This window comes from Phoenix dactylifera, unplaced genomic scaffold (assembly GCF_009389715.1).
Source record: "Phoenix dactylifera cultivar Barhee BC4 unplaced genomic scaffold, palm_55x_up_171113_PBpolish2nd_filt_p 000092F, whole genome shotgun sequence".
NCBI lineage: Eukaryota > Viridiplantae > Streptophyta > Magnoliopsida > Arecales > Arecaceae > Phoenix > Phoenix dactylifera.
This window is the reverse complement of record NW_024067680.1, coordinates 1,099,278-1,236,521: the sequence shown is the minus strand read 5'-3', so window position 1 is coordinate 1,236,521 and position 137,244 is coordinate 1,099,278. Positions and strand designations below refer to the sequence as shown.

General features: G+C 38.3%; 8 protein-coding genes and 1 pseudogene across 18 annotated transcripts; 7 read left to right on the top strand and 2 right to left on the bottom strand.

The window, feature by feature from the left end:
• Positions 1-13,399: 13,399 nt before the first annotated feature.
• On the bottom strand, positions 13,400-19,178 carry LOC103718687 (protein TIC 20-I, chloroplastic-like). The gene is made up of 3 exons (XM_008807612.4): positions 18,894-19,178; positions 15,741-15,932; positions 13,400-14,197 (listed from the first exon to the last, which is right to left on the bottom strand). The coding sequence occupies exons 2-3, from the start codon at positions 15,919-15,921 to the stop codon at positions 13,548-13,550; spliced, it is 831 nt and encodes a 276-aa protein (XP_008805834.1). The 5' UTR covers positions 15,922-15,932; positions 18,894-19,178; the 3' UTR covers positions 13,400-13,547.
• A 2,008-nt stretch (positions 19,179-21,186) lies between these two features.
• On the top strand, positions 21,187-39,235 carry LOC103718686 (ADP-ribosylation factor GTPase-activating protein AGD5-like). The gene is made up of 11 exons (XM_008807611.4): positions 21,187-21,409; positions 23,756-23,814; positions 24,651-24,741; positions 25,831-25,885; positions 25,987-26,077; positions 26,214-26,412; positions 34,600-34,813; positions 35,337-35,722; positions 36,105-36,359; positions 36,471-36,529; positions 38,689-39,235. The coding sequence occupies exons 1-11, from the start codon at positions 21,359-21,361 to the stop codon at positions 38,843-38,845; spliced, it is 1,617 nt and encodes a 538-aa protein (XP_008805833.1). The 5' UTR covers positions 21,187-21,358; the 3' UTR covers positions 38,846-39,235.
• Positions 39,236-43,707: 4,472 nt separating this feature from the next.
• Positions 43,708-69,456, top strand: LOC103718698 (myosin-1-like). Of its 2 annotated transcripts, XR_003387827.2 has the most exons (24): positions 43,708-45,028; positions 46,967-47,068; positions 47,166-47,309; positions 47,394-47,544; positions 47,628-47,655; positions 47,795-47,960; positions 48,121-48,184; positions 48,311-48,324; positions 48,409-48,493; positions 48,710-48,813; positions 48,934-49,072; positions 50,480-50,598; positions 50,713-50,865; positions 50,951-51,040; positions 51,247-51,324; positions 52,888-53,046; positions 55,190-55,393; positions 57,561-57,766; positions 57,861-57,996; positions 60,858-60,987; positions 62,042-62,157; positions 67,996-68,178; positions 68,565-69,127; positions 69,207-69,456. XR_003387827.2 is itself a non-coding variant. In XM_008807627.4 (23 exons), exons 1-23 carry the CDS (start codon positions 44,546-44,548, stop codon positions 69,012-69,014), a joined length of 3,504 nt encoding a protein of 1,167 aa, XP_008805849.2. In that variant the 5' UTR covers positions 43,708-44,545; the 3' UTR covers positions 69,015-69,456. The 2 variants fall into 2 exon arrangements, 1 of the variants encoding a protein (XP_008805849.2); XM_008807627.4 differs by having other exon boundaries at positions 68,565-69,456.
• A 3,971-nt stretch (positions 69,457-73,427) lies between these two features.
• LOC103718697 (dehydration-responsive element-binding protein 3-like) lies at positions 73,428-74,057 on the top strand. Its single transcript, XM_008807626.2, has one exon. The coding sequence runs from the start codon at positions 73,428-73,430 to the stop codon at positions 73,902-73,904; it is 477 nt and encodes a 158-aa protein (XP_008805848.1). The 3' UTR covers positions 73,905-74,057.
• Positions 74,058-75,284: 1,227 nt separating this feature from the next.
• Positions 75,285-81,756, top strand: LOC103718685. Of its 3 annotated transcripts, XM_017845604.3 has the most exons (3): positions 75,521-75,603; positions 78,798-78,893; positions 81,070-81,756. In XM_017845604.3, exon 3 carries the CDS (start codon positions 81,097-81,099, stop codon positions 81,493-81,495), a length of 399 nt encoding a protein of 132 aa, XP_017701093.1. In that variant the 5' UTR covers positions 75,521-75,603; positions 78,798-78,893; positions 81,070-81,096; the 3' UTR covers positions 81,496-81,756. The 3 variants fall into 3 exon arrangements, with proteins under 3 accessions (XP_008805830.1, XP_017701093.1, XP_038972396.1); XM_008807608.3 differs by lacking the exon at positions 78,798-78,893 and having other exon boundaries at positions 75,285-75,603; XM_039116468.1 differs by lacking the exons at positions 75,521-75,603; positions 78,798-78,893 and adding an exon at positions 77,740-77,758.
• LOC103718684 (pentatricopeptide repeat-containing protein At3g04130, mitochondrial) lies at positions 75,610-77,655 on the top strand. The gene has a single exon (XM_008807607.4). It carries the CDS (start codon positions 75,898-75,900, stop codon positions 77,515-77,517), a length of 1,620 nt encoding a protein of 539 aa, XP_008805829.1. The 5' UTR covers positions 75,610-75,897; the 3' UTR covers positions 77,518-77,655.
• A 10,654-nt stretch (positions 81,757-92,410) lies between the features above and the next one.
• Positions 92,411-102,944, top strand: LOC103718683 (F-box/LRR-repeat protein 13-like). Of its 8 annotated transcripts, none has more exons than XR_003387826.2 (5): positions 92,411-93,511; positions 93,621-93,785; positions 93,867-94,004; positions 97,781-97,936; positions 102,606-102,944. XR_003387826.2 is itself a non-coding variant. In XM_039116466.1 (4 exons), the coding sequence occupies exons 1-4, from the start codon at positions 92,504-92,506 to the stop codon at positions 97,847-97,849; spliced, it is 1,407 nt and encodes a 468-aa protein (XP_038972394.1). In that variant the 5' UTR covers positions 92,411-92,503; the 3' UTR covers positions 97,850-98,045. The 8 variants fall into 8 exon arrangements, 3 of the variants coding, with proteins under 3 accessions (XP_038972394.1, XP_038972395.1, XP_026664905.1); XR_005507124.1 differs by having other exon boundaries at positions 97,754-97,936; positions 102,614-102,944; XR_005507123.1 differs by having other exon boundaries at positions 92,417-93,511; positions 93,867-94,254.
• A 3,152-nt stretch (positions 102,945-106,096) lies between these two features.
• On the bottom strand, positions 106,097-112,083 carry LOC103718682 (transcription factor IIIA-like). Its single transcript, XM_008807600.4, has 7 exons — positions 111,899-112,083; positions 111,347-111,523; positions 110,444-110,587; positions 108,418-108,697; positions 108,007-108,242; positions 107,077-107,220; positions 106,097-106,528 (listed from the first exon to the last, which is right to left on the bottom strand). Exons 1-7 carry the CDS (start codon positions 111,905-111,907, stop codon positions 106,355-106,357), a joined length of 1,164 nt encoding a protein of 387 aa, XP_008805822.2. The 5' UTR covers positions 111,908-112,083; the 3' UTR covers positions 106,097-106,354.
• Positions 112,084-127,291: 15,208 nt separating this feature from the next.
• LOC120104754 lies at positions 127,292-127,389 on the top strand (annotated as a pseudogene).
• Positions 127,390-137,244: the final 9,855 nt, after the last annotated feature.

The window sequence follows — 137,244 nt, the reverse complement described above, 5'->3', positions numbered from 1 at the left end:
ATTTAAATCGGAAACAATTTGGACGGTAAACTAATTGGGTTAATAGATGTGATATATTTACCTTATGTTTGCACCGGCCATGGCCAAATCTAATTGCGAAGACTCATCGATCTAGTCTAGATGTAAACTGGACATGACCCAAGCCATGGGCTTATATATCTGCTATGCATTTCTTGACACATCCTACAATAATTTAGGTCTAGTCAGGTATCCATTTGGGAGTTAGCTTTAATCATAATAATAGATCAGGGCATGAGACCGAATTTGTGAACCTATGATATACATTGTGTTAGATGTATGCCCTAGAAGCCAATTTTAGCTGACACATTATTAATTCTGGGACATAATTTGTATTTGACTTTATTATTATTGAATAAATAAAAGGCATCTTTTTCATTCATATTGTTTATGTGTCTATGAATCGTCCAAGGAATTAATAAGATGATGATGCATATTCTCAAGAGTTGAGAATTTGAGCCATGTATCATTGGTGATTAATTTTTGAATGCTCCTGATCGATGGATCATCACGAGGGCGGTGATCGATCCGATGAGATCAGTGCACACATTACTTTCCTTATGGATGGACGAGACTCGAGTCCACAGTGTGGCGACACTGAAGTGATAGTGCAGGTGCTTGTTACAGAACAAGGGTACTGAGCGTGACCAAGACAAGAAGTCACTTGGATGTCTATCCACTCGTCAGTGACTTGCTTGATGTTGCAGTAGTATGACTGGTCCTTTGACCTGCGGTGCTTCAGCTACTCACAGTGAGGTTATTGTAGTTTGACTACACGTATACATTGTCTCTAGTCATATCGGTCCTTGTAGTGTAGATTGGCTGCATTAAGTTCACTGTAGGAGTAGGGTATGCACTTACATGGAATCTATCGACCTTGATAGAAGAGGAGTGATCCTATGTGATTTGTTAGACTGAGTTCTAAGACCTTGGCCAGGGCAGTAATATAAAGTGGAGAAAGAATTTTTCACTATCGAACTCGAGTCGAATAAATCTTGACATATGACAGACGAAGGGGTTTGACGAGTTATCCATGACCTCCGGACTGTAGGGATCCACGATAGTAGGACTGTATCACACGATAACTGCACCTAGAGGTTCATAATTCTATTCTACTGGGTAGCTACTACATGCTGCTAGGTGTCACTGGTGGATAGTGGGACTCACAGGGATTATCTCGATGATCGATAAACCCTAATGAGTAGAGTTGGAATCGTTCCAACCCATGGAAAGAAGTTTTCAAGGATATTGTGATAGAGATCGCAATATATCTCACTACCAGTCAGAATAGAACCTATGGGGTCACACACACTAGAAGTATTGACCGATTCGATGGTTGAATCGTGATTAGGAATCACAAGTAATCAATTCGATTGATATTCAGTTGAAGAAGAAACAAAGGGAATTAATTAATTGGACTTAAACACAAATCCTACTTCGAGTAGGATTCCTAGAATCCTAATTGGATTAGGACTGGAAATCCTAGTTGGAGTAGGACTGGGATTCCTACTTGGAATAGGATTCCTACAATCCTAATTAGATTAGGAGTTTTGAATTAAAATTGGATTCCTACTTGGAGTAGGATTCCTAGAGTCCTAATCGGATTAGGACTTCGGATTCAAATTAGAGTCCTAATTGGATTAGGACTAAAATTAAATATGTCCTAATTTGGATTAGGATTTCTTAAGTCACAATTAATTATTAATCTAATGAATCAATAAGACTCCTAATTGGATTAGGATTGAAGAATTCAATTGAGTCAAAATTGATTTAAGTTCTAATTGGATTAGGACTTACCTAGATTGGATCCAAATTGGTTCACCCTTGGGCTAAGCCTAATTGGATTAGGGCTTGACCACATTAGGGCATTCCAAACCCTACTTAATGTGGATTAGGGTTTACCATGAGGAGGGGCGTACGCCCCTCCCCTTTCCATGTGGTGTGGGGTGAAGAGAGGGGGCCGGCGCCCCCTCTTAGGAAATAACTCTAGGGCTTCTAAATTATAGGAGCCCTAGATGGCTATAAAAAGGGAGCAAAGGGGCCGGCGCCCTAATCAAGTTGAATCCCTCTTCCTCCAAGCCGTGGCCACCCCTCTCCCTTTCCTTGGTTCAGCCGCAAGCAAGAAGAGGAAGAAAAAGAAGCTTGGCGGCCTCCTCCCTCCTCCTTTGCTTCACCAACGCAGGGAAGAAAAGAAAGGCTGCAGGGCCTTCGTTCCTCTTCCTCTATCCCTCCTTCTTCTTCCTCCTTTTAAGCACATTCAAGAGTTGAAAGAAAGAGAGGAGATCAGCCATCAAAAGAAGTCTTTGCAAGGGAGCTAGCACCCCGGGAAGACTAGAGAGCTTTGATCGGATCTCTGCTTCGTGTGGATACCCGTAGAGGCCGGACACTTGAACGGCTTCAAGCGAACCCTCTTCCTAAAATCACGAACTCAGATTTGCGGTGATCATCTACCCGCACAAGATGAAGATCTGATCTTCAAATTAGTTTAAAAGTTTTTAATCCTTATCTAACTACGAACGGTTCATGAAACAACGTTCATGCGATGAACGTCGATCCCGCTTATGTCGATTCCGCTGCCATCTGAATTTTTTTTAAATTTCAGCGGCATGATCGGGGTTTTCTAACAGTGGTATCAGAGCTTAGGCTTCGTAGATTAAGGTAAGGATTAATTATTAGTAGGCTTATTAGATCTGAAAATTGAAAGATTATGCATGCTGAAAATTTTCTGCATGCAGATTTTTTCTAGGGTGCTGATTTTTGCATGCTGATTTTTATATGAAAAGATGATGATTCTAATTGCATTGTTAATGAGATTACAAAGTTTAGAATCATGATTAGCATGATCAACAACCTATGTCATGAGATAATCAGTTAGTTTTCATATCTGAAAATTATAATTGTTGCATATGGTGATGATCATAGGATTCAAACCCTTTTGGTATCGAATGTAATGACCTGCGATGTGATCTGTAATGTCATGTAATTTTTCAGATGCTTGCATGCATCTTATTTAATGTTTTGAGAGGCCTGCGTGCCTCCTAAAATGAGATGTAATTTATTATTATTTTTATTTTACATCTGGTTGTATTTCTGTGATGTGATGTACGTCAACGATCAAGTTGAAGACAAGGCATGAGATGAACAGGTGATCTAAGCGGTTGATGGCGATTGGATCAAGAGTTGATCAAGGATCGAATCAAGGAGGCTTGGAACCAATTCAAGAGTTGAAGACCAGTTGATCGATTGACGTGCATGTGCTTGTAATACGACCTAACTAGAATCCATGATCATCACCTATTTAAAGTTTAGCTTTAATTATTGCTGCGATTATAACTGCCTGCAATGTGCCGTTTGCATGTGATGTGAATGAGAGTCGGGTAGATAGGTTTACATGTGATGTAGCAAACCCAATTGAGACCTAAATTAAAACCTCCTCAATCAAGTCGAGAGTGAACCGACATGGGCAAGTCATATTAGATTAATTGATCTAATTGGTGTCTAGGAAAGCATGAAAGGTGGTTACTTAATTAGGACCTTACTCTCTGAGTAAGGGGAGCCTCCCACCTGCTTACCTGGCCAATTGTTCGATTACCTCTTATGAAGAGCTCAAGTTGCAAACACTAAGACCTAATTAACCAATATTAAGTCAACAGGTCTTCCACTGTAGTAGAGCTGCTAAGGCCTTTTTGATGTTGATTTGTCTCGGCTGGACACAGTGGTCAAGTTGCATCGGGGGGCTGGACCTCTCTATAGACATGAGATGTTGTAGGGTAAAGGTGGGGTTGGGCACCAATAACTGTTAGGTGAGGACCCAATGACGACTTTATTCCTACGGTTATACGGTGGGTCTGACTTAACTAAGAAATGGGACCAATAACTGTTAGGTGAGGTCTTCATGGCTTAGAGACCAAGTTGCACTGCAACATGCTTGAGAAGCATTGTACAAGAGTTGTACACTCATCCATCTATGTGTCACCAATAACTGTTAGGTGAGGTGCCATGTAGATTGGTGAGACTGCAGTACCTACTAGAAACCCTAGTCGCGTAGAATTTCCGTTTTCCTACCAGGGGAGTGTGAGGAATTCGAGAAAATAGTGGGAAGTACAGTCGTTCTAAAAGACCTTAGAACAGATTAAGGATCAAGTACAAAAGTCTAACTAGAATCTTTACTCTCTGCAGATCATAATGTCAGCCTCAAACCCTTTGACCCGTATTCTTGAGACCAACTGATTGACCGGTACAAATTACAAGGACTGGCTAAGAAACCTCAAAATTGTTTTGAACTGCGAGAAAATAGGCTATGTGCTCGACAATAACATCCCCGCATTACCAACACGTCCGACCGCTGATCAGCGTACGACGCATGAGAAGTGGACAGACGATGACACTAGGGTCAAGTGCTATATCATGGCATCCATGTCCAATGAACTACAATGCCAGCATGAAAATATGAAGACTGCTAGGGACATACTGGCACACCTGCAAGAGTTGTATGGTGAGCAGAGTCGCACAGCTCATTTTGAAGTGTCCAAGAGGCTCTTCAAAGCAAAGATGCGCGAGGGGCAGTCCGTTCATGATCACGGTCTGACTATGATCAAGGACCTAGAGGAGCTTGAGAAGCTCGGTATGAACATGCACAAGGAATTGCAAGTTGATCTGATCCTTCAATCCCTTCCTGATTCATTTGGTCAGTTTATAGTAAACTACCACATGAATAAGATTGAATGCACTAAGACTGAACTGATAAATATGTTGGTAACTGCTGAGAGAGCCTTGAAAGGTTCAAGAGGCAATGTCCTTGCTGCTGAGTTGACTTCTGGTTCCAAGAGAAAGTCTACTTGGAAGAAAAAGAAGCCTGCTAAGAAGCAGAAGAAAGACAAAAAGCCAAAGAAGGAAGTTCAAAAGAAAAAGGCTAACGACAAAGGAAAATGTTTCCACTGCAATGTCGACGGCCACTGGAAGAGAAACTGTCCTTCATACCTCGAGAGCCTGAAGAATAAGAAAGGTGACACACCTTCAGAAGGTATAGACTTGCTCATAATTGAAACTAATCTAACGGTTTCTTGTACTTCTAGTTGGGTTATAGATTCTGGTTCTAGTGCTCATTTGTGCACTACCATGCAGGATCTAAAGGAAAGTAGAAGGCTGGCGGAAGGTGCGGTAACCCTTAGGGTTGGCAACGGGGCAAAAGTTGCTGCTGTGGCTGTGGGCACCTACCATCTGCGACTACCGTCTGGTTTTAGTTTATTGCTTAGAGACTGCTATTATGTACCTGCTGCTAGCAGAAATTTGATTTCTGTTTCATGTCTAGCACAGGAAGGTAATGTTTTTACTTTTGACAAAGACTGTTGTTCTATTTATTTCAGAAATAAAATAGTTGCACGTGGTTTTATGATTGACAGTCTCTATCATTTGCATATGGATGTATCTATAAATGTTTCTGAGCAAGAAGTGAGTGCCAAAGGATCCAAAAGATCCAGAGATGAGATAAACCAAAAATATTTGTGGCACCTCAGACTTGGCCATATTGGAGAGGATAGGATGAACAAAATGGATAAAAATGGGCTTCTCGGCTCATTGACTTCCGAGTCATATCCAGTTTGCGAGTCCTGTCTTTAAGAAAAAATGGCTAGATTGCCCTTTGTAGGACATGGGGAGAGGACCACTGAAATACTTACCCTAGTACATACAGATGTATGTGGCCCATTCGATGTGCTAGCCAGGGGACGTTATTCGTACTTCATTACCTTTACCGATGATTATTCACGGTATGGGTATGTGTATCTTATGAGACACAAGTCTGAATCTTTTGAAAAGTTCAAAGAGTTCAAGAATGAAGTAGAAAAACAAACTGGAAAACTTCTTAAGGCACTTCGATCAGATCGAGGAGGAGAATACCTTAGTGGGCAATTCCGGGACTATCTCAAGGAAAACGGCATAGTCTCACAGTGGACACCTCCGGGTACACCTCAACTCAACGGAGTGTCAGAGAGGAGGAATCGGACCCTATTGGATATGGTCAGGTCCATGATGAGCTTCACTGATTTACCTATGTTTCTTTGGGGAGATGCCTTACTTACCGCAGTATATCTACTTAATAGAGTTCCCTCTAAATCCGTTCCTACCACACCGTATGAGATATGGCATGGTAAGAAACCAAATCTTGGTCATCTCAAGATTTGGGGATGTCCGGCCCACGTCAAGAGACTACAGGCAGACAAACTAGAGGCTAGGACCATAAGTGCTCGTTTTATAGGATATCCTAAAGAGTCATTAGGATACAATTTTTACGTCTCAGAGGATCACAATGTGTTTGTGAGCCGTCATGCCATCTTCTTGGAAAACCAGTTTATCCTTGATAGAGGCAGTGGGAGGAAAATTGAGCTTGAAGAGAAAGTCTCTGAAAAGCAACGAGTCATGAATCCTATCGAACCCATTAATACAGAGCCAGTACACGATGTCCCTCAACCACCTCGTAGATCAAGTAGGGTCTCCCATCCTCCCGATAGATACTTAGGTATACTAGAAGAGAATACCGAGGAAATGTTCCTAGTGGGAGATAGGGATACCGAGGATCACACGCAGGATCCCAAAACCTACGACGAGGCGATATCTGATATCGATTCCGAGAAATGGTTGGAAGCTATGAAGTCAGAGTTAGACTCCATGCATTCCAACCAAGTCTGGACCTTAGTAGATCCACCAGAAGGTATTGTACCTATTGGATGCAAATGGATCTACAAAAGGAAGATAGGTTCGGATGGAGAGGTAGAGACCTATATGGCAAGGCTTGTGGCGAAAGGGTATAGTCAACGCAAGGGCATTGACTATCTGGAGACCTTTTCACCTGTAGCCATGCTGAAATCCATCCGAACATTGCTTGCCATTGCAGCATTTCATGATTATGAAATCTGGCAGATGGATGTGAAAACAACTTTCCTAAATGGATATCTTGATGAAAACATCTATATGAAACAGCCTTTGGGTTTCACTTCCAGTGATGGAGATCACAAGGTCTGCAAGCTGCAAAGGTCCATCTACGGACTAAAGCAAGCATCTCGGAGATGGAGCACTCGTTTTCAATGACGCAATCAAAACGTTTGATTTTATCAAAAACGAAGAGGAACCGTGTGTTTACAAAAAGGTTAGTGGGAGCGCTGTCGTATTTCTCGTACTGTACATGGACGACATCCTCCTGATAGGAAATGATATTCTCATGCTAACCTCGGTCAAGGTCTGGTTGTCAAAAGAATTCTCCATGAAAGACCTTGGGGAAGCATCCTATATTTTGGGAATTAAGGTCTATAGAGATAGATCTAAAAGGATGCTTGGCCTATCACAGAAGATGTACATAGAGGAAGTGCTGAAAAGGTTCAGCATGGAAAACTCTAAAAGGGGTCTCTTACCCCTAAGACATGGAATTCATCTCTCCAAGAAGATGTGCCCCAACACATCTGAAGAGATTCAACGCATGAGCAAGATCCCTTATGCATCGGCAATAGGGAGCCTCATGTATGCCATGCTATGTACACGACCTGATATAGCTCTTGCTGTGAGTGTCACAAGCAGATATCAGTCGAATCCAGGTGAAGAACACTGGACAGCGGTGAAGAATATTCTTAAGTACTTGAGAAGAACTAAAGATTTATTCTTAGTCTTTGGAGGATCATCAGAGTTAAAGGTAGAAGGGTACACAGATTCAGACTTCATGACTGATGTCGATGATAGGAAGTCAACATCTGGATATGTGTTCTTGTGCAATGGTGGTACGGTGAATTGGAAGAGTTCTAAACAACCGATCATTGCTGATTCTACTATGGAAGCTGAATACATCGCCGCCTCTGAAGCTGCTAAGGAAGGCTTCTGGTTCAAGAAATTCATTGCGGAATTGGATGTAATGTCATCAGATGCCATAACACTCTACTGCGATAATAATGGCGCCATAGCTCTTGCTAAGGAGCCAAGGTCTCATCAGAAGTCCAAGCACATAGAGCGGCGCTTCCATCTCATACGCGACTATGTTGAGAAGAAGTATGTCGAAGTGCAGAGAGTAGACTCCGCGAACAACGTGGCAGACCCATTCACTAAACAGCTAAGTCAGCAAAAGACTGAAGCCCACCTTGAGAAGATGGGACTAAGATATATGACTGATTGGCTTTAGTGCAAGTGGGAGATTGTTAGATGTATGCCCTAGAAGCCAATTTTGGCTGACACATTATTAATTCTGGGACATAATTTGTATTTGACTTTATTATTATTGAATAAATAAAAGGCATCTTTTTCGTTCATATTGTTTATGTGTCTATGAATCGTCCAAGGAATTAATAAGATGATGATGCATATTCTCAAGAGTTGAGAATTTGAGCCATGTATCATTGGTGATTAATTTTTGAATGCTCCTGATCGATGGATCATCACGAGGGCGGTGATCGATCCGATGAGATCAGTGCACACATTACTTTCCTTATGGATGGACGAGACTCGAGTCCACAGTGTGGCGACACTGAAATGATAGTGCAGGTGCTTGTTACAGAACAAGGGTACTGAGCGTGACCAAGACAAGAAGTCACTTGGATGTCTATCCACTCGTCAGTGACTTGCTTGATGTTGCAGTAGTATGACTGGTCCTTTGACCTGCGGTGCTTCAGCTACTCACAGTGAGGTTATTGTAGTTTGACTACACGTATACATTGTCTCTAGTCATATCGGTCCTTGTAGTGTAGATTGGCTGCATTAAGTTCACTGTAGGAGTAGGGTATGCACTTACATGGAATCTATCGACCTTGATAGAAGAGGAGTGATCCTATGTGATTTGTTAGACTGAGTTCTAAGACCTTGGCCAGGGCAGTAATATAAAGTGGAGAAAGAGTTTTCCACTATCGAACTCGAGTCGAATAAATCTTGACATATGACAGACGAAGGGGTTTGACGAGTTATCCATGACCTCCGGACTGTAGGGATCCACGATAATAGGACTGTATCACACGATAACTGCACCTAGAGGTTCATCATTCTATTCTACTGGGTAGCCACTACATGCTGCTAGGTGTCACTGGTGGATAGTGGGACTCACAGGGATTATCTCGATGATCGATAAACCCTAATGAGTAGAGTTGGAATCGTTCCAACCCATTGAAAGAAGTTTTCAATGATATTGTGATAGAGATCGCAATATATCTCACTACCAGTCAGAATAGAACCTATGGGGTCACACACACTAGAAGTATTGACCGATCCGATGGTTGAATCGTGATTAGGAATCACAAGTAATCAATTCGATTGATATTCAGTTGAAGAAGGAACAAAGGGAATTAATTAATTGGACTTAAACACAAATCCTACTTCGAGTAGGATTCCTAGAATCCTAATTGGATTAGGACTGGGAATCCTAGTTGGAGTAGGACTGGGATTCCTACTTGGAATAGGATTCCTACAATCCTAATTAGATTAGGAGTTTTGAATTAAAATTGGATTCCTACTTGGAGTAGGATTCCTAGAGTCCTAATCGGATTAGGACTTCGGATTCAAATTAGAGTCCTAATTGGATTAGGACTAAAATTAAATATGTCCTAATTTGGATTAGGGTTTCTTAAGTCACAATTAATTATTAATCTAATGAATCAATAAGACTCCTAATTGGATTAGGATTGAAGAGTTCAATTGAGTCAAAATTGATTTAAGTTCTAATTGGATTAGGACTTACCTAGATTGGATCCAAATTGGTTCACCCTTGGGCTAAGCCTAATTAGATTAGGGCTTGACCACATTAGGGCATTCCAAACCCTACTTAATGTGGATTAGGGTTTACCATGAGGAGGGGCGTACGCCCCTCCCCTTTCCATGTGGTGCGGGGTGAAGAGAGGGGGCCGGCGCCCCCTCTTAGGAAATAACTCTGGGCTCCTAAATTGTAGGAGCCCTAGATGGCTATAAAAAGGGAGCAAAGGGGCCGGCGCCCTAATCAAGTTGAATCCCTCTTCCTCCAAGCCGTGGCCACCCCTCTCCCTTTCCTTGGTTCAGCCGCAAGCAAGAAGAGGAAGAAAAAGAAGCTTGGCGGCCTCCTCCCTCCTCCTTTGCTTCATCCAACGCAGGGAAGAAAAGAAAGGCTGCAGGGCCTTTGTTCCTCTTCCTCTATTCCTCCTTCTTCTTCCTCCTTTCAAGCACATTCAAGAGTTGAAAGAAAGAGAGAAGATCAGCCATCAAAAGAAGTCTTTGCAAGGGAGCTAGCACCCCGGGAAGACTAGAGAGCTTTGATCGGATCTCTGCTTCGTGTGGATACCCGTAGAGGCCGGACACGTGAACGGCTTCAAGCGAACCCTCTTCCTAAAACCACGAACTCAGATTTGCGGTGATCATCTACCCGCACAAGGTGAAGATCTGATCTTCAAATTAGTTTAAAAGTTTTTAATCCTTATCTAACTACGAACGGTTCATGAAACAACGTTCATGCGATGAACGTCGATCCCGCTTATGTCGATTCCGCTGCCATCTGAATTTTTTGAATTTTCTGCGGCATGGGCGGGTTCCTAACACATTGACACTGGGCTGTTCTGAATTCTATAAAATTTATTAAAAATATTTTGAATTTATGTCATTAATGAATCATTTTGCAAGCATAAAGAAATTAAGTTTGCTAAGTACTGCAACCCGCTAAGAAAATTGGATACTGACTTGACCCGTGCCCAATCCAAACACAATGAGTGTCACAATTATCTATTTTATGAACTAAGTCACTCGATTATGTTTTGAAAAAGAGCAAGCCCATTCCAATGTTCCTAACACTTTATTTCTTCAAACGCCCCTCAAAAACCATAGTTTAGTATTAAAAAATGATCATCATGTGCCATTCTACCCAATGTAGGCATTACCTAGTCTACTTGCCCCTTTTTAGAGGAAGAGTACAATAATAGTCATTATTGGTTATTATAGCAACAACTAAAGAACAGCACTATCTGCTTATATCATTGCTCACAAATAAATTTTATTATTTTGAATCAACTAATTTTAAAAAATATTATTCTAATCGACAAGTTAGTGCCTATAATATGTCCGAAAATAGATCATATATTAGTATATTCATATTTATATTTATATTTAGTATAATGTGGATAGCACTTCAATGCTAAAATTCAAATCCATAATTATTTTAAATGGATATAGATAAATTGGATAGAAACAATATAAATATAAATACAGATATGAATAAGATAGCTAAATTTTACGAGCCAAAAAATCAAGTAGACCACTTAATGGAAGGTAAATTAAGTTAAAGGCATTGATATTATCTCTTATTTTTATTTAAAGTTTATTAAAGCTATATAAATACCGACTAAGTAATTGTCTATCTATATTTATATCTTTTTTTTCAGTATATAAATATTAGGACTTGTTTGCATCACATTTTGTACATATGCCACATGGTAGATTAATCAGACCAATCGACAATCTTACCTTGAATTGATGCGGCGATTAAAAAATAAATAAATTGACGGTTGAATAACACCAAAGAAATCGGCCTTACGCTGATGATTCTGGGAAAACTTGAATCCAACCTAAGCTGGGAAATATAGACTCACGGGCCAATGAAGGCATGTATAAAGGCAGGAAAGCTTCAAGTTTTGAGCATTTGAAACTTAGCCAGTTAGAAAATGGTAAATAGTGAGTTAGAAGAGAGTGGGTTAGTGGGCAAAACTGCCCAAGATGGGTAACCACCCAAGAGTAGGTGAAAAGGAAAGATAGAATTTATACTTAAAAAAAAGGGAATCTTTTGGTAGACTGAAATCTACTTTTATCCTTGATATTTGTTGCTTCCATAATAGTTTGCAATAGTTGTAATTAATCTATTTAGCATACTATTTTCTAAAAGTCCTTGAAGTTTTAAGGCACCCGAATCTAGTATCATTTTCTCTGGATGCCGATGACAAACTGATGGCATGCCGCACAACCCCTTCACTTTGCCATCAACTTGCTTTTCCACCTTGGACCAGCAAATCACCGAAAATAGGGCTGCTTATGAATCGGGTCGGGACTAGGGCATGCATGACCCTGACTCAATCCTATTTCATGTACATGTCTTGATATTGGACTAAAACCCAATCTAGTAATGATCAGGTTAGATCAAGTTGGGTTCATGACAATTATTTTAGACTCAATAGATTGTTTGGATCCAATTGAGGTTTTTGTATGACCCAAATCTGATCCAAAATATTCAATACCTGGTCGGGTCCAATTTTGGTCTAGTTATACACTTGTTTATTAACAAGATTTAATGAAAGAATTTTGGTCTTAATTCTGATTGAACTAATGTTTATCTAGAACTATAGTATACTTTAAGAGATTAATAACCTTAACAGCTAGCCTTTTCTTCTTAATGTAGTGAGATTAATTTAAGCAATTTTTTCTTATCAGAGAAAAGGAAGAAATGGCTTGGAATACTTTTTTTTTGGGCCAATTTGGATTGGGTCGGGTCGGTCGGGTCAAATTTGTAAGACCAAGACTTAACTGAAAATGTAGAACGGGTTTAATATTTGAAACCTGACTTGCCCCACAAATCTTCAAGAATGGGTTGTGTCGAGTCTAAATAGGTCGGTTCGGTCAGGTCACGAATTAACCCAACCCATTTGTTACCGGACATGAATATTGATCAAATGCTGAATTTGTATCCATATCTAAATATATTTGGATATTGAAATAGATTTGGACATATATTTTCTAGTCCATTTTCACTCCGAGACCACAACCATTACAATGTCCAATAATTTGAACTACGGGCACAATACTTCATATGCTAAAAGTATATAAAGAAAAAACAAAATATTAATGCTCAATATATTGGATAATACAGCTTTCCATATTAGAATAATTTATTCGATATTATGATCTGCAAATTTCAAATTCCGACTAAAACATAACAAAAAGCATTACAAATTTACCCAAGCTTTCTAACAAAAAATTTTAGATTGTAACTAATAAATATCTGCAGAACTAGTTTGTAACTCCGTAGTTTTTATTATTCATTTGTTCAAACTCCAAGAGTTAAGCTTAAATAAAATTGTAATGCAGCACTTGAGGCATGTTTGCCTGAAGTACTGGCATTCTCTGATGATAAAGAAGGGTGTCCCATCAAATCAAAGCTACTGATCAAGGTTGAGCATAGCTTGGTGCTTTGGTCATATATAAAAGCCTCTGACTTCGAGAAAGGATTATTCATAGATGCCCTGATCCATGTTTAAATGGCTGCAGAGAGAACCTGGTGTTGTTTGTAACACTGAAGTATGTAGCTAACCCTTCTCATTTATTCCACATTCGAGTCTACTGGGTTTCTCTGCAGAGTATGGCAACAAACCATGAATCAAAAACCAATTCCTCAAAATATAACACACAATGACACAGCCAACAAACAAAGAAAGATTCCTGGTTTCCTGTACAAAATGTAATGACAAAACCATAAATTCCAGTTCCCTCTAAAAAGAGTTTTCCAAGAAGAAACCACCATTCTATAGTATAAAGAATACAAGAAGATACAACAGTTCTTAATCATATGGAATCTGAATATATGCGGCATCAGAGACAAATGGGACGTCTGCATACATGCCTCCAAGTGCACAGCGCATGCACTCAAGCACTGTGAACAGGTACGCAAACACCACGGCAGTCCAGAAATGCATCCCAATTTTGCCCCAGTACACAGCAAGTGGCATCCAACGGCTCACAGTCCCAATGACCTGGAGGGCGATCTCGAGCAGCATCCCCATCACAACATGGAAGCGGAAGAAGTGCGGCCACTCCTTCCTCCTCACCACCCCAAGGTAGGCTACAAAGAAATAGGCCATTAAAGACCAGCTTGGCAGACTGCCTATGAACCCAAGGAAGGGGTAGGTGAGGTACTCAAAGTCCTCCAAGAAAGGGTGAAGATGATATGCAGTCTCTGCATACATCCAGGTCTCGTGAAGAGGCATTAGGTAGGGAATGCAGGCCAAGGTCCTCCACCACCACCTCGGCTTTTTGGTCATCGGAGGGTAGCGGAAGCTGTATGGAACATCCTTCGATGCTCTAGGAACCATCCGATTTCTAGGCCACTTAGCCAATCGTGTGGCCAAATCTGGCACCATATCTGCAAGGCTGCCATAATCTCCTCTGAGAAGGGATGCTGAGGTGCTTGAGAGGTGTGCAGTGATCCATCCTGCCACTCAAAATCAACACTGTCAAACCACTTGACTACCATGATATATGCAACGTATATGAAATTAGAACCTGAGATAAGCCTCATCGATAGTGTCAATTGCTCAGTGGATTGCAAATATAACCTGAGACCCTCTCTACTGTTTCAGATAATCAGAAAATCTTTTACCTCCCCAGCACTACCTAAAGACTTCTGCTATTTCCAAGAAGGTGACTCCTAAACCAAAAGAAATGCAATTATATATGCTAAGCAATATAGACCAGTGAAATTTTATCATTCAACAGCAACGGCAGCAGTCATCTTGATCAACTTAAAAGCCAATTGCTTAGGCAGTGTCTTTGCAGTCAGGATACTGTAGCAACCCTGGTGTTCAACAAAACTGTAGTATCTTCAGTTAAGTTGCATTAAAGAGACATTAAATTTGCATGAAGAGATGCTTAGATGTCATTCCTAAACCACTTTCGAGCTATGGATTTTACTGAATAGCACATAAATACTCTAGTGAATTAAGCAAACCCCTTCCTATCTTTCTTACAATATTGGAGATCATGCAGTGTTGAAACACTTGTTTGGTTGCCTGCATCTAGGCCTTAGATGCTGCATCCTAGATGCAAGCGGACGGATGCAGGTGTTTGGTTGCTTGCAACTGCACTGGATACAGGCAGTTGAATTGCATACCGAGGCTCTTTTGCTGCATCCATGGATGCAACCAAAAATGGCCGCATCCCAAGATGGGGGCTCTAGTTGCAGCCTTAAAGAGCTACATTGCCTCCCTTTCTCCCTAATAATCATATGATAACAATATTATGATTATTCTAATATAAAAAAAATCATGATATGTATAATTCTTATTGTAACAGATTATATATGGTAAAATAATAATTAATATAGTAATATCATATAGTGTTATAATTACAACACAAAGGCATGTAAATATAATATTATTATTACTATACTATGATAACAATTACTATAAAATATTACATTATCAATATTAATTTAGTTATTAGAACAAAATAATACAATAATTATAGGAGTTTATAGTATTATATCATTAATTAAATAAGATAATGCACTATCATAGTATATTATATTATATTGTATTATCTTAAGTTATCTTATATGTTATATTACAATGTTGTATTATACTATATTATATTATAAATTACATAATATAATATACTGCAGTATTAATATAATGTGATAGTATGATATAATAATATCAGTGGAGGTAATCTTACCATATCCGTTCTAGGGTGATCACACCTTCTCCACAATAACAACCAGACACGGAACCGCAGCTGCAATTTTCTGATACAAGCCACACAGAAACTTGCAAATTCAAATGCTGCATTTCTAGTTATAGCTGCACCTCGAAAGGCAGGCAACTAAACAGCCCCTTATTTCTCCACCAACGCTAGTATCATATAGATGATAAATGATTGGGATGCAATTTGGCAAACCTCTGCACAGATTTTAAGTTCCCTTATATACAATAAACTTTAATACAATAAATATACGTAAGCCAGCATTATGTGCATACCTCTGGAGGGCAAGACTCCAATTACTTGAGAAGGTTGACAAGAGAAGTTTGCTTTTGGACAAGTAGAAAACAAGGGCGGCCGAGCAAAGCGTGTAAAAGAAGAGTTGTATGATGATGCCCCGCAGTGCCCAGGTTTCATTGCCATACTTCCTGAGATTACCGTCCATCCATTTAGAATCATCTCTCCAGCACCTTAATAGATCAAATCAAACTCAATTAGCTTACTAGTACCACCGTCTAGCCAAACAAATGACCAATGTAAACGAGACACATTGCACAGACTTAGAAGAACAAATGTGAATTTGAAAATGGAAGATCAAGCACAGATTAGATGAACTCTGATATGATCAAAGGAAAAATCATATTCTCTTTGTTTAGTCGAGGTTTTTCATAAAAACTCATGTTAAGTAGATAGCACTTATAGGAATAAAGGAAAAAGAATAAATCACATCAACCCAAAATAAAATGGACAAAACTTGTAGGTCATGATGATGGTTTACCTACTTAAATAGTTTAAAATGCATTTCCACATATGTAGATATGACTCGAGTATGCCTACCAACCAAGAGTTAATTCTTTACCATGATGTCATTGCTATCATATAACCCCACAATTTTGAAGGCTCTAAGTTTCATCATGCTACAGATCCTGTCCTCTGCTCTACCTGTACAGGTGCACCTTTGAAATCAGGTGCACCTTTTCTCTCGATTACACAGACCTAAAGCATTAATGCAGGTGAATGGCAATTAAGATAACTCTGTTATCAACCTGAAGCCATTGATAAGGGGATTCAATGTCTTCGCTATTATTATATGAGTATTCAACAAAAGAACTCACCCAACAAATATGCCAACAAAAAAAAAGGTTTTGTAAGGGCATGTAGCAAAGTGCTAATGCCCAGAGACTTGCATGCAAAAAGTCCCAAAAAAAAAAGAGAAGAGTGTAGAAGTGTGGTGGTTCTTACATGAACAAAGCATTCTGCATTCATTTAGCTGCCACATCAACTAAAACTATATAATATAGTTCACCATGAGCTTGAGCAGATGCTGATCATAATGAAAGATCCAAGTTCATGCAACTATGCAACATCCTTTGGAAAGCAAGACTATCAAAAGCAAAAGTGTCCTTAAGGCTACAGGACCCCTATTCGCTCAAGGCACTAGGCACCAAAAGGTGCTCGCCTGACTAAAGCAAGTTGATAATATATGAAAAACCCCATAATTGCATCAGAAAAAAATAAGTATTTTTATTTGAAACAATACAAACATTAAGATTCATAATTCAGGTTTCAACATCCTAAATCATGATCATCTTGAACATTACATATCATGATTCACATCTTTTGAAATATCACATCAAAATATCACTTTCCATAACATGTTTTTAAGCAAATGTCAGCAAGAACGAACTACTGAACAACCTAAAATAGCTTCAAAGTTCCAATCTGACAGCAAAAACCACTTTTCGGAACATGATTCAAGTTTCTGAACAACATATACCATACAAAGTTAAACCACTGACGATACTAGAGTATCCCTTTACTTATAAGTGCTCCAATTAACCAAAATCAACATCAAATTAGAGCTAATAGAGCTCCAAAACAGTAGGCAAGAAGGAAATGATTTAGGTTGTCAAACATCACAATATGTGATGTATGATGAGATGAGACCTTGCCCTGGAATCTTTGTCAATCACAACGACCCTGTATTTGGCACTAATCCTTCCTTATATTTTGGATTGTTAGATTCCCTTTCACGTCCATGAGTTTCATATCTAGAAGGAGATTGCGGTCATCATACATTGTGATCTAAACTGGTTCCAAGCAAGAAAGGACAAGAAGAATGGTAATGCACATTGCAGAAGTGCTCGCACAAACACCTCTTGCTTTGCTCAAGTGCACCCCTAGGCATTGCCTTAGCAATCCTACGTCTCTTGAGAGGACTATTGAGGCATTTAGGGGTTTGGCAACTTCGCCCAATTGCCTAGGAAAGCACCTGGAGTGCCTCCAACAACTTTTTTTTTTTTTTGGGTACAACGGCGGCTCACACACGATGGGTGTGCATGCAACCAACAAAATCAGAAAAGAGAAGACAATGCAAGAAAAAAGGCACCGACACGTGGTCTACGGTCTACCTAGGCAAAGCTCCCAAAATGATGGGCCGCGAAGGACACCACCCAATCAGCAACGCTATTTGCCTCCCTATAGACATGACGAAACCCGTGCCTCCTGTGCAACCACCCTCGCCAGCACGCCCAACGTGACCTCTGACAACATTGACAACAAGAATACTTGTGAACACATGTGGGCATGTATTTAGTCCCACATCGATCATAGGTGGGTAGATCTTGAATATTTATGCAGGATCAATAAACCCAAATAATATCTTCCGGCTAGCCTTTTTGGATGCAATCCTGAATTGTTATAAATGGTATCAGAGCGGATCCAACCCATGACCTATATGGATTAGGAGATAATGTAGTACGGGCATATTTGAGCTGAACACAAGCTGATCGTAATCTTAGATACTTATTCATGATCAAGAAATCTAATTAATACTTTCTAACTAGCCTTTTTGGGTGAGATCTTGGGTTGTTACAATACTATTCAAGCCTACTCCAATCACGCCCAACCAGAAACAACAGAGATTTTTCTCAAATTAAAGTTTGAGCTATACAAGTATGCAACATTTTTTCTTCAAGTTGTACAAGTAAAAAGACAGACCCATTGATAGATACGCATCAACAAATCCTTCAACCTTCAAATCCCAATAGTAATAAACAGACCAACAAGCTGAGTTACTGTTGTCGAAGGAAGCTGCAAAAACGGTTCTACCTCCTCTCCATTTATCTTTTTTCAATAAATATCATTCTTGATCTCTGAAGTATCATTTTTATCCATCATTTTTATCCAATTTCTAGGACTTCTTAGAAAACCATTTAACCGCGACACTTATAATCATATCGGAAAGAAAAAAAAAACTGCTGGCTTACTTACAACTAAAACCTGGACCAATTATTTCTTTTTTGAAGAGATCTGGACCAATTATTTCAACTTAATAGGCATCACACGATGAGAAATTTTAGCTGAATCCAAATCACTAACCCTGAAAGACGGGGATAGGGGAAAGTGGGAGGGAGAGGGAGAGAGAGTACCGGTCCACGGCACCAGGACGGGCCGTGCTACGTAGATGCCGGAGCTCACGGTGGAGCGCGAGAAGCCCGCCGGCTGCGAAAGGGAGCGGAGGGTGGGCACGCCGTGCAACGCCGACCGTAAAGGAAAGGAGCTGGGAGGAGGAAGAAGGGCAGAATCTTTTGGTGGATCCAACTAGAATCCTACATACCCAACCCAATTGCATGACAAGGCGTGTGTACGGATCTTGGTTGTGCCGATCTAAGCGTGGATGAACTGAACTCGAGCGACCTAGGACTAGCTCAAGCCCAAAACATCAGGTTGTTCACAGGCATCTTGTCTAAGAGATTTGGTAGAAGCTTGGGCTCTCTCAAAACTTCCATTTGTATACCTTGAGCTAAATATCTCGATTGCATCTTAGTTTTATAATTAAAAATTTTCCACGTTACATGAATTACTAGCAAATCTGGGACGTGCCCATATTTTTTTATAAATTAATAATAGACATCTGGGATTTATAAAGTATAAAAATTGAATAGATATTGAATATTTCTGGAGAAATCTGTCAATTCAATTGGATTTTAGTAGATGGCATTTTGATTTGAGGAAAAAAAAAACGTCTTTGCTGGAATTGAGACTATACATTTCATATGACATAAGCATGATTTTTAGATGGTAAGCATTTATTATCATCTGAAGAATATATAATTGGATTTGCTTTTTCAAACCTATTAAGAAAAGTTTATGCAAGTACAAACATTTTGATATTAGGAAATCATAAATTCTGAGATAATACTAAATAAAAAATCAAGCATTCTGCATAAAACTTAATTGTTATTGTTTGAAATTAAATAACTACAAATATCATGAAATTTTAAGTTTGCTATTGTTAGAGGCAATACTTCTATCATTGGCCTATAATTTCTAAATATTAAGAGATTATAAGTTTCAACATATTATTACAAAAGTTAATTATTTTTTTTACCTATTAGGATCCATCCTTGTTAACAAAAGCCAAAAGTTTGCAGAAGTTTGTAAACCAAAATTTATATTATAGAAAGTTTGAGAGGTCTTTTATCTCGTGGATTGTCATGTTACTAGAGAAGACATTGATACTCATTATCAACAATTTGTAATCACTACTTACTTCCCAAACTTTAATATGTGATGAAGTATATATCTTCACTTCCTAGAGTTTTTCTTCTAATTTACCAATATTTTTTATTGAATATTAATGCTTCCATTTCCATACCCTAAAAGAAATATAAAATTATTTTCTTAACAAATAAGATTAAAAAATAATAATTCTTCGATATTCAATGCAATAAAGTCATTCTTGCATGAAAGTTCGAAGAAGATAGGCCGAAAAAGTGAGAACTAACATATGCGTCGGTAATTAGCAACTTTAAAGATTGTTTAAAAGGTAAAATTTTATACTTAAAATAAACAATATTTTGAATATGGATACAAGTACATAAATCTAGGATATGCTCTCATTATCGTTTACCAACATGCATGAAATTAATGCTATGAGTAAAATATATCCAAAGTTATCATCCACACACAAATATGAATTCTTGCTTCAAATTAATTTTTGTAATATATATCAGATGTTTCGGTCTCGAATTTGGACAATTTATCATTAATTTTGAATTGTTATCTATTTTTTCAAAAAATTAATATAAAGTATGTAGTTTATCTCCTATAATTTGTGCATACATACGTACGTACATTCATACACACCCAAGCACTTTCCAACTTACATTATTTTTCCCTAATATTTTATATGTTGACTAATGGCCAATATAATATATTCCACGATAAAGCATTTCGATGGCCGAAGGGATCCTAAAATTCTAAATCGTGCCTAAATAATAAAATTAAAATTGCACATATATGATATACATTTATTATACAATATATTAAGAAAATCAAGTGAGGCTTAATTCAAACACATGTATGTTCAATTTGATGCAGAAGTTAGAGTTCCTAGACCAAAATATAATCGACTGTTTTGATTGAAAGTACCAAACTCTAGAACTTTGCATGTGCTTCTCACGTGAACAGAAACATCAGCCCTGCTGGACTCTTATTACAAAGGTTTCTTCATCAAGAAGCATAGATATAAATAAATCGCCATTATTTGTATGGATTCTCATCAGATTCCGTATAGCCTGGATCTGAAATGCATCCATGCATCACACGTTTGTCCTTCTCACGTGTGAGGCTTGCAGGAAACCGATCCAGTGAAACAAACCCCATATAGTAATAATAATAAGAAGATGAAGAAAAGTAGTTTAAAAAGGGAAAATTAGTCCATTTGGTTCCTCTCCTTCTTGTTCTATCTCCTCGGGGACGAGAGAGCTAAAGAGACGATAAAGGGGAGAAGCCGTCGATTCTTCTTCCCCCCTTTTCCCATCTATTTGCAATCAACTCTCTCTCTCTCTGAATCCAGGGGGAAGCTCCGAGAATCGACGAGGGCATCAGAATGAATGAAAAGGCCTCCGTCTCCAAAGAACTCAATGAGAAACACCGAAAGGTCCGTTCTTGTCTCAGATTACCCCGTTTTTGTATGACTTTAACCGATAAATTCTATCTCTATGGTAAAAAGATGCGATCATTTTAGTGCCATTTCTTTGATTTGGTGAGTTAATGTGCCGGAAGGTGGAATTTTGTAGATCCGGGATTGGGGCGTGCTATTAATGATTTAATGTCTGAGTTTTTATCGGGTTCAAGATTTGGTGTTTTGGTGGTGGAGGAGTTCTGCCTCAATTTCTTCATTTGGTACACTGTACACAATGCGTCGAATATCGATCCTTGAAAAGTAACTAAATTATTAAAAAGATCGATCTTTGATCCGTTTGCAATGAGAATGAGGGATCTGATGGCTGTTTCCAGTTCTCGGCTCTACTCGTTTTATTTTATACGGTGAAAATTCTCGAACGTTCTTGCATACCGTTATTTGGGCATGATGCTGTCCGATTAATATCTTTTCTTTATCTTTTGTTTTGATAGACATAGCTTAAAAATTGAATGCGGGATTGGAGCAGGAGATTGAGTTATAGACCTATATACAATGATTCTTTTTTCGTTCCTTCTTTGTTCAGAATCTTAAAATTAGTTTAAATTGGATTTATGGCCACCATCGATCTTTGTTATCTTGGTTTGGATCGAGTTGACCCATAGTCATTGGAGAGAGGCATTCCCATGATCCAGACATTGGATATATCAAAAAATTATAAACTTTAATAATTCTTGGCCCTTTTTATTTAGTAGATTGCAGCAAAACCTTCTTCTTCATCCCTATTTACTTCATTACTTTTGTCCTATTTTCTTCCACTTTTGAATTAGAATCATTTTACAATTCTTGATCTTAGGATTTTACAATAAGGAGATTAGAAAATCACATTCGAAGGTTCAATTGGAATAAGCCTTCGTTGGAAGAAATGTTGCAGCATTCACATTTCCATCTGGACATTATTATCTTGGCAGTGGTAATACAATGTGCTTTCACCAATCATAGCAGCTAATATCTTCACCTTTACACTGTTGCTGGACTTGTATGATGTCATGTATCTTTTGTTCATTCCTTATTTTCATGCACTGATTGTGTAACAGTCTGGAAGCAAATCTGAGATGTGGTTTGCTGGATATTTCTGATATTTCTCCAATGTGTATAATGGATCTGAGATGTTGAAAATAATGATCCCGTATATTTAGGCCATGCTTTTGATAACAACCATGTTATCGTTTGAATGGTCACGAGGACTGCATTTCCATTCCTTACTACAGTCCAATAGACTTTTAGATCCTTTATCTTCAAATCTAATGTTTCAATTTAGCATCCATTAGTGTTCTTGTTCCATCAATTTGTCAGGAGTTTACATACTGGATATAACCTTGACTGCTCATCAGTGTCCAAATAGCTAATCATTGTACTGTATATTATCGACTCAAGCCAGTAAAATAAGTTGTTTCTAATTTTTCTTTTTCTGTAATTTTTTTCATTATTTGTCCCATGAAGATGACTGCTTTGATGGTTGACATTTCTCCAAAACTATATCAAACAAAGTGTACTGGCCTCAGAATTGCAATCAACATAGTGATGGTGTGATATCAGTGCTATTAAGGCGATGCTGAATTATTATGTGAGTGGAGCTTTTGCATAATAGTGGTTTCAATGGTAGCAGCGAAGATGACATTGATCTCTGGCGCCTTTGCACAAATACAAAAAGTCTGATAAAAAACTACATAGATTTTTTTCTTCACAATTCTTCTCTATTACAATAAAATTGTGATATATGCTGTGTGCACTTTTCAAGCCATGTAAGATGTGTCCTATAAGTCTCTTGTCTATGATTTTTTCGCATCTGAGTCGTTTCAGTTAGTTTCTGGCCTTAATGATTGAAGATTAAACATAAGTAAGGACCTACAGTTCTTCTGAATGTACTTGGTTTATACTTCTATTGAATTTAGGGTGTCCTTACTAGATTATGCAGGACATACATAGGTAGCAAACAATCTTTTGTTCACCACATTTTTTTGAACAAGCAATATTGTAAATCTTGGTGAGTCTGAAAGCTCCAAAGAATGTTCTTATAGTTGTCCTGGAGCCCCCCCACCTGGTGGTTAACTTCCTGTGGAGTCTTTGCAGGTGGATAAATTATAACCCTGACCTCCTCTGGCTTGGCAACTCTATATAATTATTTTGCCAAATCTATTGCTTCTTGTAAATACAAGTTCATGTTCATCCCTCAGTTCACTCCTTAATCATTGCTTGTGGATTATTTTTCTTAAAGTATAGAGACTCTGTTGTCTCGTTTACATTGAGGTGCCATCTGAGTTCCTGTTCCATATAAAGATGTTCTACTTTTTTTATTTGCAGATATTGGGGGGTCTTCTCAAATTGCCAGAGAACAAGGAATGTGCCGACTGCAAAGCTAGGTAAGTCTTGGATTGAGATATAACTAGATTTCATTGTTGCTTAGTTTTGCATCCAGACCTTTAAACAGGTATTTAGATATTGCTAGGAGCAAGGATCAGAGTACCATTCTGTACCAAATTAGACTGGCATTTGGCATGCCCCTCATACTGGTATGAAAGAAAGGACCGGCTATGTGTCAGTACCAACTACCATACCATGTGTTGTATGGTACAGTACGGTACCAAACTGGTGCCTGACCAGGACAGGCATCAGTGCTGAGATTTTAAGCCTCTGGTAGGAGATTTTAGTGTGCCGTTGTTCAAGTCCATATACTATTGCTTATGCAATCTTTCCAAAATAAAGGAAAATTAAAAAGGAAATCCTCATTATAAATAATTACTGCCTGAAGCCCTTCATTTTATGCTACATGCAATACATGCATGCTATTTGAGCATAGAAATGGTATAAATATTTTGCAACTCTTCCTATACTATCAAATTCTGGTTTCTGCAAGTTGACTATTTTCTGAAGATCAGAACTGTGAATTTTGCTTCTCTAATAGCAGTTCTTGAGACTAGGCCAAGATTACTGTGCCTTTTCCCAAATTGTCCTGAGAATTCATCAAATTTAATGATTCCAAATATAAAGAATTGACTACAATACCAATATGGTATACATGGGACTGCAGTAATTTTTGCCAATCAAGGCACAAAGCGAGATAAGGTGAAGCTTTCTTGCCTTATTAATTATCATTGGAATAAATAATAACTTAGATAGTTTTATGATAAGGTCATACCTGAGATAGTTCTATGATAAGACTTCTGTTTGAATCTAAGTTTGGCTCATCTTCTTGCAGAGGTCCACGATGGGCAAGTGTAAATCTGGGTATCTTTATCTGCATGCAGTGTTCTGGGATCCATAGAAGTTTGGGAGTGCACATTTCAAAGGTCATTAATAGCTCCTAACTACGTGCACTCTTCATTTTTTAATTACATTTCATTTTTTGGTAGACCAATTTCATTGGAAGATATAGAATCGTTGTTTCCAAGTTGAGTTTTTGTAAACAGAGGATTATAATCCATAGGCACTATTCATACACTCTTTGCTGTTATAACTTACAATCGTATTGACGAGCTCATCTTGTGGCCAATATGCACTGTGATCATGTTTATTTTATTCCCTTTTTCTGAATCTACTGGTCAATTTTTTATTTTTGCATGTTGTAAAAGGTCATGCTTATGATGTCATGTATGATATCCCGGTAGTAATATTCCAGCCAATATTGTTATCATTGGTTGGAAATAGAAACATATTACATACTTTTACATTAATGCCATTGAGATGAAGCTTAATTGACCAAGTGTTTTATCATTCTAGTTCCTAGTAAGTTATGATCTTTTTGTTGTTAGCTTTCAAACCTTCAGATATTATGCATCAGATGATAATTCCGACAGAACCAACTTCGGTTTTTATATTTTCTGCATGTGTCCGACCTTTGAGAAGTTATTGCTCTCTCTAATAAAAGGTTAAACTTCATTCTGTTTATTGAGATAATAGTTTTACCTTCTATTAACTATGACTGTGGAGATGATTAGGGTCAACTCCTCGCCTTTGTAATAATCTTCGTCATCTTGGTCATAATCAGGCTCAAGTATCTTTGTTAGGAGAATTTTTTATATTATCCTCCTGTTCTTTTCCCCTTTTTTATCATCTGTTTTCACTGGGATATTGTCTCTGTTGATCCATTAACAGATATAAACATGACGTGACTTTAGCACAAAATATGCTAGAAAGTTTCTTGAAAAATAACATGCCACTTAAACTTCAGCTAAGTTTGGATTTTTTTTACTCAACAAAGCCTTCCCACCATGGAATTGGCAACAATTGAGATATGTAGATCTAATTTGCAGGTCCATGATATGACCTGTCATTTTGCTTGACTTCTAGGGATAGCTGTGTTTTCTGGTTGGCTTATATTTTCATGACTTACCAGTTTATTTGCACTTCTAACTTCACCTGATTAAATTCTACTGCAGGTAAGGTCTGCAACACTAGACACATGGCTCCCGGAGCAGGTTGCGTTTATCCAAAGTAAATATCTTGAGTTTTTTCTTCATTTTGTATTTTTGTTACTTCAAAAGTCTCTATCATTTCATCGTCATCATTGTGTTGTGGATTCTGGTTGTGCACAGAAATGGGAAACGAAAAGGCAAATAGCTATTGGGAAGCAGAACTACCTCCAAATTACGACAGAGTTGGAATAGAGAACTTCATTCGTGCAAAGTATGGCTATTTTCATTATTTTTTGGATGTAGACATACTTCACATGTCTCTATGTGTGCCTTTTTCGTCAAATCTTTGTAAGATTTTTGTTACTATAAGCTCAATTTACTCTTACTAAAACAAATGGAGCTTCCAGATATGAAGAAAAAAGATGGGTACCAAGGGATAAAAAGTCAACATCAATTTCAGAGTTGGTGGAAGAAAATTCAGAGAAACCAGGTGATAGTGGTGGACATGGTTCTGCCAATAATGTGAATTCTTCTGAGAAGCGGACTACTATTCCACCACAAAATGCAAGGACAGATAATCTTGTGGTTCCTAAAATACCCAGCCCGGTAATCTTGATATATTATTTTTTTCAGTCCACAGATTTCTATAGATATATCTACTTCAATCTAAACTTGTATAATAATTGTCATGTGCATTGTTTGTTGACTATCCCATATGCCGTGAAATGTTGAAAATGCTTTTGAAAAAGGTTTTATGCAAGGCATGTTGAAGCGGCCCGTACCGGCCGGTTCAGCCCGTACCGAACCGGTACTGGCGCCGTCCGGTCCGATTCGGCCACAGAAACAATTCTAGCCCTGAAACCGACCAATACAAGGCCGAACCGGATGGAACTGGACCGGTTCCGTCCGATTTGGCCAGGACTCGGTGTGAACCGGCACCAAGTCCGGTTTTCACATTGCGCCGCATTGTGGCTTTTAAAGCTATTGTTCTATGGCATTTACGGTTTTCACAGTGCGCCGCGTTGTGGATTTTAAAGCTATTGTGCTGTGGCATTAAATGCCACAGCCGAGCGCGCTGGTGCTCGCCGCGTGCGCACGCTATGGCCGGTTCAAACGGGTCCAAATTGGTACTTACACCGACCGGTACCGGTTCGGCGATTTTTAGTTTTACGATTATTTAGGATGCCTTTGCCTGAACATTATAGAAACTTTATCTTTACTATTATTTTTTCAGTAATTAAGATTTTATTGATGTGAGAAAGGTTTGCAAATGATACTAGAAGTTGGTTTTTGGTACTCAGCACATTGTAAGATTCTGTGCTAAAATGTATGGCATCCATTGTTGTTGCCCCTGTGCTCACACTAGTGCTGGAGAATTATTACTGAAGTACTTGAGCATACTAAATACTTTCAGCTGGAAAAAGAACAACTTTGAAATTCTTGTTGACGTTAATAATGTCAACCTTAAGGTCACGGGCTTGAACCTGACTTAGCATTTAAAAAGAAGGATGTATAATGCAAACTTTATGTCAAGGATTTCCGAAAAGAGCATTTGGTTTGTATACAGCAATTATCACTTTGTTTTCTTATTACATTACTAGAATGTGCGACATGCACTACATGTAGTATGGAGAAAGATGACTCCTGAGTGGAGCATCATGAACCACTCAGGAATTTGCTTTTAATTATAGAATGGATTTGAAATATATGCTGGAAAATTTTTTGACATCATGGGTTTCTACCTTGTTATTGCATTCTAAAGAAGAATGGCTTGATTGGTCTAGAGACTTTTAGAGGGCACCATGGTGTTTTCAATGATTGTAGGGCCTTTTCGGCTGGATCCGTCAGGATAGGCTGGGATGGAACCGCAGGATGAAGGGAGAGGAAGTTGGAGAGAAGGAAGGGAGACCACAGGGGTGCCGTGGCCCGTTCCTGTGGGATAGGAAAAGACCTCGAAAGGTGTTTCTTTTTGTCCTGCAGGGAGCTGGCCCCAGGATCCCCATGCTTCTCCCTCTTCTGTTCACACGCTCCAGCTGGAAATTTCCAAAAAGGTCCATATTGTCATTTCAGTCCTATGCCCTTGTATCTGTACCCCGTGGATCAGATTAAGTGTACATATGGATGATTTTATTAATACCATTCAGTATTATTAAATATAGAATCAGGCTTCATGATTCTTTTGAACCATTCAGTGAGGTAATGACATTCATTCAGTGTCCAAGGTGATTGCTCCACCTCCTATGTGAACTTTATCTTGTTCTTAGTCGATAAATTTAGCAAGTGGTGGTGTTCGGCTTGTATCTCAAATTGACCCATTATGTGGAATAACCTAGAATTAGATTATTAGATTTGCTTATATCAATTTTTGCTTCAGGATCAATATGCTGGCAAACTTTTGTAAGATTCAGGATTATGACCTTAGGCCCAATATGATGAGGTCAAATGATTATTAACTGCTTCTGCAACATATGTTGATATAAAGAATCAACATGATATTTTTATTTTCAATTTGCAGTATGGTGCTTTAGTTCAGCAGCGTCATGTCAAAATGTAAGCCTTTCTTTGAAACAACTAGTTGCACTGCGTTTTCAAGTTGATTCTTTGTTGGCCAGCAGCACCAACTTTCAATTGAAACATTTATAGATAAACTACACAAAATCCACAGGCATTTGACAATACCATAGTATTCCTTTCCCTCTCCTTTTTGCCTGGAAAGCATCTCAGAATAACTTGCTGCCTTCACACGGCAAAAGGAGCTGTTGTGTTGTCAGTTCTCACTTCTCATTGCCTTTATACCTCAAATGCAAAGGGTTAATGATTTGATCCCATTGACTTGGATGGCATATTTACACTAACCATTCCATGCACAAATGGTTTTTTAAAAACTCATCAGCTGGAAATTTCTTTAAGGGCTTTTCTGGTTACTTCTGCAGAAATATCCTACAGGAATTGAGGGGAGAGAGGGGAAGGGAAGGATGAGAGAGGGGACGTAGGGGGAGAGAGGGGATGTAGGGGGAAGGGAAGGATGAGAGAAGGGACGTGGGGGGAAGGAAGGATGAGAGGGAGAGGGGAGAGAGGGGACATAGGAGGAAGGGAAGGATGAGAGAGAGAGGGTGGAGGATCAGCGACCATGAGGGGAGAGGATGTTGGAAATGCAAGAAGAAAAAAAAGATGCATGGAGGTCTTTTTTTCCCCCTCCTCATGATTTGGGCTGGGGGGATTGGGTTGATATGGACCATGCCCAAATGGGCTGCCCAATCCACTAAACCAGCAGGAAATCTAGCTCAGTCCTGCCAGATTACCCAAGCAGGCCCTAAGTAGCATGGTTTTCCTATGAGTTTATACAGTTTTTGATTGATGCAGATCATCATGTGAGGTTGATTGGCATATCATATTCTTATACAGGTTCAAATGAAGTTAACTGACAATTTTGAAGTAGTAACAAGAAAATATCACATTTAAGATCTAGGCAGTTTTATTATAAGTTGATAACGAGGTGGTCATAGTCAATCTACACCAAGTTTATGCGGTTCAAAACAGCCTTTATTTTCTATGTGGTTGTCTATAATCTTATGGAGGATTATCTTGTCCTTTGACTAAACGTGTGCATGACAAATGAGCAGATAAACTAATAATACTCTATTGTAATTGGTCCACTGATCCCCTTGTCACCCAGAAGTGGTTCGTTGGAGTTTCTATTTCATTTGTGTACCAGCATATGCTCGCACGTGATGCACATTGCGATTAAAAAAAAAGTTAAAAAATTTACATATATTAGTTACATAAAGTTTGCTATATATATTAGTTAACAATTTACGGTCATAAGATTTTTTTGTGAATATGTGTTTTTGAAATATTCTTAATGTTAAATTTCATTTTGTTAAAATAAATTGTAATATACATTGAATATACTAAAATTTAAGAAATGTACCATTTTGTACTTCTTTGATTCCTTAAGAAGGTTATGTTCCAATTGAATCCTTGCATGTAAATGCATATGGATATGGACATGATAAAATCTAGAGAGGGTTTAGAGACATCTTAAGATGAATGATAAAATGGTTGATTTGTTTCTTAGTATGTAGGATTTATGTTGAGAAGAAGCTTGATATGTATCATTTTTAATTCAATTAGAATAAAGTGAATGGAATATTATAAATAAGATTTCTTTCTTATGTGCCCATGAAATTGCCTTCATTGTGTACTTAAGCCCTAGAAAATTGATTTGCATGTATTCCCTTGACATTTGGGTTTTTTTGGCAACACCACCCATGTGGTTAAAGCATGTCCTGACCATGTCAAAAGATGGCCATTTACCTTGACATGTATTACCTTTTGCTATAATACCCCTCCATTGGACAATAGAAACTTTAGCGTTCTTTTTCTTTTTATAATAATTGCCTCCAGAAATGCCCCTCAAAACTTGAGGGCAGCTCTGTTATTCAACTTAATTGGTTATTGTGTAACCTATTTATAGTGCAGTTAGACTTATGAGGCATAGGGAACCACAGTAGCAGGGATAGTATTGCTGGAAAAAACTGAAATGCTGGAGGGTTGGGGGGTATGTATGCAAGTATCTATTTCTGGGGTAAATACACACAAAATTTTTTTTACAGGAGTATCTGTGCAACCTGATAAATAAATGGATTAAAACACTAAAAGTACCAGATTTTTTGCAACTTGGAGTTGTTGAAGTGTGTAAAAAAATCCACAATATAATGAACTAAGCGAAGCTTGGACTTTGCAGTTAAAATCAAAAAGAATTTTCTTAAAAAAATCAAAAGGAAATATGGCCTTCTAAAACAAGTTTTGAAAACCCATGGAACGAGGCGGTCCCAGTTTTTCCATGAACGGGACGCACTACCATCCCACCCTGACCCAACACTTTGGATAGAGGATGTCCCAAGACATATTGATCGGGGCATTGGGATAATGGCGGGATGGTCTTATCCTGACACTCGGGATGGGACCCCGTCCCAGTTTCTACGGGACGTCCCACCACGACTTGAGTCTTTGTTCTAAATTTCTTTTGGATATGTTGTGCACACCTTATATATACATTTTCTGTCTTCTGATATTTAGAGATGCCTACGAATTTTGTGCAAGGGCCATTTGCAATCACCAAATTATAAGTAGCGCAAAAAGGAGAAAATACGATGTAGAGAGATGGTGAAAAATGCATGGCACTTGGTGCATGGGCTGGGAGTTTTTGTGTATGCACGATAGAGAGAGAGAGAGAGAGAGGAGCCACCATTGAAGGGTTAAATTAGCTAAGATTTCCAAGTTTGATTGGAGATAGAGATGATGGGGGAGAAGTATAAGAAAGAATAACAAGATGAGCTATCCAACTTCGAGAATGCGCAACGGTCAGAAAGTCGGGCACTGTAAATATTTAAAAAAAATGAAACCAAATTAGGCAAGGAAAGTGGGATGTGGATTAAAGGTATTATTCAGGGGTCCATGCACAATTTTTCTATGTGCTCCCTTAGTCATTGGAATGGCAGCTAGTGCTTGAAAGAGCACATATCAATCACTTCTAATCATGGACAGCTTTGTAAGCATGTATCGGACAGCTTAAACCACAATGTGTAGGTGAGCTATTTATAAAAACTATGGAAGACTGATTCCACATATAATAAAGTGAGACATGAGATGGGTTAATTGAGATTGATACAAAAGGAAAGAAAAAATCATGACGTGTGAGAGGTAAGTGAATCAACAGAAACAGATTTTTGATGTGTCCAGTAACTTGCAATTGGCTGATTAATGTGATCATACATCAAACTTATTGTGATTAAATTAAGAAAATATATGTAAATCAACTTATTTATATGTTTCTATGGAAGCGTTGATTATTGAATTGGTAAGAGAGTCCTCTCAAATTTTGCTTCTCAAGCTAGATGAAAAACATAGGAACATAATTTTATGTTTTAAATACTATGTGTATAATCATGTGCATATAATGTATAAGCTCTGATCCATTGCATTTCTAGGGCCAATTCACCCTTTTCTTTTTGGGCTGAGTGAGATGAATTTTGAATTAAATAGGTCAGAACCAAATATTCGAGCAAATACTGTGGTTAATTCATTCATATTTTTTCGGTCATGTTTAGTTATGACTTATGACAGATCTGCAACTGACAGGGTTACAGTTTTTGGATCTCAGTTATCTATTCATACCAAACTATGATGTCATATTGAGTTGTGTCTAATCCATTTACAAACTTATTTAGCTGTACTGAACTTTTTTCTTTTCATGTGTTACAACTAATTTTGTGCATGTCATGGATTGTTTACAAGAGAGAAGGCAGAATTATTAAAAGATGGAGTAAACAGGAAGTACAATAATAGCATGATAACAGGCTTGAGAAAAAAGCAAAACACAAAACGAAACGAAATAAGTTAAAAAACAGAGTTTGAGGTGTTAATGTCAGGAACTAAAAATAAAATTAAAAATATAAGACAATACTTTTGATGCTATCCGTTTATATTTTTATGTAAATTATTAATATCATCCCTGCCTTTTGATTCACTTGTTTTCTTCTTTCTTTGGAAATAATAGGAAGTATGCATGAAGAGCATTTTCTTTTCCAAATTGTAAAGAAGGTCACGTAACAATTAAGGCATGAAAGGGAGAATAGTTGGATCGAAATGGGAAAAAATATAGTCTAGTATTATTCAGGATGGGACTTTTAAAATTGCGAAGAATGTATTTTCAGAGGGAAAAAAAACTCTGTGATAAGGCATGGTTTGTTAGGAAGCATGAGGGAGTGAACATGAGTTTTGTTAAAAAAAGAGGAAGGAGACGAACATGAGATTTTGCCTTTTTTCTATTAAGGAAAGAAATATTTGCAATAGAGATAGATTTGATTTCAATTTAAATTTTGGTTTCTTAGGAAAAAATGTATAGTTTGTTCTTTATTATGTTTGATTGGGTTAACAGGAAAGATGAGCTGGGTGCTTTATTGATTATGTATTTTCAGGAGGAGAGAGATATACTTAAAAAAAAAAAGTATTCTAGAAGATTACTATTTGTCATGTGACGAACTCCATGACATACATATGTAGCCTACGTAAAGGAAGATTAAAGATCCAACAGGAGGATTCTCCCCAATAGGATTGACAAATATACCTGCAGGTTCCAATGTGGGCTTCCCTCCTCTTGTTCTGTTATAATTGCTCACTGATTTGGATTCCACAAATCTCAAATATAATAAGTGTTCTAATTATAGATATAGAGACAACTTCATCTTTAAATTATCTGTTTCTATGTCCTTCCTCAATAATGTGGGTTTCACTCCATTATCTGAGCAATCTGATCTGCATGCTGCTCTTTTTTCTTTCCCAAGTCAGTCACCTTGACAGGATCAATAGAAGCAAAAGATGCAAACTTCATCAACCGTCCCAAATATCATGGAATCATGCATTCCTAATAATATATCCCTGTTTGATTTAATACAGAATGCCTGATAGATGATGCCTAGATGTAGATGACAGTTGATTCACTGCCATCATGCATCATTAAGTTTCTCAATTATGATAATGGCCAATACTAATCAATTAAGATTTCAGAATATTGCTATTGGGTGTTTAAATTGGGAGTAGGGAATTACGAAATTAGAGGGCAAAAACATTTTGGTAACCAGTTTGTGCTTACGTATTGGAATATTGTCTCTTCATTTCATATTTGAAACCATTTGTGGTGGGACCAGGAGAAGAGAAAGGATGACATAAGCACGCTAGGACATCTAGGCCTCTAGCATGAAACAACCAATAACGTATTTTTTTCTTATTCTCTTGGGTCTTTCATTTTTCTCCATATCTTTCAGGTACTCATTTGTTATTAGTGAATGAGGCAGAATCCCTTACCTCTCCTCTTTCTCTGGCGTTAAGAAAAAGAACACCACTGAGTCGTAAGGATTTTGGGGCATTTAATGCTTCCAATTATTTGCTATAGCTTAGAGGTGGATGCATGAGAACTTTTGATGGTCCCTCGTCGATTTGGTTAAAAAAAAAATCCTAACTTGCATTGGGGTCTAGGTCTCTAGGATATGGTGGAAACAAAAATTGATGAATAGAGTATTTCTAGAATACTCCTGAAACTCAAATTGTCTCTTTTTAATATTTTATTAGTATAAACATGAACATAACCATCCAGCCTTGTCCCAACTAGTTGGGGTTGGCTTTTTAGATCCTCATTCCCTGTGCATTCTTATTTAAGGATACCTCTAATGTTACAAGCTTAACAGGGGAGATCCTAACATTCATGAATATTAAACTTGGATCCATTTCATTATTTGACAAGTTTTCTACAAGAGGCTGTTAACCTGACGTGAATCCTCTTGCGTGGGGGACCAGCTTTGGCCGTGTTTGATATAGTGTAGATTTCTGAACTGTAAATGCTTTCCTTAATTGGTATTGCTTGGGGATTCTGGATTCAAAAGTGGCACGTGCACTCTTCTTTGTTTGGTCTATGTTATTAATGGTTGTTGGATGTCTTAACTTTTGCAATTGGATTTCTTTAATACTTTCTCCCTTTAAATGTAAATTTTATTGTGATCTGTTGAATAATATGGACATTATTATGTGAATTTATGATCATGAAACCTGATGCAGTTGATTTAGTTAGCAGAACTTTTTCTTTATTATGTGTTCTGCCTTTGTAGTTTCTATCATATGTATGAACTCTTATAAAAAGATTTGCTTTTCCCCGGCTTAAAATGGATTCCTGTTCTATTATATCAAAGAATGTTTGAAGATAATTACAACCTGTTATGGCTTCCTGTTAAATAGGTACCCCCTGAATCAAAAGCAGAACCAGTCACAATCCTGGTAAGTCCTCCACAGCCTTCAGAGACAGCTCCTGCTGTAGTCGATGCTCCACCTGCCCCACCACCAAAAGTTGATCAGACAGTTGATCTTTTCAACGTGCTTATGGTGGAGGACCCAAGTGAAAATGTGTCAGAATCATCTTCCACTGATGATAATGCATGGGCAAATTTCCAGTGTAAGCTATGCTGCATTCTTAGTCATGGGGACTGAGCTTTTTTTGCAGTTCATGTTTGTTTCCTGTGGTCAACTTTTCCTTCACTGAAATGCAGCTTCCATTTTTTCTATACTTGGGTTTTTCTTGTGATCATCAATCTCTTTCTTCTAACCATCTTAGATGATTCACATTTAGGTAGAACTGAAACTGGTATATTAATCTCTATAAGATGTAAATGCCTTGAAGTCCAGGCATGCTTCTGTACTCCAAAACCTTCATGCAAGTTAATAAGTTATATATATATATATATATATATATATATATATATATATATATATATATATATATTAAACCTTCATGCAGGTAATGCTCCTCTCCATATACTGCACATGCTTCTCTTGATAATAAATTTGATGAGGCTCATGCACCTAAGAGATCAGAGAAATAATAACTGTTGTCCCTTCTGCTGCACATGTATCTCATCTGATGAATTCTAGTTGTAAATGATGCAGTCAAATAATTTGTTAATTCTTGAATCTTGCAGCTGCAGAAGCAACCAGTGCCACAGAGAAAGACAAAACCATGAAACCTGTTGAAAGCAAGAGCCAATCTGCATCAGGAATCGAAGACCTATTTAAAGTCTCGCCAACAGCTACACTGCCTTCAGATCCAGGGAAAAACAGCACCATGAAACCTGTTGAACGCAAGAGTCAATCTGCATCAGGAATTGAGGACCTATTTAAAGATTCACCATCAGTTACACTGCCTTTGGCTTCAGAGAAAAACAGCACTATAAAACCTGTTGGAAAGAGTCAATCTGCAACAGGGATTGATGACCTATTTAAAGATCCAGCATCAATGGCACCGCCTTCAGCTCCAGAGAAATCTCAGGCAAATGTGAAAAATGACATCATGAGCCTCTTTGATAAGGTCAGTCATGAAGGAAATGGCATGCTTTAGCAATATTTTGAAATAAGTAGAGAGTTATTTGCACTTTTGCAGTATTTTCATAACTTCGGTTATCAAATTAATTTAAATGAGAATATATGAGTAATTTTTTAGTTCTTTTCCCATTTAAACCAAAAACTTGTTGATAGCTCTAACCTTTGTAATTGGGAGATTTGTAATTTTGTCATGCTGCATGGAAATACCCTTTTTAAGCTTATGAGATATTACCTTTTATAGATGAGCTGAAGGTCACAATTAAACTACTTCCTATGCATTTTCTTTATTATTATGTGAAATTTTAATTGGGTTTGATTGATGAGAAAAAGGTTTAATTGCTTCATCTTTTTGTGTTGATGTATTGCAGTCCAATATGGTGTCATCATATGCCGTTCGTCAACAGCAGCTTGCTTTCCTCTCCCAACAGCAGGCTCTTCTCATGGCTGCAGCTAAATCTGGCAGTGCACCTCCAATATTTCCTGGCAAAACTCATCAGCCAGGAGGTATTGATTCACATGAACCTAATGGAAATTTCATAACCCAAACTTGGCCAAATCTTGCTTATCAAATTCCTGGAATGTCATCTGTAGCTGGACAACAGAACACTGACATTCTCAGTCAGGTATTACACTTAAATACGCACCTGAAAAAGAAGATGCTCCAAATACACCATTGCTTACTCAGGATGTTGCAAATTTGCGATTCTGACTTGTTTCTTTCTTTCTGATGGCAGATTGGAAACATCGGTCAGGCACATCCATCTGGCAATTTTGGTCCTCTTCCTACATCTAGGTAGGCATTCGCCTAGCATTTCTATTTTTAATCTTTGTGTTCATGCCACACCCTTTTTTATTGCTGGATTTTGGTGTTCTACTGATACTCAGGCTAATTTAAACTTTATTGTTGCCAATCACTATTACTTGTATAATTCAGGTTTTTTTTTGAGTCAAGCATAACTTGTAGGCTATAAAAGTTTAGGGTTTGAATATGGATTTATAATTTCTTTAATAAAATAGTCCAACGTTAAACTTGCCCCTTCCTGAATATCGTCCAACTTTTCTTCTCTTCTGGTGAAGCCTGTCATAAGTTTTCTGAATGCACCTGCCACAGTTATGGTGCATCCTGATCTAATTTGGCATGGTAATTCCTAGTAGACTGTTGTAAGTTTGTTTGGCTGGAGGACCTGACACAAAATTGGTGCAGTCTAGTGAAGGGGTAAATTTAAAAGTGACGAGCTGAAAAAAAAGCTAAGAATAGTGAGAAGGAAATAAGAGTAAAATGGAATTCACTAAGCTGGGAAAATTGTGAGGCACCATGCAAAGTAAAAAAAGGAAGAAAATCAATTTATAATTCTTCATACACATCCTTTTGTACTTATGCAAGCCAAGCGAATGTTTAAGTCCTAGGAAACATTGGATGTATTAAAAACCCTTAAAATCCAAAACTGAGGTCTCTTTAATGCAAAATCTTGGGATTTCCAAACAGGATTTGTGTTCCTAATCAATTTGCATACTTTGTGCTAATTTTTGAGTCCATATCAATTAAACCAAAATTAATTGGGTGCCAGCAAGTTGTGAGGACTAAAACCAATTTACCCTCAGGCAGCCTCATGCCTAGAACAGCTAATGAATTTTCATGTTATGCCTCTAAGAAGAAAATATAACTAAGGGCCTGTTTGGCATCCTTTTATTTCTTTTTTTATTTTTAAAAATAGAATTTCAGAAATCGAGGCAATAAATATTTTTGGTACTATTATTTTTATTTTTTAAAATTTATTTTCATTATTTCTCGAAAAAGTAAAAGAAAGAAATCTTACCTCACCATTTTCAAAAATAAGAAACTTATGCCTTTTAGCACCACCATTAACTCTACATCCATTGTCACCGGCATTGTTGCCACTATTGTTGTCATTGTCTCCACCATTACCATTGTCACTACTACTACCATCATTATTTCCACCATCACCATCACTACTGCCACCATCATTATTGTCTCCATCACCTCTGCTGCACCGCCTTTGCCACGATGGCCTTTGCCGCTACCTATAAAGGTCAGCGAAATCGGTACCGGGCATCATACCATTCTCCGGTGGCATGAATTGGTACGGGCCGTGCCGAGCTTGTACCGATGGAGGAGACAACACAGACTATGGGAGAGAGAAAAAGAGAAAGAGATGGGGGAGAGAGAGGGAGGGAGGCCAGCGGATGGTGGCGGAGGTCGGTAGAGGCCATAGCTGCGGCCAGACCCCTATTTTATTCGAAGCGGCAGTGGCCTCCACCGGCCTCGCTTCCCGCGGCCTCCGGGCGCCTCCCGCCCTCTCCCTCTCTCTTCCTTCTCCGCTCGCTCTCTTTCCTTCTCCTTCTTCGGCTCCGACAACGGATTTTGTTTTCGTTGCCGGAACCGTATCAGCAAGCCATCGATACGGCTCGAGATGGCCGGAACCATTCGGTTCGAAACGGTTCCGCCGACCTTAACTTGTACCATTCTACCACTACCATCATTGTCGCTGCCACATTATTGGTGCCCCCACCACTAACCTGGTGTTGCGTTGCATTGCTAGTACCACCACTGTCACTACCTCCACTATCTCCACCTTCAATACCGCCATCTTGGCCTTCATCATCTTATTTATATTTTAAAAAAATAATTGATCATATCAAATATATTTATAGTTTAATAATTTAAAAATAAAATTGAAATATAATTTCTGTTTTTATTTAAAAAAAATGAAAGTGATGCCAAAAAGGCATCTAAGGTAATTGGGGATCTCCAAAAGTGCTGGTATATAGAAATTCTTGAAAATTGAAGTGTCTAGAGAGCACTATCAAAGTCAATTTTATTCTTCCGTACCATTTATATATGTTCTGCGTAAATATTAAAATTATTGCCAAAAGATGCTCTTAAGAGCAGCTAGCATGAGATTATATGTGTCTAAAAATATTATCTTGCAGGATGCATGCTACTGGATCAGCTGCACCTGTTAATGGAGCAACCACAGGTGGAGCTGGCAGAAACACTGCATCCTCGTCCCCTTCTACTACTCCCAACCAATCACTAAGTGATTACGATTTCTCATCTTTAACTCAAGGGATGTTCTCAAAACACTAAACGGAGAAAGGCACATGGCACAACAGATTATGGCGGTCTTCCATGTTAGCATTACGATCTACAGGGAAAGAAAAAAAAAACATATAAATACATAGCAGTGGCGGTTCTCCTGCATAGAGTTGTAAGTTGCATTTTAGGCATTGTATACTTATTTGATGTCTTCATTTGTATGAAAGGGTGTCCGGGATCAATAAAGATGGGCCAGTGGTTGCTGAAGTCTCTATAGTAATTGCAATGGCTGGGAGTATACTTGATGTAAAGTATGAAATTTTACTCTGACATTTTCTACAACTCAGATGAACATAACTGCACATATTGCTGCAGTCTTTGGAGTTCCATTGTATACCCGTAACTTCATAATTTTTTCCAAGAATGAACCATTTTATTATAGAGGGTAAGTGTCGGATTGATACCTTTTGTTTCATTTTATTTTATTGAGAAATATATGGGGATTGCACCCTTAGGGTTCAAATTCTTGAACACTTCCTAATGGAAAGGGATGCCGACCAGCTGAGCTAAGGCTGGTTGGGAAAATTTAACTGCTTCCTCAGTCCTAATCTTACATGAAAGTTTATCTTTGTAACTGACATTACTAATCTACATTAGCTATGCTAAAATCCTCACACAGTGCAAGAGCTAGTAAGAGGAGGGTATGCTTTGGAAGGCAGTGGAGTTTATCTAAAATTGAAAGAGAACAGTTGGAGGATGATTTGAGTTCACCATCACCAAGAAGATCACGCAAGGAGCAGTGGAGGATAAATAGGAAAACAGTCAATAAACAAGTGGTGAGAATACTTGAATGTGTTGCATTTGCTTTTATTGTTACTGAGAAAGCAATGCAGGTCTCCAAGGAAGTGTCCAAATATTAACATAAGAAGGTGCTGAAGTTCCTAATCAAGCCTAAATATCTTCTGATAGTTCTTGTTCGGATGTTGCAAGATCTTATTGGTCTGATAAGATCAAGATTTTGTGATGGGATCTTGTTTTAAATATACAGGAGGTATAGATAGATAAAGAAAGCTAAGTGATAGCAACAAAAGGATTAGGAAAGCCAAGCGGTCACTTATCCCTATTTTATAGCAATAATATCTATACATCACCTAGGAGGAATTTCTTATCTCAAAAGAATGGGGTAAAGTTGCAGGTTCTCATGTTCACAAAATAATCTCTCAGAGAGGAGATTGGTGCAACTTGCAGGATTTGTTGCCAAACAGGTCCTTTGGTCAATTATGGAGTCGCCATTGCACAGTCTTGCACGATCAATTTAGTGATTGGTTGTGCAGAATTGACACGCATTTTCTCAGATCCTAAAATACATCATAATATTTTGTTTGACTCCATTTCTAGTCTCTCTTCATGCTAGGGAACAGTTCTCTCTCCTTTTCCTGCCAGCCAGTGATCTCCTTGTCATCCACCTTCGTTGGTGATGATCTCATGTTGCCTGCCTTCTAATTCCTGCAAGGAAGATCCGCATTCTTTTCCAATCTATTATAAAATCCTCTATAAGATATATTGCCACCTCTTTCCAACATGATTCATCTACACGTTTTCCAAAGAAGACGAATCCTATGAGAGCATCTAAATAGACATTCTCGAATCCAAAAAGCCCGTTTGTGTTAGCACCGTATGTGGTAACCAATGGCGATATCATTTGTTGCTGCCCGATGCTTCTCGGGTTTGTTTGGTTGGAGGTAATTTGACATGAGAAAATAAATTTCATATCATATTACTATATTTAGTATGAAAAGTAAATGAGAAAGATGGTAAAATAAATGACGGATCCCATATCTATTTTAATGAGAGAGAAGGTAAAACCAATATAACCATGAGAGTGATATTTTTTTTTTCAAGCTGGATTATCGAGTGAAGATAATCTGAAATTATTATTTCTCGAAGAAAATACCCTCACTTATATTATATTAATATTATATTAATTATACTAATATATTATAAATATGTTAGTCATTAATATATTAATCAAAATACTAAATTCATTAAATATATTAATTATATATTATTATTAATAATTTAATATAATTAATATATGAATATATTTATTAATAAATAATTAATAAAAATTTATTAATTATTAATAAATATTACATGAGATTTATTAAGAAGTAATACATTTATTAATATATCAAAAATAAATTAAAATTTATTTATAATAAGGGATATATTTTATAATATATAATTAATTTTTAAAAATATTTATTAACTCAAACAAATATATTTCAATATTTGAAATGGCCCATATTGATAACCTTCGTATAAGCAGGCTATAAATAGCCAACAAAGAGACCAAACAAAAAGATTGTCATTACTTGAATCATTTATTCAAGAGTATTGTTGGAAATTTTGCAATATTCCTATATAAGATTACCTCCAACCAAACATCATAACTTTTTTTGTATTATTTTTTGGAGTATTTTTTCACTAACTGAACGTGGTAAAATTTATCTTCCTTTGATATCATTTTTCTAGATAAATAATTTTCAGAAATCATTAGATTACGCTATAACTTGATATATAAAAACTAATATTACCTTATTAACATGCATGTACTAGAAAGAAATTTTAGACCCTGACTATTAAACTTGCTTCCAAATTGAAATATGACCTAATATTATACATTTTATCTTGTATAAGAAAAAAAATTCTTGTATTTGGTTTGACAAGAATTCAAGAACTCTAATACTTGCACTTGCTATTGTAGCCAATCAGATGTTATCAAAGATCTTCATTTTAAGGGAGATGTTAGTTTGGTGCATGTTGTGCTCTCTAGGATGAGATATATGGAAAAATTTGGAAACTACAAAGAAGAAAAGATATTGAAGGAAGAATTAAAATAGTAAAGTACTTTGATCGAAATATAAAATTGTAAGTTATTAGATTGCATTCTTGAAAAATGATAGGTGGAAGACCTATTCATTTCTTCATAAAAAACCTTTTTTTCTTAAAAGGAAAAAAAGACTAGAATACGAGAAGACTCTTTCATGAACCATAAAACTAAACCGTTATGTAGGAAAAGATTTAGAAAAGTAATCTTTATGGCCATCCTCTTTAGACTTGCCAATCTCTTTCACCATCTACATTGAAAAGAATTTCTATTTAGTGGCCACACGTTAGCATTTTAAGGGAGCAGAATCTTGCAAAGTTGCGGTGTCTAGTTACCATTTGGCATTCTGAAATATTTTGACAGGACATAAAATCCAAAATTTAGAAAAATTGAAAATTTAAAAATAAATAAACAAATATCATAAAATGTATCTAATAAAATGATAATATAAGATTGTTCAAATATTTATATATTTATCCTCATAAAAACAAGTTCATGAAGTATGAAGATTGGTAAAATCAACATCATCATTGTGAACATATAGCATCATTAATTTATAGTGCACAAATATTTTTGAATTGGTCATAAAAAAATCGTGAATAAATAGTAACATCCATGAATAAATTATAAATAAGTTAATAAATATTGTTAAAATAATGGTCAAAAAGTAATTTGGAGAATCTTAAAGTTTTAGTTCTTTACAAATATTTTTGTCAAATAGGGGCGCACATGAGATTTGAGCTAAGCGACCTTCTAGGGTTGGTTTGGTTCACGTTCCTAATACAATCATGCAAATTCTAGTTCCCATATTCATAAATCTGATTGTATCTGCTTAGATTTGGGCTAAAGGGTCCTATCCAGATCTGAACCAGTCCAATCTAAATATATGCATATATAATTTGAATAAATAAATTAATTATGCTATATAATATATGATTGATTTCATAGATTTTTCACTCACGATTTTGATTAAATATTGCTTCTTTGTAACATATTATATTCTAGAATTATAAACATTTCAATTATATCATTGTAAGATATCTTTTGAATTATATATATATAATTTTTACTAGAGCTTTTTGTACATATACTCTTATAAACATATGAAAGCACACGTATATGTTCATAAATTTACTATTTATGTGTATATACTTATAAATTATTCTTTTTGTAGGTATATCCTTATAACAATCCAAAACATATGCATACCTTTTGCATATTTGCTACTTGCATGTATGCTTTTATAAAATATTTCTTTTTACATGTATATCCTTGTAAATTATTTTTTTCTATATGTATATACTTATAATTTTTTTGTTTGCATGTATATCCTTACCTCAATAAAGATATATGTGGAGAAGGAAATAAGTTGTAAGAACATACACACAATTAGAGTAAATTTATGTGGATATATTCATAAAAAGAAATAAATTATAAGCATATGCATAAATATAGTAAATTTGCAAGAATATATATATAATTTAAGATATTTATAATGGCCCCACATAAAATATTAATTATAAGGATATGTGGATATATAGTAAATTTATGAGGGTATATATGAAAGTTTAGATATTTATAAGGATATAAATGCAAAAAACTTTTTTTTTATTATAGTGAATAAAATTAGTAGTTTATTTGTTTTCACACCCGGCAGGAGTGAGGGTAGTCAACAGAATAAAAAAGAATAAGATAATGCAAAAGAAAAAACGCCGATATAGGTTTGCCGAGGCAAAGTCCTAAATGGTGGGTCGCGAAGAAAGCCTCCAGCCAATCTTAACTGAGCCGGGTTGGGTTGGGCTCCAATATTATTATTTGATTCAGTTCCAGGTCAAAAAAGTAAGAACCAATTGACATTGGGTTGGTTTTATTGAACTAACCTGAACCAACCTCCAATTGGGTTGGAAGGTGAGCAAGGTGGCCATGTATTCAAATAATTGTTAAGTGAGGGTGTTAGATGTAAAGACACCAACTCGCCAATTGTTGTCTCCGAAACTGGCGGGCTTATCCTCCGTCTCCTCCTCTTCATTAAAAGCAGAGAAGCGGAAAAAAAGGAAGGAAAAAGGATGAGCTCGCGCTTTTCACGCATAAAATCTCCCTTGTCCCCATTCACCGAAACAACAATTTTAGAATCCCTTTCTGTTGTTTTCCTCTAATTACAGATCAACGCGGTTGGAAGCTCTTCAGAAGAGAGGTGCCTCCGGAAAATTTGCAATGTTTCGGAGAGCGAAGAACACTGATTTCCGTTCCATTCCCTGGAAGCGTTTCGCCTCCTACCAGCTTCCCCAACGGGCGACTTGAATTAGGGTTCTGCAAGTAGTTTTTTTTTTTTTTTTTGCTGCGATTCCTTGTCATTTTCCTCTCCGTCGCAGAGGCTCTCTTCGGTGGAAACACGCTCCGATTCTCAGAGATGCGGGTTTTGGGCGGTGAAATTTCTGTTTTTTCTTCTTTATTGATGTCTTATTTTGATCAAAATGAGGAAAAGCTGCGATTTTGATGAGGGATTTTTGGTTTTCCATGTCAAGTAGATGAAAGTTGCGTTTTTTATTGCATTTATTTGAGTTTGAGGAGAGAATTGGGTTTTGGTGTGAAGAAGATAAAGCCAGATTGAGAAGTTTGGTGTTTCGTTCGCTTTGGGAAATAGAGTTGTGGAATTAGGTGTTAGGACTTGAGCTCCTTTGAGGAACCGCTGGGCTCATCGTTAGTCTCTATCTCTGTTTTATGACGATTTCTTGAGGTTTTATTATTTCTTTTCCTGTATTTGAGGGAAATCAGACTTTTTTGGTTTAAGGAAGATGATACTGGATTGAGAAAATTGTGATTTTGTTAGCATTGGTTTTGTGACTTGGGTCTGGGGAATCATGTCATCTGCCATGCCCTTAACTCCACTGGCTACAAAGAGTTCGCTGGAGGAAATGCTGGAGGCTCTCGAGCAGAGGGACCGGAAGGCGAAGGATGTGCCACCAGCATTGCCGGTACGACCCACCTTAAGAGGACGCCTTCCTTCTTCGAGGAGGTCATTGCTGTTAAATTCTAAGATAGAAACCAATACAGCTGAATGCCTGATGAAGGATCCGAAGAAATGGGTGCAGAATAAAGATGGGCAGGCTTGGAAGGAAGACAAGGAAGCAGTATTCAAAAGCAGTATCTTTGGAAGCAAAAGGTTCTCAAAATCCGACCAGCCAGAAGAATCTCCTTATGATAAGATATCGAAGCTAGACAGCTATGAAGAAAGGTCAGAAGATGTCAATGGCTCGGGGTCTCCTGTGGACCCCTTGTCGTTGGTGGGTCTGTTGGAAGAGAAGCTGAGATTTGGTCACATAAAAAATTATGTCTTAAAGAAGGTAATTTTTTTGGATGATACTCTTGAATTTCACTTAATCTTTGAATTAGCTACTGTATAGAACATAAAAATTTTGCTGTTAAAGCAGTGCAGTGCTTTGTATAAAATTTAATATATTATTAGATTTGCCTATCACCTATCACTTTAAAAGTACTTAATTTTTTGATACTTTAATAAGAACATAAAACTTAGTAAAGCTAGTTTCAGTGTCAACATAATCTGCACATATGGTGGCCTTCTGATTAAGTAGATGGAACAGTGTCAGAGTTAGCATTTTGTGGCCTGGGGAACTTCCAGGATCTGGAAAACATGAAAGGAAAGGCTATCTTGGGATAGAAACTGTGGGGATCACATGAAAATTTCCCATTCTAATAGTAAGTGAATATGTGAGAGAACTTCCTATGACTTTTAGAGGAGATACATACAAATACTCTTTCTTTTTTTGGAGAATAATGGTGTGGTGCACCTTTCTGAGTCAAAGTTGTCATGTCTCCACAGCACAATTTTTGCTGAGGTATTTAGTAAATATCTAAAACTCTAAAATTGATCTTTCTGCTTACAACCATAAAATTTATGGTCGTATAGACCCTTTGGAAGCTTTGTGCACCTTCTCTTTGATTATATGTAGGATCTTTTTTTCCCCTTAATATTGATAACCAAAACCATAAGCATCCAGCCTTTTATCAACTATCTGGGGTCAGCTTTATGGATCTTCATTCGCCAAGTATTTTTATTTAGGGCCACCTCCGATTGTATTCCAAGCTTTGTTATATTCTTCCTCACAACTGACATCCATGTTATCTTAGGTATTCACCTTTTTTTTTTTCCCATCCATCATCACAAATTACTTTCTTTTCCTTCCATTAATGACACCTAAAATCATGAAGAAAACTAGAAGAATGATGCATTCTTTTCAACCAGCAGTCTCATCTTTGAGTCTTTTGTTTCTTCTGCAAGCTATGAATGAAGAATGGGTTAGCAAATGTACTAGCCCTATATTAAGGACTTAAATTCAACTCTGTTATCTTAATTTTTTATTCAATTTGCTGCCTAACTGAGCACTATAGGTGTCATGTATTCAAAATGGTGATTCATGGAAATTACAGATCACTTTGTTCTTTTATAGAGCCTCAGACTTTTCTAGTATCTTCTTTTCCAAGTTACTATCATATTCATCGGTCTCCATCATCTTGTACTTTCATAAAATCAAAATATCCTGATGATCATACCTGTCTTCTTGCCATCAAAAATCATTATTCAATTCTGATGATGTGAGCACATGTTGCAGCCAGAATAATTGCCTAATTCTAGTGGAACCAAGGTTCTTTGAATAATGAGGATTTGGCTCTTGTGTTGAATTTTCATGAAGATGTTTGGAAACATTATATTAGAAGCTGATTATTTGTATATGTTGTGTACCATCACCCATATGCACAATCACACCAAGTTTTTTTTCACATTCTGATAGCCTCATACTTGTCCACATATTTTGAGGGCTTTATTCTGCACTCCTCCAACTCCTATCACCTTCATCCCCCAAACCTTGTTTGAGGATGTTTGAGAACCCCTTTTTCGACATATGTTTGACACCCCTATTTGGCAATTTCGTCTCTTGATAATTGGCATGCATGTCAAATCCTTTTTTTGACTTTAACCTCTCTGATTGTTAGTTTTTGGGTTCTCAGGCTTAAATTAGGCTATTTTTGTCCATTTTTACTGTTCATTTTTTTTTGTCATAATTGTATAGTTCATGAACAACAAACACCCTAAACCTAAAGTGCTTAGAGTTCTCTTGTTTCCTTTTTAGTGAAGATCTGTTTTTCTTGATATGGAGATGAGCAAGCTTGCTTCCAAGTTTTCCACTTCTGTACTTTCTCCATTAAATTTTAGTGATTGATGTGGAATACATTCACTAAATTTTAAGCCTTCTGTTTTTCAGAAACTTCAGGTTTGGTGTCGTCTTCCAGATGCTGAGTGGGGGTTGGGAGAAATCCAATCAATTTCAGGGAACAATGCTAATATCTTGCTACCTGAGGGCAGAGTGAGTTTTATGTTTGGTCTAGCTGTGTATTAGTATTTTCTTGGCAATAACCACTCAGTTTAATGGTATTTAAGCACTCCCTATTTGTTGCACACAGGTTTTGGCAGTGCTTGTAGAAAATCTCTTACCATCAAATCCACAAGTCCTTGATGGAGTGGATGATCTTATACAGCTTAGTTACTTAAATGAACCTTCAGTTCTTCACAATCTTAAATGCAGATATGTTCATGATATGGTTTATGTAAGTATTGTTACAAATTGATGTTGTTCTTGTATTCTTCAATTTGCATATGCCTGTATAATCTTGCATATTTTCTTTATGCAGACCAAAGCAGGGCTTGTTTTGGTTGCAATCAATCCCTTTAAAGAAGTTCCTCTTTATGGAGATGACTATATTGCAGCTTATAAGGAGAAAACTACGGAGAATCCACATGTCTATGCTATAGCTGACAGTGCTTTCAATGAAATGATGAGAGGTGAGGATATGGTTACTTTTAGGCATATAGTTCTGGATGCAGTATGATGAACAACCATTGTAATTAATATATGGATTTTGCAGATGGAGTAAATCAATCTATCATCATTAGGTAAATGACAGGTTCTCGGTTCATAGATATGAATTCTTTAATTACCCCTTTCTCTCTCCAAGGTTCTATTTATCATTTGTATGTATGTAGTCCCTAGGTAAATTGCTGATGGAATTTCGACATTTGGCTTGCATTGCAGTGGTGAGAGCGGAGCTGGGAAAACTGAAACAGCGAAGATTGCGATGCAATACCTTGCTGCCCTGGGGGGTGGCAGTGGTATAGAGTATGAAATTCTTCAGACTAATCCTATACTAGAAGCATTTGGAAATGCAAAGACACTTAGAAATGACAACTCTAGCCGATTTGTGAGTCCTCTTTCCTATTTTCCTAGTGACAGGCAGACAGTGTCTGTAACAGGCATGCTTCCATAATTTACGAAACTATGCTTTCGTGGGTAATTTCATGGTCAAAATGAGCGTTTGAGAGATTTGTCATGTAGCTGTTTGTTCCCATAATTTGTTGCAGGGGAAGCTGATTGATATACATTTCAGTACATCTGGAAGAATTTGCGGTGCAAAGATCCAAACCTGTGAGCATGCTTTAATGACTCTTGTTTCTTTTAACACATTTAAACAAATAACTTTTATTACTATTTAGTCAACTAATTAATTTCTTTTGCTATGCCTTGTTCGTTGACTTTGAACTTAATTTGCAGTTTTGCTTGAGAAGGTATGTCAACTGCTATTTGAAACTTTAGCTTATTTGCTATGCGATGTACTGGTCACTGAAGGTTTCTATATCATCCATGAGCAGTCTAGGGTGGTTCAGCGAGCAAAAGGAGAAAGATCATATCATGTATTCTATCAACTTTGTGCAGGAGCTCCTGCATCCCTCAGAGGTAGTCAAAAAGAAAAATTTTTCTTTATTTTTTAGTTCTGTTAGTTACATGAGACATACGAACTTCTAGGGGCTTGGCTTGCCTTTCATTTACTGAGGCCATTTTTTTTACTGCACATGATTTACTCTTTGATGAGCATCTATATTTTAAGTATATTCGTTAGATAGCAATAATTTTGTGCTGGACATTTGTTTGAAGATTCAATCCAATTTACAGAGAAATTAAACCTGAAAGCAGCCAACAATTACGAATATTTGAAGCAGAGTGACTGTTTGAGAATTGATGATGTTGATGATGCTTTAAGGTTTCACAGGCTGACGGTATTTTAGATTTTTCCCTGATTCCCGTTTTTGAACCTCTTGTATGAATCTTTTTTCAATCTGGCCTTCTGGAAGTCATAAGACTCTGGATGTTGCTCTAATTGGTGTTCAACTGTCCAGGAAGCATTAGATATTGTTCGAGTCTCTAAGGAAGATCAAGAGAGTGTATTTGCAATGCTTGCTGCAGTTCTATGGCTGGGAAATATTGAGTATTTGGTAATTGACAATGAAAACCATGTGGAAGTCGTTCCAAGTGAAGGTATTCTTGTTAGTCAAATTTCTACAAAGCCATTTTTTTTTGGTTCTTTCATTTAGATGGTTTATAAGCGCTCATAATGATAAACTTTATGATTATTTGCTTTTTTCTGGTGGACGCTTCATAATAATCTATTCTGTATTAATATTATGATATTCCTTATTATGGTTCTAGATCATGACAGAGTTTCATATACATTCCAAATGCAGCTACAATTTCATGGTGGATGGAATCAAATTCTGGGCCCCTGATTGTGAACTGAATTCATAAGAATGATCTGATATTCCATAACCTACATTTATGTGCTGACTTTTAATCTGTTAATTTGCTTCACTTGCAAATATGGTTATATGTTCAAGTCTACCACCTATGACCAAAGTTAGGACCCTCCCACCTATTCTAATCAATGAAGGTTTTCTAGTGAGATTTAAACTTGACTTTCTCAATGAGAGAGAAATATCTATATTAACTAATATTCAAGTCTCTAAAATAAGGTGTCCCAGACCTGTTATGACTATGCAGTAACAGTCATATTATTTTGTGCTGCTTAACAAATCCATTAAACTAAAGGTGAATATAAAACCTAATGTTTAACTTACATCAATAAATAAGTAGAACATTCTTTTTTAACTTTGGTTACTTTATCATGGATTGCGATTAACAGAATGCATCTATACAGATGATGACCTGATATTTTGATGTGATAGCCTAGCACTAGTAGTAGCTTGCAGATCTCAAAGAACCTTGGTGGAGGCAAAAGATGTTGGTTGTTACATGCCAAGTTTCTTTAAAGGTTTTCCTATTTTCCTATTTTCCTTTTCCCTTATGTTTTTTGTGATTTCACTTGTGGCACCGAAATTTGATGTCGCTAGGATTCGATCAACAACTTGCACCTGTACATTTTAAAACTTAACGGGAAGCTTCAACTAACATTGTCAAGAGATTGAATTCATGTATAGGAACTGAGAAATCTCGTATTGTTGTAATCACATTCCAGAGAGAATTTTTAATGAGAGAGGCATTCTTGGTATTTCATTTATGATATTTTGGTTGTCATACAACAATGATACTTGAGAGTTGAGACCATGGTTTAGATATTAAAATGTAGAATTAAGAAGAAAATATGAAAAGTGAAACATGAAAATATGAATACTGCAAAATTTGGCTACGGCATCTGGGCCATCAACTTTTGTTGATGAACCATATCATGCAAGAACCTTTACTCGAAGCATAAATATGAAAATAGTGTGGAAATAAGATAGCACTTGATTTTGCATTACAGACCATGTAGAATATATTGTTGTTAGTGTAAATAAATTCTGCAGAATTTCTGTTTGGTTCTGGATGTCTTTTAAAGCTGATATGTTCACTCACCAGTATGCTGCACCATTGATTTTAAATGTTGTACAGCTGTAACAAATGTGACAAAATTGATGGGTTGCAAAGTTCCTGACCTGATGCTGACTTTATCAACTCACAAAATTCAAGCTGGAAATGACATAGTTATTCAAAAGCTGACATTGCCCCAGGTACCTAATTGCTTAGCCAACTGTCTGCCCCCTCTCCACACCCCCCACCTTCCACTCTCTCTCTTTGCCTGCATTTATGTGGTAGGTTTTGATTGGCATATTATCCCTCTGTAGGCCATCAGCACCAGAGATGCATTGGCAAAATCAATTTATTCTAGCTTGTTCGACTGGCTTGTAGAGCAAATTAACAGGTCACTGGAAGTCGGAAAATCACGTACTGGGAGATTTATAAGCATTTTGGACATATATGGGTTTGAATCTTATGATGTACGATTATTGTCTGATATCTTGTTTATTGAAATGACATTCTCAACAAGCTTATGTCTTGAAAATGCACTTGTCATTGTTGCAGAAGAACAGCTTTGAACAATTTTGTATAAACTATGCAAATGAAAGACTGCAGCAGCACTTCAATCGACATCCGTTCAAACTTGAGCAGGAGGTGAGCATCCCAAATATGCTGGTATTAGGATTTCTAATTATACATAATGCCTAACTTATAGTTGTGAGATTTAAGTCACCTTTTCTTTTTTTTGTTTTTCTTTCTTTTCTTTTTTACTGATAAGTACCATATATATAAGATTGTCTGTGCACAAAATAACCTGGTTTTCTGCGAAGGGCCTTATGCGCTTTTCTTATTGATATTAGGAATATATCCAAGATGGGATCGACTGGACGAAAGTTGAATTTGCAGACAATACTGAATGTTTAAATCTTTTTGAGAAGGTAATTTTGTGATCGTTTACATTTGAGAAGGCATTTTTGAACTATTGACTTTATTTTTTAAATAAATCTCTGGTTTTCATAAAGTTCTGGCTAGTGTTGAGTGCAGCAAAATTGTTGAGAAGTTTAACCATAAAAGATGTCCGGTTCTTTACTCTGTCATATATCAATGTTCGTGTTTCCTTTCTTTCCTTTGTCATCTGGGCTCTGTTAGCTTTTTTATAAAATTTGATCAGTTTGCATTGCAATTTGTTTTGGAGACTATTACAGTATTACTTGCTTCTTATGACGGCTGCCAATGGCATTCACTACCTGATGCCTTCTGCTGATGGAAAGTTAGAAAGTCATTAATTTTGTGAGTGTGTACAAGATCTAGGCGTTCATTTCCATTGCATTATCTTTTGAGATATGAATTCTGATAAATCTATACTAGAAAATCTGCTTATTTATTTTTTCACTTAGCTATATGTTTTGAGTTATAACACTTTGTTTGAGCATATAGTGCTCATAATGAACAGTGTGACCAACTGACCATCCTATCCCTCATGTGCTGCATTGGTCCTGTAGATTCATGTCCTGCTGGTGCTTCAAATGCATTCATGGTAACAAGAGCATTGCAGTAGCAAGGGCATGACCTATAAGTCCAGCATAACAATTGTAAATGCAAATATGTGCGAAATGCCAATCTGAACATTAAGGCAATCCTGTCATTTTTAAATCAGAGCATGATATTTTAATCCTCTGTTTCAGATTCCACATTCTTGGCTGTATTCAGTTATGATTAATTTATTTTGGATTTGACTTACTGACTTGGGAGGGTGATCCCACCCAAATCATACAGATAGTGAAAGAAAGGAAACAAACAGAACACAAAGCATACAACAATGGATCACCCAGTTTGCTTATCTACAAAACAGAACCACTAGCAAAAAACTACCAACTAACTGTTTCAAACTAGTCTTTTAACTTCTGCAAGATGGATCGCCCCTAACCTGAAAGGCACTTAATAGAGAATATTAAAAACATGATCTATGGTCTCTGCAGGAGCAGAATAAAAGACACCATTCTGATGTAACTTCCAGCTCTTCTTAGCAAGCACTTGACCAATATATCCAGTAGCCGGCTCCAAAAGGAAAAAAATCTTAACTTTCTCTGGGCTGCACATCTACACAACACTGAAGCTAGAGGGCAAACTGCTAAACCACCCCCTTCTGGTTAATAAAATGATTAAAGAATCCGACAGAAAAAGACTAGAAGAATCCTGTTGCTTCCTCAGTCAATCAATGTCATTGTAAATTCCCATAACATCTAAATCTTCAAGCTCAGAAATCAAATTGTAGAGTAATATAAAAAAATAATTCCAAGAGCTTGTACCACACATCAGGCACTTTAACTGATAGTGGGATTCAAAACATTCTGAAGGAAAATCTTACCATTTGTTTGTCATTCATGACAGTTTAATGGCATTTGCATTTATGTTTTCTCGACAATATCATGGCCATGGCATACTGCTTGAAGTATAGTTTTGATGTTTGGATCATGACATTGAGATCCTGTGAATGACAGAAACCCCTGGGGCTGTTATCTTTATTGGATGAAGAGTTAACTTTCCCCAAAGCAACTGATTTGACCCTTGCTGACAAGCTTAAGCAGCATTTGATTGGTAATCGTTGCTTTAAGGCGGAAAGAGAAGGTGCCTTCAGAATTTGCCACTATGCTGGAGAGGTGAGTCATTCTTATCCAAGTCTTTAAGTTGTTTATGGGACTTTATTATAAACATTCATACATGAATATTGAAAGAATGAGGACTTCATTATAAACATTCATGCATGAATATTGAAAGAGTGCTTTCTAATATTTCATGGTTTTGATTCTGTTTTCTTTTTATTAAGTGTGCACCCTATCTTTTTACAGGAATACATTTACATGAATCTCCAAGGCTGCATCTTAAGTTGTATTTATTTGATCTGCAAATTTATTCTTGGAACTAATGAAATAATCTAAATTTGTTAAGTCTTGCATTGCCTTAATTTGATGGATAAGAACATAGCTGGGGCAATGCTTGATAGTTATGGTCATGGTCATAGTCTTGCCTGCATCTCATTTCCACATTATGCTGATACTGGTGCAATTTCTGATGAACATAGTTAATAAAGGTGAGTAAAATAAAGAAAATTATGAAAACCAAGTTATATAGCAGTAAATTGCATCATTTAAGAAATTATATGAGGAAAAATGACGAAATCATGAAATGCTGAAAACATAACATCAAAATGAGGAGCAAGTTGTGAAGTTTATTCAATCTTAATGTATGCCAAATTCATACTTTTCACTTTTAGAGTAGAGCACTTGATGTGGTAATCACAATGCTGTCATGTAATATTGGGTTTTTCGATCTTTTCTTTTCCCCCTTGGGATAGTTGATAAGGAGTTGGGTAATTTGTGATTGGAGTCTCTTTGTTATTTATCTAGCACAGGTTCATCAGTGTGTGCATTTTATTCATGTGATGTCTACCCTGACCCATAGCAATAAAATTTGATCCTCACAATCTAAGGCTAATTCAAAAGGGCAAACAAGATCCAAAGTTAGCCTATTGTAACTAGAAGATACAATCATTGTCCCTCTCTCTTTTCTATTCTTTTAATGTTCTGTCATCCTTCTTCTGAAATTCCAGAAGAAGATGCATTGTGGCTATAAAAGCAATAACAAGCCCGAGAAAGACAAGCTATGGGTTTTAGGGACGCAACTCAAGCGAGCTGAACTGAAAACTTTAAAATCACTTCTCAAGAAATTAGAAGTACACATGAAAGCATATATGAAAGTTTTGTAGTGGTTAAAATGGATTCAATAGCCAAAAGAAATTGTTATATATTATTTTAGAAAACACAGAATGGATAAGATGTGTTCCATAGTCATTTGAATGGTATGAGTATATATATCTAGTCAGAGCACGGTGGCTTGATAGGATGAAAATAACCATACACTTTGATTCCCTCACTGATAGATCCTTTGCTGGTGAAGAAAGAAGTAGAGGCCTCCTTTCAAATATTATTAATTGGCAGCAGATGGGGTGGTTTGTTTTGTTAGAACTAGATCACTAATACTAAATATGTGGTTGGAGGGTGGAGATAGACTTGTCTTGTCAAAGAAAGTGAGATCTGTGTTTTTTTTTTGCTTTGAGGATTCAGAAGAGATTCTAGTCATAACTATTGGGTGAATATATGATAGCAAAGAGGGCCAACCCATTTAAATCCAACTTTAGCTGAATTCTACACTTTTTCCTGAAATTTTGTTAACTATTTATAATGATGAACTTGTGATTAGATAATGTAAAAAATTAATGAGCAAGTACTGGATTGCATGCATCATCTCTTGAGGGAACTAAGTGAAGCATATTCAGTTAGAAAGGACTAGCCTTATATGTAGGACACAACACCACAGGCCATTTGTTAAGAAAAAATTACGGTATGTAGGACATGTAACCACAGGTCATATGTAAAAAAAAAAAAATGTACAGAATTTTTTTACACAATCCGGGCACAATCTAATTAAAAGGAAAAAAAGGAGGAAAATGCATGGCAAACATATTGAATAATGCACCCGATATAATTTCTATGCACTGTCAAACTTAACAGGTTTAAACTTAGTTAGTGATGCATGCAAAGAATGAAGTTAATTTCAGATGTGCTTTGCATCTGTAATCTTTTTCCTTTTTTTTTTGCATAAATTTCATTTTCTAAAAGTACTTGCAAGGTAAGGTGCAATTGAACCTATACTTGTAGATGGAGATAACCTTTTATATTTGTTTATTTGTATACCATATTAGTGTAATTCAAATGACTAACACTGTGTGACTGTGTTCATCAGGTTTTGTATGAAACAAATGGCTTCTTGGAGAAGAATGGAGATCCACTTCATTCAGATTCTATCCAATTGCTTCTGTCTTGTAACTGCCAACTCCCTCAGTTATTGGCTGCTCATTTACTTAATCAATCACAGAATCCAGTTAGTCCTCTTCGACGATTAGGTAGTGTTGAATCACAAAAGCAGAGTGTTGCGATAAAGTTTAAGGTACATCATGTGAACATGAATAAAGTTTCCATTGTCTCTGATCAACATTTTCTGTATTCTTTTTTTCCCTTAGAATTTCTATAGGAAAAAGACATGACTTAGTTTAAGAATGTCAATTTCTATTGCATCATTATAATGATTTTAAGTATACTTTCTCTGTTAATTTTATGATACATGTTCATCATTTTAGACGAAATTAAGTTTATTAGCTGATCGCCGTATGCTTCTTTGGTTCTAGATTTCTTGGAAAGTGGTTTAAGACTTTATGTTAGGTTCAAGGTTCGCTGTATCGGTACCAGACTCCGTATCGGTGCCACACTAGAATAGTGTCGGTACGGTATGGTATGCGGTACGCTTCGCATAGTGAGTGTCGGTACACCACCGGTATCGGTATGGTACGGTACGTCAGGTACCGTTCAGTTCGGTATGGTACATCATACCATGCTTAGGTCGGGATGTGATTTAAACTCTGATTTGTTAGATATCAGAATACAGTATGCCACTTGCAGCAATCTGATATTTGTTTGATCATAATGAAAGAATCCTTGCATACTCAAAGGCGTAAAATTGTAAGATATATTCCTATCCTTTTCTTTCTTTGTTTTTTTTCCTTTAAAGTTGTATTGAGTAATGATTAATGAATGTTCTTCATGGGATAATTGGTATATTATATCTATTTATTAGTAGTTAGTTGTTTATAGCCTTAGTGGTGGGAGCTATAGAAGCACTACCTATTTTTGGTATAATAGATACCAAATATTTTTCAGAATGCAGAATTTGTGCTGGTAATCTGCTATATTAAGGGAATTCCTGCACATGAACCCATCATTCTCTAAGTCCACTTCCATGGGAGAGTCATGATACCTCTTTGTATTCTCGTTTTAACTTCAACTTTTCTTTATTTTTCAATTATACCCGTCATAGATGTTGGAGGCGAGCGAATGCCACATTGTCCACCCTAAATAGAAGTACCATGTGCATAGCAATCAATTTGGTCGTATGCTACATTATTCATTAAATAAAAAACAAATGATATTTAAATCATGTTATCACGACCATCTTTGGGTATACCCCTTTTAGTTAAGCATGCAATGGGGTCATAGCATCTATGAATTAGTTGCTTATATCACTTATGCCAATTGCTAGTGCGTCATGATATGCTGCCTGGTACCCTGACTTGAATGGACTTCACTTTTTAACATTTCAGGTGACCATTTTGTGTGTTAACTACTGTGAGCAAGGTTTGAACTTTGAAGACTTGGTTCTTTTCTCGAACTGATTGGAAAAATTTTGATGCTAGCATCTTTGAATGAAAAATTATAAGAAAATAATTGAAAATCCAAATATGGAAGAGACTGGAAAAGCGGTTAAAAAAAGAAGACATACAAGTCAAAGAAAAAAAAAAAACTAAACATCATTTTAGACTTTAAAGTATATAGTACTGTCTGCACTTTGCAGCTTGTGAGCATATCATTTTAGTTGATTTGTGATGAAATGTTATATGCATGTTTTGTAAGCAACATTTTTTGGGTTTGGATGTCTCTTAGCAGTATCACTGCATAGTTGGGACAAGGGTGGACGATTAGAGTTATGGTTTTGTTGAAAAAATTCTTGTTGTGCATGCCTGTATATGTAATGGAATTTGAATAAAGCTGTACACTTAGAAACCGTATTTCAGAAGGTCAGGAAAAATACTATTATGATGATAGATTAATGAAGGAACATATGTTGTTACTGCTAAGACATATTGTAATGACACAATGAATCTTGTTGGGATGTGTTCTCCAGTAAAATTCTGTTATTCAGGCTAGGTTAGATTCAAGATGCACTTAGTTTTGACCTTTCTGTCTGTCAGATCTTGAAACAACCTGGACAATGTTCTTATCAAGATGGATTGTAAAATTTAAAACTTAATCAAACCATTATGAAGGAAACTATTCATGTTTCTTGTTTCTTGCTAGACTCATCCATTAGTACCTGCCTGCAAAATTTCAACCATTTTACTTAAAGTTACAACATTATGTTAGCTAAAAGTGGAAATTTTGGGCATTTTAATATGTTCTTGGAAAATCTCTTTGGAAATTTTGGGCATTTTAATATGTTCTTGGAAAATCTATTGTGGAGTTCCTAATTTATCTTACTTGTAAAATCCTTTATATGCTTTTAGGGTCAATTATTCAAACTGATGCAGCGGTTAGAACGCACCACTCCTCACTTCATTCGATGCATTAAACCAAACAATAAGCAGCTTCCTGGCATATATGAGAATGATCTCGTCTTACAACAGCTCAGATGCTGTGGGGTTTTGGAGGTAGTCAGGATTTCAAGGTCAGGTTATCCAAGTCGGATGACACATCAACAATTTGCGGAAAGGTAGTCAATATCATCTGTATTATATTTGATTCCTTCATGACTCATTTATATTATAGGTTGTGATTGTGAGATGCCTTTATAATTGTCCCTTAAGGTATGGCTTTCTTCTCTTGGAGGATGTTCAGTTTCAGGATCCACTCGGTGTTTCAGTTGCCATTCTTCAACAGTTCAATATCCTACCTGAAATGTATCAAGTTGGTTACACGAAGTTATTTTTCCGTGCAGGACAGGTAATTCAGTTTTATTCATCTTTATTATTTGTTTCTTTTTCCATGGGCGACCATACATGTGAGCTACGAATTAGGTTTCCTTATTAAGTGATGGATCTTTTGTGGGAAATTCCTTGAAAAATCTTTTAAATACATGACAACTTCTGCAAAGTTTTCACCATGAACTTGGATTTGGATTTAGTCTATGGGTGACATTATCATGGGTACACAGATACAATATTTATTTTGTTTGCCTGCAAAGGTCCGCTTAGTAATTTATCCACTTAGTAGTTATAATATTGAAATAAATAATGTGGAAGTGGGGCTTGTCCTAGTTGTTGCACCCCTTTATTCAGTAACCAAAGGTTTTGCGTTCAATTCCTAGATCGTGCATCCCCAAAACTTTGGACTTGGGTAATTATAGGAGCTCTTTGGAGTCCTGTAAGTAGAGCCACATGCAGCTCAAGTTGCTAGTGTGGGATAGTCCACTTGTTTGGATGTTTGCAACTCAAATTGCACAACAAATTGAGTTGATCACTAGGCTGCAACTTAGGGCTATCTTGCATTAGGTTGATCCACAGCCAAAATGGCCATGGACGAGTTGTAGCTGCTCAAGTTGGTATCTTAATAAAGAAAAGGATTTTCTCCTTATTCCATCTCAATCAAAGTCTTAGCATCCCATTCCATGTCATCATTTTTTTCCTCTTTGGTTCCCTATCCCGACCTCTCCTCCTATCGAATCTCGCTAGTCATTCCCCGCTTGACTCCCCTAGGCTTCTCTGACTGTTGCCTCGTTGGATCTCCCTCGTTTATGCCCTGCTGGGCCTTCTCTCAACCTTCTCTAGCCCATGTCTCACCGTATGCCTCCAGCCATGCCTTGTCAAAATTCCTCTTGACCTCTCTCGCCCATGTCTTGCCAAATTTTCTCTGTTACACTTGCTGGACCTACACTTGATCTCTCTCGCCCGCATCTTACCGATCTCCCTAGCCATGCCTTGCATAACCTCCCCTTGACCTCTCTCTCTTACATCTTGCCAGATCTCCCAGCCGTGACCCGCCACACATCACCTGACCTCCCTCGATCATGCCTTACCCGACCTCCCTCATCCACACCTTTCTAGACTTTGATCCTTGACCTCCCTTATGATCTAGCGCTCCCCCTACCATCCTTGACGCCCATGCACCCTCCTTGCCAATGTTCGAAACCAAGATTCCTCTGGATTGTCTCCCCCTAGCCTCTCCTTCCTCACCCCATCCTTCCCCCCATCTCTCCTCTTCTGCTTCTCCATCTCATCCTCTCCTTCCTCCCTCCACCACTCTCCTCATCTCCATCTAAGATGGAGCTACAACCAACTTAAGTTGCATTGTAGCTTGAGCTGCAGCACAACTCCATCTATAGGGCTCCAAACAGACCCATATTGTAAATGGGGTCTCCCTTCCTTTTTGTCAAAAAAAGGTAGAATTGCAATGCTTATCTATGCTGCTTCGGCAAATGATAACATGGTCCTCTAGAATAAAAAATCTGGTCATAGATGATTTTGATAAAATTCTGGACTCTGCCTTTCTAAAATGACTTGTAATAGCTACTTGTTTCTATAGGTACCTTGAAAAAAATGAAATATTTTTTAACCCAAATTGTTTGTAAAATTATAATCAAGGAAGGCTGAACCGACCCAAACCAGTCAAGAATTGGAATGGTTTAGGTGGTCGGGTCGGTTCAACCCCTTCAAAACCTCTCGAGCCTCCTCCCACCCCCTCGATGCCCTTTGAGGTCCTCTCTCTCCCCCCCCCCTTACACCATGATTGGAGCTTCGAAGCTCCGTCGCTCGCATCGCTTGCCCGATCACCCGTCCCACTTGCTCGGTCGCCCATCCTGCTCTCCTGGTCGCCCATCTCGTTCACTCGATTGCTTGTAGGGCTCCTCTTTGATGCTGATGATGCTGACCGACGACAAGTAAGCCTCTTCACCTCTCTTCCTCTCTCTCCCCCTCTCTCTCCCTTTGTCCCTCTCTCTATCTCCCTCTCTCTTCCTCTCTCTGCTTCTCTGTCTCCCCATCCCTCTCCCTGTTTGGGTATGCCCAGCATGGACTGAATTGGTTGCCGGCTGGTTTGACTTCTAGTATTGGTTCGGCAAACATTGGTTGTAATAGTCTTGAGCAAATAAAAATACAAACTAGATTGTCATTCATTTACTTATTCAACTAGCAATAAACCATATTTATTACCTAATCTTATTGAATGTCAACTTAGGCATATATTCAGTATTTCAGGTTTACATGAGTTTCTACTGGAGTTATAAAGCTCACTAGTGTAATAACAAAAACTATAACGATATATGGTGTATGGTGAAATTCTAAGAAATGAAACTGAAGGACTATTATATATTATTGTTCGCAGTTATACGGCAAGGAAAATGGAATTGTTTCTCCATTTTTGAAAATGTTAATAAAAGCCAAACTTATTTATAGCCATTTACATTTAGTTAACCACCGAGTGCTTGTTTCATCATTAAGTAGGTTACGCATGATCTAATGATAAATGCCAGAAAGATGTACTTTAAAAAAAATTGTTTGTTGTTCCATTGAATTGAATTCATAAATTAAGAATTTAAATCATGGAGTTAAAGAACAAGTGTTACAGTCAGAAGTTCAGTTAGTTTTTCTTTGTTGACAACAATACAACAACCATCAATAATAACAATTTAGCATTGCATAGATCCTTCATTACCAAAGCATTGAATTTGGATTCATTCTATAGGTTGATTTCTTTTTGAATCTACATCTTTCTGTAGGTCTTAAAATTGACCCACCCATTTATCATAGAGGGCAGGGCATGGGACCCTGCAACATTGTCATCTTATGTATTTGTTTGATGATTTGCAGATAGCTTCTCTAGAAGATATTAGAAACCGTACGATGCAAGCAATCCTCTGGATTCAGAGACGTTATCGTGGTCTTATATCTCGCCATAATTTTCAGGAGCTCAAGAGAGGAGTGATTGCACTTCAATCATGTAATCCTACAATCGCATATTAGTGATACTCAATGACTTGTTTTTACTAATTTACTTCGTTTATGTTGTTAATCAAGTTCAAGAATGGCTGTTTGAATTAGGCAGATTGATATGCCTTCCATTGTTTAAAAGGGATTCCCAGTTAGCTTTCATTCAAAGGCTGTGTTCATAAAGTTTGGAAAAAAATGTTTTTGATATTTATAAATTCTCTAGCATACTTAACGAAGTTCTTTTCCCTAATTTCTTTGTCCAAACATTGAAGTTAAACATGAACAATAGTTGCTTCAGGTTTGGAAGATAATAGAATATCAAAAACATATCAACTGAAAACCATGAGGATTCTGAGTCATTGAATATCAACTTTTATTGTTGATTCCTTGTTTTGTTTGTGAGTAATTTTCATATAAAAGTTTCTAATGCAAAACAAAATATAGTTTTCTTGTCAAAGTTTGGGATAGATTTAGAACCTTCTAACTCATTGTCCATCAAATAGCTTCATTTTTTTATTTACTCCATATGATTCACATTTTGATATTTTACATACTTCTGAGTTCTGACAAACTTATATGACTTGTATAATTTTCTTACTCAGCTAATTTCTTTACTTTGGCTTGTTCTCTCCTTTTTGAGAGGAGAAAGGTGGGATAATTGTATATTTTCTCCACCAATATAAAATTTCCCTCAATTTACAGTTTTGTTATCATATGAAATCCATTGGATGCTTTTTTATTCAGAGAATATTCTAGGTTATACCAGGGAACTTATTTATCTCACTTTAAACAATTGTCTATAATTTCTAACATGAAGTTTACCATTCCATCTAAGAATTATGGTCCGTGTAGTAGTTGTTTGAAGTGAAATAGTGAGACATTCTGCTGGACTGTTGTTTCCATACAAAAAAACAATGTGAAGTGGCAGATTGTCAGGAAACAGTTGAAGACCTGCAGAAGCATATTACTGCCTTGCAGTTTAGCAGTATAATTTTAGTAAGGACAGTTCATAAATAATTGTGGTTAATAGTTTTTCTCAAATTTCTGTCTCCTTTCTTTTGCAGGTATCCGTGGTTGGTTGGCAAGGAAGAAATTGATCAATCTAAAGAGTCTAGCAATATCCAAGCTTGATAATGAGAGAATTAATATAGAGCTACATAAGAATTTTCAACAAATACAGGTACTTTATGTCAGATTTATTTAATGATATTAAAGAGGATGTTTCCATTCTTGTTCTATTTGTGGATACTCTTTGGGCAAATATTCATCAAAAGAAGGTCAAAAGATGGTTTTGATGGTCATCATGAAAGTTCTTATGTCACTTGGATTTTTTTATTACTTCTTTTTTAAGATATGAAAAGCAAATTGTTGGAGTCACATACCATTCAAGACTTGTTTGGTTCGCGGGAAAAGTTGGGGGGAAAGTGTGGTCATCAGGAAAATAGAAAAATATCTCATATTTGTTTGGAGCTTTCAAAGGAGAGAGAACAGAAGGTAACTTTTCTATGGGAATAACTTTTCCACATTTTATGGGAAAGAAAAATCCATATAGGACATGGGAAAGCCACTTTCCCACGGGATGGAAATTGTAGTAATTTTTATTTTTTCAAAAATGCCCTTAAGCCATATTTCATGATCTTCTTAATAGCTTTTTTCAATAGTTAATCTTAAACTACTAAAAATATACTATGAAAGAATGGCCACGATATAAAAAAGTTGTCTAACTATTAAAAATTGTTAGAACTCTAGAAACTCAACCCAATAAATATTTTTGATAGCTATTTTTAAATATTTAAAAATATTTTTAGATCTAAAAATATTTAAAAAATAGCTATTAAGGGTATAATAGGTATTTTATATAATTTCTCAGGAAACCAGATGCTCAACCAAATATAAGTCGCCCTGGAGAGTGTGTTTCTTATATCACTTTCTCATTGTCAACCAAATATGCAAAAATTACTTTTTTAGGTACCATATATCTAAGCATCAGCTTCTCAAAAAAAAAAAATTTCAGTGAGTTAAAATCCTTCCTGCAAACCAAACAAGTTCGGAGACATGCATATACAAGAGGTCAGGGTGCAATAAGAATAGACTATGTATATGTACCAATTGTGGTCATATGAACTTTAACAAAGAAGAAAAGGACTATAAGTTAATCATGAGTGAAAAAACAAATTCCCTTGCTGAGAGAAAACGAACCACCAAGGTAATGTAGTGGCTGATGTGATTTGTACAAGATGCATTTTGGGTGCAAGGCTTGAAGGATGAGTTTCAGGACATGCTGAAGTCAACAGTGGGAGAGTAACCAGCATAAGCAATGAATCAAAGGAATAAGGTGCAATGCTAATAATGAGATAAATGGAGCTTAACACCAAATAAAAGAAAGATTCCATCATTAGAGATCATAGAAACGGCACATGCTAGGTCTATCCTGGACGTGCAACTTCACTTTCAGAACTGATAGCATAGAGATCTTCTAAATATGCGTATGTTTGATAGAGAACTGCAAGTGATGAATATATTCGTTTAAGATGATGGTGGAAACGTTTGTTAAAGTCACAGCAGAAAACCGAGTTAGCTAGCAAAATCAATTTGAATAATTGTAAACATGCAGCATTGACAATGTTATGCTGCAAAAATGGCATGCTAAATATCTGCATGTTTGGCACTATTTATGTGTATGAGCCACCAATTGATCTAAAACTTGCTGACATATAGATGGGCCCCTTTAATGTAATGTAAAAAGGAATGAGCTAACAAATGCCAAGCGGGGTTAATAAGTAGCTAGATCTAGATGCAGGCATGTATTTAGTCCCATATTGGTTATTCGCTGGGTAGATCTTGGGTACTTATACAGAATCAAGGAATCCAAATAATATCTTCTAGCTAGCCATTTTGGATGAGGTTTTTGGTTGTTACAAATGGTATCGGAGCGGACTCGGCCATAACCTATATAGACTAGGGGGACACTGCAGCACGGTTCTATTGGGCTAACCACGGGCCGATCGTAGTATTTATGATTAAATTTAAATGGATTTGAAGCCTTAGCCTGACGATGATGTCGGGGTTTAAATGGGAGGAGTATGTGAGGACCCGTGCAGGTGTGTGTTTAGTCCCATATTGGTTATTCGCTGGGTAGATCTTGGGTACTTATACAGGATCAAGGAACCCAAATAATACTTTCCGGCTAGCCATTTTGGGTGAGGTCCTGAGTTGTTACACATCTCAAGATAATGATGGTAGTCTAAAGACTTAAGATGTTTAAAAGACTGATCCCATGGATGAGGAAGCAAGTTTGAGATTCATGGAGTTGTTGGAAGGTAGGGCAAATTAAACTGTGAGCTGACACCATGTTTGAAAAATTTTAAGGTAGTAGGTGAACTGTGTGGAGGGGTCATTCTAAAGTAAGATCCGATCTTGATAGTTAAAATTTGCTTGAGAACTGAACAATAAAAACTTGGACAATCTAGAAATGCATCTGACTGATGTTGCCAAAATTAGTCAGAGACATGATAAATCGTCAGACCCCAAATAAATGGTGGAACAAACTCAGTGAGAGGGACAAAGGCCAAGAGAAGATAACTATAGGACAAGGAATTGAAAATTCATGGTAGAAGGGGGAACGAATACAATAGGCACAAATGCTGATTAGAGATAAGGTCACAAGGGAGAGAGCTTTTGCACCGAATAAAGCCTAAGGAAATCCGCAAGAAACTGAAGGAACCCTAAAGGCCAAGGTTCGTAGTTGGGTTGCAACAATGGCTAGAGGAGGGCCATGTACTAATAATAGAAAAGGATATTTCCGGATGGAAAATGGCTAAAGGGATCTGACTAGCAGAAGGTGTTTGGCCCCATGAAAGGATTGTGGGCTCTATAAGAACAAAAAGCGTGGTCAAGTAGGGATCCTATAGGCAAGCTGCATTGCTTTTGTTATTAGAAAGGCTTTCTGTGCCCAGCTAGAAAGGTTTAGGAAAACCTACTGACTGCCTGCTTTACAAGGATAACTGCTTGGTTAGTAGTCTTCTCAAGTGTTTAGGAAACTCCGGGTTGTACCCTATATGTACTATTACTTGCTCATTATCTGTTTTCTTATGGAGATGCTGTTTGCTCTCGTTGTGTCATAATCCATGACTATTTCTTATGGATTAGGAGCAATGAAGTATTGATACTTGAATCTACTTTGGATTTATGTTGGATTTTTGGCCTATTCGATGAGATTAAATTGATAAGAGGATTGTAATTAGTCTGTTTAAGATCTATGCTGCTTATTCACATTTTTAACATGCAATTGTTAATTATTCCTCTTACTCGTACCTTAGACTATGTAAATTTCCACTAACTGATCTTCACACGCATGATACTGATAGTTTGCCGTTCTTATTTCATTATAGAGCATGCTTCTTTACTTGCTGACTATGACATGTCTTGTAAATAGTAGAGTATATAGAAGCTTAAAATGATAAAAAAAGAAAAAGTAACTAGTAAAAAGCGGCTCACAAAAGCGAAAATTGTAAATAAATAGCAATAGAGCATAAAGCAGGTCTAGGATGGTTTACAACAACTGAGAAATTGTTGACGACGTGTTCTCTGCGAGCAGTAAATCCTGCCTATGATCAAAGAAATAAGCAAAACTGAAGCCCTAAAACCATTTGAATCCAAAATGTTTTTTTTTTATTTGAGAAGGGGAGTTGGGGTGGGAGAGGTATTTCAAAGCATTATAAAGGACTGGACAATTTTAGAGATCAATTTTGTCTAGGAACTGAAGTTGTACCAATGACCAAAAACTTATTGAAGCCACTAATTGCATTGTGGCTTACCGTTCAATGATAAGGAAGGCCCAGAATACCCTCCAAACCAAGTAGCATGTCCTCCTGCGAAAGAAGATTGGCAAAAGTCATCCATGGCACTTATCAGAATGCTGTGTGAAAATATTTAAATTTAGATGCTTTGACTCATGATCCAAATATGGGGATAAGTTCCTCTTCGGAGAGCATCATAAACCTAACATACCATCTACTTTAGCAGCTTTTCTGGCAGTAAATGATGGTGCAACTGCTTGATTCCTGTAATAGCCTGGCAGTTTTTGCCAGCAGATTTAGATTCATTTTGTTGTCCGCTTAATGTTTCTCGAACAGTGGGATGATCAAATTGATGCCTCACACTTCTTCATATGTTATGAAAATCCAATCTTAGCTCTGATATGTGAAACTTGGGATGTATGCCTTATAGTGAATCCATATATCATTAGATCATGGGGCCAATATATACAATTACAAGTTTCATACTCCAATGGAGTACTTGACAAATGACTGATTATGTACAAGCTCCATGTTAACATTACATCAAATACTCAAAGAAAATGAGCTATTTATCAAAATGTATCATTAGGAAATGTGAAGATCATTATCATGCCGGAACGTGCATTATCTATGGACATATATATGTATTAGGTATGTTTATGTAAAAGAGAATTAGAAAGCACTTTTTGTGAAAAACTTTGTGCAAGAAATGCTGATGTCATGCATTTTGTTCTTCATATGTGCACTTCATGTTGAGCCAATCTTCCAGTTGGGAAGAGATTAAAACTCATAGAAGGCAGCATATAGGAAGCAGAAGCAACTACAATGTCTGTTAGCATATATAGTTCAAACTTTGAGGTGGAAATGACCTGTAGAAGTAGTAGCAAGGACTAAGTATGAAGGATAATTAGCTTATACTTGCTGCCAAGTACAATTGTATGGTGGTAGAAGTCATGGTTGCGATGTTCATAAAGTGTTCGTTTTTTTGCTATGATAATAACAACGTTTTAAGTTTCACCTGAAACCTATCCATTTCATTTCAGCTGAGACCAATCTGACAATGGACGAAATTTTTAGTTTCCGTCAGTTTCAGTCGGTTTCAGCCAATTTCGGCCAATTTCAGCCGGTTTAGGAACAGACTATGAAGATACATCATACATGTGCATATTAGATTTGAAGGATATTATAACCTGTGAAGATAGCAATGCCAATATTTTGGGAGATGAGAATTTTTTGTTATAAATTAGTGCGCTATGCTTCAATATAGCAAAATTCAGCCTAAAATTATTGAAGCTACACAGATTATGATCCCAAATAACTCATAACACAACAAAGTGATGTGAAATAACTTGTGTCAATTTCTTTCTTTTGCTTTTTCCTTGTTTCTTTTTGTTTTTTTTCTGATATTTCTGACTGAAATTTGGAAACTCAAAGTGGAACTACCAAAACTGCTGAAACCAAAACTCTACCTGGGGGGCCTGAAACTGAATTTCAAACATTTCATAATATCCTATTGTTTTGACAGTTGGATAAATCATGGATGCCTGGATATGGCCAATTTAGTAGTTTCAGTTTTTCTCCATATCGCTTGTTTTCTCATACCGCCATTAAATTAAAATGTTCATATCTGTGTTGTAATTTGCCTGTAAAAGTGGCAGTGGTGGCTATAAATAATAGTTTCAGTGTTCATTTTGGTGTCCAATTCTATGAGGACATTATATGCTTTTTCTTCAGAGTTCGTATACTCTTGGAGCTCCTCGGTATTGCTAATGTAAACAATTCTAGTGTAATATTTCACTTGTAAATTTTACTTAGTCTCCATTCAGGTTTAAATATCTACTTGAGGACATCATGATGAATCTTTTGTTGCTTTTTTATCTTTTTAAAAAAACCTAAGAAAATTAAGATCTGAGAGCTGCTTTTAATCAGAATACTTTTTGTTTGGGCATGCGGAATCTAATAACAATAGAATAGTGGAAAATATCGAACATAGGAGAAAACTGAATCCTGAGATGCTGAGCATCCTATTTTCCATGCCATCCTAAGAGATGATTTTTTTCTTGCTTGAAATATGAGCTAATGCTCTTTAGGTGAGTCAAATCTTGACACGTTAGTTATTTATTTTTTGTATCCCATTGGAAGCTATAAAGTAGTTTTCCCCCTCAGAACCATGATATTATTTAAACTATTTCACCAAAGTAAAATTTTTGTGAGTGCAGGCTTCAGTTCCAGCAGTGCTGGAGATGCGGATTCTGAAGTCTGAAGCAGAACTCAGACAAAAACTGGTGGAGAATGCTGCATTACATCAACAACTTCAGCAATATGAGACAAGGTTGTCAGAGTATGAGGCGAAAATGAAATCTATGGAGGAGATGTGGCAGAATCAAATAACATCTTTGCAGGTGAATCTGCTGACCAATTTTTCTCAGTTAGATAAAGTATACTTTCTGACAATGAGATTTCCCTTGTGAAAGGATAGAGATTTGAATCATTTGATTGTTTCTACGAAATTCTGATTTTCTCATCTCCTTTTTGATGTCCTGTAAATGAGAGAGTGATGATGGGAAGTAACAACTAAGACCCATGCCTTTTGCCCTGACAAATGTCCTGCGGTTAAGTTATTGTATTTATGCATAGCACGAAGTTTGTATTTTTCTGCTTATATAATTCAAGTTTCTGCTTTACACTTTAATAATGACCCCCTGTTAGCTTAAGTCCTTATGCAACAATTCTGTAACTGGATATAGAATTGCCACGTATAGCTAATGAATCTGGCAATTTGTCATAGATGAGTCTGGCTGCAGCAAAAAAGAGTGTTGCTGCTGATGACAGAGTGAGCCAACCTGGAAGGCTTGATGCATTACCAATTCATCACAGTCATGACTCTGAAAGTCCAATGTCTGCTGAGGCACGCACACATGAAGCCGCACCAAAAAGACATCAGACTTCTGACTCTGGGCCGGCAAGAGATTCCACCGACAAGCAGAATGCAGTTGGCCGTCTTGCAAAGGAGTTCGAACAGCAGAGGCAGGCCTTTGAGAATGATGCACGAATCCTTGTTGAGGTGAAGCAGTCAGGTTCAGGCATGGAAGATCTACGAAAATTGAAGTCCCATTTTACAGCGTGGAAGAAGCAGTACGGGGTCCAGCTTCGTGAGACAAAGGCAGCACTTCATAAACTTGCGAATTTTGAAAGGAAAAAGCCCCGTAGAAGATGGTTGGGCTGTGGCAGAAAGTAAAAAAAAATAATATAAATTTTTAATATTCAGCTCTTTCATATGAGGCGGCGTTGCTTTCGTGTACCCAGTGACCAAGCTTGTTTGTGTTCCAACTCCCGGGGCTGGAAACAGAGGTGATGACTTTTGCAGAAAGCTGAAAGGGGTTCCTTACACATATCTGATTCTATTGCTGCATTTCTGCTATACTTGCAGTGCAGAAGATGGTTGTATAACTTTCACCATGTTTATCGACATCCGGAGGAGTGGCTGAAGTGCCCATCTATAGCTAAGGGATAGTCTTGAACATGTAAAAGAAGAAAACTACATGTAATGATTCATTTGTTTTTTGGGTTTCAAAGTGTTGATTTCAGATTCATGAACATTGGAGAGGACTATTAACCATCGTTCTTGGAAATGACTGCATTTGAGCATATAAATAGAAACTTCCATTTCATTGGAACAATTGTTTTCTATATTTCCTCAAAGACGATGTCTCAAGATCTTCCACTTCCACTTAAAATGCCACCCTCTAGAAATCTAGATTTATTAGTTTCTAATATTTGTGGTGTACAAGATGGACAGTAGAATCTATACCCATTTGACCTCTCTGGATGACCAATAAAAAACCAATAGTCGTTCTAAGGTCAAATACATTTTCTTGGGAATTATAAACCTTGGCTTCAGCAGGGTATCTCAATATACACATATATTCCAAACTAGATTTTCTAATAGTTCATAGATTATAAGGAGACTTTTAAACTGCCTTAGTAGGGTCTGTTTAAGATATGCATAGCTGTCTTTACAGCCTCATACCAATAAACAGGATAGAGTAAGTTATCATAGCTCAAACCATTTCTTTATGCATTTAATTCCTTCTTTTAGCTGCAACATTTTGATCTGATGTGCCTAGGCATTGTGGTACAATGCCTTGTTTCCTTAGAAATTCACTAATGGTCTTGGCCTTTATCCAATATCTATGTCTACCGTAGTATTCGTCACCTCTATCTGATTTGACTATTTTAATCATATTTTCTAATTGTCTCTCTACCTCTATTTTAAATTCTTTAAAGGTCTCAAAAATATTAGCCTTATCAAATTGAAGGTAAAGATATATATACCATAAATAGTTGTCAATGAATGTGACAAAATACATTTCATTTGTTAGACATGGGAAAAAAAGGCCCGCATACATATGTATGAATAATTTTCAAAGTTCCTTTACTCCTCCTAGTATTTTTCTTAGATGTGTCTGCTTTGTCTTTATGTAGTCAATACAGGACACAAAATCAATGAAATTTTTATTAATCTTATGTTCCCATCCTTCACTTATCATTTAACCTTTCTTCAAGATATACCCCAATCTCCGATGCCATAATGTAGAGAAATTTTCATTAATTCTATCTATTTTATTGCCAACAGAAGAGTCTACAAAGAAAGATCGCTCAAACAAGCGATCGAAGGAAAGCTTGTAAAGATAGAAGGAATATAATAGTCTTTTATTAAATCAAGTGTAGAGTTTCCAAACGAAACATGTAAACCAACTTTGACTAAAGCAAGCACAGAAACTAAATTTTTGAAAAAAGAAGGAATATAAAATATCTTATTTAAATTAAGACAAATCCATAATCTAAGACTTTCTTGTAGCATCCAACTACCTTGACATGTGAATATGCTTGACTTCCAGTGACACTAGATTGTTCACTTTCAATCGGAGGCCTTCTTGATAGAAAGCTCTGTAAGTTGTTGGCAATATGCACAGATGCACCAGAGTCAATCTACTTTGTAGAATTTGAAATATTTACTAAATTAGACTCAAAACATACATAAGTGTAAAGGGTACCTTCCCTTGGTAGTCATTTTCATACTTTATGCAGTTTTTCTTTAAGTATCTTTTCTTTTTGTAGAAGAAGCATTTGATAACCTTATTGCTGGCTTCACCTGAAACCACAGCTAATATTTTCTTTCCTTTTTCTTTGGGTACACCTTTTCCTTTATATGCTCTTCCACCAATCCATTATGAAGCAAAGTTCACATTCTCTATCTTCTTCCTTCTCAATCCCTCCTCTTGCACACATTTGGTTAGTAATTCATTAACTATCCAATCCTCATTGTATGTATTATAGGAGATCTTAAAGAGATCATACTCAGATGGAAGAAAAGTAAGAATAAAGTGGACTAAGAATACATCAAATATAGAAATATTGCTATCATTTAACTGCATTGAAATATATCTCATTTTCATAATGTGCTCGTACATACCAAGTTTGTCTATATAGCTCATGGCGACTAATCTCGTCATTAGGGTGCTGGCCTTTGTCTCTTGTTAGAGCTTACAACTTGCTGCTCCATAGTATCCAAAAAAATATGTCCCTTGTTAGATGAAGGGATGGAACCTCTAATATGCCTAACGACGTTGGATTTCATTAGGAGCAAACTGAGGCACTAGAATACTCTCATTTCTCAAAAAGTCTCCTTTGTTCTACTGTTACTTTCATTCGTAAGTGGTGAAGGTTCATCCACTCAGAATACTAGGTCAAGGTCAGCACATCATAATATGAGCATTGTTCTTATTTTTCATTCAAAAAAACATTAAGAAAAGGAATTTTTTCAATGCTGCTATCCATGATTATGAGAATAAATACTGCAATTCATACATGCTCACTTTATCATCGATTAATAAGACTAAATAACAATTAAATTTTATCCAAAGAAAATTAAATTTCTTTATATTTAACTTCAGCAGGCAACCAGGTACATCATTGTCTCTTCTTTGGGCAAGTGCCATAATATGCTAGTGACTATACCCCATTAGTGGTATATCTTCATCATGGTGAACCTAGCAAGACATACACATCGGGTACAAGCAAACACCATACCTTTGGATATAAAATACCACTTGATCCAATGCACACTACTACCATCTCATCCGTCTAAGCATTGAACATGAAGATGCTTCTTTGGAATCAACTCAGCATTTCAATAGCTTAGACGCAATAATTACACTATTAAAACTTATTGGGCCATTTATATTTATCTAGAATTATACATTATAGAAAATTTCTGGTTTTTCATGCCTAAGGTTACTTTGGTGATCACAACAAGCAATCAACCTAAAAGCATTCCATTCTTTATAAATAGTGTCAGCCAACTTTACATGCAAATAAATCATGGCAAGAATACATAAATAATCGATCATCAAGAACATGATATCAGGCCTACAACACATTATTATTTAGTTCAAATATGAGAGTATCAAAAAATTTGCATTGGCAAATGAACTTGGAACCATGTTTATGAAATATGGATGATTTGTTTATGCATAATTTTTTTTATGACTTATATTAACATATTGTACTATGAAATACGTTTTTTTTTCAATAACCGTTATTTTTTAAAAATATTATATTGACATCGAAAAACTTCTGTTTGATCTGGTAAAATAATATAAGTTTTATTTACTGAGGCGTGTCACTCAGATATCTATATTTTTCTTTTTTCAAATAAGTAGGATCAGGATGTTCCAGGCTTAGAGTACGCACTAGTAAGGTTGGCAATTATGCAGCAGAGCTTTAGATTTTTTAGTTGGTCATGGATTTGTAGCTTCATAATTTTTCTAAATATTTTGATTATGGGTTGGCTATTTATGTAGATGCTCTGGACTGATGTTGACTTTGAATAAGATGATGAATTTAGATTCCTATTTATTATAGTTGTTTGATATGGATATGGAAGCTAAATGAAATGTCGAAAACTTTATTACATTGCCATTTTGAGTGCATTCGATTTGGATCACAAATACAAAAAGTACAAAAAGAAAAGATTTTTTTGCATGGATATCCTTCTAAATATCAGATTTTATGTGAATACCCTTCCAAAATTAATATTTGCATGTATACCCTCTTATTGTACAAATACTCGGTTGTTTTAACGGTATTAAAAAAAATCATATTTATATTAATTAAAATTAAAATTAAAATTTGAAATAACATTATTATTCTTATTTTTTTTCTCTCTTCGCTTTTCATCTCTCACAGGAAAAAAAAAAGGCTTTGTGTCGCACTTGGTTATCCATTCCCTGCGCACCTAGCAGCCCTCCCGCTCTCTACTAAAACCCTCCCACGCCCCCACCCGTCTCCCTCACTTCCTCTGGCCTCTCCCCACACCCACATCAAGTCGCTCTTTTCTTCTCTCTCCGCACACAGCACACGACAGAAAAGAAAAGAAAGCTAACTTGTTCTTCCAACCGCGTGATCCCACATAGCAACCTATCTAAACCTTTTTACCACCTAGAGAATCCCATATGCTGCGTACCCTCTGGCTGCTTCTAATCCAAATGGCTGTTCCTCATTCACCCCCATACGCTTCCTCAGCCGCCCTTTGAACACGATTCCCAGGAGATAATTGTTTCAGCCGTTTCGGAATCGAACACATCGAATGGCCTCCTCCGAAACCGAAACCAGCTGCAGGAACTCAATGCCATGCTCATGGGAGGTGGGGGAAGCAGGCGCCAATTCCTCGCCATCACCGTCTCCGAAGAAGAGAGGTTTGATGGGAGGTGGGGGGAAGCAGGCGCGGGACGGGAGCAAGCACCCGATGTACCGCGGCGTGCGGAAGCGGGCATGGGGGGAGTGGGTGTCGGAGATCCGGGAGCCCCGTAAGAAGTCGCGCATCTGGCTCGAGACCTTCCCGACGCCGGAGATGGCTGCGCGGGCCCACGACGTGGTGGCGCTTAGCGTGAAGGGCACCGCCGCCGTCCTCAACTTCTCCGACCTCGCCGCCTCCCTCCCCCGCCCCACCACCCTCTCCCCTCGCGACGTACAGGCCGCCGCCGCCGCCTGTGCGGCCGCCATGGACCTCCCCTCCGCCACCCATTACCCCACCCGTCCCGACGGGTCCTCCGACGACCATTAGCCATTGTAACTGAATGAGCCATTTTCTTCTTCTTCTTTGTTTCCCATTCGCTTAGTGGGTTTGCTTATAAGGCCATTAGCCATTGTAACTGAATTAATTGCACGGTGCTCTTTTTTAAAGGGCAAGAGAGGGGAGGAGAGAAGAAAAACGAGGAGTAAGGATGATAACGTCATTGTAAATTTAAATTTTATTTTTAATTAATATAAATATATTTTTTTTAATACAGTTAGAACAACCGTATTTGTACAATAACATAATTTTATGAAAATATACATGCAAATATCAATTTTGGAAAGGTATTCATGCAAAATCTGATATTTAGAAGGATATTCATGCAAAAAACTTAAAAAAATAATAAATTTTTGGCAAACAAATCATTAAAAATCAATCTAAATAAGAGTTGAAAACTAAACACCCTTTTCTGTTCTCATTTTACCCATTTAAGATTAAGGTGATGTAATAATGAATGTACTAAAATCTTAGAACTGAAATAAATATACTTTCCCAAAAACTTTCATGAAAAATAAAAGCTGGATCCAATTTAACAATCAATCCTTGGACATATTTTATTTACTTCTTACTCCCTGGTTTCTACATCTACTTTATTATGATGCGAACTCCAACGGTTGGACTCCACCGCCATGTTTTCGCTCCTTGTATATTCTAGGCCAAAATGGATTTTTTTTAAAAAAAAATATTACTGTTCTTTTATCAAAGGCACAATGCATTTTTAAAAAATGGATTTTTTTTGGACATAGCATGTCCAAAAGTCTAGCATACATAATTATTCCTTCTTTGTTCACAGAAGCACCTTGTCTTGAATGTGGGTCAGAGATCAATAAATAGTCATTGACCTAGGGATTGAATTGGAATTTATGGTCAACCGACTATGGGAACAAAAAGTAAACTCAATGTTGCCTCCTAGGTAATCCCTTATCCATGAATGGTTGGCATAAGATTGAACACTTTTTAGGGATTATTAATATATATACCCTACAAATCTAGTTCATTGCATACTTGTTCTTGGCAAATCACTATTTGCACACACATATACACACAAACACCCTCCAATCATCCTATTTTGGCAATGATGCCCCTTTTATTAGATTTGCAGCAAAAGAGTACCAATATAACAACAGGATGATAAGAGATACATGCAAATAATGTTTCTGTATGGATGAATATGCAATAACCCATATACATGGGGATATATATGCAAAAAACTTTTTTTGTTTAAGACCTAAGAGGACATGGTGTTCTCCGGCAAGCAAAGCGGGTCAATGAATGAAAAGCATGTATTTAGAAAGATCAATAGAGCTGCTGATTGGATGGCTGCTTATGTGGCTAATCATTTATGGAGTATTTTGCGTTCAGGAGAGGGAGAGTTACCTCAGGCAATCTGCGAGGTTGTGTTTTCTGGTTTTATTGAGTGTATTCATAAACTCGTCAAAGGGAAGGAAAAAAAAAAACATAATCCTCTGGTGGATCGGACTTCATCCCGTTTTCAACTTCTGGGGGATGCCTGGCGTCTGAACCACATGGCTGAACCCGAACTACACACGGGTCGGATCGCAGTTCCATTCTTTTTATTAACGGGTCGGGTCTTCGTTCATGTAGGGTTTATCGTCTTTCCTCTCAACGCTCTCATCCGACTACCCGCCGGCGATACTGGCGCGCGGCGGCTCTCCTCTTCTCGCTGGTAAGCCTCCATCCCTTCTCCCCCTTCTCTCTCTCGGTCTCTTGCTGTGTGGATAGATTTCTTGAACCCCAGTTCGTGATAGTAGAGTTAATTGCACCACTAATTCATTCGCCTCGTGGTTGATGCATGCTCTTGGTTGATTTCTTTATTGATTTAATTGCTTCATGGATCTTGAATGCTTGATTAACTAGGAAGTTATTGGGAGAATTCAGGAACTATTGCAACAAATTTGTTTTTCATAGTTTTCACCTTCAAAAATTAGAGTAATCGGGTCACCCTCAGCTGAAGAATCTAATGGTAGGGTCGCTTTGGGGGATGCAGGACTCCTTTGGCATTCTTTCTCGCTCTCTCCTTTCGATGGCCTTCGCAAAGGGGAACATGAGTCGTAGTTTTTATCGTTCTTTTGTTTGTTTGATATCTCCTTCATCTGTTTCTGGTCTTTCTGAAGCCCGCTCTACAAATCTCTCGCCTTCTCCGTCCCCCCACCGGCAGCTGCTGGTAAAATACCTGACAACAGATTCTTCTCTTGAGTTGAAGGAATTGACTTATGCCAAGAAAATCAGGAGAGTGATTTTAAAGGCTTGTAATGAGACGGTCGAGGATGTTGTTCAATCACTCCAGAGTGATCAGTCTTGCTGTAGGGTCCAACTCACACCAAACCTTGTTGATAGTTTACTTCATAGGTTTGGAGATGATTGGAAGTCTGCTTTGGGTTTCTTCAAGTGGGCTAGTTCCCAGTCAGGGTACAAACATACTCCATGTGCTTGCGATAAGATGGTGGACATACTGGGGAAGATGAAACAGAAGGACCGGATGTGGGATTTGGTACACGAGTTGCGTAGTGAGGGTCTTGTTACTCTAGAAACAATGGCCAAGATCATGAGAAGACTTGCAGGTGCCGGGAGATGGAAGGAGGCTGTGAAGTTGTTTGATGATTTAGAGACTATGGGCTTTGATAAGGACACTAGATCCATGAATATTTTGCTTGACACTCTTTGCAAAGAGAAGAGAGTTGAGGTTGCTCGTGAAGCTTTTTTAGTGCTCAAGTCTCACATCCCTCCTGATGCTTTCACATTTAACATTTTTGTCCATGGATGGTGCAATGCACGTAGGATTGATGAGGCTATGTGGACAGTGCAGGAGATGAAAAACTGGGGACTTCGACCTTCAGTAATTACATACTCGACTATTCTGCAAGCTTACTGTAACCAACATAAATTTCAGGAGGTTTATGACCTCCTTGATAGAATGGTTGCCGAAGGTTGCCCTCCAAATGTTGTCACTTACACCATTTTTATGAATTCTCTTGCTAACTCAGGGAAGCTTGAAGAAGCATTGGATATAGTGAAGAGAATGAAGTTATCTGGTTGTAAACCTGATTTACTTTTTTACAACTCTTTGATCAACATTCTAGGAAAAGCAGGTCGACTGCATGAGGCTGCTCACATCTTTGATGTAGATATGCAAACGAATGGGATCAGGCATAATCTGTCGACTTACAATACAATGATATCAATTTTTTGCCACCACTGCCAAGAGCAAAATGCTTTAAATGTGTTGAAGGAGATGGAAAATTTGTCATGTAAGCCTGATCTTCAAACTTACAGGCCATTGCTCAAATTATGCTTCAAACTGAGACAGCGAGATGACCACATACACAGTTTGTTGAGTGATATCATCAATAAACATCATTTGAGTTTAGATCTTGATACATACACGCTTCTGATTCATGGGTTGTGTAGTGTAGGTAACATCGTGTGGGCATGTCTTCTCTTTGATGAGATGATAGGACGAGAGATACAGCCTAGGAATCGAACATGTGAGCTGCTTATGGATGAAGCTGCACAAAAAAATATGGAAGCAGCTGTAGAGAGGATCAAAACTATTATGAAGCAAATTGACCATACCCCTTAATATGTGTGTATGTGTGTGATTGTTCATTTTGTACTATGGCAATTGGTGGGTAAATGTTATATGCATTTTTTTCCCCTTATAATTCCTGAATACTGTACACTTAATCCCGCAAGTATATTCTGGAAGTTGTTTTTATTAGTTCAGTTTCTGCAATTGGTTTTCCTAAGCTCCACCCAACTTACCGTTTTCTTTTACCTATGAAGGATATAGTGGCGATCAAGGGGTTTCTGCTCCTCCAATGGTAGATCTTGAACTTGATAATACTATTAAAAGATAACAAATTCTCCTTTCCTTAATTAATTTTCTGTTAACATAATTTAATTAAAGTGTCTGGTATGTGTAGTAACTGGTAAAGAAAATACAACCAGACAACTATCAAATATTTTAATCATATGTTACAAGTGATGATTAAAAGGATTAAAGGAAATGGCTTAGCTCGCTAAAATGTCAAAATTTCTGAATAATCCCAGCATATGAGTTTGAATTTTTTGTTAGTTGTGGTGAAATTAATAAATGGCTGGTCTGTTGTTGTATGGAGAGTGGCAAAGTCCTTGCAAACAGTAAAATGCCTAACTCAGTTTTTCACTTGATGCTCTGTGATCTTATTAGCAACGAAATATTGATTCATTTTAAATCTTTTGTGACATCACTTGATCTTTTTGGTTTCTTTCCATCATTGGACTATTTCATCTGCTGTGGATATATTGGCTTGAACTCTTCTATTGGTGGATGGTTGGTGTCAAACTTTTCCCTTATGATGAGTCATGTAGCTTCATTTCTATTTGACAATCATTTGGTTTTTGAAATCAAATTTAGTATTTTTAACAATTAAAGTGCTTCAATTTGAACATATGCTCATCATGGGAAAAAATGAAGGTCTGCAATACTGGGATTTCTGATTTCATAGACATGAGTCAAGTAAGGTGACAGGAACTCTGAATTAAGATGTTTGTTAAGATGGCAAAACTCAAGACTCTGAATAAACTGTCAAGGCAGGGGAGCTTGGTATTGCTAGAGAGTTGGCAATAGATCAATGGGTAAATGATCCATCCCCTCTGTCATCTACAATACCAAGAAGATAAGGTCCATCCATTCATTTAAGGGCTTAAGCTTTTTGGAGAATTAGAGGTTGAATTTATTGTAGCCGATGGAGTTTCTTGAAACTTCTATGGAATGGATGATTGATTTGGGTTTGGAAATCCTTGTTGAGTTTGTATTTGGATTTATATCTCTCCGTCTTTATTTGATTTAATTCAAGTTTGAAACTTCATCGTTATCAGATTATGATTTTGAACCTTGGATTTTCTGCAAGCAAATGGTATTTTGGATTGGCTGATGAAGATGATTGTACTCGTGCTCGTTGAGCTTAATCAGTAGTAAGTTTTTTTCTGTTATGCATTGCTTTAGCTTTCTTGATGTTTTGCTTTGCATAATCTTCGTTACCATTTATCTCTTTACTCTTGTACATATTGGTAATTTGTCACATAGAGAAAAAGTATTTTAATAAGTTAAAAAGGGGACATACTGTGCATGTATGTGCCAATAGAACACTTGTTGAGATTTTGTTTGGTATCAAACTTAACTGGGCTTGGGCTAATAGAAAGGCCTTAATTGGTTCATGGGTGCCCTAGTTGAATTTGACAAAAGTTATAGATAAAGGCCTACTACTTATGCACTAGTGCTTTTCTTTTTTGCTTTTCTGTGGGTTTTGTTTTATACTTGTTATCATCATCTGGATTGGGAATTTTAAACTAGTAATAGTCCTATGCAATTTAACCCTTAAAATCTGAAAATGGTGGAATACTCATTTGGGTCTTTGCAATTGTTAAAAATTTAACTACTCCATTTTTTTTTAAAAAAAATAGCTACAGGATTTCTAGCCAATTTTCTGCAGTATTAGGGTTTTTTTTCCGAGATCAAGATTTGATCATAAACTATGTTCAACTATAAATAAATACCCTACCGGAATGGTGGCAATTTGGGAGACATACCTTGCTGCTTATACAGTTTAAGCTTATGCAAGTGAAGAGCAACCCCACAAGGCTCCTAGAGACCTGGAAAGAGTCGACAAAAGAGCGAGGAAGGCAATGCTTGATCTAGGAAGCTGCATTCATGCCAGAGGAACAATTTCTTAGCCTGAGTCTAATTTTTTTGCTGAAACCAAAGAGTCTAATTCAAAAGTAAAAAATGATTACTTCTCTTTGAGCATGAGTTACTTTTTTTCTGTATGTAAGATGCTTTGTATTGAACATACTATGATAAGACATTGGCTAAGTAGTTTGATACGTAAGCATCACATGAAAGTGCTGTGCATATCTCATGTGCAATATAAAACTGCAGAAAAAAACATTTTTACTACGAAAAGCAGTATTTTGCAGGGAACTATGTTCGCAAAAAATTCAGAGAATTAATGGTATTGATATAAAGTGCAAACCTTTCTTCAACTTGCCATTTTCTGCTTGCTGACCTGAACTAGGTCAGCTGATTCCTGCGCTTTTTTTGTAGTTTTTATCCCATGGAGAAATCGCACAAATATAACAGATGATTGTTAAAGACCTAAAGATGCTGAAGTTCAGAGCCAAGAAACCTTAATAGATGTTTTAACTTTCAATAATGTTATGCTCAATATAGTCATTTTAATCATTCTATGTGCTTTTTGGATGCTGGATTCCATTATCCGGAGATAAGATCCCAACTCGTTGGAGATTTCAAGCAATAAGTGATGCTGTGAGAGAAGGATCAAAGGGTAGTTGAGGATGCTCCCGATTCTAGTAATCTCGGAAGTTTGGTTCTGTTAAAAAGGTGATTTAACTTGTTCCTAAAATTTTGGGACACTAGAAACTCTGACCCTCTTGAAATCAACAAAAGCTCTATGTACTTGCCTCCTTTCTTCAGTTTCTCTCATGCGGAAGATCTTACTGCTGGATAATGAATTCTGGCATCCAAATAGGTCCTCCATTAGTTCATCGAGTCATTTATCTGTGGTCTTTGGAATTGAACAACATAGCATTTGAGGCTGGTGATGGATTAGTGGGTTGATTATTCTGAGCCCCATTCTTGAATTTTAGGAACCCTTTGTTGTGGTTATGCTAGGCTGAGGGTTTGTTGCTCCAGAGGCTCTTAATAGTTCTAGATTAAGTGTTATCATTCAACAGCCAACAGAAATTCCGAGTAGGGTGGATCATCAGCATAGAATAGTAAAATGGATGTTTAAGATTCAAGACAAACCGATCCAGTTCGCATTTGATTTTTTTCCTGTCTTTCTCATATTTACTTTTTATGCCCTTATCTTGAAATTTTCTGAAGCGTGGCAAAGAGACCCGTGCTTTGACTTGTACAAAGACTTAGAAATGTATTGTTGTATGACTAGAATTATGTGTATATAACCATGTTCCTTTTGGTATATTCTTTTTATGTAGTGTTAATTGCCTGTCACCTTAATGGTCTGGTGGTTTCAATGCAATGATAGATGGATAATATGGCCTTTGATTTATAATGCAGTCCTATAGATGCAATTCATTTCATTTTTTTTCTCAAAAATTGCAAATGCAGTAAAATTGTTGCTAAGGAAATAAGAATATGGCGATGATTTGCGTAAGATTGTTGAGGCACAATAGCATCACAAAGGAGGCGGCTCAGGTGCTGGGTATCAGGAGGTTTGCAGTAGCTGGTGGCAAGTCAAAGAAGGGAGCAAAGGGCGGCGGCGGCGATGCTGCTAAAGCTTCTGAGCTAAGCAAAGAACTGAAGAGCACCATGGTATTTGGAGCCAATATTCTCAAGGATGGAGCTGATCCCAAGATCATGCCAGATTCTGACTATCCTGACTGGCTGTGGCACTTGCTTGATAAGCGTCTTCCATTGAGCGAACTACGGAGAGAGGGCACAGAAACTCTTACTTTGGATGACCTGAGACGTTTTGTTAAACTTGACAACCGGGCAAGGATTAAAGAAAATAATGCTCTGAGGGCCAAGAATTGATTCTAGAGCCATGGGAGGTTCTTCTTTTCTACCTTCTTTTTATCCAACTTCGTATTTCCTGTTCGAGCTATGAGGCCCTTTAAATTGTCCGATGGTGAATGTCTAATAACTTTACTGTACTGAAGGCCCTTTTAGTTTCTCTCTACTTTGCTTTTGGTAAACTATAATTACATTGTGGGTTGGATGATAACAAAAATACGATGAAGCTCATTGCATTTGAGCAAGAAGGATTAATTTTCCAAAGCTTTCACATTTATATTATATGGTTGCACGCAGGTATGTCTAGAATGGATGTTATTTTTCTGCCTGAACTATGGCTAACTTCTGGAAATAAGTGAATAAAAGCAGGACTATCATCTTCCACCACAAAAGCAGTGAATAAAAGACCCTTGAGCTCCACTATTACCACAGGGAATCCCCCCAAATTCCACCAGGACAATCTTCCATTGTACGTGGTAGGGAGTTTCACTACAAAATCCGCATGGATTTAAGGTTTTTTCTAGCTTCAGTGATGCCAAGGCTGACCACGTATCTGAGGTGGTCAAGTCCCATGACTACTTGAGTCAAATTCTGGAGTATATTCTCACTCACAAAATAGAACGGGAGCAGGGGCTAGGCTCGTCCGTGGGATTGCACGAGAGAGCAATATCAGTGGGAACGCCGTAATCTTTTGGGAAAATAAATAATTCAGAATTTTTTTCAGCTAAAAGTTATTTCTTTTAAGCAGTTAATGCTTGCTGCATTTCACGCTGTGCTTTCTGGAATATCAAAAAGCAACTAGTTGGCATCTTTTTAACACTCCGAGGCTGTTAGCATTGGAAAACTGGCATTTTTGTTCGAGTAAATAGTGGGCCTTTATAATCAGGAGACAAGACTCGCAGATTATTGCCGCGGGCGACGCATTGATGGGTTGATAGAGCTCAGGGCAGCATAAAAAAAGCTTTTCCTATGCAAGACAAAGGCTAAGGATAGAGCACATCATTCTAGAGAAAGGTTTGGCTATAGTAATCGACAGGATACGAGAGGAGGGGCGAAGAGAGGATGACAGTCTTCTACTCGGCAACATTCGGTGAATGGTAAGACAATGCAGTATCTTTCAGACAGTGCAAGTGTATCGGAAGGCGAACAATGCCGCCGACTGTGTTGACTCCTATACAGCACAGCATTTCGGAGAGATTCTCTGGACACACCATGAGTCCCTTCTTGATAGTTATGTCAGATTGTTGCTCTTGATTCTGCTGGCTATACCTATAATGAAGTAGGGTGAACAACGGTTGTACCAAAAAAAAAATCATATAATACTGGCTTTTTCTGCATTATTCCAAAGGGTTTTTAAGTCCTTTACCATTGTGTATCCCTGGCCATCTGATTAATATAGACAGTTTGATTTATCCACTTGCAACCGGTTGTCGCCGATTATATATGTTACTAGTGCGGTAATTATTTTGAACCTTAAAAGCGTTTGGAATTGAAAATAGTAGCTATTCACCACCGAGGTGGTAGCATGGTTGGAATGGGGCTTTGTTTCCAACGGAGTGACCCAGGTTCGAAACGCACGGGCGTCGATTAAATACGGAAACTGGATGCCCCCCATTTGGTTTATCTGTTGGGAGTGCTATACTGGGGTGATGTACTTACACACGAGCTCGTCTGTGCTGGTGGGAAGAATATGAGAAACTTTCTACCTCATCAAATTCTCTGGTGGAAGGGGGCTCGGTGGAGCTGCCTAAGGAAAAAAAAAAAAAAAAAGAGGAAAAAAAGTAGCAGCTATTCTGCCATTAGGATGAACTCCATAAGCATTTTGGAAGCCCCTTCTCCCTCAACTCCGATGTCTTACCTTGGTCTCCAAGGCATAGGCAAGGAGGAGGGTCTTCTTGGGGAGGGAGAGGGAGTGCAAGTGGGCAAGGGTGCGGGAGAAGGGATTCAAAGGGCGAAAGGAGGAGGAGGAAAAGGCAGCGACACTAGAGACGAAGATCAGCGGCGAGGGCGTGGGAGGGTGGAGGAGGAGGCGGTCACAACTCACAAAGAGGGTGACAGCAGAGGTGCTGTGGAAGGACCTGAAGGTCGAGTGTAACGATGGACGGCGACGTCTTGTGAGCCCCAGCTTCTCGGCCTCTATTGCCATGAACCTTTGCCTTAAAAAACCCAAATCAAAGGCCGCCTTGCCCTTGATGGTCGCCGAAGATGGCGAATGGGGGACCAAGGATATCCACAATGCTAGTTATAGTCCACAGGCCACCACATCGCTCATCCACGCGCTCCCTCGTCCTCTAAAGAAGATCAAATAGTCTGGAACTCTTCCAGCACCAATCGCGTAGCACCAGATCTCGGAGGAGATGGCGCCGCCGAAGGGAGGGCATGACAAAGAAGGGCCAAGGAGGTGACCACAGCGCAGGGGGCATCGGACAAGGATGCGAATAGGTCGGGTTGGCTCAGATCTTGAGGGACCCGATGCAATCTAATTTTTTATTTAGATTTTAATTTTGGACTCAGGCTCAATTTATCGGGCTGGGTCGGTTTGGATCCACGGCTATATTTTTTAACCCAACAGATCATTTAGGTTGAATCGGGTCCAAGGCTATATTTTTTAACCCGATGTATTAGCTTGGACTGATCTCTTGGTTCCAAGAGCAGTGTACAGAACTTATTTTCTTATGAGCCAAAGCATGTTTTAAAGGTTATGTTGGGCTGTAATTGGGGCTTGGGAGTGAGGCCATTAACAACAACACCATCCATGCTTCACTTATTAAATCTCCATCATACTTTACCCGCTTTCAGGCCCTGAACAAAGGAACTTCCTCAAATTCTTGGCAACTTTTGCTTTTGATAAAAAGTGACGGCAGTACTCACCATTCGATAAGAGCACCCATCCCTCTTCTATAAAATTGCATCGTCTATCGGTTCAAGAAACCCATAGGGAAGGCGCCCCGTTCTTGCTAGGAGACAAGGGAGATAGTGGCAAAGAGGGGAGCAGTGAAAGGATATATTGTTAATTAGCTGCAACTCAAAGTAAAGGCCAATGGTTGTTTGGGTCCCATGGCTTTGCCAAGGTAAATTACCGTATGGGCCATCTGGCGACTCTGGCCCATCTGGGCAAAACAGAGAGAGGACATCTGGTCTGGGCTGGAGCAAGGCCAGGCCTTAAGCACTCAGTTCCAGTCTTTCAGTTGACTTGTTTGGTTTGTACCCTTGCGACTCGCGAGCCCAAATAATTTTATAGATTCGGATCGGGGCAAGTCGTAGGATTGAAAACTCAAATTTATCCAAATTTCATATAGGTCGGGTCGGGTCTGAATTCAATAAACTCAGATCCGATCCGAAAAATGGAACGGATCCAATTTTAGGACCCGACCCAACCCCACGGTCCTCCAAAATGGGTCGGGTCGGGTTAGATTGAGTCACGGGTCAACCCGGCCCATTTGCAGCTTTGGACTTGTGAGGCCTAGCCTCACTGGCCGGCCTATGGGCCTAACCCGATCTAACACTATAACAACAACCCAAAGGCTAGTTTTCGAACCAAAAACACCGTAGAGCTCTAGTTTAACATGATTGAGGAGGACGAGTCCTCTTCATCCTCGGACTCCGCTGAAGGCTAGAAAACCCTAGACTCCGTTCTATATAAAGGCTTCCCCTTCCCTTCATGATGCTCCACTGCTGAAAGTTCTCCCACTTTCTTCATCTTTCTTCTCCTTTCTTCCTTTTACTTCGCCGATTTTTAGCACTATGCTCGTCAGAAATTGGAGCCGGAGAGCTCGCCGGAGCCCCAAGTGAGCCTTGATTCTTCTTCCTGTTTCTTTTTCTCTATGGTAGGATCCCTTGCCGACAAGATTCCATTAGTAAATCGATCAAAAATTGACCAAGTTTCATTTCTCCTATTTTTCCGAACTCTTTTCTCTTTTTTTTGGACCATCGGCGTCGCTATCTTTTGACATTGGACCCCGTTCAAGTTCCACAGTCTCCCATCAACCTTTCCAAATGAAACCATGGCCACTATGAGTGGCCAATGGCCAAAAATAGAAAAAAAGTTTTCATTCCCCGATTTTTCAAGTTTCTTTTCCCTTTGATTCTTACTGGCCGGTCATCACCACTGGCTGCACACCGCCCTATTGCCGACCACTGGTCTTCCCTTGTCGCTAGTCATCCAGCTGATGGCCACTTGGCTGTGGCCCTCTCTCCTCCTCCTTCTTCTTGCTCCTCTCCTTCCTCTTCTTTTTTTCCCTCTTCTTTATGTTCTTCATTATTTCTCTCTATTCTCCCTCTTTCTTTTTCTAGGAAGGCCCACTCGATCTTGATTTAAGATCCATGTCTTCTTTTGCTCGGATCCAAGTTGGCACAATATGGAGGCCCTGAATCGCCCCGATACTCGGATGGTAGGCCGGTCATTACTCGATCCTTACCGGATTCTTTAGAATTTCGGTCACTGTGATCTTTATTTAGTTACTTAAATCCTATCTGATCTTGACCAATTGAGTTCACTTTGTTCGAATTGACCTGGGCAGTCGGGCACCACCGCCTGGCTGACCTTGTTCTTTCGTCACCCTGGTTTGTGTATGAACCTATACATCTTATAGTGCCCCAAATTGGATCACTTTGCCCAATCTTGACCTATTCTTAGTTCTTTTGGGTTTCGAGGTTGTTGATGTTGGATTTTAATGGCTTTAAATAGGTAAAGTTGACCTATTTAACTGAAATAGGATCTTAAAGTGAGAGGGTAGTAAGCTAATGCTTTAAAGTATATTTTTCGACTTTCGATAAAATTATAATCAGTTTATTAAATTTGATTATGATCTCTATTTTGTATTTGATTTAATAGGTCAAGCATGTTATTTGGTCATAATTGTTTTAAAATATGTTATGTATTTTGATATTTTTGTAAGATTAAATTTAGAAAATATGATCGAGTAAAATATGAAATTTGTTTATGTATGTATTCTTAGCAATACTATGATCTGGCTCCGCCAATAAGAATTATTCGTTGGTCCTGTCGACTTGTAATATAAAAAATGGTTTCGATATTAATCCACTAATGATTAATATAATGGTATATATTTTCTAGCACTTTGTGCATCCTATATTTGCTATCCAACTCATGTCACTCGGTTATGTAGCCATAGCTTAATGTTGGGTATAGCATCAGTTTATGAAAAAATAATTTTGAAAGAAATATATGTATTATTTGAGATTTAATTTATTTCCAGTTGGTATCATACTATTTGATTATTTATTTGTTTGGCATGCTTAGACCCACTTTGATACATTATGATATTTACTGAGCTGGTGTAGCTTATTATTCTTTTTTTTTATTATTTCATATCCTAAATTATGATTGCTCGAGACTTAGAAGAGTACGCTAGATATTCTGGAGATATTCGTGGTTATTTGGCTTTTTCAGCTTAGTTTAGCTTAGCTTAGTCCATTTTAGTTTGATTATTTTATATTGATTTGAATAATAATAATAATTAGTTAGCTTTTTTTTTTTGGGCACTATTGATTATGAAAATAATTTATATAAATATTAATTAAATTAAACTTTGATAATTGAAGAGTTATTATTATTATTTTGAAATTATTATGATTTGATTAGCCGCATGGTTCGCCCTGCGGCTCCGCTTTGGGTTCGGGCGCGACAGGGCTGGTCGAGACAAAGCCAGCAGAGGCATGAGCAGAAGCTATCGAGCTCGTCGCCGGCAAGGGAGAGGCACCGCATGTACGATACCCTTCGGTGAAGTGGAAGCTATCTCGCACAATCAAAAACTTCTCCTCCTCCTCCTCCTCCTCCTCGGGAGTTCGAAGCGGGCGGGTGCAGTAGCGGTGCCGGAGAGGGAGCAGTGGCGGCGGCATCGAGGTCTCGATCGCCCTGCCCTCCACCCTCAGCCTCTCCTTTCCCCTTTCCGCCTCTCCGTTCGTCCCCACGTCGGCGCTTCTGGATCCACGGCCTATTCGTATCACTCCACCACCGAGATAGAGGTTGGTGGAACACAGCGATTCGGAAGAAAAAAACAATAAAATATTCTTTCTTTGAAAAGAAAAATAAAAAAATAAAGAGGCTGGTAACTTGTAGGCAATCTGCTGGTAACCTATTAATAATAAAATACTTTAAATATTTTAATTTATTAAACGAATGAATGATCCAGATATCTTCTAATTTTTTATAAAATAATAAAAAAATATTGGAAAAAAGCAGTATGACGTTTTGATATCTTGTGCATATTTTCAAAGTCCACGATTTCTAGCAGTTGTCCCTACATGAGTTTTCACTTATTCTCCTTGAAGCATCTCACGTTCCACTTGGATTTCATCAACAATTCGAGACTTCCTTTCGTTCACCTTAGGTGTAAGCATGGTGGAGTAGATTCCGTGTGATTGACTAGTCGAATCATTTGGATATGGTCCTTTACAAATGCCTCATTTTTACAAGACACTACACAGGGCCATTGGCCAACTACTTTTCTGCTGCGGCTATGAATCTAGCTTAGATTCTACTCCTCATTTACCTGGATTTTCTCAGTCTAATCTGTCAAGTCTGGTTCTCTAAATAATGACTCCAATGATGCTAAGCATACTATCGTGTTACTCTTGCTTTGGCAAGGGCAAATATCTTTTAGTAAAATTTTGTGAAACAAGGTGCCGATTTCTCCATAGGATGGAATATCTTTCTGCTTGCCCTATTATGACAATTGTTTCGATTATGCATCTCAGTAGATATCTTCTATTTCTCTTCTTTTTTTTCTTTCTTTTTTTTCTATTATTTCTTTCCTTCTTCTTTCTTTCTTTCTTTTTTTCATTCTTTTATTTCATTTTTCTCCATTCCTTTCATTCTTTTCATTTGTTTGCTTTTATTCATATTTTCTTTCTTTCTATCTTTTTTCTCTTTTTTTTTTCTCTTGCATAAATGGATTTCTAAGTTTGTTGATAGGAATGAGATGGGATGGCGCCGGGACACTCTCCATCCCCATTAAAATCTCGGTCATGAAGCTTCAAGATGATTGGGAGGATAAATGCATCTCGTTGATGCAACCAAAACCTTATTATTTAAATGCATCTAGTTGCCCTAGTTCACTTTGTAGTATGCACTACTTGGAGAAAGTCTTTTCCGTTCAAATTTTTTGATATTTGCAACTATAGCTCTAAGGCAACCTATTGTTTTTCCTTCGAGGACCCATACAGGTATGTTTAGTCTTATATTGACTATGCACCACGTAGATTTTAGGTATTTATACAGGAACAAGGAATTCAAATAATATCTTATAGCTAGTCTTTTTTAGGTGAGGTTATGGGTTGTGACAAATGGTATTATGTGAGGATTTATCTGGCTGTATATTTAGTCCCACATCTACTATGCACCGGATATATCTTAGATATTTATATAGAACCAATGAACCAAATAATACCTTTTGATTAGCCCATTTGGATGAGGTCCTAGGTTGTGACAAATGGTATTATGTGAGGATTCGTGCGGGTATATGTTTAGTCCCATATCGGCTATGCATTGGATAGATCTTCAGTATTTATATATGATTAAGAAACCTAAATAATATCTTCCGACTAACTTTTCAGGATGAGATTCTGGATTGTGCCAAATTATATTAGAGCAAACTCGACCCATAGTCCATGTGGATTAAGGAAGACTACGGTGTGGGCCTATTGGGGCAGACCACGGGCTAATTTTGGTGTTTGTAATTGAATTTATAGTACTTGTGAATATATTTACATTGATTTGGACCCTTAACTTGGTAAGGATGCTGGGGCTTAAATAGGAGTAGTATATGTGGGCAGGTATTTAGTCCTAAATCGGCTATGCACTAGATAGATCTTAGGTATTTATATATGATTAAAAAACCTAAATATTACCTTCCGATTAGTCTTTATGGATGAGGTCTTGGATTGTGACATTCCCTTTGCCTAAATTGTCGGTCCAGATGTTAAGCTTCCCTAGCACCATTTCATCATCAAGAGGTCCTCAATAGGACTTGATGGGAGGCAAAATGGACCATCTACCTCAGCATGGGACCATCCAATTTTAGCCAAATAGACCTCAGCACCGAGCAGGCCAGACCTCGAACCTCGCCGAAGGCCAAGCCGATCTCGGCCAGCTCTCTTCGTTGCCATGAGCTCGGGGCACCCTGCAGGATCGACCAAGAGCCGAAAAGGCCCCTCGACCGTAGGTACCAGCAATGATGCTCTTCGATCCGAGCTCGGAATGCCATGCAGGATCGATCAGGAGCTAAAGAGGCCTCGTCGACCGTAGGAACCTACAATAACGCCCCTCGAGTCGAGCTCGGGGCGCCTACAGGATCGACCAAGAGTCGAAGAGGCCCCGTCGACCACAGGAACCTACAATGAAGCCCCTCGAGCCGGGCTTGGAGTGCCTTGCAGGATCGACCAAGAGCCGAAGAGGCTCCATCGACCGCACGTACCTACAATGACGCCCCGGTCTGAATTCGGGGTGCCCAACTGACGACCTGAAGAATCTACGGCGATGCGCCTGATCTGAGCAGGGCGCCCTGAAGTCAATTAAAAACCAAGGAGGTCGGGCTGACCTCAAAGTCCGCCGAGCCGACCTCACTAAATATATATTGCGGCCCTTAAATCGGCCCGACCTTAGTGCTCACCAAACTGACTTTGCCAAGTATATGCGACGGTCTCCAAGCGAGCTCGACCTCGCCCACGGTCGCATCCACGCACGCACCCACGCGCGCGCCTATGCCCATATACATGGCCGTACTTTACAACCTCACCGCACCATATTTACTTGCCGGCCATGCCATGATGCGTCAACCAAGGACGACACCATACTGCCCCAGCCATGCTTACTGTCAGGGGCCATACCCTACCATATCTGCCAAATATCGTGCCGTTCACAAGAACGGCCTACACCATGTACCTCAAGCAAGCTCTGGCTGCACGCCACTTAGCCCATCTCCTCGTATAATGAGGACGAGCTATACGTCCGCCACCTGGTCCCCTCTGCAAGGATTATAAATAGGCCACATTAGATAACGCCTAGGAATTTTTTGGACCAACTAAGATCCACTCTAACCTAAGCATCGGAGGGCCCTCACCAGAATCCACCGATAAGGCTTTATGCTGGTACGCCGGTGCACCGGGCGGCTCTCCTTTCCCCGTTCCGACCGGCGGCTCTCCTTTCTCCGTTCCAACCGGCGGCTCCTCTGACTCCTCCAACGTAACCACCCTCATGCCAGATTTCAACCACAACTGGACTCAAAGTTCAGCAACCTACTAAAATTAACCTGAAAATAATCTGCTCCTCCAACCAAAGTCACTCAGATTAGACTTGGTCGAAAACTGACTCCTTGCAAAGATGCATTGATGGATCACTACTTTCTTCAATTTAAAAATTAAGACATTAGACAAATAGAAAACATCATAATACATGCTTCTGTTTAGCATATAGAAATCCTCACTGACCTAATACATAATTTAACTATTGTCCAAGAGGGGCATCTGCAATCAGCAGAATGGTCATTTTGAGAGCCAGGAGAATAGTCCCCTCAACCTACGGGCTATCATATATATTTTCTGATGCTATCAAGTCCTTCCAAACCCCCAGAACTTATCATCTTTTGTCTCTTAGAAAAGCACTCTCCTTTTTGCATCTTTAACTTTGGTACCTCACATTGCTGACTATTGGGCATCCATTTGACTTCAAAGGTGCTTCTAAAGTCTTCTTACGCGCCGTTTTCTTTATTGGCCTATCAAGTGTAGAACTTGAATGATATAAACCTCTCATATAAAAAGAAGTTAGCCTCTGAGCTTCCCATTTACACATTACCACTGACCAGAATAACAGAGAAAATACGTATTAGTTCTACAGTAACCTTGGGTAGAATTTTTCTTTTTCTCAAAATTTTTGCAGAGAAACTGTTCTCCGATCCGATAGAGTGTCAGTTGAAGTAGCAATAGGGAAGTCACACTTCAGTTGTCTAACATTTTAGTTGGAACTTATGCGTTGTAAAAGCATTTCCTTGATTGAAAAATGTGAAACTTCTATATCATGAAAGCATTTCTTCTAAGATTCAAAGTGCAACATGCAAACACAAACATGAGCTGTTTCAAACTATGAAAGCATCTCATGAAATAATAATATGACTTGGTTTGTAGGATTGGGCCAAGATGGTTGCTAAGTTCAGAGTACATGGCCATTTTGATCCAAAATTGATTTGTGATTACCCTTTGCTTTTTTAGGATCACTGTCCACCTTTGCATCCTGAGACCACCTAACTCTGCCCTTCCTGTAGATTTGCACTAGAGTCCTCAACTTTACATATTGTATTCCAGCTCATGGATTCCCCATTCTCCTTGCTTTGCTATTATTTTTTCACACCACCTTTTCTTTATCAATAATCTCTTATAAGTTTTATGGTGATAAGGTGGGAATAGCAAAAATCTTCCACAGCTACCTTGCTTTCTTTTAATATCTAATTACCTTATTTATCCATCTTATTAGTAAATTATAAATTAAAATTACTATAAAACAAATCAATTGTCTATAGTCCTTTCCATATAAAAGAAATAACCCATTCTGATTTTTTTCCCCCTCTTCTTCCAAAGAATTGTATCTAGAATCCTTTTGTAAAGTCTTCAACCCAATTTACCAAAGTTAAATAAATCTTCAAAACAAAATGTTTCTCTGGTTTGATTTTTCCATTAAATACCAAACATGAACTATTTCATAAAACTGTCACGACTGGATACCATTTAAAAATAATTAGAATTTCAAAACTTTTTGACTCCAGATCTTATATTTCATTTTTTTCCCCCATGCATCGCAAATATAAGCAAATCAATAAAGCCTCTAAGTTTGGTAATGTCCTGAAATAATCAAATCGGATTTGGCAGGTAGTAATGGTGCATATGTATCCATCATCCATCATTACGGAAACCATCCATGCTGTGCTCCTCTTCTTATTGTAATAAAACCCTCCCCTAATTCCCACCTATCACCTCTCTCTCTCTCTCTCTCTTTCTCGCCCCCGCCCCCCATTCCATGACTTTCCTGCTTCCCGACGCGATGCGGAAGAAGAAGAAGCCCCGGTGGACGGCAGAGCCCTCGCTTGCCTCCGCCGACTCTGCTGGCGCCGGCGATTCCTCCTCGTCCGCCGCCGCTGGTGCGGACCGCCTCACCGATCTGCCGGACGCCCTCCGCCTCCACATCCTCTCCTTCCTCCCCCTCAAGTATGCTGTCCGCACCGGCGTCCTCTCCCGCGACTGGCGCAACCTCTGGAAGTACCGCTGGCCGCACCCCTCCTCCCTCGACCTCTCCGTTGCCGCCGGCGAGCGCCCGGAGGACTTCCTCGACCGCGTCGGCTGCTGCCTCCGGCACCGCGGCCGGCGGCGCCTCGACGTCCTCCGGATCGCCTTTCACCCGGGCCTCCGCCACGGCCCGGAAGTCATCCGCTGGCTCGAGTACGCCTCCGCCTGCGGCGTCGAGGACCTCCACGTTGACCTTTCCCCTCCTCCCCCATCACCTGCCCCCGTCGGCCGCCGCCGCCCCCCTCGCCGCGACTTTTTCCACCTCTGCGAGAGCCCCAACCTCTCTCGCCTCACCGTTTGCGGATTTCACCTCTCCTGCCCCGCCGCCCATTTCAAGCGCCTCTCCTCTCTCGAGATCCTCTGCCTCCACAGCATCTCCATCACCGACGCCGCTCTGAGGAGGATCATCGCCGCCTGTCCGCGGCTCCGTTCGCTCGATCTCCGGTACTGCCGGGACCTCCGGCGGATCGCCATCCCAGCTTCCGGTTTCCGGCTCGCGAGCCTCACCATAGTTCACTGCCCCAAGGTCTCCGAGCTCACCGTCTCGGCCCCAGGCCTCCGGTCCTTCCGATTCAGTGGTGCTTATCTCACCAGTTACTGCCTCGATAACTCTTCGGGGCTGGAGGATGTGTACATGAGCTCCGGCGGCCTGGGTTCGGGGCTTCCTCGGAGCAATTGGGTGAAGGCCATCGGCAGGCTCTCCAATGTTAAAGTCCTGACCCTTTGCAGCCTTTCGCTTCAGGTATTTGCTTTCTTGGTGAATTGAATTGGATTCTGTATCAAAATTTCGACTTGAAATGTAAAGGAAGGAGATTTTTTCCCCTCAATCTTTGTCGATGATGGTGCTTCAGTATATTACTGTCTCGGGGGCGAATGCAATTGAGGAATTCAGGAACTTCCGAAACCTGAGAGAATTGCAGCTGCTGATGGTGATGATGACGGACAGCAACCTTACAGATATCTACAGCTTCTTTACTCTTTGCCGGTGTCCAAGCTTGGAAAGGCTTTTCATAGAGGTTTGTTCGTTGCTTAAGCTTGGATAGTATCTTAGAATCGGTGCATTCTATTCCTGATGTGTTGATTTGAACTCTGCGCAGCTTCCAACCAATATGTATGATCCCTATATGGAGAAATACTTGGAGGTGGTCGAGGAGAAACCTCCAGAGGTTGCTTTCGAAAATCTCAAGGTCATAAAGATGAATAACTTCAAGGGGCACAACAATGAGATTGAACTGGTGAGATTTTTGTTGGGGAGGGCTGCCTATCTTGAGTCTTTATCCATAGTTACTTTTCAAGAATTTGAGATGGATGAGGTGAATTATTATTCTGGTATGCTGCAATTTCTCCGTGACCAGCTGTCATACTTGACGAAGGCATCGGTGAATGCTAAAATAGTTATGACTGAGAATGATGATAAGAAGTTACGCCCAACACATTCTGAAATCTATATTAAAGTCTAACTCACCGTAAGGAGAGTTATTACAGGTCGGATCTGGCTATTGTCCTGTCAGTTTCTTTTGTTCCCAATTATTATACTCTTTACTTGATCTGCATTTTGCTTTTGAAAGCTGATGAAAGTGAAATTTTTATATGCCCTGTGCTATTATAGAGTTAGTGTAGGTCCAAACCGCTGATACCATTTTGTAAACCCCTTTCTGTTGTCACATTGACATCTATATAAAAGATGAATGTAAATTAATGGTTGTGAAAGTGCACATATAGGAAGTTTGTTCAACAAATATCCTATGAGGTTGGTCTTCAGCAAATGTTTCGCCAAAGACTTGCAGGTATAGGGGAGAGGCCACAGATGTTCCTGCAAAGGCTTTTCAGAAATGCTGCATTACTTGTTCACTTGATGCCCACAGTAGAGGTCTGATTTTGGAAAATTTTATCAAAAAGACAGTGATGTTTTGTCAAATTCTGTTATATTTTTTAATTTTAGATAAGAAGTATATAAGTTAAGTCTGATCTCGTGATATTGGTAAACAAATTCCACTGTAAAAATATCTGGATAAGAGACCAAGCTATAACCTAGTAAAGTCCAAGCCTTTGCACTATCCCCACAATTTAAATTCTAGAGGAAGCAGAAAAGATTAAATGAAGTGATACATATTGAATTCATGGGAGAGGGTGATGCTATATATGAAGCTACATAAGCAATTACTCTCCCAACTCATTTGTCAAACAATTATTTTAACAACCTAAAAACTACAATGCTATACTATTATGATCTGAACCCATAACAAAATCTTGTCGTGGAAATTGTCCCTATTTCTGAGGATTATAATGACAAAATTAGTCAAAACTTGTAAAACAAATGATTGGGCCTTAAAATCTTTCATTCTAAAGCATATTATGTACATCAAATTACTGTTAGCAGAAAGGCAATCGAATTAAAAGCTGTGAAGTTAAATCTGAAATGATTTCAGTGACTCCACAATTACTTTAAGCAAATAACAGAAGAAAAATATTCTTGCAAAAATCAAACAACTATACTCCAGTTTATCCTCCTTATTCTTCCATTTCATCATCCTGTCTCAGCATATTTGACACAACCACCAGATCCCGAGCTTCATGGAATTAACAAATTGACTTAATCTTTAAAAATACATAATCTTCTTCTAATCAACTTTTTCCTAGGCTTCAGTGCATTCTGTTGTCCTGTATGATGAAAATTATATGCAGACTCCCGTAACTCTATTATAGCATGCCTTTCCATTTACCATTCCCCCTCATAGTATCTGTCCCCCTTTTATCCCAAGGCTTATTGGCACATGAGCCTGCTATACCAAATTGAGTGTCGAATTAGTTAACAATTTGGAAGGTAAAAAAGGAATTGTGGTTGCACCATTATTCCATGATGGATTTACTGATGTTAGTTAATCAAGGTAGGCCAAATTTGTCTTCTAAGGATTCACTAATAAAAACTCACCCACTGACCACCAACAACGGAAGTTACTACTCATGCTAGTCAAATATTCGCCAAGTTTCATATTCCTCTCATCAAAAATTAACTTCTGGTCCTTCATGCCTTTTCCATCTACATGGTCTTCTATTCAGGTCGTCTAATTTTGTTGTAACAGATATTTTGATTGAAATCTGGTACTCCTAGCAATTATTTAGAAGCCGTGTTGTGCCGTGAGACCTTTCTGTCAATCAGCATGATAGGCATCCTGATTCAAACATCATTCTAATGGAATAAAAAGCCTTGATGGAAATCATATCCAAAACTGCCATCCCCTTGTTATAAACAATTGAATCTATGTAGCAATGGTTGTCCAACAGCAGGCGTCTTCCCTTTGAAAGAGTCTTAATTCTTTCTAGAACCAGTTTGTCTACATCTTTTTCTTTTATGCTTTACTCAATCATATATGCTATTGCCTTCAAATTTCAAGAAGAAAGTGTAATAGCTGATGCCTTGTGAATATTGTCTTGCCTCACTATCTTTGTTCATATAAACCTTAACATTATTCTTCTGTAGCAATCAAGTTTACTCCAACTCAACTCTTTTTCAGCTGGATTGTTTGGCTCATATGCATTCTAGGGACAACAAAACTCCTTATGTTGAGGAGCTTGACAACAACATGTATTATGGTTATTGGGATTTCTTTTGGATTGTCTTTGAAGATTTTGTAATACAATGTTGTTGCTCTACTTTACCTTCAAAAATGGAATGAGTGTTCGATATAGGGGATAGGATCCATCTGCTCTCTCTCTAAATTTTTTTTGCTTCAATTTAGAGAGAAAGAGCAGATATTTCTATATCAAAAAAAAAAGAAAATCGGGAGATGATTAAATAATAGATACATAGACATCTAAAGGGATGTATATTCGATTCCTAATTAAATTTGCAAGGGCATTAAATCACCATGCTACTGTCTGCTATACCCAGAATTAACAGCTTCCTATGCTTGGGGTCCTAACCAGTGTTATGCTTTTCTTAGCCCAAACCGTATATTGAAACTTCAATCCAACTGTTTAATCCAGGAAAATTTTTACTGTCTGGACGTCATGATATAATGAGTTTTTACAGGTTATGGTGCTCAATATTTATGGATTGATTTATGATCTTTCCAAAGCTTTAAAATTCTCTCACTGAACCATTTTCTGAAGCATGAAGTCGTGTGAGTTTTCATATGCTCACAAGCTTCTAGAAATCTGTTGTTATTTCATGTGCCCATCAGTACCTTTGTTTTTTTCATGTGTAAAACCAAAATTTCTATCAATCATGACATTCTTGGGAATTTGTATCTTTCTTGATATTGTTGCAAATTTCTTCATATTGTTGAACCATCGCATCCAGTACAGTGTTAGTACATTCAAGTACTGGCATTTGATTAAAGCTTTTTCTAACAGCAAATTGGTGCAGATATGTCAAAAAAAGTTAAAAATATGGTTCTCTGCTGTTACATTTTTTGAAGAACGTCATATTTAAAATTAGTTTTAATGGGAAAATTAAATCAAATAAAGGTCTGCTGTGGCCCTGTCTTCTCTCTTGAAGTTAAGAGGAGGGAGAAGATAATAAAAACTTCTATAAATTCCAATAGTTCTTATGAAGATGGCTGTTGAATTACTGCCTTTGGCTGGATGTAGGTAACAAACAGCAAAAAATCCTTTTAAGAAAATTCTTAAACTTACTCTATTATTGTTAAGCAACACTGTAACCTAAATAGGACTATGGATTCTAGCCACAATATGCTTGGTTTTATTGTGTATAGTCCACTGTCTACTATAATCCCTTTATAAGATTCTAATTTGACATTCAAGGACCATAATTATTATTTTTAGCAAAAAAAAAAAGGACCATAATTATTTACTTGATGATACCTTCATAGTTAAAATATGCAGGGCAGGAGTTCGTTTGGGAATGAGTACCATCATGCTTATGACTGGCATGCTTGCATTGTGATTTGACTGTTATCAGATGGCTAAATATTCTTACCAAAAATTGGATTTGAACTCTTAATTATTTTTTTTCCATTAGTTCAAAACTAAAAGCAGGCAAACACAGGAGGGCAGGAACCAGCCCCATAATCTGGAAAGAAGACTAGCAGAAGGCACCTTGAGCTATGCTCGTTGAAATTCAGTGGTCGTGCTCCCTTTTTTTTCCATCCTTGTCTGTTTTCTTCTTAGCCAGCTGGCTTTGTCATTTTAATTTTTGAACAAGGTACATGCGTTCACTGATTTCTTGACCCAATTATATTCATAGTTTTGATTCTGGTAGATGTTGCATGTATTTAACCACCTACTGCTCTAAATTTTGTTTTGTTATCCTATATTTTAGTGTGACATAATATGATATGATATGACAAATAACCATCTTATAAGGTGTTCGACAATTCTGTGCACTACTGTTTGATCATGTAGAGAACTAGGTGTTTGACCTAGAGATGTTTCATGATAATACTGCTCATTAATATACTAGAAGCCTTGCATAATTTATTTTTAATGAATGTTATCTCTAAAATTTTAGCCTGTTGTTTTCTATCAAATTCTACATTTTTATCATGGATTTATATTTTTATATATGTTAATTTTGTCACACTTTTTGTTTCTTGATTCACAGTAAAAGCTTATGTGGGAAAATTTTATACAGAAAACCTTTCTGAATAACTAGTAATAATATCAGTCTATTACCCCAAGAGGAACATCTCTCTGGGCTAAGCTCTACATGACATGATTAGATCATTGGCATGTTGATATATGGAGACTTTATAAAATGTTAGCATGGTTTCCTTTCTCTTCCTTCCAACCAACTGAATGTCACAAACTTACCTCGATCAGATAGTTATGAAGGAACAGGGATGATTTAGGGAATCAGGAATTTCATTCTAGTTTCCTCTTGATTTATGCTGATTATAGAGTAGGTTCAGAGAAATATCTACTGTTTTTTTCTCCCTGACAAAATTATGGTTCTTTCTGTTGCCCTTATCTAGAAGAATGCAATGAAGCAGTCTGGTAGCTTCTTGTTTCTGTCATTTTCTTTATTGTGTAATGCTGTTCCTTTTTTTGTGTGTTCAAATGGATGCTTCATGGGACTGCTTTCATTCTTCATATTTCCATAAAACGAAACAACTCCTAACTTCCTAGGTCTATTTCATCAACATGCTTTAAATCATGTTGGTCTTTTCCTAGGTCCTACTTGCTCAAACTATGGATCATGCTTGTGCTCATGCTTCTGATTATGCTTGTTTTCAAGAAGCTACAGTTCCTTCTCCATATTCCCTGAATTGCTCGGTTTGAGACATACCATACTATATTGGATCGGAACTGGTATGAAATTCATGTTCATATTGGTACGGACCCCATACTGATCCATACCAAGGCATACTGAGGTGTGTATCAATCCGTACCTAGGCATTCTTTGGGATTGACCTTTAAGGACTCTAATCAATTCTCACATTTGTGAACTCAATCACTAACTAGTCTTCTTGGATCTATTTTGGTGTTGTTTTTTTCCCTATCTTCTATTTTAAAAATAAAAATACAAAATTGGAGAAAATAATGTTTTGTACTATTGTTTCTACTTTCTTTTTTCAAAATCATTCCTTATTTTTGAAACAAAAAAAGTGAGAGCATGAAAATCTTTCTTTTAGTATTTTTCTAAAAACAAGGAACTCAAGTTCTTCAAGTAAAATCTCCTTGATTCATTGATACCCTTTTCACCATTGCACCACCATACTGTTTCCATATTTGCTGCCTCTGTCATCAATAGGCCTGTTAACGAGCCGAGCCGAGCCCGAGCTTGGGGAGGCTCGGGCTCGGCTCGTTTTATAGAAACTGGGCTCGGGCTCGGGCTCGGTACCGAGCTCTGTATTGGGCTCGAGCTCGGTCTTGCTTGGCAAAGCAAAAGCTCGGGCTTGAGCTCGTGAAGCTCGTTTCAATTATGAGCCCAAGTTCGAGCCCGAGCCCGAGCCCGAGCCGAGCTCGGGCTCGAGCTTCTTTTACATCCTATTATAGCTAGGCTACTGAGATGAGTGGGGAGGAAACGTTACATCCTACCATAGCTAGGCTGGATCTACAGTGGCGACGGAGATATGGCATCGCACGTAGGCCTGTAGATGGTGATGATTACAGTTTGATCTGGGGAAAAGGGATGGTTCATTCAAACTAAAAAAATTTAGAATGTCATTAATGTTATTGACCACGTGTCGCGACCCAATAGGAGGAGACTGTAGTGCTACAGCTGTGGCGCTGTTAAAGGGGTGGTGACGTCTTTTAAATTGGGGGTTTGAGTTTCCCACGAATATCGAAGCACTGGCGAGTAACAGCGGCAGATATTTTGCTTGATGGGAGAGGTGGGGAGCGCTCGAGTTTCCCACGACTATCGAAGCACCGATCCTGTACGGGCACGGCAACTGGGTGTGAGCTTTTAAAAGCTGGCAAGTGCGGGTGGGGAGAGGGAAGCGGGAAAAAAAAAAAGAGGAAACCGGCTCAGCCTACTCCGTGCAGCATGCTTAAAGTCACGAGCCTAAATGGGCTCACGAGCTGCTCGGGCTCGAGCTCGGGCTCGGGCTCGAATTTAAACGAGCTTCATTTTAAGCTCGAGCTCGGGCTCGTTTGACTAACGGGCCGAGCTCGAGCCGAGCTTTTACCGGGCCGAGCCCGAGCCGAGCCCGAGCAGCTCGGCTCGTTAACAGGCCTAGTCATCAACTCAACATCACTGCCACAACAGCTGCTGGGGGTGTGCAAAAAGCTTGCCAAATTGCGAACCTAATCTAAGGTGATCTCTTTTGTTTGGTTTATATCTTTTTTTTTTTCAAAAAATTCAGCTTGGTGTCAGTTTGAGAAAAGCTTGAATCAAAAAAATTGATTTAGTTTCGTTTTGTGTTTTTAGAAAATCGATTCAAGTCGACCAGACCTAACCCATGTGTATATATTTTTATATATATTCAAACTGACCCAATCTATATATTTGATTTTTTAATTTTTTTTTCTTATATTTTCTCTTTTATATAAAATGGAATTTTTATATTTAGACTATGCCCAGTCCATTTAGCCCATTCCATCGAACATCAACCTTGTATGATATGGGATTTTTATATTTAGACTTAGCCTAACCCATTTAGCACAACCTATTGAACATCTATCTGATAAACCGAATTGAATTTCTCATGTTGGTTTCAAGCGGTTTTTGTAGATTGGCAGTTTGGTTTCAGTTCCGGTCTTAGAAAATCAGTTTAAATCGGTTCGATTTCAGATTTATCTCCAAACTGATCTGATTTGATTTGTGCACACCCCTAGTAGCTGCCAACACCTCTATTGCTATTGCCACAATTGCCACTGTGATTGTCAGTAGAGTTGCTTATCCGGCGGGCCGGTCGAACTCGATTGGACTTAGCCTAGGTGATTGCACCAATTTTCCATGCTCGGGCCCGGCTTGGCCCGACCTTCAAGCCTCCTTCCCAAGCCCAAACCTGCTACATACCATGTTTTGGGCTTCTAGGCCGGGCCTTGGGCTTCACTAAAGCCTTCATTTTTTTTAAATTGCTTTGTTGGAGTAACTAGAATTACAGCCCAATGTTTTCTCTATTGGTCTAATTGGGATGATGTGTGCATTGAGAAAGAGAAAATTCGGGAGGATGATTTTATCAACTGACTGAGGTATGGTGGTCGGTGGAATCCTTTTGTTGGAGGCTAGATGGTGAGGAGATGAGATCGTCTCCGTTGTCGGGAGGAGAAGAGAGGGTGGCAACAAGGAGCCTTGTCACTGTTGTCGGGTGGAGTGGCGGGCGATGGTTGATGGCCTTGGTGGGGTGGGGGGTTGTTGGGTTGAGGCGAGGATGTGACAAGGAGGCGAGGAGAAACCCTAATCGAGATGAAATGAGTCACGTGATGGATTAGGGGTCTAAGGGTGGGATAGGGAAGTAATAATGGGAAATGTTAAGGTTACTTAAGGTAGTAAATATAGTATATTATATAATATGTAATATATTATTAATTTAAAATTTATATAATTGGGTTCGGGCTAGGCTTGGGCCGAGTCGATGTAAACTTGAGCCTGGCCCATTTAGATGGGCTTTAGGCCTGGTTTGACCCATTGGGCTGAAATATCAGGCACAAGCCCATTCTAAACGGTGCTGGGCTCAGGCAGGCTGAGCGGGCCACTCGGGATTTGAGCAAGTTTAATTGTCAGTGGCACGACCACCACCATGCAGCTGCCATCATCACTATTATTATAGCCAGCTACTACTACCACCATTGTCGCTTTTGTTGCCATTGCCGCCACCACCACAACTTCCATCACCACCACCATTCTTGTTGTCACTGACAAAAGGTTGGAGAAAGGGTTTTCTTTTCACAAAAATAAAAATAGTTTGACTGCACCAAATATGGTTGTCATTAAAAGCTAAAAGAAAAGTAGAAATGACTTTTTTTATTTCCTGTTTATAGAATTAGAGAAAGTGATTTGCAGAAAAACCTAACCTTTTTTATCATGACAAGAACAGGCTTTTTTAACTTGATTGCCTTTTTCAATATAATCTGTAATGCTGCTCTCCAAGTAGCTATAGCCAGTAAAGTACAACTCCCCCATAAGGGAGACTATGGACACATTGACCAAAAAAGGCTTATCCTTTTAAACCATTGCTTATTTATGCATTATGCTGCACATGAACCTTTCAGAGGAGTAAAGACTCGACAGAATTCCTGAGCATCATTTACGAGCTCTAGTCTAGATCAGCTCACACTGGTAGAATTTCTCACCTTCTGTATACTGGAAATTTTCTTTTTTTTTCCTTGCCAAAATTTGACTTTTTTCTATTTGCTTTCAATGTACAAAGGTTTCCTTGCAGATTTTTGCTATGTTAGTTATTTCTCATCAACATTTAGAGCAGCAATGCAGGAATGTTGGCATCCGCCAAGTGATAATGTAAAGCTAACAAAGAGAACGAATGAATCAGCTCAGTGTCTGGTACTCATGGACTGATATTCAATGATAGAAATCAAAACATAAAGCAGCAGCAGCATGTAAGCTTTTGATTTTGGCTCAATTCATAACTATGGCTGATGGGCTTGCCAAAGAGGGGCATTGTGATAACAGAATTATCTTCTCATGATGTTATTTTCAATGGATTGGTTGTGGCTTGTTCCTCCCTAGTTCTGGTTTTATTTATTTAGCCACACATTTTTGTGCCTCTCTTTCAGCTGCAATCAAGGTTTTATTTTGATGGGAATGCTAAACTTTGATCGCATACTGGACTTTTTTTCACCCTGGAAGTTGGCAATTGATGTTACTTGCCTGAGGCTAAGCATTTAACTTTCCCAAACTCAGAGGGCTCGTTTGGTTTGGTTCGCGGGAAAGAAGGGGGGAAAGTATGGTTAACGGAAAAATAATGAGATGCCTCTTGTTTGGTTGGAGTTTTCAAAGGAGAGAGACGGAAAAGTTGTATTCCCATGGGAATATGATTCCCACATTTCATGGGAAAGGCTTTTTCATGAGAAACATGAGAAAGTTACTTTCCAATAAGGTGGGAATCACTCCATTTTTATGTTTTTCAAAAAGGCCCTTCAGCATTAAAAAAGCATTAAAGAGGCATTAAAGACCTAATTTTTATTAAGGGCATAATAGGAATTATACATAACTTTCCCAGGAAAGTGAATGGCCAACCAAACATAAGCACTTTGGAAATTTATCACTTTTTCATGGTCAACCAAACATGCCAAAAGTACTTTTCTAGGCATCCTCTTCCTAGGAATTTGTTTTCCAGGAATCATATTCCTAAGAGGGAAAATGCTTCCCGCGAACCAAACGAACCCAGAGAGAATGTAGGTATTTACTTGCCGAAGAACATGAATCTAGGAAGGGCGGCCATGAAATACCAAGAAAAGGTGTTGAGTGTCACAGTTGTTCCAATCAATTCTACTCTTAGAAGATCTTGAAAGCATGACAATGAAATGTTAGTGAATAGCAAAATGATATGAATAGCTGATAGGCTAAATTATGACACGTTTTCAAATTAATTCCTAACACAATACAACATATATTTTGGTCAGTAGGAAGAGAAAAGATGGTTAAATAAATAGTAGTGGAGTGTACACATGTTTCAGATGTTTGCTGACAGAATGCAACATTCCATCTGAACCTCCAGTAGCATTAGTTGAAAAAAAAATTAGTAACATGTTCAATAAAGCTTTCTGAGAAAGCTAGGGCTTTCCTTCTTGCATGAAGTCCTTGAGATACTTGATACCCATTCCCAAGTTCGTTAAAATATCTAATTATGCATGATGCTTCAAATATCTGAAGGTACTCTCAACGAGAATACTTTTGATGCTCTATTTGGATACATGCATTTGTAGGGTTCGATCATTTCGGCATGGCTTCTCCCTATTTAATTCCTGCCACCTGCGTTGCTTTCGCTGTTGGTGGATGATCAACAGGGACTAGTGCTTTTGCTGCTGTCTCTGCCACAGTAGCCCATGCTAGTTCGTTTGGATCTCACTGCAGATTCAACCTTGTCTTCCTATCCTAGCCTCTTTCCCGCTCTTTTTGCTCTTGCTTTTTTTGTGCTAAGTTAAAATTTCCTCTTTTATTCATTCTAAGGGCGAGTGACCATGAGTCGTGAACTTCGTTTTCAGAGAAGAAGCATTGAGGGTTTCTGAGGAATAAACATCGTATGGTAAAATTGTCCAATATGAACAAGCTGTTGGTGAAATAGCTTGCGTTCGGTATTCAGCTTGCTTGATTGCTAAATGAGCTGAGTTAGACCGATGCCAAAAACTGTCCTTGATAATAGTCTGCAAAAACTGCTATATGTAAATTGAAATCAAAAGGTTAGTTTGGAAAAAAAATGAGAAAGAGAAGAAAAAGGGAAGGCAGGAGTGAAAAAACTGCTTTTGAAGAAGCTAACAATACTGGCTTTTAGCTTAATTCTGTTTTATGATATATATATATATATATTATTCAAGAATCAAAAGGTTGAATGTGGAAATGATTCGGTCAACTACAAAGTTAATACAGTTAATCATAACCTCAAATACAAACAAAAATTTAGATCGGTTATGCTGGGATCAAGCAGTCAATCTACAACCATGTTGGATCCAAATCAACATATTTGCAAATATGTTGGAGTCAAATAGATGGGAATTTGCGCGATATGCATTTTTCTTCTTTTTTTTTTCCTGATACATCAGAGTACTGAGATTACTCGGGTATAAGGACAACCCAAAGAGTCAAATAAAGATCTCCTAAATCAGGGGGTAAGGCATGAGTCCACAAAATTGGAACACCGTAATAAGCTACATAATTGGCAACCCAATCTCAGTCTCTTAGCTTATCTATGGATGTGAGTAGCTTGGAAGAAGAATTTTTTTTCTGTCAAGCAAATATGTGGCGATCAAGAGAGATGATGATCAGCTACTGCAACAAAGAAAAAGTATGGGTGATTCAGATTCCGCTGTGATTAATGCCTTCATTTGTTACGGTGATGAACTCTGATGCTGGTGCAACATAAATAGGCAATAGCATGTGTAGGTCCAGGTCCTGTATTGTTTGCCATGAACTGCTTTAAAGCTAATAAAATTGGTCACTTTTTCCAAGTTGATACCATAGGGATCCAAGTTGATACCATAGGGAATAGCTTAAATCTAGGTGGCTTTAGCAGTCCATGACATTCACAAAGTAGATAGACAGTTGCATGCTATATCGTACCGACCCGAATAAAATAGTACAAATCATACCATACCGAATTGGTTTGGTACCGGCATTTGATAGTAGTTGTTTTTTTTATTTGGGCAAATCAGTCGCAAGCAGCATGTATGCCTCTCCTGTTTACAGCTTTCAACAGCAAATCAAATTGCAAAATGCTTCCCAAGCACCTGCTAGGAAGTGTTTCGTGAGAAGCCCTCTCAGAAAATTATGATGATGTACTAGCAAAACAATTTTTTGAGTTTTAAGCAAATCTATGGAGTTTAAGGGTGGAAACTGCTAATAAGGCAACTGTACCAAGTGAGGTTACCAATATGTGCATGGGCGAAAGCAGGCAGTCTTCTAGTTGCATTCTGAAAAGTTTCCCAGGCTTGGAACTTTCTAGTATTGCTCCAGGTAATTTGCATAGTAGAGGACATGATGTAGATAAGTGAAGAGATCGGAAGAATAAAACTTATCAAATGCCAAGACACTGAAAATATTCATAGCTCGTGTTCCTACGGAATGAAGAATATTGCATATCTCAGATCAAAAGCCTAATCAAAAGTCACAAATTGACCAGAATAATAGTCTAGAACAGGATTCCTTCACTCCCGACCACCTGATCTTTGATAATACTTCAAAAATGCAGGAAACTTTCCTCTCATTCAGAAAATAAAGATGAATACACTGGGTACAGCAAAACTGGCAACAAACCAAACTGCTCTCAATTTCACTTAATCATAATTTTCACATTCATCTACAAAATGAAAATATGAAATAGTTTCAAATTTTAAATCTTGTATGTCTTAGACCAAAATTATACATATTGACAGAAATGAGGAACCAGGAGAAAGTATTTACAAGCAACCAAATTTCCACTCGCATATATATATATATACACCTTTTATGCACATGCACACGCACACAATGTATATAGATTATCTGCCTGATAACCACTCAAGGCTGATCAGAAAGCAACCATCTCATATAATATGTTCCATCATCCAGAGAAGAAGCTTGACCAGGGGTAACTACCCTCTTCCGCTGCAACGTCTCAACTGAAAAACATTTCCTCTTTCGCCCACCTCTTGGCCGGGCACGCCGCTGCTCGTCAGCCTCGATGAAGTCACCCTGCAACCAGACCCACACAAGATTACCTCTTATAACGGTTATGTGTAACTCGAGGCATAAGCAATATTTTGGTTCACAACTTCCTGACAACTTCCAAACAAACTGCTAATAGCTAATCATACATGGATGCATGAACTGAGGGATGCGGTGAAGCACTAGACAAGCCTTATATCATGATCAAAAGGTAAAGAGTAAGCATGCAACAGCTATAGATAACTATCTAGACCAAAAAGCGAAGTAACATGGTACTGAAAGGATAGATTTGGATTATAATCAAACCAAACAGTCAAAAAGGTAGCAAAATGTTGTTTTAAAAAGAAAATCCAGGTTGATCCATAACGATTTCCTTGTCCAATGAACATGTTACAAGAAACTATATCCCAGTATACTAAAAGGCTTAAATGGGTTCCACTTTGCCATAGACTTTGAAAGCCAAATGCTCCATGGAAGAAACCACCCTCATCATATTTCACCTCTATGCATGCAATGAAGACAATGAAGAAAAAAAAGTAAAATAAAATAAACATAAAAAGTAACCAATAACTTACTTGAACATAAACATGTACACCAGATTTCTCGTGCTTATCCCTCACATGCCTATAAGGGAACCTCTTCCCACATCCAGGGATTCGACATGCAAATGGCCGAAGCTCTTGATGGATGGCCTTGATATGCTGATTAAGATTTGATCTCTGAAAATGCATACAATATAAATGCAATTACTAAAAGCATATGGTTGATAAATTGCCAGCCACAATACTTTTAAGAAACAAGGCATGCAACATGCTGGGGGAGGCCAGCTGGGATACCCGAGACCCCTTAAATAGTGCAAGCAAATTGTGGAGTGCAAACTGATCATACTGCTAGGTTTGATGGACAACAAAATGATGCTTGTTTCACATTCAAATGTGACTTAAGAATCTGATAGTAATTACTGCATATATTTTGTGAACCTACCTAAGACTGAAAATGTTCTGTAGACAAAATTGAGATGTTAAAAATTATTAAATTTAAATTCATAAGCCCTGATAAGAAAGACCGAGAAATTTTCTTTGCTCTGCAGTAGGGAGCAGTGGACATGTGTTCTACATTAAAAAATAACTACCTTGAAATGTGAAAATCACCATTCATTGGAGCTATGTTTATTAGTTACAAACATAAAGGAAAGCTAGTAGAAATTATACATTATATGTATTTTCCTCTTATCTTATACATACATACACTTGATTTATTTCAGTAAAGGTTTGTCATGTTTAAAAACCAGGAAAGAGTTTCTTTTGTGCTTGTCTTCTTCAATTTTGCTAAATGACTGCCTACATATGGGTTAGATTTTGGTTGGCTATTTTTTCGTCTTCAAACATATGCCTTAAATCTGTACTTCTGACCATAAGAAACATATATCAATTATAACCATGATTTGAGAAGCTCAACAAAATCAAGAGAAGCAACCAGCCAGGGAATAAATTTCTGAAACTTACATTTGAAAATGTGTATTGGCAACCTTTGAAGCTACATTTTATTCTCTCCATCATGCTACCCCCTTCATGCATACATTGGTGTCGCTTTAAGTTTTTCTTCAGATATTGAGTGCCACAGACCTCACATTGAACATATTGATGCCAAGACTGTATATGAGCTTTAAGGCATTCAGCATTTGTGAACGTTTTCATACATCCAGATTCAGAACAAACAATCTCCACACAATCCAATTTGACTGTAGCATAAAAATTAAGCTTAGCTACCAGGTAAAAAAAAATACAAATAAAGCTTTTGATGCCAGAGATAATTTGAGAAAGCACAATTTACGTGCTCCTTGACTACGTTAATACCTGTTAGCAGTGTCTAAAAAGCAGGAAAAACTAAACACATGGTCCAGTAGAGTAACTTACCATGTGTATCCTCATGCTTCTGCAGCTTTGATGCATATTTGAATGCCTTTCCACACCCAGCTTCCTGACATATATATTGCTTTTCACCTTCACAAGGAGACACATCTTCATGAATTTCTTTCACATGCCTACCCATGTTAGACTTAATTGCAAACCTACGATTGCAATTCTCCACAGGGCAGGCAAAAAGTTTTCTTTGGTGCTGAAGTAAATGGCGAGTCAAATGATCCTTCCTTCTGTAGCTCAAATGACAATCGTCCAATGGGCATGAAAAGGGCCTCTGCAAGCAGGGAAAAGATTAAAAATACAAAAACATCATGCACAGTATAAAACTAAGACTAACAAAAATATCGAACTGAATTGATAATTAACAGCCTTATTTGACAAGCACAGGCTACAATAGCAAATAGAAATTGAAGTATTTCTTGTAGCTGAAAGTGTGCATAAGAATATATATTTCAGTATGAATTAGAAACAAGAATTCTAGTTCCTTGTTTCATTGAGCACATACCTTTGATGAGTCACAAACTCACTTATGGACAAATAACAACATGAGTGAAAAGAATTCAGAAATTAGCGCACGCAGATTTGTCATGTTCACATGCAACAGATGGAACAACTCAGTTTTAAAATAATAGAAAAAGAAATAAGGGACAAACCAAGAAGATTAAACACATCTCGCAAATAAACCAACAAGATGAAAGAAATTAAATGCAGCAAGACAACAGTACCACATGCCACTTATCATTAACAATAGGCAATTTAGTGGCATCACAAGCTTCCCATAACCACGACCAGTTTAACAGATTGTGTAGAATGAAGGCATTGAAATATTATAAATTAAATTCAAATAGCAATAGGATAAACTTTAGGTAGAATAGTTAAGAGCAAACCTCATGGGAACTGCGTGACTGAGGCCTTCTTGATGGAGCTTCTCAGGAGGTCCCCCCATCCTGATACTGGTCCATACAAGATCAAAATGCTGCCTCTTTGCATTTTGGAGTTCTTTAAATGGGATCCAATGCTTCACGCAACATAGCCAGGATCTTTATATCATTTTCAGACATTTGACATTCATACCTGCAAAATCAATTCATTCAGCCACGTGTATATAAATATTTAACACATATCTGTTAGTCATCGATGAATGACACTTATACATCTCACCCCCAATGTTCTATTGATTAAAGATCCACATCCCAAGGTAATCTGAATCCTGATGCTCTAAGATCACCACGTTTGGTATGCTATGTTCTCGTGATTAATGATCTCCGGATATCTAGAATTAACCTGTTTGGTATGTCATTAGAATCCAAGATCATTGACCATGTAATACCAAAACTACACTTCATATATTCCATATATTTTAGTTGTGGCTGAAACAATCGAAAAGAAGTCGGCCAATTTACCAATTGGACTAAGGAGCATTTTTGTCCCAAATTTCAGCCCAACATCACTACCCTGGAGTGATCTTGGAAACCTATCCTCAAGGATGGGTTTAACATCACCAAATTGGGAATAGTTTTAGGAGCAGAGATGATTTGGGATCATTGCCACATAGGATCAACAGAGTGCAACTAAACGCAGTATTTTGTCACCTTCACCCACATTACTATTAATCTTGGGGTCATCACCCCATACCAAACGCCACCTAATAGAAGCATGCATTGATATGTATATCTTAGACGATTGTCATGTATAGTTAAGGAAATACATTAACCACAGTATCTGAAAAGACTAAAGCTGAATTATTAATAAAATTAGGACTATCCCCATCACACTAGTGAATGCATCACTACTTCAAAAAACCATGAGATGAAAGCATTTCCATGAAATACTCCCATGAAGTATAAAGCAGTGGTTATTGATGAAATTAGATGAGTGCCAAAACCAGTACAGTGCACGTTAACAAAGAAACATGAACCCGCTGACTGTTACTTCCACTGAGCCAAAAACTATTGTCCTAGTTCTTTCAGTAAATGCAACAATAAAACAGAATTAAATCTGTGGCAGGTGAAGCAGCAACCTCAAGAGAGTGGCTCTGCATATGCTGCTTCAGATGAGCTGGTTTTCGGAAACTTGCACCACACTCCTGGCATGTATGTCGTGGCTGATTGCTCACCTCCTTTTCTTCACTGACTTGGTCAGTCTGTGCTCCTTTCAATACATCCTGCACTTTGCAACGATTAGTCATAGGTATCAAAGAACAAACATAAGCCACAAACTGAACAAAGATATTATATGGTCAATATCATGCATTTTATTAATTTATTAATTTTATTTATTTGATAGAAGGGCTCATAAATGATGAGCAACACAACATGGGGTAAACCCTGGTGAAGGCTGGCTCAATCTCAGGTCAGTTAGTCCAATTGCGAAGGACTTTAGCAGCTTGATAAGCAGGCACCTTCATATTCAAGAGCATATATGTTCCATAGACCCAAATGAAAGATGTTAAAACATGATAACAACTCAATTCAGCATCTACCATGCACCACTAAGTCCTATTTTCTGCTGCATACCACCAATATAGCATTTTTGAAGCCTCATTACCCTTCATTGGTCCCTCCCACTGTAAGCTATTAATATTAACCTCTATAGCAACACTACTTTGAATTTCCAAATTTATTTACTGTATGAAAATATTTCCCTACATTGTACAAATACATTTTGCATCCGCCCTCAAAGCTTCACATAAACCACTAATTATCTTCTCACCTTAAATTAGATCATCGACATGCCAACATAAAACTCAAGCAAGGTATTCGATTTATTTAAGTAATTTTCCAGTCAAAAAAGGACACTGCATCCATTACCTCTATTTTGCAAAGAATCCAAATTTAAACTCTTTTATATTATCACTTTAATCCACGACCTTATGGTATAGTGATATATAACTTATGATTATAACCCAGAGTGTGAGCTATACCTTATGGTGGGAAAGGATGTGACATCTGATAAGCGATTTCTTTGACCTGCACATTCCACAATATTCACAGTAATAACGCCTCATGTCTCTAAAAATAGTCTTTTTCTGCTCACTTCCTCCCTCAGCAGCCTTGGTCGCAATCCTACCAACCGGAGCGGCAGGTTCCATGGAAACCATCTGAACCCCAAAAATTAATGAACCAGTGAGACGCATCGATATAGTAAGAAATAGTCGGTAGTTCAGAACATCAAACATTGCCAAAAGATAACTAGCTGCCTTCCATGACATCAAAAAAACCAATAAAAAGGTAAAAGAGGCAAATTTAGGGCGTTAACTTGCCATTCCTATCCATAATTCCAATGGAAATCTAGCATACTCCAATATCAGCCTGTGATTTATGGAGGATTCGCAATTGTTCAAGTGAAAATTATATAAAAATGGGAAAACAGGACTTTTAACGGAACAAATTGATCCAAAACAAACATGTAAAGATCTAAGTTTTGACTTCTTGAGATCTCTTCGAAATTAAATGCTCAGAGAAAGAGAGAATACCGCTTCCATCAGTGCCACCCGTTCGATTCACCGTGGGAGAGACTTCGCAAGCACCGCCGGTCGCCGACGGCGAGGCCGATCGAGGAGAAGCAACAGGAGGAGCAAGTGCCCTGGGGCTCGGCGGCTCCGGGGTGGGGGGAGAGACCTAAAAACGCATGGGAGAGAAACAAGTTCTCCCCCATAAGTGACCCCAGCCCAGCCCTTTACCTATTCGGGTCCGGACCCAGACCCAATTCAATAAAAAATCAGATCAGATTAGATCGAGTCTACATATTGTGAGGACCAACCACATTAGGCTGGCCTGTCCCGACACCAAGGGAGGGCCCGAAGGCCCTCTCCTCTTTCGGAACAGGGCAGAGCCCTGTTCGAACACGTGACTCCTCCACGAAAACTACCGGAGGCTAGGATAAACCTAGCCTCCGCTTCGATCAATCTCATCCGCTGCGAGAATCGCGGCGGAGCAACCACCATTCGAGTTTATCCCCCTCACCCTTGAGCTAATCTCCTTTGGAAAATGTGAGAATCTGGAACTGGGCCCGGTCCATTTGACCGGCCCAGCCCAAGCTTTTGGCCTCACGTGCGACGCACGTGAGGGCGCGGGATGAAGGGAGAAATTCATCCTGAAGAAGCCAGGAATCCTGGTGATTTCTAGGGCTTCTTCCTCCCATTGAAGCCATCCGAAGAGGAGCCGCCAAACCCCGCCTCCAGTTTGCGATCTTCTTCCTCGTGCGGCCACCCGAGAGAGAGAGAGAGACAGAGAGAGGGAGCCGTTGAAGTCGGTCTTCTTTGATCCGGATGGTTCCATTGCCGCCGGAGAGGAAGAGAGCTGCCGGAGAGGAAGAAAGCCGTCGGATCTTCGACGGGGCTGAGGTAAGGGTTCTCAACCTCCACTTTCTTGTTATACCATTTGATAAAAAAAAAGAAGAAAGAAAGAAAGAGAAAAAACGAAAGAAGAAGAGAGGGAAGAGGGGACTTACCCGTGTGCGGCCGCGAACGTCACCGACGTCGCTGGTCCCCGCCGCAGGCTCTTCCTCTCTTGAGCTTTCTCTCTCTCCTCTAGGGGGAAGAGGAAAGTGTCGGTTGTCGTCCTCCCGAGTCTACTTTTCTCCATGGGACTGAGAGAGGGCCAGCCACCGCGAGTCGCGGGCACCGCTGATCGGCTACAGGCGTAGCCGGCCTTAGGCCGCAGCCCCTTCCGAGCCTTGGCATGGGGTCGCACCTCCTTCTCCATGGTCACACGAGAAGAGAGGGAGAGAAGAAGAAGAAAACGAAAAAAAAAAGGAAGGAGAGGAAGCTTCGAGAGAAGAAGAAAAAGAAAAAGGAAAGAAAAGAAAAGAAAGAAAAAGAAAAGAAAGAAAGAAAATAATAATAATAATAATAATAAAATAAAAGGAGGAGGGTGGTTTACAGGTATGAACCTGAGCTCGGGGGTGCTGGACACTTCTGTAGGGTTGGCCCTGGGAGAATGTTAAGATATAAGTTATATATATATAGATATATTGCGATGAATTTTAAAAGAAAAGTATGATTTTTGGTTATTAGGTTTTGCGACGGATTTGTGAGATTAATTGGATTTATTGTGGATCGCATTCGAAGTAAGTAATGAACTGCCTTCTCTAGACTCTTCATTTATATAATATTATTTTTGCATCGAATAAATTGTTAATGAATTTATATGTGATTTATGAATTTTACGAGATGATGATTTGAATGAAAAATAGATAGATGAATTAGAATAATATTTTTCGGATATATTTACTGCTCTTGCATCGTACATGCATATTTAGATCGGATTATGATATATCTATTATGTTACAAAAGAATTTTGATGTGCATCAGATTTGGAACTCTCAGCGTGACTATGTTTTGGACCCTGCCAATTGGGGGTTATGCATTGGCAATTCTGGCCCCACCACAGGATATAAATATGGTATTCTGGCCCCACCATAGGGTATAAGTGTGGTATTCTGGTCCACTTCGCAAGGTATAAGTGCGGTATTCTGGCTCACTCCGCAGGGTATAAGTGCGGTTCTGTTTCTGGCCTAGCCACAGGGTATAAGTGTGGTCGTAGTTAAAGGCTGTTGAATTGAATGTGATTTATTTCGAATCGAATTTATGATTATGTATATGGATATTTGAGAGATACGGATTTCAATGGATTGGTGTTTGAAAAAGAATTGATTATGTCATTATGCTGATCATCGTAATTTGTATTCATATTTTATGTTATTATATGAATTGACTAGTTAAGGTGTTTATTACTTACTAGGTTGTCTAGCTTATTATACAATTTTTTGTTGTTTTACAGATTTCGAGAACTAACCTATCGGGATTTCAAAATGGGAGAGCGACTAGAAGAACTGAAGCACAAGTTATCTTAGATTAGGATTTATTTAAATTGATGTTTTATCTTAGACTATTGTTAGAAGTGTGAGACATTGCAAGGTTTTGTTAGTTAAAAAAATAAGCTTTTGCATGTTAGTAGTTTATTGTTCCGCTGCATATTTAAGAACTGTGAGACTTCAGTCAATGGAATAAGATTGCATTTATTTCAGCTGAATTATTTTAGTTACATATTTGAGATATTTGGTTTAGATACTTTGTATACTTGTGGAAAGAGTTTCCTACGGGTGTGCGGCAGTTGGCGCGGATCTCCGGCTCGCGATCTCGGGCCGGGGGCGTGACAACTTAAGTGGTATCAGAGCAGGAATGGATAAATTCTAAGATAAGAAAATCTGACATGACATGAGTGTAGGTGGATAGATACTAGAGACATTGGGACCTTAGTTTATGATGATTGTAACAACCATCCTATATACTTATAATTAATTGGTAAGCTTATTATTGGCATGCTGCTATCTGATAGATATAGGTCAGGATGCCTCCACGTCAGATGAGAAAGACTACTTGCAGAGCTACTGATAATGCACCAAACCCACAAAATAGCAGCACACCTCAACAAGTTAGTAATATTCCGCAGCAGGAGAGGGTTGTGAGCCCTCAAACGGGACAGCAACCGGGCCTAGGCCAGGTTATGCAGACCATAGAGGGCCTTATGCAGGTGCAACAGCAGTTGCTCCAACAATAAGCACAGTTGCCCCAGACACAGCCACAACAAGGACGAGGGGAACAGTGTGAACAACGTAGCAATATAGCTGAATTTAAGAGGCTGGCTCCTCCAGCTTTCATGGGGACTATAGAACTGTTGGAAGCAGACAATTAGCTTACAGAGATGGAAAAAGCATTTGCTGTCTTGAGATGCCAGGATGATGAAAAAATTTTGTTTGCATCATACATGATGCAAGGTGAGGCATTCAACTGGTGGCGGATATTGGAACATAAATATGAGCAGGATAGGGAGCTACTCACTTGGTAATGATTTTGAGGAGCATTTATGATAAGTATTTTCCTCAAGGTATAAAGATGCAAAAAGAGCAGGAGTTTATTCATCTAAAGCAAAGGAATATGACTGTTACAGAATACAAAGCTAAATTTACCAAGCTAGCCAAACTTGTTCCAAAGTTAGTTGAGCATGAGCTAGATCGAGCGCATAAATTTGAGATGGGACTAAAGACTGAAATTAAAAAACAAGTGGTACCTTATGAATTGACTACCTATGCAGCTATGGTAAATAAGACTTTAATAATTGAAACAAAAGTTAATGATGAACGGATGGAAAGAGAAAGAAATCAAAAGAAGAGGAACAGGTCAAATGAATTTCAGGGGCAGAGCAATGAAAACACCGAGAGTTCAAACAAGAAATCAATGAGTGACAATCCTAAGCAGATGAATATCAATAAATGTTTCAGATGTGGTAAAGCTCATGCTGACAAGGATTGCCATTAGAACACCGGTGCCTGTTTTAGATGCGGTAAGATAGGTTATAACATTGCAGACTGCCCACAAAGAAATGAGAATAGACTACTCAGGCAATGGAAGGAAGTATGGCTGTCAACGAGCCGAGCCGAGCCCGAGCCTGGGAGAGCTCGGCTCGGCTCGTTTCACAGAAGCTCAGGCTCGGGCTCGGGCTCGGGCTCGGTAACGAGCTCTATTTTGGGCTCGAGCTCGGGCTAGCTTGGCAAAGCAAAGGCTCGCGCTTGAGCTCGTAAAGCTCGTTTCAATTACGAGCTCTAGAACGAGCCCGAGCTCGGGCTCGTAATCGGGCTCGAGCTCAGACTCGAGCTCGATAACAAGCTATTTTTCTCTATGTGATTAGATTTTTATGAATTATGGTGCTGAAATAAGATTTTTCAGTGGAAGACTAGAGCTCGTTTGGGCTCGTGAGCTGCTCGGGCTCGAGCTCAGGCTCGGGCTCGAGTGTAAACGAGCCTCATATTGGGCTCGGGCTCGGGCTCGTTTGACTACCGAGCCGAGCCCGAGCCGAGCCCGAGCAGCTCGGCTCATTAACAGCCCTAGAAGGAAGCCAGGGGCCAAAGACTCAAGGAAGAGTATTTGCACTTACACAGCAAGATGTACTGGCTTCTGATGTATTGATGACAGGTATTAATCTAGTCCCAATATTTATTTCTATTTATTGTTTAGCCATGCCCACTGCCCTTTGTTAGACAACTCATTATGCTGCTAGAAAAGATTAAATAGTTACATAACATTTTTCTTGATTAATTGTCAAAAGAAGAATATAAACTTTTAAATTTTGAAAGTTTTCACACGGATTAAGACATAATAATGAATGTACCCAAAAAAAATAATTCTAGAAAAAGAAAATCTAGACTTGACACAGGTATGTTGAGGTTTAAATCAGTGTGTGCAGAGAAAGTGTGGTGAATAGAATTATTTGACATTGGTCAGATAAGACGACTTTGATTTGAAGAGTGTTATGACTTAGTTTGGAAGAAGTATTACTACTCTTGAACTGCAAGTATGAAAATTTCGTGGACGATATTTCTTTTAAGGGAGGAAGGATGTGAGACCCTAGAACTGGGACCGGTCAAAGAGGAAGGATAAGAGACCCTAGAACTGGGCCCGGTCCATTTGACCGGTCCAGCACAAGCTTTTGGCCTCACGTGCGAGGGCGCGGGATGAAGGGAGAAATTCATCCCGAAGAAGCCGGGAATCCTGGTGATTTCTAGGGCTTCTGCCTCCCATTGAAGCCATCCGAAGAGGAGCCGCCAAACCCCGCCTCCAGTTTGCGATCTTCTTTCCTCGTGCAGCCACCCGAGAGAGAGAGAGAGAGAGAGAGAGAGAGAGAGAGAGAGGGAGCCGTTGAAGCCGGTCTTCTTTGATCCGGGTGGTTCCATTGCCGCCGGAGAGGAAGAGAGCCGCTGGAGAGGAAGAAAGCCGTCGGATCTTCGATGGGGCTGAGGTAAGGGTTCTCAGCCTTCACTTCCTTGTTATACCATTTGATAAAAGAAAGAAAGAAAGAAAGAAAGAAAGAGAAAGAACGAAAGAAGAAGAGAGGGAAGAGGGGGCTTACCCATGTGCGGCCGCGAACGTCGCCGACGCTGCTGGTCCCCGCCGCGGGCTCTTCCTCTCTTGAACTCTCTCTCTCCATTAGGGGAAGAGGAGAGGGTCGGTTGCCGTCCTCCCGAGCCCACTCTTCTCCACGGGACGGAGAGAGCGCCGGCCACCGCAAGTCGCGGGCACCGCTGACCGGCCGCAGGCGCAGCCGGCCTCAGGCTGCCGCCCCTTCCGAGCCTTGGCATGGGGTTGTGCCTCCTTCTCCATGGTCACTAAAGCTGCAAATGGGTCGGGTCGACCCGTGACCCGACCCGACCCGACCCGCGTAGATCCGACCCGACCCGAATTTTAGGACCAGCGGGTCTGGGTCGGGTCCTAAAATTGGACCCGAATCATTTTCTGGGTCGGGTCTGGGTTTACCAAACGGACCCGACCCGACCCGAATGGACCCGAAGAGAGAGAGAGGAAAAGCAAAAGAGAGTCTTTTCTTTTTCTTTTTCTTTTTTTTTGGCGTGGGTTATCGTACTGTTGGTCAGCGTGGGAGGATAGCAAGTTAGCAACAAGCATAGGTTCACAGAATCCAAAGGAACGTCGGCCCGCCAGGATTCTCTCTCGATCTATTACACTGTTGATACCTCTGGTGTCTCGGTAGATGCCTTCTCTTTTTTTTTCCTTCTGTTTTTTGGTTTTTGTTTCTTTTAACTTTTGAAGGGAGAAAGTGAGGGAACACTGCAACTGAATATGGGTCATGTGCCAGTTTTCTGTAATGGAATTGGATTTTGGAAGAAGATCTGGGATTTTTTTTGTCCTCGCGAGAGGGGAGCTGGGAGACACTGAGTTCCGTCCAATCAGTCATATAGATAAAAAATAGTGTGATATGAAATTTGGCTTGTAGACCGACTTGGCTAGCAAGTCATGGGTCATCTGTTCTGACTAGAGCTCAATTGCAAGTCTTTCAAGTCATGGGTCACCCAGCACCTCATAATTATGATATGACCAAATTAGATTTGCCCAAATTTTTTCCCAAAAGTACAAAAAAATGGGATCCGATCGCATCCGGACCCGACCCGACTTAGAGCCGAACCCGACTCGGACCCGACCCGACCCGATCTTCAACCGGGCCGGGGCCGGGTCCAAAATTGGGACTCGAACAAAAAACCGGGTCGGGTCAGGGTCACCTAGGACCCGACCCGACCCATTTGCACCCCTAATTGGTCACAGGAGAAGAGAGGAAGAGAAGAAGAAGAAAACGAAAAAAAAAGGAAGGAGAGGAAGCTTCGGGAGAAGAAGGAAAAGAAAAAGGAAAGAAAAGAAAAGAAAAGAAAGAAAAAGAACAGAAAGAAAGAAAATAATAATAATAATAATAAAATAAAAGGAGGAGGATGGTTCACGGGTATGAACCTGAACCCGGGAGTGCTGGACACTTCTGCAGGGTCGGCCCTGGGAGAATGTTAAGATTTAAGTTTTATATATATATATATATATATATATATATATATATATATATATTGTGATGAATTTTAAAAGAAAAGTATGATTTTTGGATATTAGGTTTTGCGAGGAATTTGTGAGATTAATTGGATTTGTTGTGAATCGCATTCGAAGTAGGTAATGAACTGCCTTCTCTAGACTCTTCATTTATATAATATTATTTTTGCATCGAATAAATTGTTAATGAATTTATATGTGATTTATGAATTTTATGAGATGATGATTTGAATGAAAAACAGATAGGTGAATTGGAAGAATATTTTTCATATATATTTACTGCTCTTGCATCGTACATGCATATTTAGATCGGATTATGATATATCTATTATGTACAAAAGAATTTTGATGTGCATCAGATTTGGAACTCTTAGCGTGACTATGGTTTGGACCCTGCCAATTGGGGGTTATGCATTGGCAATTCTGGCCCCACCACAAGTGATGCAAAAATAAAATTGTTCTCCCAAGTGCAGGAGAATCGCACAAGTAGTAAATTCTCGGGAGTCCGAGGTCGAATCCTTAGGGAACGAAATGTATATGAGATTATTTAATATAATTTTAGATTAATTAATTTAATAAATTTGTGGATTAAAATTATGTTTTGATTTTCAGAAATTAAAATCGGAGAACAATATAGCAATAAACAAAGTTTAATAAAATAAAGATGGTAGGGATCTGGAATCCCCCTTGACGATATTGCACCCAAGAAATAAACTCTATGGTTCTTGATTAAAAATGAATGGTAGGATAGATCTAATCATGGTATATGTTTTATGAACATATGAACTCAATTTCTAAGCATTCATCGTGCTTTCTACGTCTACGACGAATCAAATACTAAAGCAATCCATATATCAATAATCATAATCCATTAAAGAGCTATCTACGAAATAACTATGCATGGATCAAAAACATATCAGTAAATATGATTCATTGAAGGCAAAAGTTTAGAGTTTACTTCAAAGAGCAATACATCAAAGGTTCCTCCATCTCCCTCCTAAGAAATCAGCCACCCATTTTAAAAATTAGTCCCCCTTTCATTTTCCCCTTTTCCTTTCTTTTTTTTTTCTTTTCGGAAACAGGGGAGGCCCTGTTTCCCTTTCTCTTTTTTTTTTCTTTTGACAGAGGGCCCTCCTCTGTTTCTTCTTTTCTTCCGAATGAGGGATACCTCCTCCCAGCCGAGAGAGCCCTCCTTTTAAAATGCGATGAGTCCCTGATCTCCCGAAATACGTGGAGATGCCGAGTATCCCGGACGCGAGAAGCTCGGACGTGGATGGATCGCGATCTTCGCGGGATGCACGCGGACGCTGGGAGCTTCGCGGGTGGATCGTTGGAGATTCGAGAGGAGCTGGGATGCGTGGACTGCTGAGAACCTGGGACGCATACGCTGAGATCACGGACGCGGGATGTATGGGAGAGGCTAGATCGCGGTGGATTTTTGCACGCGGACGGCCGGGACTTTGCTGGGATGCGGGATCTTCGAACGCGGACGGCTGCAGGATGTTGGGAGGTTGGGTAGCGAATGGATGAGCTTGAGATGGAGCTAGAACTCCGAAGAAGCTGGAACGGAAGCTGGTTCGGACGTGGAGGATCGCAGATGCTGAGATGCGTGGGAGAACTAGGATGTATGCTCTGACTTGCGAGAGAAGCGGAAGGAAGCTGAGATCTGGGACTCCTGCGGGATCTGGTGGAGGCTGAAAATCGTGGTGGATGCTGGAGCTGATCACACGCGCTGGGACGCGGCGGAATCGCCACGAACGGCCGGATGTTGGACTCGGGACGCTGAATGCTTCGTGGACGCACGAGAGAAACACTTGATCGCAGGTTCCAAGAGCTGGGAGAAAGGCTGATCGCGGCATGATTTGATCACGGATCCTGAGACGCGGACGGGTCTTGAGAGGGCTGATGTGGCTCACGGATGCGGACGTGGAAATGCTCGAGATGCATTGTGGATGGCTGAATCTGGGCTTTGTTCTGCAGTTAGGAAGATGCATTCTTTTAAGATGAATTTATATAAAATAATGATAAAAATTATAATAAGTGCTAAGGATAAAATATTTAATCATGCAAATGTTAACACCTATTATTTATCATTATTTTGCTAGCATTAGGCTAAGTTAATGGGTATTTAGATCGCACTTTTGTGCTCTCATCACACCCCCCAACTAGCTTATTGCTAGTCTCTAGCAATTTCAGAGTAAACAATAACATGAGAGTACAAAAAGTGTTGGTTGATCTTTTGATGTTTTATTAGAACTAATTGTATAAAATTAAGATAAATACTCACTTTCGTAGGAATCACGATTGCACTTAGCACGTGCAACAAGCCGTTAAACCCCTAGGTTACCCTAGTGGACGAGTGTTGTCTCGTGAGGGTTTTCAGGGATGTTACCCACAAACATCATGAATTATATGACATGATATTCTAATAAAAATATGAAATAAATCCTAAGCTAATACACATGTAATTAATTGATATATATTTTCAAGCATGGCAACTGTCAAAGCAAGGAATATAAAAGTGTAGTGTGCATCAAATCATATGACTTTCTTAGAGTACTAATACCTCCACCACAACAGAGCACCGGTTGAGTTTTAGGTGCACTACTCAAGTCCACAAATATTTTCTACACTTTATTAGAACCTGATCCATCAAATTTTCAAAATATCACTTGTTGTCTAAATTTGTCAAGAATGGTTCGCATATAAAGAAAGAACTATTAATCTCAACTAAACAACCCGGGTACACAGAGGTCCAATACAATGGAGTCAAACCAGCCATTACCACATGTCACTAGGTTCAGCCTAACCAACTCATTCATGCTTATTTTTATTTCATTTTTTTTTCTTTCAATACACATGACAACTACAGCTATCCAACCCCATTAGGCTCTAGTAAGGTCCATGTAGCGAGCTTTTAGTCAATGACCCCCGATCCAGTTGGCTCAAGACATTAGGTAAAACACCCCTCGGACTTAATTACTCGAACCAGACTACGCCACGAGGCCAGACTTGTCATCGTAAGTATTTTTTTTTTGAATAATAATTATGCAAGAAAAGAAATGGTAGACTGAACCATATAAATATTTTTATTATATATGTGACTGCATCGTGACTATAGGTCAACCAAAGTCGGATCATAAGGCACCTAAGTAATCTAGTCGGGATATTCAACCTCTATCTTTATGTGAAAACCAAATCCTGAACCTTATGGTACGAACAAGGATACTCATACTTCTTTTATGGATAAGGCTAACAAAAATGCAGTTAACAAATATGAACTCCTGAGGCCTTCCTATTGTCATTAAGTACACGTGTGGGGATCTAATAATAGGTCTCTGATCAATCATAGTATGCATGTGTTCCTTGCCTTAATAGTTGCACAAACTCAATATGAAAATACATGTGCATTTGCTCAGAAAAGAAAGCAATAGAATAAATCAAATGCAAAAACAAATTTTTTTTATTTTATTTTATTTTATTTTTATTTTTATTTTTTGGATCAAAATTTCCCTCCCCCCAACTTAAACATTGCATTGTCCTCAATGTAAAAAAAATGCAAGAAAACTATATATGAGAGACAATAGAGAAAATAATAGAGAGAAGAAGAATACCTTGAGCTGTTGATTTTCAAAAAAAGAAGACCTACAAAATAAGAAGAAAACTAGAAATAAAAGAAAAAATTTAATTCTAACTAATATACACGTACCTTGGCCGTCATGCTCAGTCATAAGAAGGCTCCTCCAAGGGAAAGGAGTCCTCTTCATCTGTAAAATTCTCAAGAAAAGGTTTTAATCTTTGTCCATTTACCTTAAAAATTGTGCCATCCTGTGGATTTTCAATTTCAACTGCCCCGTGTGGAAAAACAGTTTTTACAATGAAAGGACCTGTCCATCTTGATCGTAACTTTTCAGGAAACAGATGTAAGCGGGAGTCATAACAAAGAACTTTTTGTGCAGGTTCAAAAGATTTTCTTAGAATTGATTTATCATGCCTAATTTTCATTCGTTCTTTACAAAGTCTAGCATTGTCATACGCATCCCGACGAATTTCATTCAATTCACTTAATTGTAATTTTCTAGCGAAACCAGCATCTGACAGTTCAAAGTTTAATTGTCTAATGGCCCAATACGATTTATGCTCTATTTCAACAGGTAGATGACATGCTTTTCCATAAACTAGCCGATACGGGGACATACCAAGAATAGTTTTATAAGCAGTATGGTAAGCCCACAATGCGTCAGAAAGTTTTAAAGACCAGTCTTTGCGTGATGGATTCACCGTTTTCTCTAAAATTCGTTTAATCTCCCGATTAGCTAACTCAACTTGGCCACTAGTCTGCGGGTGATAAGGAGTTGCAATTCTATGAGTGATACCGTACTTTCATAATAGGATCTTAAAAGGTTTGTTACAGAAATGTTTTCCCCCATCACTAATTATAACCTTGGGCATTCCAAACCGTGAAAAAATATTTTCTTTAAGAAATTTCAAAACAGGTTTGTGATCATTAGTTCTACAGGCAACAGCTTCTACCCATTTTGACACATACTCAACACCAACTAAAATATACTCATATCCAAAAGACAGTGGAAATGGGCCCATAAAATCCATTCCCCACATGTCAAAAATTTCAATAGCAGTAATGGGCTGAAGAGGCATCATTTGCCTACGAGTTAGACTTCCAATACGTTGACATGGGTCACATGTCCTACAGAACTCGTGGGCATCTTTAAATAGTGTAGGCCAATAAAAACCACATTGTAACACCTTAGCTGCTGTTTTCTTAGATGCAAAGTGTCCTCCGCAAGCACTGGCATGACAAAAAGAGAGTACACTTTGAATCTCATGATCCGGTATGCATCTTCTAAAGATTTGATCATTGCAATACTTGAACAAATAGGGGGATCATAATAATAACTCCTTACTTCACGCAAGAAATTATTCTTATCATTCGATCCCCAATGCTCCGGCATCCGGTTCGTGACAAGAAAGTTTACAATATCAGCATACCACGGCATAGTAGAAAGTGCAAACAATTGTTCTTCAAGGAACGAGTCCTTGATGGGCAACTGTGGCACCAAATCATGAACAACTAGCCGTGATAGATGGTCAGCAACCACATTCTCTACTCCCTTTTTATCTTTGATAGTGATGTCAAATTTCTGGAGTAGAAGTATCCATCGTATTAAGCGTGGTTTGGCATCTTTCTTATCCAATAAATATTTTAGCGCTGCATGATCTGTAAAGATAACAATAGGAGCACCAAGGATATAAGAGCGAAATTTGTCTAATGCAAATACTACCGCAAGCAATTCCTTCTCGGTGGTGGTGTAATTCATTTGAGCATCATTTAAGGTTTTGCTTGCATAGTAGATGACATATGGCTTATTATCCTTGCGTTGTCCTAGGACAGCTCCTATCGCATAGTCACTAGCATCGCACATGATCTCAAAAGGTAATGACCAATCAGGTGGTCGCACGATGGGTGCAGTGCTAAGTATAGCCTTCAATTTTTCGAATGCCTCTTGACATGTTTCGGTCCAATCGAACGGTGTATCAAGGGATAAGAGGTTACATAATGGTCGAGCTATGACACAAAAGTCCTTGATGAACCTCCTATAAAATCCCGCGTGACCCAAAAATGATCTAACATCTCTAACCGTCTTGGGTGCAGGTAGCTTGGCGATTAAGTCAATCTTAGCTCTATCAACTTCCATGCCCTTCGATGAAACAATATGTCCTAGGACAATTTCCTTTGGCACCATGAAGTGGCATTTCTCCCAATTCAGTATCAGATTCTTTTCTATACACCGAGCTAAGACAGTTTGTAAATGTAACAAACAATCATCAAAAGAATCGCCAAAAACAGAGAAATCATCCATAAACACTTCTAAAAATTTCTCATTCATGTCTTCAAAAATACTGAGCATGCATCTTTGGAATGTTGCAGGTGCATTACACAACCCGAATGGCATCCGACGGAAAGCGAATGTGCCAAAAGGACAAGTGAAGGTAGTCTTCTCTTGATCTTCTGGTGAAATCTCGATTTGGTAGTATCCAGAATAGCCATCGAGAAAACAATAGAAATTGTGTCCTGCAACTCTTTCTAAAACTTGGTCTAGAAAGGGTAGGGGAAAGTGATCTTTCCTAGTGACCAAATTCAATTTTCGGTAGTCAACACACATGCGCCAACTCGTCGGAACACGAGTTGGAACTAGTTCACCCTGCTCATTTTTGACTACCGTCAGACCTGACTTCTTAGGAACGACTTGAGTAGGACTTACCCATTTACTGTCGGAAATTGGGTAAATAATACCCACGTCAAGCAACTTGAGGACTTCTGCTTTAACCACATCTCTCATCGTAGGATTCAACCTGCGTTGCATTTGCCTTGTGGTTTTGGCATTGTCCTCCAAATATATCCTGTGCGTGCAAATTAAAGGGCTAATCCCCTTCAAGTCGGCAATAGACCACCCTAAAGCTCCTTTATGATTCTTTAGAACACCAAGTAATTTTCTTTCTTGGGCATGATCCAGATCAGATGAGATGATTATAGGAAATGTGTCCTCGGGTCCAAGAAAGGCATACTTGAGTTCCTTCGGTAAAGGTTTCAACTCGAGCTTAGGTGTTTGTTCATGGGATGGTACTATCTTTGCTTTTAGAGGTGGCAACTGTTCAAATTCCTCTATTCTCGGTCTCCACCCATTGACCATCATGACATCCGAGTTATCTAAAATAGGTGGGACCATATCATCAGCAGTACCTTCAGAACACCAATCTATCAAACCATTGTCGGTCAATTCAGTAAATGTTTCTTTTAACAAATATTCTTCCGCAATGGTTTCAACCCATTCAACTTCTTTACTTTCTTCATGATCACTGGGTTGTTTGCCTATACTAAAGACGTTCAGTTCCAAAGTCATATTGCCAAAAGAAAGCTTCATGATACCATTCCTACAATTGATCAATGCATTAGAAGTTGCAAGGAATGGACGTCCTAAGATGACTGGAATCTGAGATGGTGAATTGGAAGCCGGATGTGTGTCCAGTACGATAAAGTCGACAGGAAAATAGAACTTGTCTACTTGGGCCAACACATCTTCGATAATCCCTCGAGGGACCTTCACTGACCGGTCAGCTAATTGTAAGGTCACAGTTGTTGGCTTCAACTCACCCAAACCGAGTTGCTCATATACCGTATATGGCAACAAATTCACACTCGCTCCTAAATCTAACAATGCTCGCTCAATCCTAAAATTGCCAATGATGCACGAGATAGTTGGGCAACCTGGATCCTTATATTTAGGGAGAATGTTATGCTGTAAAATTGCACTTACATTTTTAGCCAAAAATGCTTTCTTCTTGACATTTAAACGACGCTTGACAGTGCACAAATCTTTTAAAAATTTTGCATAGGAAGGCACTTGTTTGATTGCATCAAGAAGAGGTACATTAATTTTTACTTGCTTAAAAAGCTCAAGAATTTCAGAGTTTGGTTCAAGCTTTTGCAAGGGCTTTAATCTTTGTGGAAATGGTGCAGGAAAAGGACATTCAATTTTTTCAGTAGATATTGGTGTTTCAGTTTCTTCATTATCCTTTTCTTTTGTCTTGGGAGGGTCAGAATCAGGTATGACTTGTGTTTGTTCTGGGACTGGTCGGTCAATAACCTTTCCACTTCGCAAAGTTATTATACTCTTTGCTTGTTCTTTATGCGAAGTTGAAGATGATGCATTGCTACCGCCATAGATTTGAGGATTAGGTTGTGGTTGAGCTGGTAGCTTACCTTTCTCTTGAGCACTTAAAGCAGTGGTCAGCGTTGTCAGTTGATTTCTTAATTCATCATTGATTTTAGCTTGACCTTGCATGAAAGATTGCAAAGTTTCTTCGAGACTGGATTTTTGAGGGGGTGCGTGTGCATAATGAGGCCACGGAGGTGGAGGAGTTGGGTTATATACTTGTTGAGGTTGGTCATTCCTCCACCTGAAATTTGGATGGTTCTTCCATCCAGGGTTATAAGTACCCGAAAAAGGATTATTAAAAGATTTTTGATATGTATTCATAACATTGGCCTGATCATGCAAGACTTCCTTGAATGCGGGTATTGTGGGGCAATCAGTGGTGAGATGACCAGGCATCTCACAAATCCTACAACACTCGCTGTTATGTTCTAAGGTCTTGACGGGTTCAATCCTTCTAAGTTCAATTTCCTCTACCTTCCTAGTAAGGGCTGCCATGTTAGCCTGAATATCATCCTGAGTACTAAGGTTGTAAAGGCCCCCGTGTCCAATGCTAGTAGGCTTAGCCAAAGGTTTATTCACTCTATCCCCTGTATCCCATAATTGTGCAGTCTCTGCGAGAGAGTCTAAATAGTCCCATGCCTCATCGGGTTGCTTTTCTAAAAATAGACCATTGCACATAGTCTCTATAAATTGTTTCAACTGTGGGGACAACCCTTCGTAAAAGAAACTAATGGTTCTCCATGTTTCAAACCCATGATGAGGACAAGAGAGAAGCAAATCTTTAAATCTCTCCCAGCATTCATAAAATGTTTCATGGTCTTTTTGCTGGAAATTACTAATGTGCCTTTTCAAAAAGTTAGTCCTTTGTGCGGGAAAGAATTTTTTCAAGAATTCTCTTTGCATATCATGCCATGTTCCTAGCGATCTAGGTCTCAAGGAGTTCAGCCATGTTTTAGCTTTGTCCTTTAAGGAAAAAAGGAAACAAGGTTAATTTAAGGACGTCTTCTGATACATTTGGCACTCTAAATGTGATACTAATTTCCTCAAAATCCTTAAGATGAAGATAAGGGTTCTCGGATTCCATCCCATGATACTTGGGCAGCAATTGAATTACTCCTGGTTTGATTTCAAAGTGTCCTACATTTTCAGGAATAATTATGCATGATGGTTGACTAGTAGAATCCGAATCATCCGCCGAAACAGACGCAGCTGCCACTAAAGCATCAGCATCAAAAGAAGCAGAAGCTTAAGCAGAAACAGAAGCATCCGTATCAGAAAAAGCTAAAGATTCGAACAACTGCTTGCCTCGAACAGATGAACTGTCTCCCTTATAGGGACAAAGCTTGCCTAGACATCAACTAAGCCACAGAGCGAAATTGGTGCAACTTTCGGTGGTCTTCGTCCTATTGAGCTCGAATGTCCTTAGGGGCCAACGTCTAGTTGATTTTAATTAAGCTTAGAATATTTATGCAATGGGGTGATTTTTGGGCTAAGGACGAGTGATGAAATCCCGACCTTATCTTTTTAAATGGGTTCAGCCCTTAGAATATTTTATGCTGATGCCATATACTATATGCAACAATCAAGAGTTTTTTTTTAATATTTTATGACATGACATTAAATTTCACTGAATAGGTGATCAAGCAAATTATTTATTTTTTTCTTAAATTTTTAATTAGCAACAAGGGTTAATGAGATATGATAACAATAAAATTCTGATCTAAAACAATTAAATGCAGAAAATTCAAAACAGACAGCAGCAAGTTTTCGTATTAATCTGATAGTCTTAAAAGTTTCCGAATGTCAATCAGACCGTTCAGATGAAAGAAACACAGGTCCTGCAGCTGACGACCAAATTTGAGTTCAATCAGACGGTGAATTCTTTTGATATCAGAGTTTGATGCAGACTGTGCAGGGATTAAAAAACAGCAGTAAAGAATTTTTTTTTTTTTTTGTTTTCGAAAGAAACAGACTAACTACTAAAGTACTAATTAAATCTAAAATTATACTAATAAATCAGCCGTTCCCCGGCAACGGCGCCAAAAACTTGATGCAAAAATAAAATTGTTCTCCCAAGTGCAGGAGAATCGCACAAGTAGTAAATTCTCGGGAGTCCGAGGTCGAATTCTCAGGGAACGAAATGTATATGAGATTATTTAATATAATTTTAGATTAATTAATTCAATAAATTTGTGGATTAAAATTATGTTTTGATTTTCAGAAATTAAAATCGGAGAACAATATAGCAATAAACAAAGTTTAATAAAATAAGGATGGTAGGGATCTGGAATCCCCCTTGACGATATTGCACCCAAGAAATAAACTCTATGGTTCTTGATTAAAAATGAATGGTAGGATAGATCTAATCATGGTATATGTTTCATGAACATATGAACTCAATTTCTAAGCATTCATCGTGCTTTCTACGTCTACGACGAATCAAATACTAAAGCAATCCATATATCAATAATCATAATCCATTAAAGAGCTATCTACGAAATAACTATGCATGGATCAAAAACATATCAGTAAATATGATTCATTGAAGGCAAAAGTTTAGAGTTTACTTCAAAGAGCAATACATCAAAGGTTCCTCCATCTTCCTCCTAAGAAATCAGTCACCCATTTTAAAAATTAGTCCCCCTTTCATTTTCCCCTTTTCCTTTCTTTCTTTTTTCTTTTCGGAAACAGGGGAGGCCCTGTTTCCCTTTCTCTTTTTTTTTCTTTTGACAGAGGGCCCTCCTCTGTTTCTTCTTTTCTTCCGAATGAGGGATACCTCCTCCCAGCCGAGAGAGCCCTCCTTTTAAAATGCGATGAGTCCCTGATCTCCCGGAATACGTGGAGATGCCGAGTATCCCGGACGCGAGAAGCTCGGACGTGGATGGATCGCGATCTTTGCGGGATGCACGCGGACGCTAGGAGCTTCGCGGGTGGATCGTTGGAGATTCGAGAGGAGCTGGGATGCGTGGACTGCTGAGAACTGGGAGAACCTGGGACGCATACGCTGAGATCACGGACGCGGGATGTCTGGGAGAGGCTGGATCGCGGTGGATTTTTGCACGCGGACGGCCGGGACTTTGCTGGGATGCGGGATCTTCGAACGCGGACGGCTGCAGGATGTTGGGAGGTTGGGTAGCGAACGGATGAGCTTGAGATGGAGCTAGAACTCCGAAGAAGCTGGAACGGAAGCTGGTTCGGACGCGAAGGATCGCAGATGCTGAGATGCGTGGGAGAACTAGGATGTATGCTCTGACTTGCGGGAGAAGCGGAAGGAAGCTGAGATCTGGGACTCCTGCGGGATCTGGTGAAGGCTGAAAATCGTGGTGGATGCTGGAGCTGATCACACGCGCTGGGACACGGCGGAATCGCCACGGACGGCCGGATGTTGGACTCGGGACGCTGAATGCTTCGTGGACGCACGAGAGAAACACTTGATCGCAGGTTCCAAGAGCTGGGAGAAAGGCTGATCGCGGCATGATTTGATCACGGATCCTGAGATGCGGACGGGTCTTGAGAGGGCTGATGTGGCTCACGGATGCGGACGTGGAAATGCTCGAGATGCATTGTGGATGGCTGAATCTGGGCTCTGTTCTGCAGTTAGGAAGATGCATTCTTTTAAGATGAATTTATATAAAATAATGATAAAAATTATAATAAGTGCTAAGGATAAAATATTTAATCATGCAAATGTTAACACCTATTATTTATCATTATTTTGCTAGCATTAGGCTAAGTTAATGGGTATTTAGATCGCACTTTTGTGCTCTCATCAACAAGGTATAAGTGTGGTATTCTGGCTTCACCACAGGATATAAGTATGGTATTCTGGCCCACTCCGCAGGGTATACGTGCGGTTCTGTTTCTGGCCTAGCCACAGGGTATAGGTGCGGTCGTAGTTAAAGGCTGTTGAGTTGAATGAGATTTGTTTTGAATCGAATTTATGATTATGTATATGGATATTTGAAAGATACGGATTTCAATGGATTGGTGTTTGAAAAAGAATTGATTATGTTATTTTGCTGATTCATCGTAATTTGTATTCATATTTTATGTTATTATATGAATTGATTAGTTAAGGTGTTTATTACTTACTAGGCTGTCTAACTCATTATACAATTTCTTGTTGTTTTACAGATTTCGAGAACTAACCTATTGGGGTTTCAAAATGGAAGAGCGATTAGAAGAACTGAAGCACAAGGTATCTTAGATTAGGATTTATTTAAATTGATGTTTTATCTTAGACTATTGTTTGAAGTGTGAGACATTGCAAGGTTTTGTTAGTTAAAGAAATAAGCTTTTGCATGTTAGTAGTTTATTGTTCCGTTGCATATTTAAGAACTGTGAGACTTTATAATTTGTGTCAGTCAATGGAATAAGATTGCATTTATTTCAGCTGAATTATTTTAGTTACATATTTGAGATATTTGGTTAAGATGCCTTGCATGCTCGTGGGGAGAGTTTCCTACGGGTGTGCAGTGGTTGGCGCGGACCTCCAGCTCGCGATCTCGGGCCGGGGGCATGACAGAAAACCTCTATAAATCTTCCATCTCTTAGCAATCAACCCACCACCGAACACCTTCTCTTCCTCTCCTCCCCTTCTTCTCTTCTCGTCCTTCTCCTCCTTCTTCGGTGGCCGGCATGCCACCCCGGCCGAGCGCCATCCGAGCGTTCTTCTCCGTGAGTTGATCCTCTGTTCTGAGATCTGTTTAAGCCCCGCCGCCTCTAGCTCGCCGATTAAGCCACCCACGGCCGAGATCTCCCCCTCCGCCACTCGCCGGTGAGTCTTCCTCCTCTTTGTCTTCATTCTATTGTCAAATAACTTGATTTCTTCCTCTGTTTGGCCCCAAACTGAGACCACTTTTGGTCTCTTCTTCATGTCAACCGTCGCAGTGATCAGCTGGCCGTCGATCGGAGGATGGCCTCTGCCACCCAGGTTGGCCATCCCCCTGGCACCCTCTTTGCTACTCTTCTGTTCCTAGATAACCCGAGCATTCCTCCCTTTGTTTTGGCCCCAAACCGAGATCTCTCTCGGTTTTCTTTCGACACTGGCTGCCATAGCAGCTGCCTGGCCACCACTGCGGCCGGCTGGCCGTCGATCGGGCGATGGCCTCCGGCCACCCAGGCCGGCCACCCCCGCCGGCTCGCGGTCGACAGCCTCCGTCCACCCAGGCCGGCCACCCCCGCCAGCTCGTTCCTCTTCGCCCCGTTTAATTCCTCCCTGTTCGTGGGAGTTTCAGGAAGAGGAGGCCTACTTTGACGCCGAACTAGGCCAAGCTTGCCCCAGTTCATTGTGGGACCAACATGGGGCCAGTTCAGTCGTGTTGGGCTAGTTGGGCCGTACACATTGTGGTCCCAACTGGGGGCCATTTTCATCTTGTCGGGCCTTATTTGGGTTGTACCGCATTCTAGGCCCAACTTGGGCCCAAATCAGCTATGTTGGGCCCTATTGGGGCCGCACCAATGGTGGGCCAAATATGGGCCCACTTCACCCATTTTGGGCCATTATGGGCCTAACTTGGGCCAGTTTAGCTGCAATGGGTCCCATTGGGCCGAACCCATTTTGAGGCCAACTTGGGCCCAATCTAGCCACTTTGGGCCCTAATGGGCCATGCCCTTTTGTGGGCCAATCGGGCCCTACTGGGTTGTGCTCATTATGGGCCGACTTTGGGCCTTGTTGGGTGTGTCCAATAATAATTTTAGATTTTTGCTTACTCTGAAAATAACAAAGAAATTAACTATATTTTAATAGGTGAACTCGATCTGTTTACCTGAAGTAAGATTTAAAGCGAAATGAGGTAAGTAACTTAATACTTCAAAGTGTATTTTTCAAAGTATTTTGGCAACGTAATTATTAGTGGATTTATATTTTAAAATATATTTTATATTTAGTAAAATGGGTCAAGCATGTTAAATATTATTTGAAAATTTTGTCATATGCTCTAAAATCTGTAAAATTTGACTGGGCAACTTATAATTTTTTTTATATGTATGTTTTCTCAGCATGGTTATGATCTGTTCTAGCCCCGCTAATGGAGATTATTCATTGGACCTGTCAACCTATAATCTGTGAGGAACCGGTTTCAACATCGTTGCCACCGGTGATTAGAATAGTAGTTTTTGGACATCGTTGCCACCAGTAATTAAAATAGTGGTTTTTGGACACCGTTACCACTGGTGGTTAACAATAGTGATTATTGGCACTTTGTGTGACCTATGCCACTGGGTTACGTGGCCATAGCCTATTTATGTTGGAATTCTGGTATCAGAGTTTTTATGAAAATGCTTAGTAAATTTCAAAAGAAAATATGTTACTTATGACCGAGTCATTATTTTGTGCTCTGATTAAATATCTGGCATGTTTTGACCCCACTCTGGGATATTATGTTGTTTACTGGGCTAATGTAGCTTATTATTATATTTTCTTTGTTTTTCAGATCCGAAAGCATGATTGCTTGGGACTTGGGATGTGCGCTAGTTCTTTTGAAGATACTTTCGGTCATTAAAGTTTTAGTCAGTCTAGTTAGAATATTTTATTTTAGTCATGATTAGTTGTGAGTATATGTTAACTTATGTCACTTTGGAACTATTGTAAGAACCATTTTGATGAGTTTTGATTAAATAAATTTTTAAAAATTATTATTGCTTTGATATGATCTGTAGCCTTGCATGCTTGTATGGTTCGTTATATAGGTATGCGGCGTTTGTTTCGCTCCGAATTCGAGCAGATCAAATCTGGATCAGATCTAAGTTAGATCTCTGCATTTGTCATTCTCTGTACTTAATTTGTTTGCAATGAGTGAAATTTACAGAAAGCAAATTATGCAAAACCAAACAAATAATAGTGCATAAGCATAAAGAATTGATGCCATTACAAATTAGCCTAGTAATGATAGGCTCAATCCTGTTAGCTACAAGAAAAAACTTTTATTCAAGTGTGTAATACTTTTTTTTTTTAGTAGAAAAGAATTACATCTATACTAATTTTTTTTATTCAGCAGTAATATCTTCTGAATTTGTTAGACTACATTTACTATTATTTTTTCTAAACATGCTACTAGAAAAAGCATGCATGGGCCTAGATAAAGAATATAGTTTTGATAATAACATATGACAAAGTTTAATAGCTGCAAAGGACTCATCATAAATTCATCTTCTTTCAATGATAAAATTATACTCTATTTTGCCCTTATTAGTTTGCATTCTTAAAGGAACAGTGTTCATATTTAATGTAACCAACCTAAGCCTTAATGTATAACTCATACCATTTGACTATACACAAAAGATAGTCTCTTCCATTCCTCTTCTCCTCAAACACAAAAAGAGATTAGAGGAATAAAGAATTAAACCCTTAAGCACCCCTGTAGGTCCTAACAATGTATTCGGTTTAGGTCAGGTTGTGTTAAAATTTAATAAACCTAGACCCAATCCGAAAAGTAGAATAGGTCCAATTTTAGAATTCGACCTAGCCCACGGGTCCTTTAAATTAGATCGGATTGGATCTAAGTGGGTTGGGTCGGGTCCTGGGTCCAACCGACCAATTTGCAGCCTTAGGTCTACCACTAGATCTAAATCTAACATTGGCTATTGCATAAGACAGTTTGATATAGAGATTTTTTTACATAAATCCTGCCTGAAGTACTTATTTAATTGTTTGTGAGTGATCCGAGGAATTTTTTTATAATATTCTTCATATTTTTTATTTTATGTGCACGAAGTTATGAGGTTATTAGCATATAATTAGCATGTGGGCTCTCAATTTTTATTATTTTTAAAATATAATATAGTAATATAATAATTTATAATAAATAAAAATATTTAGTATTCAGATTTTGTTGTATATTAAATAATGAATTTTAATAATTACTAATGTGAATGATGCCATTAGTGTTAGTTTTACATTTTTTATTCGCTTATATTCTCTAGATAAACTCCCACCATTAATGCTGGCCCAGTACGATGTGCAAAATATTTTTTTTAACCATTTTTAAAATATAATATAATATTTATAATTATAATGAATAAAAGATTTTAATATCTATATTTTTAATGCATATTAAATAATAAATTTGAATACTAATATCCACATGTCAACAAAAAACTGTACACAAATTGAATGATTCTAAGTAACAAATTTTAGTGATGGTCTTGCAAGTCCTCTATCATTAATACCGGCATCATTATTACCGACGCTTATATAAAATCTTTACACAAGAGTTTCCATATAGAAACTCTTATCATTAATATTGACATCACATAATACGTAAGGTGTGGTCTTTTCCTTATGTTCTCCAATTATACTAAAATACAATGTAGAAAATTATAATAATATAACTTTAATGATGGTTGAGTGCATTAACATTGATGTCATTAATATATATTGGATATTAAAAAAATTAATTTTAATGATGGTATAGTGCCTTGATATGGCATTAATATTGAAATGCAATATAATAGTATAACAAATTATAATTAATAAATGTTTTAATAGCTAAATTTTTATTATACATTAAAAAATAAACTCTAATAATGGTACCGATTTCATTAATATCCGTTACATATTAATTAATGAACGCCAATGAAGATGGAGAAAATTAATATTGGCATTATTAATACTGGTACGACAAATGGAGAACTCTACACAAACCTTCATTTTAGATATTTCAAATGATGAATTTTAATGACGAGCATATTATTACATGTACAATTAGTATATGTTGCATATCAGAAAATGAATTTTAATAATAGTAGAGCATATTAATATTGTCGTCCCTAATATCAGTTTCCGTATGACAAATGAAGAACTATGCATAAATATTTATTTTAGATATTTTTTTAATTGTATTAAAATGCAATATAACAATGTAACAACTTACAACAAATAGTTATTTCAATAGCTAAATTTTTGTTAAGCAATAAACTTTAATGCTAGATGAGCACATTAGTACTAATATTATTAATATCTATTACATATTAAGTAATGAACTTTAATGATGGTAGTGCACATTAATATTAGTATTATTAATACGGGCTTCCATATAATATATGAAGAACAATATTATATATATATAATAGCTATAAAATTTTATTTTTGAGGAGTGCACTTTCAAATATTTCTTTTCTCAGCAGTGCCCTTGCTGTTTGCTATTATTAGCCATTAGCCTAACTTGTGATTGGTGTCATTTGATCTTACTTAAAGTTAACCTTTGAATCTTCGATGAAAATTGGCAAAACTACTTTCCAGACCATCACAGGTGACCAATTAATGCTCAACAATATTCACATCATTTGATCAAAAAAAGCCAGTTTAGATACCTTCAATGACTAGTTGACTGTAAAATCATTGGTGTAAAGAAAAATTATTTAAAAACATGTTTATGTAAAGTACAAAATATCAGGATCATAAATATAAAATAAGCAATCTTAACAGGTATGTATGTAAAAAAAAAGAGAGGAACATTCCGTTTTTGAAACAAGTGCATATGCCTCAGCAAAAAGTTGGAACATTTTTATCTAATGGACTAGAACTATTATTTCAACCATAATCTACTATGTTAACAACCGATTCCCTGTATTTATATGCAGGATTTGGAACAAATTTATAAGAAAAGAAGAAATCCAAACTTATACACAGGATTTGATATCAAGAGAGCCACCCACTATTTCTAGGAGCAGAGATTAGGTTGAGGCCTTGAGGGAAATGCTTTCACTGACAACCCATTATTCTCAAGGAGAATGACAGTCTGCATGGCTTAATGAACCACCTAAGAAGCTTGCACAAAAAGTGAGTTCCTTGCATACAAAGTGAAGAGGACATGATTAAACTGATTCATTTCTCTACCATCTTATGTTACTACTATAATGAGAACTCTCAACCTCCTACGCAAGCTTGCATTATCATTGGAAGAAAAAAATCTTTTGCTATAATTTCTTTCACGAAACGAAGCCACAACATAATTTCTATATAAAATTCTATATCATTGTGTGCAATAGGAAGTCACCCCAAGGCCCTTCACACTATCCATCCATGCAGCAAAGTGCTAGGCCACAAGCCAACTGAAAAAGTTATAGCCTTCGGAAACTTGTTCCCATGGCTATCCGTGGTCCAAGCTTACTCATCCTTAGCCTTAAGAAGCAAAGGAGTATTAAGGCAATTTAAGTGGTCAAGTCAGGATTAGAAGAGTCTCTCAATTTAGGCATACGTCACTTCCCATCAATGATAAACTAGTCGATTTTGGTATTAATATCCATACTACTGATATTTATGAGCATTATCCCTGAGGCGAAAGGATGGGAGCTAACCCCTTATATGTCTTAAACCTATTTGCAGGCAACACTAAATATTATGAGCTAAATGTCCAAGGATTCATGCTTTTGTTAAAGCACTCAGAACAACTTTGGAATCCACAGAAAACTTGTTAGCCTTAGGATCACTCTCACTGAAAAGCTCATCTTTCACTTTAAATAACCTAAGAATGACATAGTGGATACCAAAATTGTAGCCACTCTTCCCTGAATATATGTGTGCAATCATACCTATCTGGTCAAGTATGGAGTCAAGAACCAGGGTCAAAGACAAGAATGACTGGGGATAGTATCCAATATTAAGAAATGAGTTGGCCAAAGTCACCCTTCCAGTAAAGGATTGGTTATTACACTTCTACTAGGAACTTCTTGTGGGCCTTACTAACTTACAATTGCCAT

Excerpts from the sequence above, each read along its gene's own strand:
- LOC103718697 (XM_008807626.2), top strand. The coding sequence starts at position 73,428 with ATGGCCTCCTCCGAAACCGAAACCAGCTGCAGGAACTCAATGCCATGC.
- LOC103718687 (XM_008807612.4), bottom strand. The coding sequence starts at position 15,921 with ATGATTCTAAATGGATGGACGGTAATCTCAGGAAGTATGGCAATGAAA. Across the intron at positions 14,198-15,740 it reads TGGAGTCTTGCCCTCCAGAG|GATGGATCACTGCACACCTC; the intron begins GTATGCACATAA and ends TTTGAGTGGCAG.
- LOC103718682 (XM_008807600.4), bottom strand. Across the intron at positions 107,221-108,006 it reads GCCAATACACATTTTCAAAT|AGATCAAATCTTAATCAGCA; the intron begins GTAAGTTTCAGA and ends ATGCATTTTCAG. Across the intron at positions 106,529-107,076 it reads GTGTACATGTTTATGTTCAA|GGTGACTTCATCGAGGCTGA; the intron begins GTAAGTTATTGG and ends GTCTGGTTGCAG.
- LOC103718684 (XM_008807607.4), top strand. The coding sequence starts at position 75,898 with ATGGTAGGGTCGCTTTGGGGGATGCAGGACTCCTTTGGCATTCTTTCT.
- LOC103718685 (XM_008807608.3), top strand. The coding sequence starts at position 81,097 with ATGGCGATGATTTGCGTAAGATTGTTGAGGCACAATAGCATCACAAAG.
- LOC103718698 (XM_008807627.4), top strand. The coding sequence starts at position 44,546 with ATGTCATCTGCCATGCCCTTAACTCCACTGGCTACAAAGAGTTCGCTG. Across the intron at positions 53,047-55,189 it reads TTTGCCACTATGCTGGAGAG|GTTTTGTATGAAACAAATGG; the intron begins GTGAGTCATTCT and ends TGTGTTCATCAG. Across the intron at positions 62,158-67,995 it reads AGAATTTTCAACAAATACAG|GCTTCAGTTCCAGCAGTGCT; the intron begins GTACTTTATGTC and ends TTGTGAGTGCAG.
- LOC103718686 (XM_008807611.4), top strand. The coding sequence starts at position 21,359 with ATGAATGAAAAGGCCTCCGTCTCCAAAGAACTCAATGAGAAACACCGA. Across the intron at positions 21,410-23,755 it reads TCAATGAGAAACACCGAAAG|ATATTGGGGGGTCTTCTCAA; the intron begins GTCCGTTCTTGT and ends TTTTATTTGCAG. Across the intron at positions 36,360-36,470 it reads ACACTGACATTCTCAGTCAG|ATTGGAAACATCGGTCAGGC; the intron begins GTATTACACTTA and ends TTCTGATGGCAG.
- LOC103718683 (XM_026809104.2), top strand. The coding sequence starts at position 92,504 with ATGACTTTCCTGCTTCCCGACGCGATGCGGAAGAAGAAGAAGCCCCGG. Across the intron at positions 93,512-93,620 it reads TTTGCAGCCTTTCGCTTCAG|TATATTACTGTCTCGGGGGC; the intron begins GTATTTGCTTTC and ends ATGGTGCTTCAG. Across the intron at positions 93,786-93,866 it reads TGGAAAGGCTTTTCATAGAG|CTTCCAACCAATATGTATGA; the intron begins GTTTGTTCGTTG and ends AACTCTGCGCAG.